The sequence below is a fragment of the Agelaius tricolor genome, unplaced genomic scaffold, assembly GCF_023055355.1.
Source record: "Agelaius tricolor isolate 1412-34295 unplaced genomic scaffold, bAgeTri1.0.p SCAF_2, whole genome shotgun sequence".
NCBI classification, from domain to species: Eukaryota; Metazoa; Chordata; class Aves; order Passeriformes; family Icteridae; genus Agelaius; species Agelaius tricolor.
Window position 1 is genome coordinate 73,388,968 of NW_027269262.1, and position 144,179 is coordinate 73,533,146.

General features: G+C 40.1%; 2 protein-coding genes across 3 annotated transcripts; both read right to left on the bottom strand.

Moving 5' to 3' along the window:
• Positions 1–4,468: 4,468 nt before the first annotated feature.
• On the bottom strand, positions 4,469–64,251 carry LAPTM4B (lysosomal protein transmembrane 4 beta). Its single transcript, XM_071421540.1, has 7 exons — positions 64,006–64,251; positions 46,181–46,292; positions 39,062–39,135; positions 38,341–38,463; positions 30,356–30,454; positions 23,692–23,787; positions 4,469–6,483 (listed from the first exon to the last, which is right to left on the bottom strand). Exons 1-7 carry the CDS (start codon positions 64,099–64,101, stop codon positions 6,409–6,411), a joined length of 675 nt encoding a protein of 224 aa, XP_071277641.1. The 5' UTR covers positions 64,102–64,251; the 3' UTR covers positions 4,469–6,408.
• Positions 64,252–77,841: 13,590 nt separating this feature from the next.
• MTDH (metadherin) lies at positions 77,842–112,840 on the bottom strand. Of its 2 annotated transcripts, XM_071421541.1 has the most exons (13): positions 112,134–112,838; positions 106,148–106,252; positions 101,931–102,012; positions 101,338–101,517; positions 99,872–99,940; positions 97,149–97,400; positions 94,473–94,559; positions 92,568–92,666; positions 90,370–90,494; positions 89,700–89,819; positions 87,203–87,322; positions 83,245–83,401; positions 77,842–81,650 (listed from the first exon to the last, which is right to left on the bottom strand). In XM_071421541.1, the coding sequence occupies exons 1-13, from the start codon at positions 112,536–112,538 to the stop codon at positions 81,580–81,582; spliced, it is 1,872 nt and encodes a 623-aa protein (XP_071277642.1). In that variant the 5' UTR covers positions 112,539–112,838; the 3' UTR covers positions 77,842–81,579. The 2 variants fall into 2 exon arrangements, with proteins under 2 accessions (XP_071277642.1, XP_071277643.1); XM_071421542.1 differs by lacking the exon at positions 87,203–87,322 and having other exon boundaries at positions 112,134–112,840.
• Positions 112,841–144,179: the final 31,339 nt, after the last annotated feature.

Genomic DNA, 144,179 nt, shown 5'->3' on the forward strand with positions numbered 1-144,179 from the left:
GCTCACATCTAAATGTTGCTGCTCTACACCTGCATAGTGGCAATTCTGGAACCATGCATGTTCTGTTGCTTGGTGCTAATAGGAGTGCAACAGTTGACAGAAGAGTTTTTCTGAGCTTCCCTTTTTAACCAGAGCTACTTTCCTAGACCCCTGGAGTGCTCATACAGCGTCTGTTGAGTGCAATGATACATTACCTTTATTTGAAACTTATTTGTCCAAATTACTATGTCAGGACTTTTTATCCAGGCTGAAATTTTGAATTGCAGAGAGGAATAAGTAACCAAAAGGTAACAATATATTATGTTGTGCTTTGGGCTTTTTTTTGCTGACAATTCACAAGATAAAAAAACCACAAAGAAAAAATACATTGAAACAGAAACCAGTCAGTTCTAGATGAACATATGGCCACAGATACTGTGACTAATATCTATGTATTTAAAAGAAAAGATTTACATTAAAAAACAAGCAAAGTCAATTTTTTTAAAGAAAAAACCACTCAAAACTAGTGGATCAAATAGTCTGTTTTCAAGAGCCTTTTGAACTTCTTTAGCTGTTTTTTAATGAGAAGCAAATCAGCAGGATCACACAATAGCAGGAAATTTAAGCTGTTCTGTCCAACTGACAAAGCTAATTTCATCCTCTGTTCTAATGCAATGAAAGAAAAAAAAGTCATCCCATTTTTCTAATGATTAAATGGGCAGAAGACTTTATAAATTCCCAAAAGATAAATATTTTTAAATAATTACCAGCTCTTGCCTTTGTTCTTTTACTTCCATTGTCCTTGCTGCCCCAGGTGAGTGTATCTGATATTGCCAAGAATTAACACATTCATATAAATAGTATCAATCTCCTGGAGTGCCCCATTGATTTATTTTTCATCTGTTGATCTTAAACTGGTGTACTGGTGATACACAAAATAAAACTATAAAAGCACTATACCTTTTCTCCCTCCATACGAGAGAGGGTGCCTGTTTTGTGCTTGCCTCTGGCATAGAATGAAGGCTGAAATATCTTCCACCCATAAAGTAGAACATATCTCATCTTATTAGGATGGTATCTGAAATTTGAAGAGCACCTTGCCCATCCTGGCCTTGAATGGGATCAGAAGATTTGATGCTAAAAATTTACCTATGTTGGACCTCTAAATTCATGCTTGCCTGTACTGTCATGAAGGTTCATGAAATGGGGAGTTTTGGAGAGGGAAACAGACTCAATATTACATGAAAAAAAAAGAATCTGAAAAAAAACCCCAACTCTTTCAAAACCAGAAGCATTTATATACTTAGGGAAAGTTTACATGAAACAGAAGCCTGTTAGAGTTATAGAGTTAGGATGCACATAGGTACTGTGATAGAGCTCAGGGGTTATGGGCTAAAAAGCTTTATATGGCTCATCCCTGCTCTTGCTGGTCATGTCAACCTCAAAGAGCAAACAGAAGTCTTCTGGAATGCCTGCAGAGCCTCTGCAGTGCTGCAGCTCCCTCCCTCAGAGTAGCTTCACAGCTCTTTGTCTAGCAAAGCTTCTCATGTAAGCCAAGTAGCCAGCCCTGCTGCAGGCCTGATTCATCTCCTTGTTGTTTATTCAGCTTTCCAAGTGACCCTGTGTCCTCCACTCAGACTAATTAGTTAAGTCCAGCTCTGGCTACCAATGAAAACATTTCATTATTTCCTGAAAACTCTCCTATCTGAAACCTTTGAATAATCTGTGTCCTGGTTTCAGCTATGATAGAGTTAATTCCTCTAAAGAAAAAGAAAATAATTTACTGCATTAAACTTCACTTAGGTTCTTCTCTAAAATAAACTACTGTTGTAGCTCATTGTCCAGGGTATAGCTGTAGAACTGCCTCTTTGCTTTGAAATAGCTTTGTGTCTGCTGGCTGGGTGACAATGAGGCTTTCACTCCCAATGCTTGAGTATCCTCTTCTGCTGGAGGTAGACACAGGCTGCAGGCAGAAGGTCACAGATCTGTATTCCACACCCTGCTGAGCTATTCAGCTGAAAAACTGGCCACAGTGCAGAATGATTCCAGGTCAAACCCATGGGTGTGGAGACATCATTTACAAATACCAGAGTCTTTCTCTGAAAGAACACTAATCCTGATTTATCAGAGCCAAGCCTCCCTTTAGATAGTTATAGCTGCTGTTTTGGATTTCTCAGAGCTGGGAACTGAGATAGTGTTGAAATATCTCCATCATGAATTTGCAAGAAATGCTTTTTTGTGGTATTTGACTGCAGTTTCTACAGCTAATAGAGATGGGTAAATGGGAAAGATACAACCTGGCTCCAGAGAAGCAGCATCTAAAGAGACCAGCCTCTATGGAGAGAACATCTAAGAAGTCTCTAAGGATAAAACTTAGCTCCAGAGGAGCAGTTTAGAATTGTCTGTCTGACTAGAAAGTTTGGCAGGCATTAAACCAATCCTCCTTTTGGTTTAGAAATATTAATCTGTAGACTTCCTTGCATTAAAACAAGTAAGACACAGGTATCACCTCCTTCAGTGATAGAATTCTGGAACAGAGCTTATCTAACAGCTAATATAAGAGGTTACACAAGCAGTTATATTTCCTCATGACCACAGCAGAGGAGAAAGAAAGGGCACATAAGTCAAGCAATATTGCAGCAGTGAACCTTGTTTCTGTGCTGTTTAAGAGATGTACATGAATGTTGCCCTCCCATGTTCTGTTTCTGCTCCTGCTCCTTTTTTTTCCCCTTCTGCCCTTAGCAGTAGCCAAGTCTTCCATTTTGCACATTCCAAGCACCACTGTGCACAGACTTGTTATTAGCAACAATTTTTAAACTGTCCATGGTATCCCCAGCCAACAGGGTAGTGGTGAGGAATGCCCTAATTTGAAAGACTTTGGAATTTGTTTGGAACTGGTTATCATTTGCTCTGCTTCCTTGCCAAGACTTTATCTGGCTGTATATTGATTCGATGTGGCCTTTGCTAACATATCAAGACTGGATTGTTTTTACCAACCAGAGGTTTTCCCAAAGAAGTACAGACAGACTAACACCTAAAATGATGGTCATTAGCAATTGTTTTAGAAAACTTCATGTACTTACAAACATGAGTGCCATATTGTTGGGTCACCACTACAAATTCCTTGTTGCTTTCTCAAATATAAAGCATGGAATGTAGAATAAAGGAAAGCTGCATTGCTGCATTGCTGAATCAGGAATAAAAGCATCAGGCACATATGAGAAAAGTTGGATTTGTGCCTTAGCATGTGTAGGATTTGTGAAGCCTGCAATGTCTTGTAGCTCACATAAAAAAAAAACCCCAAAAACAAACAAACAAAAAAACTCCCAAACAAACAAAACCAAAAAGAAGCAACCAAAACCCCAGAAGAGATTTCAGCAAAAGATCTACTTATATTTCTGGTACTAACAAAGTTTAGATTCCTGTTTGCTGGTTTTGGCTTTATATTTATGTTTCATGTCAACATTTCCTCTAAGTATTTTCTTTACACTCCTAAGTTGCTAAAAATTATTAATAAAAAGCAGCTATATTAGAGTTTCAGACAGAAAACCAGGAGACCATCTGAGTAAACAGATGCTCTTATATCTGTGAGAAAGGAAAAAATGCAAGGAATATTGGAAAAAACTGTTGGAAGTAAGCAGCTCCCAAAACACAGAACTTTAAGAAGCCAGCTTTTTTATAGGTTGTGTTGCAGATGACTGTTAAAAAATGAATTACAGAAAAGCTGTGGTCTAAATTCCCCAGAATTATACATGGAAATGGAGAATGAATTCAGCATGTGAGGATAAAAACCCTTCAGCTGGAGTTTATGTCTCTTCATGTAAACCACAGAATCTCATTTTTGTTTATGAGGAGTGGAACCCATCTCTCATGGGGATTCTCTGATATGTCACCAGAACTAAACTTATATTACATTATCTGTTACCTCCTACCCAGCTATTTACTCTGTGTGCAAGAATGTAATGGATTTGATACCACAACCTTCCTGCCCTCTTTGACTCAAATTGGACTAAATCCAAGGGGAGTTCTGGCAGGACACACTGTACTCACATTTATGCATGCATGGGGTGTGTGAAGAAGTCTGATTCCTTAGTGAGACAACCTAAAGTCTTAAGAAATTTCATGTGAATTAGCACATTATCCCTATTATGGTGTGGAGAAAAAGAAGTCCCAGCTTTCAGAGGAGCTCAGTTTAGCCCTGTTCTGTATTACACACTTCATCAGACCCGAAAAAAAATGCCTGTGGTTTTGGACAATGAACTAAAACCTTGAATTATCTTTTGGTCTTACTGTGCAATAAATTATAGAATTTACTGTCTTCTCCTCCATTTATACAGTATGATGGGAAAGATGATTAATTGACTGGTGAGTGGACTAAAAAAATATCTTTTAGTCCACTACAGAGAAAATTCTATGGTGACAGACTGATTGGACAGGAATTTATGTATGTTTGTGCTTGGAAGACAATAAAAAAATTATTTCCATAGTCTTGAGGAAACAATCCCTTTTATTGTAGAGAAGTTTGTATACACAGATGCAATGTATTTACAACCAGCTTTTCTGAAACAGATGACTGCTTAACATCCTTCACAAATCTGTCAAGAATGAAAGAAAATGAAGCTCAGAAGCCCAGCCAGCCAGCACAACACCCGCATTCAGATTAATTCCCAAAGACACCTGTAATGAGAGTAGATGGCATTATTCAGAAAGGAAAAAAAATAGGACTGTGACAAAGATCAGTGGATGGTTTTCAGGATTGGTTCATCCAAATGCATTGCTTAGCTTGATCTCAGAGTAGATAAACCATGAACTAAAATTTCAACAAGCAGATGGGGACCTGCCTTTTGCCAGGGATGTGGGAGAGACAGGCAGAAAGCATCTGTCCTTTCCTTCCCTGGCTTCTGCAAGAACAGTTCACAGTTGCAATCTCTGAAAAGAATTTGTTGGTCCTGTGTTCCCCTGGAAAGCTCTTTTCCAGAAAAAGTCAGGAAAAGTTGCACATTTCTTCAGTAGGTAGAATGGAGTCAATGCACTAAGGGTGAGGACAGGTGTCCTTCTCAGGAGGTGAGGACTCCCACGCCAGCCCAGCCACAGCAGAGATGGCACCTTGGTGTCTTCTGGTGCCCCTCCAAACTGCCACTCAGCTCTGCACTGCCCTTTACCTGGCGTGCTGTGCAATGGCACCAGCTGAGCTTCAGCCTGTACAATCACCCCAAATGCAGAGGGAAACAAGGAGAGGTAGAGACACACATTATATTCCCTTTTCATGTTTCTTTTCAATTAAAAGTAGAAACTTCATCAAAACAAAAAGTTACATGTGCAGGAGGCACTTCTCTAGAGAAGAAATAAATACCTCACACAAACATTCACGGGTGGATGAGTCCCATGAGAAAGATTCTCAGTACAACCAGTTCAGTCATAAAAGGAATCTCTACCTTCACATTGATGTATATGAGAAACAGACAAAACATTGCTGATGCTCAAGGAAATTACATGCTTAAGTTCCCCACAGGTTGGGAATATGTATCTTAGAATCTGCATAATTTAGTTAACACTCAGCAGAACACTGCAATATTTACAGGCACATTCCAATGGGAAAACATTTGCATGTTGAGTGTGAAAGACACAGCTTTGTCACCTAATCATGGGACTTTAAAGCAGGGATTTTGTGACCTCAAAATACTATTTGTGAAGTTAGTGGAGAGGAACAAGGTGGGTAGGTGGTAAAGAAAGTAATCAGAATTTGCTAACTTTTTTTTTGAGCATTAGAATGGTTTCAGGCTGGGATGAAGTGAGTCTCTGTAGACCACAGGTTCTGGCTTGTTACACATAGAGTGTTTTGTCTATTCTCATTTTCCATACTTATCCTTCCCAATTAAATATGTTTCCCATTAGCCAGGTTGATGAGAATACTGCATAAGACTAATTCTTCTTCTTGCAATCATCATCATCACTCATAGCAAAGTAACTTCAAAAATACTTGCAGAAGAGGAATGAATTGGAATGTCACTTTTTTTGACTTGGTCTGTATTCTGAAGTTGAATGTGGGCATCTGAGAAACATATTTGTAATACTTTGGAAGTTTTACAAATTAAAAAATGAAGTTACACTCTGAACCTGATTGAGAATGCAAAGTTCTACTAGCACTGTATGTCAGACATGGTGGAAAAAGCTATTTAGTGACTACTGTAACCCTAGTGCTAACCAGAATTATTCTGAAAACAGTTCACTAGTTTCTGAAACTACTGTAGTTGCAGCAAATTATTAAAACTATCTACAGAATATGAGTCATACAATTTAAGTTTCAATATGTCAGCAAAACAGCAAAGTATAACCCACAGAGGTTATATCCTGGAAGTGAAATTATCAAACTATTGCTTCAATGTCTGTAAAGTAAAGCTATCCTCCCTAGGGACACAGCACTCTCACTTATGCTGACACATAAGGTGGTGGTGGATCTTTAGCAGCTCCATTCACAGGATCATCATATGGTGGTAACAGGACCTGCAGGAAAGGAAAAAAGTTTTTATTTTTAAAAAAGAAGTCTGATGAGAAAATTTACAGAAAACATAACCCCTAAGGCCTTGTCCACAACCAATCAATCAAACCCCAAAACAACAAAAAACCCCAAACAAACCAAGAAAAAAAAACGCCAAGACAAAACCCCAAACCAAAAAAAAAAAAAGAGTAAATTATTAAGCAGGAGCAGAATAGTTAGGAAAAGAAAGAATATTAGCATGAAGTTCCTCCTTTTCAATATGTATATTCATAATCTGTTTTCATTATGAAAGAAAACAGATTGCTTCTCATTTCATAGTAACCCCAGTAAAAGCTTGATTTGCTTGATTTCATCAATTCACTGCAGGTAGCTGAATTTGCTCAATCTGGCATGGCAGTGATAGTGGCTGCTTCTTCTGCAGCTCTCCTCTGTCAAGAGTGCTAAACCTTATCTCCTGGAGGAGTGCTCAAACTTCCAGAGTGAGAAAAGCCCAGAAAACCTCTCCTTCTGAACCCTCCCTGGAATAGCTAATAATTATTTTGGAGTGAGGAAAAAGAAAGTAAATGGAGAACAAATTACCCAATGTCTAAATAAATCTCCAGTTTTATACTTCTGGAGTGTTCAGCCATGAGAAGAAGATCTATACTCCCAGAAGCATTTCAGTGAATCCTTCAAACATCTGACAGCAATTAGGAAATTAGGACAGGTTTAGTCATATATCAACCCCATTCACTGCAGTCCAGGCACCTTTCTAGGACATGGGAGATGTAAGTTCAGGCCACACAGGGCAGAGGAGAGATTTGAACCAAGACTCCTACTTGTTTAGGAAAGCATGCCAGCCATATGCATTTTTTAATGGCACCTGCACTGACATTAGTTAGCTTGCATGTGAAAAGACAAAGGAAGAGTTGGTCTGTGAACCCCAGCAGGGACTGAGGATAAAATAGATGTCTGAATGAAGAATGAGTGTACACTTCCTAAAATATCTCAATAACAAGTAAGAATATCACTGAAGTGCAATGTCTGAGATACTTTATGCAGCTGATGATAAACTATTCATAATGGAATTTCCAGATTTATCAGCATTGCTTCTTGGTCATTAAAGAGCATGTAAAGCTGATTGTCTAAATGTACATTGGGAATATCTATAGGGACTTCTGCCATGAGAGGATTTCACCAATTCCTATAGAAGTTGATAACCTGCCTTCTGCAAAGAAACATCCATAATCATTCCTTTTGGACCTCAACCACAACATACAAAATCAGTAGGAATTGTTCTGTAGATTTAAATAGACTTTGGAACAGGCTTTTGTGGGATAGTTCCAAGTGTGATTCACATTATACTCATGTGAGTTTACAAACATGCATTGATGACCATGTGTTCAAGTACATCTGTGCATGTTGTTAAGATTACAGAATGGCTACCTTGGCATCTTCAGCCCTTAATCAGAAAAGTTTCATTACTTAGAAAAGGAAATTGTCAGAGCTGTTGCTCTTCATTAATACCATATGTTTGAGCTTGCAAATGCAGTATTTTATGCACTACACAATCTAAAAACCCTCATATTTTAAAAGCATTTAATAAATTATGTCACCCTTAAAGGCTGCAAGCATCTTATGACTATTTATCTAGTGAAATCAGAACAAGATTTAGAATTTCAAATATATATTATGATAAAAATCATAAACATATTTTGCAATGTAACCTCAGTGAATCACAATGCTAAAGCATGTTAACTGTGAAAAGCACTACAGATGAAATCCCCTCCCTAGCACTGATCACTAGTTTAATAACAGGATTTCTAGTAAAATCCTCATGTTACTAAAAAAAGTTTCTCAAATATCCTGAAACATGTTCATTCGTTTATTATGACACCATATAATTAGGAATTAAATCTGACCTAGAGATTACTCTGAAAATGAATGAAGTTCCCCTTGTGAAGATTTAGCTGTCTTACTGCACTTTTGTAATGCTAAGCCCCAACCTGTGATCCATTTCTTTCAGGTTCAGAGTCTGTTTCATCAGGTGTGACAAGAAGTGACAGCAGGCCCTGTCATCCAAAGACCTGTCCATCTTCCAGCTAATAAAGATGAGCTGATAAATAATGGATGAGACCTCTTCCTGTGCTCTGATCCTCTTTTAAATCCATGTGTCCTAAGGCTACATCAATATTATTACTTCAGCATTGAGGTTGCTGTCATTTCCAGTAGGTCTCCTGCCCTGGAGAATTAATGATATGAGTGAACTTCTCCATTCCCTTCACTCTTTTATGAAACAAAATCTGTCTGGTAGGAGAAATGCCTCACCTCCTGGTGAGGCTTTTACATCTTGGGAGTAAGCACTCTTCATTCTGCAGACCCAAATCTCATATATGGGTCAATGGCCCTAAGGGCCCTCAGAAGACACTTTCTCACTTACCAGCAGTTCAACAAGAAGTGAGAGGAGATAGGAATGCCCACAGAAGTCTGGGCAGCTGTAGGCACACAGTTTGTAGTAATTGGGAGTGGGGCTGTGGGGGAGCCTCATCCCCAAAGGGTACAGCTGTGAAAAGCAGGTGAGCAGCATTGAAAGCAGTGAGCCATGGAGTGCCAGGTGCACTGAGCAATCACCAAAGGAAAGAGAAGGCACAAAGGGGCAATGCATGTAAGAGGAAGAATATAAAAGGTTGAGCTAAAGAACAAGAAGGGCAGCTGCTTGCAGCTTTCTGAAGTGGTATGGTGCTACTCTGTGTGGGTGAAAGATTAAAGCCTTCTGAAGTTGTATGGTGACATCCTGTGTATCATGGCTGTCTCAGCTGTGACATGTGCTGTGACAGGCAGCAAGGAGATAATGCATTGCTATGCCTCAAACACTAATGGCCATTCAAGTGGGCAAGTTGGAACAGAACATTCCTGGAAAGGTGGGACCATACAAAGGTAGCGCAGTCCCATTCTGGAGCCAATTTTCCTGTTCTGTGGTGACCATACAACACACAGCACAAATGCAGAAGCAGGGTTGAACAGTGGTTATATTCCTAGAGAGGACTGTGGACCACCAAGGATCCCAAACACCCCCTGACTCTTTTTGGGAACTCTCCATCAGAAACTGCATGCTCCATAGTGTTGCATCAGACACAAAGAAACTCCTCCCTGGAAGGGATCTGGGCGCTCCTCTTCTAACTTGCAGGTACATAACCTGACAAACTTTTTTGGTTTGTGGGTCCCCACCCTCAATGGAACACAACTGTAACCATTATTTTGACCACAGACACTGACATTACAACTGTCAGATCTTGTCACTGGATCCACAGGTGGTTATGTCTTTCCTCTCCACTATCTGCTCTTAACCATCCATCCATCCATCCATCCATCCATCCATCCATCCATCCATCCATCCATAATGGTCCTTCAAACCTAACTGAAAACATTATATGATGGCTAATGGAAGCAGATAAGTGCTGTGAATATTAATCAGCATAGATATTCAGGCAGTAGATTATGCTCTCCAGAGACAGAAAATGGAAGCCAGTCACTGAGGAAAAGGGTGAATTCAGAAACTGGAAAAATAGAAACTCACTATTCAGTCTTATCTGTGAATCTGATTGGAATGGATACAGTCTAAATTGATTGACAAAGTACAAAATATATGTGCATATTTTAGGTATATAGTACCCAAGGCTGAACCTCCACTCAGACAACTGACACATTTTGTTTCACAGGCATTACCTTTTTGCATTTCTTTGTTGTGAATTGAAAATTGTATGATAGTTGCCTGAGCGCTGTGGGAATCATGTTTGCAGAGTGTTTGACATTGTCACTCACAAGTTACTTTAAAAATTATGAAGGACACCCTTTTTGGTACTCAGTGATCCCTATGTGAAGACATTCTGGCTTTTTTCAGTAGACCAGCAAGCAAGTTTGGAAGATTAAATAGTTGCAGAGTTCAGTCTTATAGCATGCCTAAAATCTAAAGGACAGAAGCTCCTAGCTTATTTCACAAGCCCTATAACTGCATTATTTTTATTTAAGAAGCAAGTACCATTTTAACACCATCCTTTAAAATGCAGCCAGACGTAACATTACTCGCTGTTTGTACAATAGTCTGGTGTAAAAGCATCACAGAGAGACTCTGAAATCAGAGCACTAGGGGTCTCAAACCAAGAGGGTTCAAACCCACAGCTCCAATCTGCCATATGAATGCTCCAGATATGGGGTTTTCAGTTGGGGAGGGAGGGAAACTGGGGCTAGGTAGCCCTATGCTCAAGTGGGACAGGGAATGCTGAGTGCTGGGCTTCGTTCCCAATAGCATTTAAGCATTTTGTGATAAACAGTCTTGTATAATATGCAGAAGGAATCCGTAACTGTCCCATAAGAAATCCTGTTCCTGACTTAGCTGGTGTCATCTGAGTGGTTTGGTTAATTGTATTACATAAGCATCTCTTTTATAAAGCACATGATACAAGATGACCTTCTCTGAAAGAAATAATTACCAAACAAGTTTGCCAATGGCTATAACATATTCAGTTAATATAAGCATATGTCATTTCATATTTTTTACATCCCGGTTAATCTGGTTTTGGAGAATAAGTTTTTTAAGGCATTGCTTAGAAATATATCTGACAAGAAACACAGGTAAATACTTGTATAGTCAAACAGTTTGTAGCTAATCTTGTCCCAACAGTGTTTTGTTTGTTTCTTTCTTTGTTTGCCTGCTTTGGGGGGCATATTGCATTATTTCAATAATCACTCCTTATCTTTGCTGCTGATTCCACATTTACTTGAACTTTCAGGAGAAAATTTTCTTTCTTCAGCACATGTATAAGTTTTCTCATATTGCTGCAGTGATTCCTGTTTGAACTCAAGCTCTTAGATCTCCTCTTTCTAAAGGAGAAAATGTGCTCAGTTCTGTATGAGTAAAATAAAATTTTGATCAATTGACTATTTCTGCATTCTTACCCAAACCTCACTGAACTCAACAGAAAACTTTATGTGTCTCCAGAGAGCTTTGGATTACTTTTTCCAACAGCCATTTGCATTCTCCATTGGATGGAAGGGTACTGTTGCTGCACAGAAGTTTTGAGTTTTAACAGTATTCTGTTTGGCTGCTGTATGAAACATTTGGGAGTTCCCATGACAAAAAACCTTGTTGATGTCTTGTTAGAAACACACACAGCTCTATTATAGTTTTATCCAATACCTTCTTAAATGCCAAAAAAAGGCTATAGATTAAAAAGGTCTGTGATAAGTACTGATGGTTAGAGTGAGCATTCATGATGTTTTCTCAAACTTTAGCTTTTCAGTAAAAACACCTTTGCTTTATGCTGAAGGACTTCAGGTTGCATCACACAGATCACAGTAACAGGTGACAACAAATAATTGTGTGGAACTAGGGTCATTACTATTGCAATTTACTCCTGGTCTTGTCCTGGTCCTGTTGCTATTGTTTGGATCTCTGACAAATCGTTTAACTTTGCCTTAGAAGGATCTCACGTTTGTAAAACAGGTGTATTATTTGTTACATCTTGAAAGATGTTGGAAACATCAAGACAGAGTCAAAGCTCCCTTGGATGACACTTGGATTTGACTGTATGAACACAGGTGCTAAATTGTGGAAATATTTACAAACTAAATATGTATTTGCAGAAATTTCAGCCTATGCCTGAAAATGTTTATCCCAACCTCTTCACCACAGCTCTGTATGTGCTGCACATAATTCTTCTGCAGGAGTGACCTTTACATTATAGACACCTAAATCCTTGGGGAAGGCCAATGTGAGTGTGTGGGGAGGAAAAGAAGAGAGGGCAAAAGGAGCCCCAGGTCAAATGCAAAGTGTCAGCAGGCTCAGACTGTATTCCCTGTTTATTAAAAAGAGGAGGGAGAGTGTAACCACAGGGTGAACAGTGTTAGACAGATGGGAAGAATATGCCAGAATATGCCAGTGCTGAATGCAGTGCTGAAATACAGTCACCACGTGCCTTTCCTAATGCAGGGTACATTCTCCCCTTGATAGAGCACAAGGCTGATGCATCAGGTTCAGAAACAACTGAATGGAAAGAAGAGGTTTTAAGCAGCACAAGCCTAATTGCACCAGCCCTCTGCTTGGGCTCATTTCACCTCAGTGATTCCAGCCATGACCAACAACTGCCTTGCACCAATCTGACACCACTGTGTGCTTTGGAGAGGGTTTAATGGTGTGCAATCACATTTACTAATTTCATGTTTACTTCCCTGCTGTCCTGTCATTTACCCAGCCAAGAGCAGTGGAATTTCCTCCCACAGCTGTGGTGCTTTGAGGAGCCATTAACTGCAACTTAAAGCACGTTCAGCTGCAGTGAAGCAGCATCCAGCCTACAAACAGCTCTAGAGGGAAGGCTGCCATCAAGACCACCTGTCCCATTCAAGATAGTCCCAAATGTATTGTTGGGCTCTTGACTACACAGATGTTATGAAGATCACCTGGGGAAAACAGCAGACATCTGTGTGCATACACAGCTATAGCCAGCTGATTGCTTCACTCTGTAGGCAGGAAAGGCTTAGGATAATTCTCCCTTTGCAATGTTTCCCTGTCAAGTTTGACAATGTGTTTTTTTTCTGAGCAGTCTGAGCTTACAAAGGAAAATGTAAAGGTATACTTTTTTTCTTAGAAATTTCTGAAATCCAAATCTCCTCAATTTAAGCTCTGTTGTGGAGACTCGAGCCACAAAGTGGTAGCTATTTCCTTTAGTACTTTGTGTGACAATGAGGTCTGCACTATATGTAAATATCACTGATTATTTAATCAATTTTGTATGTTATTTGAAAGTAAATAAGCATATTAATGTAGCACTTGTTTTACTTCCTGTACAAGATTTACTGGAAGCTACTAAATACAGTGATTTTATTGAGGCTGACCCTCAAAAGTTTTCAACATTTCTCTGTGTGGGGGTAAAAGAAGTAGCATTTATCAAGAGTATCTGAAGAAATATGTTTTTTCTATAATGAGTTTCCAAGAGTTCACAGAATCATAGAATATCCTGAGTTGGAAGGGACCCACAAGGATCATTGAAGCCCAACTCCTTGCCCTGGACAGGACCATCCCCAAGAGTCACACCATGTGCTTTAGAACATTGTCCAAATGCTTCTTGGGCTCTGTCAGGCTGATGCTGTGATCACTTCCCAGGGGAGCCTGTTCCAGTGCCCAGCCAGCCTCTGGGTGAAGAACCTTTTCCTGATATCCAATCTTAACTTCCCCTGACACAATTTCAGGCCATTCCCACTGGTCACCAGAGAGAAGAGATCAATGTCTGCCACTACACTTCCCCTTGTGAGCAAGCTGTAAACCTCTATGAGGTCTCCCCTCAGTCTCCTCTCCTCCAGGCTGAACAGACCAAGTGACCGCAGCCACTCCTCATACAGCTTCCCCTCCAGACCCTTCACCATGCTTGTGGCCCTCCTTTGGACACTCCCTAATAGCTTTATATCTTTCTTATATTGTGGTGCCCAAAACTGCACACAGCACCCACCAGTGGAGAAACAAGAAGTATTAAAACTAAATCCACTGAGAATTCAGTTTTCTATTTAATCCCTTAACACAAATTCACATTTTACATTGACTGTATGAAAAGGCTGTCAGCCTTCAGGAGAAGAGGGAGCTTTCTTCCAGTAGTGAAGAAAGAGGACTAACAATAACTATTATTATTATTATTATTATTATTATTATTATTATTATTATTATTATTACTGTTATTATTACTGTTGTTATTATTATTATGTGGTGAGAAGCAATCAGATGTTGCATACAAGGCAAGCACTGGAGACAGAAGTGGGGATTAGCTTTCAGAATGCTGCAGTTAAGCACTTGCATGTAGGAACAGCTCTCCTGGGTAAGTTTAAAGGTCCGTCCAGATACAGTAATAAGTGGTGGATGATAAAGAAACAGAAGTGCAAGACAGAACAATAAAGAAATTTAGAAAGACCAGTGCAAGCATATGTAGTTACAACCTGCCCAGAATATTCTCTAAACTGTCAGAAATTTGATTGGACTTGGGTTACTGGTCATTAAATGAATTTTTCTTTCATTGATTTTTCTAGCCTGTATTTCAATCCATGCTGATGTCTAGCACTGCAGTGTCCCCTGGTCAGCAGACCCACAGCTCATCTAGGTGTTTCATGAAGAAATGCCTTTGGTTTGCTATGAAACCTGCCAGTAGCTGTTCCACTGAGTGTCCCCTAGCTCCTTTCTAAGTCAGTGAGCACCCCCTCTGCCACTCATGACTCTAAAGACCTCTGTTAGGTCCTCTCTTGTTCTGCCCTCTTTCATCTCACTAAGGATCCTTGCTCCCCTGCAGGGCAGTCCCCACTTACTTTCTTCACACCAAGAAACCCACTTGACAGGTTTGGGTCCAGGCTGAAGGGAGAGCTCCAAGACCAGGTTTGTGAGAGGTATGTGCTGCACATAATTCTGGGGAGGGAGCTGACCTACATTTGAGCTCAGGAAAGTGGCAGCCACTTTCACCCACCTGACCTGGTCAGATGGTCTTCCAATGAAATCAACTGCCCTTTAGAAGCAATTCTTATAAGTAAATACTTATAAATATCTGCTTCAAATGTGCTTGTTTACAATGTAAATGGATGCTTTGATCAAATGAGTCCAGTCAAAGCAGATGTTTCTAAGGAAGTAACACATCAATGTCTTAAAAAATGTTCCCATCTTTCTCTTCTTCTTTCTCCTTGCCCCTGGATAAGAAGAGCCCTGGGTATAGGGCCAAAACCAAAGCTTCATATCTGAGTCAAGTCTTATTTAATATTAAATGAGAAATGTTTGACTTTGATTCATACACAGATGCTGTTATGGTTTCATTTGGATGCTTTTATTTGCAAAATCTGTCCAAAGTATGCTAGTTAATTACTATTCAAGGATTTCATTACTTGTTGTCTTTCAAATAAATCCCAAGAAATCTTCCTCTCAACGTGGACAGGAAGTATTTTCATGTTTATGTGTATGTATTTCCTTTAGAAACCACACTAGAATGATTACAGATGGAGTAACTGGAAGCAGAATAGCTCAGAGATAATTTATAACCCCATTCAGCAAAGAAGTAGGATTCAGTGCTCCAAAATCATCTGTGCAAAGTTAGACCTGGTATGGCTTTTCTTTGGAAAAACTGCTTGTTTATTCCAAGCCACCAGCTCTCCAAGACACTATTTAGGAAACTTTACATGAGTTTATGAAATTCTGTAATGAAGCAGCACAATGTTTTCAGCACTCTAGATAGATGAATAAATGTATATATTTCTAGGATACAACAATATTTAGGGACAGACTGTGATTACCCCTGCGTGGGAAGAAAATTGAACTGAGGAAGCTATTGTCTTGTTTCATCATGTGCAGTCTCATAAAAGTCATGCAGAATAATGGTGTAATTACCCTCTCCATTCAGAGGCATGGAGCAACAGCCCTCTTCAGGTCACAGACATCTTTCCTACACCTTGGTCAGCCTCATACTGCTGCATCTCTAGCTGTACATCGTGATTTTGTACAGGCAGAACAGCATTATTTTTTCAATTTTTCCTTTTTTTGTTTTCAAAATGAGCACTTTCTGGGTAAGCACATGCTTTCTCAGGGTATATTCATTTACAAGTCACCCGTACTGAAGACATTGAAGCATACATCTACTCTGTGTAACAAATGGTTGATGTCTTGAGTGCAGAAAACTGAGAGATCACTACCCTTTCAGTGGACTTTTTAATTACTAAATTACCTCTCTTTCTAACCTAATCTTTTACAATTACATCGTGTATTCCACTCAAGTGTTAACAAGACAGAAAGCTGGGTATAGCTCACATGGGACACCCAAATTGTTTAACAGGACTGATGATCTCCCAAGAGTGTGGTTATCAGAGCCATGCTTACATTACAGATGCTGCTGGAAAGGCTCCTGTCTGTATATAAAAAAATCTATTACTGTAAGTAAAAAGATCTATTACTGTAAGTAAAAAAATCTATTACTGGAAGTAAAAAAAAATATATTACTGTAAGTAAATCACAACTGTAAAGCACCTGTCAGCCAGAAACTCCCAAAAACTTTTGCAGATTTTCTAAAATTGGTGGATGAATACCCACTCAGCCTTGGCCTTTCTGATGTTCAGTGTCTGTCCTAGAGTTATTTTAAAGCAGACTTTGCTTTCCTCATTGCTCATAAGACAGAGGAGCAAAGCCACAAGTGCTGTGCAGTTTGGAACAGACCACAGTGGACAGCCCTGTGTCCATAAAGAGTCCCAGGGGATGCTTGGGAAGAGTGCAATTGCCCTAAGGGAGCCACTAAAGTGAAAAGCAATGAGACTTAAAGCCCATAAGTTAGCTGAAACCATTAACAGCCACAGAAGGACAGACAGGCCTCCTGGCCACTGCCACACACAGGCAGCTGGGTGTCCCTCCCTGGCAGGGAGCGTGGCCTCCAGGCCATCTGAGAGCACACAGCCACCGCTGAGCACCAGCTGCCACCACTCCCCCCACCCAGCTGGGGGCTCTTCAGCATCTGAGAGCTTTGTGGGGCTGGGAGAGCTTTGTCAGAGAGCCCTGGGGAGGGAGGGACTGGGATGTGTGAGGAGCTCCTCCTCTGCTTGGCCCAGGCCAGGGCAGTGCAGGACGATGTGATGAGGTGACACCAGATGAGGTAGTGCTGGAGCTGCAGCAGGACCACGCCTGGGGAGAGCTCTGCAGCAGGGCAGGGCTCCTGCACAGGCCAACTCTACAGCTAAAAAGCCCCAGCATGGCTCGTTTCTGCTGGGACTCTGCCTCTCACACCCTGCTGCAACTCCCTGTTTGAGCAACACCTGCCTGAGCAAATTCTCACCTCCCCCGTCCTTTGGTGCAAAGTGTAACTATGACTTGAGCCTGACCTGGAAAATTCACACACAGCTCAGCTTAACACCCATACACCCTGGGTAATGGGGATTTAAGTTGTCATTGACTTTTGCTGCACTGATATGTAGCCTTGGAATTATACTGAAGACTTTGACTTGTGTTTTGAAGCCCAAAAAGCAGCAGCTGTCAGATGGTAGTGAATCAATCCCATTAGGATAAAAAGCACTAAAGAAAGAAACACTGCAAATTTCTAAACACTGTTTTTTTCCTACATTGCAACATACCCAATTAGTGAACCCAAAAAGATTTGGAAGATTTAAATTACATGTCCCCATTTCATGTCTTCTTTTTAATCTAATTATGAACACTGAGAACAGAATTGTCTGTTTTATTGTAAATCTCTCACAAATTGTCACATATTAGTTCCAAATTCCAAATAAATAAATTTGCAAATAAATACAAATTTAAAATCTTCTGAAGAAAATAGATAAACGTATATTTTGAACTTGTAATTTAGCTCACAGGTAAATTTATAACTGCCATGACAAATGAAAATATTTTGGAAATATTGTTTTTGAACTTAAGAGGGTATTTGCTCCAAATTGAGGTTGTTAATAGTCTATTCCAAACAGTAGAGCTGGCTTCTGACAGCAGCTACCTAATAATAGTTGACACCCATAACAAGAAGTGCAATTAGCCTAGAGCACTAAGCAACAAAGAAAACAGGCAGCATGAAGTAATTCTGACCAAAGGGAATGCTGGATTTTAATTTAAAAAATCTTCCATAAACAGGGAAAAAGTGGAAGCAAGAACTGAGAATAGATGGTTAGATGGAAAGTTTAATAAAAATAGAAAAATAAATGACCAATCTCTTCACTAAGATTAAAGGTCAGCTGACAAGGCATGGGACTTCACTGCAAGTGAAAGTCTGGAAATGCTGGAGCAGCTGAGTAGCTGTTTGTTGGCAGATACAGACCATCATGATACTTTTCTGCAATCCAGAATCAAACAGAAGAGGAAGAACTGCACACATGGCACATACATATTACCAAGATGTGAATGGTGGCATCCATGGGGATCTTGAGGCCTCTGAAGATTCTCTCATTAAAGAAATTGCTTGTGTTATTATGTTTACAAAGTGCAATTCTGAAGAAAAACAGCTCCAGCATTTAAACCACATTTCTAGGTCTCATGTAGACTATTACATTGTATTACTAATGAATTTACTTATTGCGCTGGGTAGTTCTACTTATATCCTTTATTTCTTGTCCCTGGTTCTTCTTCCTCTTCTCTATGTCCTGCTTTACCTGCCTTTCCTCTTGCAGGTTTTACCAGACAGTTTCCAATAAGGAAGGTCAAGGGTCCTCTGCCTGGACTCCATTGTAGGAGTGAATGAATGCACTCAGAGAGTCATGCCAGGGATATTCATTTATGGTGTCAGCTCATTTTGAAATATTTCCCTGGTTACCATTCACTGCAAAAAGATATTTGTGATCTAGTGGCCCAGCAACAGTTTGTGGCACACAAACTGCCACACAAGACCAGCTACCTGATGAGCATTGACAAGTTTGTAGGACTTTTAGGGAAAACATTTTTAAAGCAGAATTTTTCTCTGAGCTGTTTTCTACTCTGACACATACCATCCCAAATCTGGCTCAGCAGCTGGAAACCACAGGTTCCAAAGCACCTATCAGAAATAAGAGCTCTTGCTATGGTTTATCTGTCTCTGGAATCCATCTCATGCTTCAGTCTGTTTAACTGGCATGAGTCTAAGGGTCCTTCCCTCTGTCCATAGCCAAATGAATCACCAAATCAATAACACAATTATACAAAGAATGGCTCTTCCAAATTTACCAAAGAATTTCTTCCTCTGCTCAGAGAAATCATCCAGCAGGAATGAAAGACCTACTTCTGCACTTCTCAAATAGGTCTCCTATTGCTTTGAGAAAGGGAAAGCAAACAAAAGTGTTGACCAATTAATTGCAGGCTACTAAGCTGAGGTCATGTCCACAGAGGGAATATATCTGCATTTTTTAAAAAGTAACTTATTAACCATTGTGGATAAGTGTATGTAAGATAAAATCTATTGAAGCGATTTTATAAAGCACATAAAGATCTAAATCCCACTTTGAAGAGAGATTTACAGCTTTACATTTTATCCCCACTGGCAGCATGACCGGAGATGAAACTTCCATTGATTGGCTTCAGTGAGAGTTAAAAATAGACAGACTGAAATCTGTCCAAGAGCACAATAGAGCTGCTACTGCTCCAGAGAACAAATGTCTAACTTTGGGTTATCTTTTGCACCTCTACACTGGCAATTTTTCCAAACTGGATGAACATTTCCATGTACTATTGTGAAAGTTTAAACCTGTGTGGAAAATTAACCCTCATCCATGGTGCATTTGAGAAGGTGGCAGGAGAAAGCAATCCCAGATTGGGAAAGGGGGAAAAACAATCCTCAGGTTATTATAGATTGGGAAAGTGGGACAAGCAATCCTCAGATTACTGCAGGGTAATCCACTTTACTGCCATGCCAAAACCTCCTACAGACATCTCCAGAAACTGAGAGAAGTACTGGAAAAACACTTAGGAGGAAGGAGATCCATATTCCCAAGAGACTCTGCTGTCACTAATGTACACAGCTGGATTCTCAGGTCCTCAGGAGCATAAGGGTGTCACATCTTCCCCCTACCTGGGGTCCAAGCCATTCCCCTGCCCAGCATCAGCTGGCACTCCCATGTCAGACCACAGTCTATTGATGGAGCCAAGCCAGGCATATTCATGTGGTGTCAAATTTTGATCAAAGGTCACAGAAGGAGGATCTCTCACCCAGTGGGCAGCAGGAGTATCCCATTCACAGCCTGCAGCAGGAGGAGGGATGTTTGCTCCAGATGGCAGCTTGCAAAAAGATGGCTTAAACCACTTACACTGAGTGACAAAAATCAGATTATCTGGTAGCTGATAAAAGGTTAGTTACAGATCAGATCTATGAGCATTATTTATAAGAACCAGTTTGACCAGGGGAACTAACTGGAAATTTCTGTGCTGAGAACAGAGCAAATGGGTAGCATGAAGCAATTCAGATTACAGGATTGATTTTAAGACAAAATCCTCCTATAAAGAAGAAAGCTCTGGGGGTCTCACCATACGTAGGCCATGGACCTGTAGGAGCCAATCCAAAGGAGGGCCACAAAAATGGAGAAAAGGAGGCTCCAGGGAAACCTTATAGCACCTTCCAGTATCTAAAGGGGGTCTACAAGAAAGCTGCAGTGGGACTTTTCATGACAGCATGGAGTGATAGGACAAGGGGGAATGGCTTTAAACTCAGAGTAGGTGTAAATTAGACATTAGGAAGAAATTCTTTACTGAGAGGGTGGGAAAACACTGGAGCAGGTTGCCCAGAGAAGCTGTGGATGGCTCATTCCCAGAAGTGTTCCAAGCTAGGTTGGACGAGGCTTTGAGCAGCCTGGTCTAGTGGAAGGTGTCACTGCCCATGGCAGAAGGGTTGGAACTAAATGATCTTGAAGGTCCCTTCCAACCCAAACCACTCTGTGATTCTATGATTCCATAATACTTAAAATTTTTACTCTAAACTGTAGCAATTACACCCAGTCTCATATTTAAGCTTAGATTTCTACTTCCGTTTGCACAGATTCTTTTAGCTAATACTGATGACAAGTACATAGCAAAAAACATCCCTGAAGATGAGAATGCCTGCAGGTAAGACCTGCAGCTCAGTTGGAATTCAGGTAGCAGGTTTGATTCTAAAAATGACATATTTATTTCAATAAAGAGGGCAGAGATTGACTCATGTTTGTTAAGAAACTTGTAGCTCATGATTTAAAGGCATATTGGTATGAAGAAGCCCTGCTGAAAGAATTTTTCCAGCATTCATAAAAGTGGAAAAACATAACTTTAATACTAAAGTACACTTGAATGTTGGGAGAATATTATACAATTACACAGACTGTAGTGACCCATCACAGCATTTCAAAATTTTGTAAGGTTTCCTTAAGAGCTCTAAACTCTCAGAGGTCCTCAGTATTTCACTTTCAAAGCCCTTTTCTTCCATGCTTCATTTTGAAACCATTTTAAACCAACAGTGTTGTGCCTGCATTTTTTTATGGTCATGTGGAGAGGGGTTTGTATATGTTTTGGAATGCAGACATCCATGCAGAGAAAGATAATCTTCTTAAGTCTGTGATTCCAGGGGGTGAACAGAGGGAACAACTGTCTTCTGACTCACAGTGGAGAATGATGGGGATTTAACCCCACACACTGTCATTCCTTCTGAAGCTCAGAAAGAGCAGAAGAAAGAAAGAGGCTGCTCAGGAGCACATCAGCTCCTCCATCACAACCCTGAGTGCACTGTGCTGGTGGGTGCCCATGGAGATCATCAGGGAAGGATATGAAAGAGATGGATATGGAATGTGTCACCTAAGGGTGAAGGTGCTCACCCTGACTAGAAAGAAGTAGTCAGACATGGGTTTGAATGAAGCTTGCCTCCACCTCAAATACATAATTCAAAACCCAGGCTGTTAGTGACTCTCCTCTTGCCTTCCTCCTGAGCCTTTCTGTACTCACAAAGAGGAAATTTTGAGTGATTTTTTTCTGGTTAGCTGATAAATTCCCACACAGCTCTTTCTCATTTAATGTCATCTTATTGAACTTCTTTAGAAAGATGCCTCATACCCTACAGGAACAGATTCTCACCTTATTAAAGAAGTGTAAATACTGGGAAAGGAAGAAGAGTCCAATGGTCAGAGCCCTAGCTAGGAATGCACAACCTTTCTCACAACCTGCTTTTGCTTTAGATGTCTTCTAAGAGCAAGATAAGCAAAGTTAAATTAAAGGCTCAGTCCAACAATGTCATCTGTGAAGGGGATAAAAGGGCTTCCTTTTCCCACAGAAACATTTGGTAATCACCAAGTACAAAAGTACTGAGAAGAGCTTTGGTAGCCAGGCACCTCTAAAAACAGTCTTTTGTTTTATGAAGGCAGCAGTGAAGCAGGTGGTTTTAATGTAACTTTCAAAAACTAAGTTTAGTTTCCCAGATAATCCAGCTGACACTCTCTCACTGATGAGCCAGCTGGCTCTGTGGGTTGTAGTGTTTGAAGCTGAGTTACAGCTACCTACAGGCTGAACAAAAGAACTATCAAAATCATTTAACATAAAATTCCTGGGTTTATTCAAAGTAGATCCCAGTAAAGAAAATAGTAATACTTCTTAGGTCTCAATAAATCCATGTTTTTATACTTAAATGTCCTAGTTGCCAGCTGTGATCATGGTTTGTAAAACTTCTTATGTTTTTCTTGAAGCTTCAGGTATAGAAGACAAATAACTATGCAAGAGTTATGTCTTTCATGTAAAAGTAGTGATGGTTTACTAAGCCCTTGTGGCTGCCTGGGAATCACTCATTCCAAAGGATTACTACAGCTGACAGTCTAAAACCTCAGTGTGTGGAGACCACCCACAGTTAGGAAAACCTGAGCAAGGCAATCCTGGGATTTTACCCTGATGATCCAGAGGACCAAGTTTGTGCTGCTCTCATTCTGTAAATGGTGTAAAGAGCCTTGTTCATCAGCCCTGGGTCACCCCAGGGGCTGCTCTGGCACAGAGTGCCCAGGTGGAACTGAGCAGCTCCACGGCAACACCACTGCAAACAGAACTGGCTCTTTTCCAGAGACCCTTTCTTCCCATAGTCTTTCAGTGCCTTCTGCAAAAAGCTTAGCAATCATGTCTTGCACATGTGCATGTAAGCACTAAACTACTATAAAGTGAACCTATGCCTTCCATACTTTGAGGTCAAAATCTGTTTATTAATTTCTTTCATGTCAATCTTTGTTTCATTTGGTCTCCTTACCATACAAACCCCATCACGTACAGGGAAATGAATCACTGAACTTCTGATGCCTTTTAGCTCCTCTCTGTGAGTTTGTAAAGCACTACACCAGATGTTAAGTGTCCTAAATCACAGTTTCTATAGATAAATCAGAATTTCACAGCAGGTGTAGACCATGGCATCCTTGAGTTCTAATCAGTCCCTCCACAGTCCAGATCATCACATGGCTGGAGAGCTCAGAACCGGAGGTAATTCCTCAGAACTGGGGCCACAAAATAAACTGTAGTTTATGATTAACACAGATTCTTTAACAGATAAAATAACATAAAATAAAATAAAATAAAATAAAATAAAACCCAGCATTTTAGCAATAAATGTAATTTGCAGCCACTGCACGCCAGTCCCCTGAGTTTCTATTCCAAACATCACCAACAAATGAGGACTGCCAAAGGAATTAAGGTGGTTAACTAAAGAGTCAGAAACATAAAATAAAGCCTTTAAATGCATAATAGTACACAAATGTTTGCCATGTAACATCCTTACCGCGGTGTCATTGGTGGTAATGTACACCAGCACATCCGAGTTGTTTCTGCCATTGATGTATCGGTAACAGTTCCACACACAGCTTATCAAGTACCCCTGCAAAGAAAAGGGATTTATTATTCTGTGCAGAAAATAAACATGCATGCTTTTCTGATAGAGCATTTCCATTCTTTATAAATATGAACATCAGCACGATAGAAGCATGGGACAGTCACTTCCCTGGTTGCAGTGACTGTGAGAATGCCTGGGGGCTCTGTGAGTAATCCAGTGTCATTCCCCATACTGATAGCATTGGGGTTCTTTGGGATTGGGAAGGTTCTGGGGACACCTTACGGTGGCTTTCAATATATAAAGGGAGCTTATTAAATCAATGTATTCCATGTGACTGGAATGGTCTGGGGTCTTGGTATTCTTGCCTGACTAGAGAAAATTGCCAAAGCAAAAGCTTTTATTGACATATGAAGTTATTTCTGGCATTTTAAACATCGTTAAAAATACTGGTGGGGTTTTTTTCCCAGTGTAAAACAAAACCTCCAGTAATAGCAGCAATAAACCTACTGCAAGATCATAAACTTCACTGCTTTTGTTCTTGGAGCTTGAGTAGTGCTGCTTCCTGTCAAACAATTAGTTGTCTCCACTTTTTTAACTGGTTGGGCAAAATAGCTACCACCTCCTTCATGAGCAGGAGAGATTTAGCTTGAGTAGCAGAGATGAGCAAAGTGACTGGAAGGAAGATAAGAGGCAGGAAGATGTGGAGGAGCTGGAGTCAGATCCGCAGGATGTCGGTATCACAGCTGGCAGGACTAAAGCAGTTCTCTCTGGAACTTTCTGCTTCCCCTTGTTGGAGGCTAGGGCTTTTCCTTTTGTTTTCTTTCAAACCAAGACACCCATGTAATCACACATGATGGTGATGAGGAGAACTTTGTGTTTTGATAGTGCCCAACTTATATTTTTACTTAGTAGGTCTGCACAGAAATTCTTCCTTAAACCTAACACACATAGATTAAACTGCCAGCATTAAATTTGCATGTGTGAGTGAGTCATACTTTTGTGACTCACTTGCACTGATGGCCTTCCAAAAGCCTCTTATCCCTTTGAGCTGCCCTGTGCCTCCTCTGTCTCCAGAGCTGACACACATGAGCTGTGTTTTTCAGGATGCCACGTGATTCACTGATGGCTTGCTTGCAGATCAGGAAGTTTTTTTTTTCCACCAGGGCTGAGCTGGCTAAAATCTGGTAAATTTGCTTCCTCTTTTTTTCACAGAACCTTACAGACCCTGGATTGACTTACAGCTGTTGCAGACTTTGACAATACTTTTGGCCATCAAATGGAGAGAACAAGAGGCTTCTGGAGTGAGCTAAATCCCAAGGGAAGATTAGACATGCTCTGCAGACCAAGCTGTGGGCTGTGCAAACCTACCCCAGGCTACTGAAACAAGTAAAGGCACATACATGGAGAACTGCATCTCTTCCAGAATTAAGTAAAATGTCATTGTTAATTTAAAGTGGTAATAAGTAGTTCACCAGCTTTCAGTGCTCAGATACTATAACCTGGGAAAAGCATAAGAGCCAATGCAGAACAGAGACTGAATATAGTACACTTCTGTGGGGACACAGCCTGTCTTTATAAGAAACCCTTTACATTAAGCCCACCTATTTGCAAAATTATTTCTCTACCCCTTCTGTCAAAATCCAAAGTGATGGAAGCCCTGTTTTGGATAATACAATCCTATCTAGGAGAAGCTAGTGGGAGATTTATTTTTTAATGCTCTCATTCCATGTGGTGAATAAAACACACTGAACCCCACAATGAACCTCTACAGCTTTCCCAGCTCTGAACCCTAGCTCTGCATGCACAGGCTGTTTCTCAGTGGGTGAGGTATGTTCCTTGAATGAAGGAGGCCATCAGCCAGCTCACACCAAGGAATTGGCCCTGAGACGCTGACCAGCATAGGGCAGAGAGTGGCAGCAGCTCGGAGCATGTCCCTGTCCAAGTGCTCTGGACATGTGCTGCTGGCCTGAAAACCATGACTCACAGAAACTTGTTTTCCTCAACCTGGAACTTTATTTAGCTCATTCCTAATCATTATTTTCTACCAATACTGCTGCACTGTTAAATGGGGCTCCTGATTCAGTTACCAATTTACTTTCCTGAAAGACTTGGCTGAGGTTTCTAATACTGCTTTAAAATGTGTGGTTGGACACACCGTATATAAATATATTGAATTTTATCTCAGAAGACTAATGTTCACATTTGAAATTGGTCCAAGATTAAAGGCCTCCCTTGGCCTAATCCACCCTGAGTGGATCTCTTGCCTACCACAGCACAGATTGGTGACAGACAGTGACACCTTTTGGGGGAGGCAGCCCCAAGCAACCACCACGAGAAAGGACAGGGGAGTAAAAAGGCTGAATGTAGAAACAGGCACTGTGCCTATTTCTAGCCAGCTTTTAGTCCTCCCCTTTGGATGGTGGGAAATTACTTGAGACCCTAAGGATCTGAAACTCACAAAACTTTGTCACCCTGTCTCTCACTGTTGCAGTTGCAGACTCACCTGTTAAGCTGCATAACAACAGAAATGAACTGCAGACTTGTGCTCATCAGATGCCTGACCAGAAGATTGACCAGCATCTTTGTGGAAATTAGAGGTTGTTGTATTGTGCTGCTTCTTGTAACACAGCAAGGGAAAGGCTGTGCTGATCTGGGTCCCAGCAGCCCTCTGGGTAACCCCTCACTGGCAGCAAGTGCAGGGTGAACACCACAGACCCAACAGAGCCCCCTCAGGTTAGCAGCTACCTGCACTGAATACCATTTGACTCCCCAGCTGCTTTGAATTTTCTGTTTACAGAGCCAGGATGGGCTTCAGTAACTGGTGAAAATGAGATAAAGATCTCTACACAAACTGAAATTTATATGAAGATTTCAAATTATTGGAAGACCAGTTGACCACATGTATTTCCCATATTGGTGTTACAGAGAGAAACAATGGGTTGCTGTGCTGATAAAATCTGGAATTAAATCCATCTTCTCAGCACACTAGAATGTGTATCTTGTGAGTTTAAAAGGGTTGTATAAGAACAACTGCTTAGAACTGAAAGAAATGCTGTAATTGGAAAGAATTAGTATTAAACCAAACCACTGGTCTGCAACACTTTATATGGCATTTTACAGGGCCAGGACATCAGCTGTTGGCTCACAGTCACACACACACTGAGGTATGCAATTTAAAGCAACTGATCCCTGTGTTAGAGATGATTCTCCCATAACTATCCTGTCATCATCAGTGCTGGGACTTGTCCTAGGCTTTTGTGGAACAGGTGACAACCTGGTGCCTATGTACTGGCATTCCTGGGAGTGGGGACCAGAGCTTGGCTCTTGGGGCTGTGTTCATGGTCCCAGCTGCTGCCCCAACAGCCCTGCAGGAAGGTAGCAGATGCCAGGTGATGTGTTGCAGGGCAGGGCTCTCCCCCTGCCAGGAAGAATGCCCTTGGACTGAGGGCACTCACCCAAATCTCTCAGGGAGAACACAGAACTTCATTCTTATCCTTTCCCATCTGCTGAGGACACCAGGACATGCAGAGTGGTCTCACCTCTGGGCTCAATACCTTGGAGATGCAGCTTACAGGCATATTATGGAGAACACATCACACTGGCAGCTACCTCTTCCCACCTACTGTTCAGAAAGAGAAAGGCCGAGGAAGAGCCCATACTCTGAAGCTGCAGAGTGCTTGGGGCAGCCTGGGGAAAAGGTTTAATCTGGCTTATTATGTTTGTACTCATCTGAGCTCATTTGAGCCTAAGGAGCTTCCCCATGATGGAGAAGTTGAAGCCTCAATTGTTCTGTCTCAGAAGCTGGGAGAGCTGAGAGGATATGATTCAAAAGTCCAAACCAGCTGCAGAGGACATGATTCAAAAGTCACTGTGTTGGCTATGTGCAATTTGAAGTCTTGTGTACAAGCATATAAATACATTTGTGCTGATGGATGTCCTTCCTCAGCCAGATAGGAAACATCTATGTTTCATGATATGCAACTCCAGTTCAGTTTCTAGACAAACAAAGTGAATGGAATAATGTACTTTGTCTACTCTGAGAAGTGTTTCTTGTGTGAAACCACCTGAAATTCCCGTTAGGTGCTTCAGATGCAAGCAAAGGATAAGGACTAAAAAGGTAAATGCTTGTGTGTGGTTAGCTGGCTTTCTTACCACCCTCTCTTGTATACAAACCCATGACTGCAAAACACAAACCCAGCATATAATAATGCATAATTTTGCTTTCTGCTCAGTAGTGTTCTTCTCCAAGTGTAGCTTCACTCCAACCAAAAGTGTCATAATACCAAATATTTCTGAGGAATTAGGTGATTCTGTTTAGTATTTCCTGCCAGTTGAATGCAGCTTTTCCTACTGTAGCTTTTCCTAGGTCACAATGTTTTGGTTCCTCTCCCCTATTTCTAGTTGAACTCCAGAGGGAGAGGAGGCATATTTTTTTATACACAGTACCTTTCCAGTTTCAATATATAAATGTGGTACCATCTGTTATGTCTATCAGAGATGAAATGTGATGCATCTGTGTGTGTTCAGCTTTATTTGATGGAGCAGATTCTGTAAATCTGCATAGCAGCTCTTCTGGAAACATAAGAAATTCAAATGAAAATGCTAACTGGAATTTAGCATGTGTTTCTGTGTAAGTCACATATTTTGTGACTCATTTATATGATAATACATTGCTAGAATGAGCATTATATAAGCCACATATACTCTTGGAAAAAACATGTTTTACCACTTAAAAACAAAATGAGTCTTTGGCACTATTAATTTCTTATGTTTCTTGTCTCTGTAGTAAGCATTTTTGCCATTCCAATTTTAGTTGCCTTTTTTTTTAAATAAGCTTGAAGCTTTATTGACATACTTAGTCAATGAAACACCCGACCCACGTGGAGTAAAAACAAGCTGTTCATTGCATCAGAGAAATTTTTTAGAACACATTCCCTGTGGAACCTCAAAAATCTATGGATTTATTAAATTCACACATATTTCTTAGAAGTGCAAATAAAATCAGCTGTATGGTTGTGAACATATAAGGCCAGAAAGCTGAACTCTATTGCTAAATCACAGCAGAAGAGTGAGCACAGCTTCCAACAGCACTTTAATACACCCTAGCTGTTGGGTTTCTTTTCCCAATTTTGAAGTCGCTTCAATAACCTAATCTACCTCTTTTGTCACAGTAACATTCCCTGTATATGTCATATGCATTGTCTGGAAGCAACATCTTTGGTGTCACTGTGACCCTTTGGGACTTCTCTAATCCAATGCAAAACTGCTTTGCAGAGAGAGCAAGACTAATCTGAAATAAAGTCCCACACAAGAAATACAAAACCAGCAGCACTGTGATGTGAGAAACTCATAGAAGGGTGCAAGAAAAGGGCAAACACACCAGCATATTTTACAAGAGGTCCAATGATCAGGGTACTAGTAGGAGCCACAGGTGATTGTTTTTCCTGCATTAATTTGTCTGATCTTATTCTGAGCTCCTTTTGAACTTCTGACCCACAGCAGGATGAGTCTGCTACACTGGACAGTCAACCTGGATGTGGTGGTTTCACATGAGCCCTTTCCAGCTGCTCTGGGAGATGCTACATCTCCTCTTTGCCTGGTACCTGCCACCTGCAGGCCTCTTACCCACTCATTCCCTGTGTCCTTCTGTTGCCAGGTCTGACAGTTCTTTATGGTCCTCCTCCCAGGAGAGAGGGCTTTGATTTATTTACCTGCTCTTCAGAATTCTTTCTGAGACAGGGCACCCACCAGAAGGGAAACCATGCTTCCAGAGATGGTGAGCATCAGAACTGGCTAAGAAATGACACAATTTATATTTTTGGTTTCTTTATTCCTTTCTTAATATTCTTAGCATTTGATTTACTTGTTTGACTAGAAAGGAGCTAAGCCAATATTTTCCCAGGTCTATCTGTAACAGCTACAAGATCCCTTTTATAGGTGGTCATTCTTACTTCAGAGCCCACAGCACTGTTTGTGAAACAAGAGCATGCTTCCTCAGTGCCCACTACTTAGAATTTTTTACCACCGAGTTTCTCTACCACTTCCTTGTTCAGTCAGTCCATCCCATGAGATTCTCCTGCAAAGATTTATTGACTAATTATTTTCCCCATTTTGAATGACACTGCAAGAAAATGTTGCTAGAGTTCCTTCCCCTTCCCAGATCTCTTGTGAATGCACTGAACTCCATGGGTCACAGTGTTGGAAAGACTGATAATTTATCTTTATTCCCTAGCTACAGTCAGTGATGTGAACTTTTCTCTTCTCCCTACAAATTTTAGAGTAGTTTTTAAAGTTTTTTGCAAGACACGCTGCCAAACACATTCTGAAAAAACAAGAAGTCTATTTCAACAGGCTCTCCCTTGTCCACTGCTTCAAAGGATTCATAAGCCATGAGTTCCTCCAACAAGAATCACACTTCCCTGTTGTGGACTATATGTTCTTGTGTTTGTCTATGAGATTTTTCACAACTTTTTCATATGTCTACAACCCTGTTTCCTATAGGTATCAGGCTGCTTGGGGTGTAGTTACCCAGAACCCTTCTAAAGACAGACTCCCAGCAAGGGACATTCCACCCATGACCAGAAGTGGACTTTATACACAACAGTGCACTTACCTTAAAAGCCAAAATGATACTTATGAAAAGGAGGATAATCACAACCAGACATGTAGGGTTCACAGACATAATCTCTTCCTTGTAGGGAAAATTGTTGGGCTGTGTAAGCAAAAACAAGCAAAGCACTGTGAGTCAATCTCAGAAGTCATTTAAGAACCATTCAACTAGTGCATCCTATAATTAATAGCTTACAAAGCTTTCTGTGATCCACTAAATCCAGAGCTCTCCCCATGAACAACCAGTTTCAGTAAGTGTGGCTACAACAGGCACTGTGAACACTCAGCTGCCAAAGGCTCCCTGGAGGGCTCAGGGATTTGCTTTTTGCTTTGGATGTGGTGTGGGCTCTCTCTTCCTCTGTGCACACTTGGTTTGTATCTGACACAAACTAGCAGAAGTCTGAGAGCTTTGCAGCAGGAAATCTTCCACCATGGGAAATGGCAAGCAAATCTCACACTTACTTAGTAATCATTACACTGGCACTGGTTGCCAAAGAACAGTGGCAGCTCTTTCCAGAAAATCAAAGCAGGAAAAACTGGACAGCATAATCCTTTCACCTAATATTTTATGACATTTCAAAATACCTTGAACCTCTTCTACTCCATCTTACTTTGGCTAAATTTGGACTACTTCTCTAGGAGCACCTGTTAGTTCTGCTACGTATGCACCCCATGGAGTCATGGGTCCTACACAGGGCCACCTCATGATTTCAAGTTGAAATGTGGAAATCTGCCCCAGGCCCTTCTCTTACATGAAAGTAGCTTATGTTCTGAAATAGAAGTGACAAAATGAATCTTCCTGCTTAGCACAGGCTCAGGCCCTATCACAGGATAGTGATTTAGAGCTGTGAAACACTCTAGGATCAGTGACTGAAAAACAGCCCCTAAAAATGTTTTACTGTACTTTTTATTGCTTAAAACTCCACGCCCTTTGAAAAGAATGATCCAAATAGTTCTGAAATACTGCAAGATACAAGTTCCTGTTTCAGTTAGAATAAACCATTGTTCACAAACAGAGCTGTTCTCCACAAAAGATAACTCCACTGCAACAGTAGCTCATTATATCTGAATGCAATAGTTCCTTCCCCACAACTCCCTGTTCCCTTACAGGTCTAATTACTTAACCAGGCCAGCTCTGCATCCTTGTCAGGACAATTAACTAGACCGAGCTATAACTGTATTCTTGGCAATGATGGTGTAAATCCAGAGTAACCCCTTAATAACCCTTATTCCAGCACTCAGCCCAGTGCACCAGGAAATTATCTTTTTTTTGGACAGCTGCTACTGAGAATAGCTCTTTATTTAGCGCTTCCATGAACTGTTCAGAGTGGTTAACATCAACAGCAGCTGTAACCATTTGCAGCTAGATGTTACATAAGCACATTTTCCACTTCTTGACAGCAATGTTTCTGTTCCTCTGCTGAATTCCATGACTGAAGTTTTTATCATGTTATCTTCTTTGTTGAGGTAGAGCTTTTGTAGGGAACTAGCTTGCTATAATTCAATAAGTTACTGCTTTTTTTTTTTTTCCCACAGAAGGTTAAATATCTAAATATCTAAATATCGTGGATGCAGTCACCCAGAGACCAAGAAAACAAGAGTATATGCAAAGAAACAATGCACTGAGAAATTAAACAAAAACTTTATATGCATAAAATTTAAGTATTAATGCCCCAACCTGCCCTCCTGTTTGCAGAAGGGACACCATAAGTTAGGAAGGTAGAAAGTACAGTCAGTTAAGGACAGTTACAGTAAATCTGTACCCAAATGATTTTTCAGTACTGATCTACCATTTAAAAAACAGTCAAAATAGTTTGTGAATATAATAAAAAATCCCTATTAAGACTTTGGTTCTCCAAAGAAGAACCTGGTTTTTGAGAACCAGTCACTGGTCAAAGACTGGATGACTGCATGCTGTGTTTTTGGCCATAATCTAATGGGCTGTTTCTAAACATCAGCTCAAAAAGGCTTTGCATGGGGGCGAGAGGAGGGCAGGCAAATGACCAAGAAATTTTCCTTCTTGAAAATCAGGAACATCTGCTGGAGCCATGATCCCTGGTCAACTCTGGGGCAGGGTGTGCTGCCCTGCAGTGCCTGGCCTTCCCTTATATCAGCACCAGTGTTTCAGCAAATATTTCAGCAAAGCCAGGAGAGCACATGAGGAACAAATACTGAGGTTTGTCCCCTTCAGGCTCAGCTTTCTGACTCTGTCCTGAAGAGATGAGAGGCGTAGGCAGCCCCAGTGAGGCAGTGGGTGCTGCACCCATGCCATGGTCACCCCCACACACAGGTGCCTGGGAGATCTTGGTGCAGGATGTGAAAATGAAAGTCAGTCTCTTCTGGAGCTTCCAGGTTTCCTGTGTGGGAGACAAAGCTTTCAGTTCTCTGATGGATAGCCCAGGAGCATTGGGTCAGCATGGAAGAAACCCCTTTGGCTTCTTTTGCTAACTGGGCTGGGCCGGCCTATGAGCAGTCTGATCTCAACTACAAACCCCTCCAGTGCTGTAGGAAAAGCAATTTATGACAGCTGAACCTTTGGCAAAGAAGCAGGAAAGATGGTAGGAAGCATCTCAACTGGCTCCAGTCACACAGGGTACAGGGACCACACTGGAACTCGTGCCATGAGGCAGCCCTTGGGGTCCCACCCCATGGCTGCAACTGTTCCCAAAATCTCATGAATTCCCACAGAAAACAGGTACCAAGAGTGGTTCAGATGAATCAGACCACTGGTCTTCACTGACTATAATGATGAATTTAAATATTGATGTGGATAAATGAGGTGGGACAAGAAATTCTGCTCCTGTCTTGGGAGTTTGCTCTCCTGTGGGAAGACCAATAGCTGAAATCCTGCTGCTGAGAAGGTTCCAGGCACCAGGCTCAGTGCTGAAACTTCTGGAAAATAATCAGTGTCAGATGTTGTGCAAGGCTTGATGAAGCTGTGACTGAAATACATCTGGGTGGGAAAAACTAAGCCTATCATTGGAAATACAGGAGTGATTTTGGAGCAGAACATGACGAAATTTTCTATACAAACAAAAGGTAGTTGCAATGGTGTTGCACTGGCAAGCTAAAGTCATAATTAAAGTGTCATTTATAATCTTGTCATGGATATGGAGAGGGCTGTGTGCATAATAATATACCTGATACACTTCTAATTTAAAAAAATACTTCTTATGCATATCAAAGCCCTATTAGACACTTTAAAAGACTCTAAAATGTCCATGGAAAGTACATTTCTGCTGCATTGGTATCATACAAACACACAAAAAGAATAAAATGACAAAGTCTAAAGCCATTTCTCATTCCCTCAGCCTGCTTTCATGACCTTTTATATCTTACTTCCCCTTGGATCACAAAAAATCCACTTTAAAATACAATGTGGATTGTCATTCCAAGTTACAATCTTACAAGTATTGAAACTTACAACACTGAAAGAAAACAGCAACATCTCAGTAGAATTTGTAAAGCTCTGCTGTGAAGTTAGTGGTACTTCTTTGGAATTATAAAATGGCATTAAAAATGTCAGAAAGGATATTTTGGTTTTAAGCTTTAATTTATAGGAAAAATTTCTTTAGGTTAATCTCTTTTATGTCCTCTAGGCATTTCTCCATAAATTTAAAAGCTGATATTTAAATTTAAAAGCTGAAATTTAAATGACTGATACCACCTGAATTGTCAGGCAGCAGCATTGCAGGCAGTCCCACAGTAAAGCTACTTAATATACTTTGAAATTTTGTTTAGATGAACTGTCATAGTCCTGCACTTTGATTAGAGAAAGTTTGCATAACTCAGTTGCAGACCAGCCTGTTCTACACCTCTACTTCAATCATTTCATATGCTGTTACCAGATGACAGAAGATAAAGTGTTTAATTGCAAGGCTTTAAAATGCCCATATATCAAAGATTTAGTGGGGTTAAACAAAAGAAATGTGCTTTAGGTCAAACTGCTTTAGACCTCTGCTTAGAGCAAGAACTAAAATGATTTTTATTTTACACATGTTGAATTTGCTGTATGCAAAAGTTTTTGCTTTTTACATGACAATGATAATGACCAAGATACCCAGCGTAACTCTTAGAAACTTTGATCACACGATCACCACAAAACTTACTAAATGCAAAACTTGTAACATTTACTTATTTTACAGGACCCTTCAGGCTAAGATGCTCTTGCAATCCATGGCAATTAAGTAGCACACCTGAGTGCAGCTGGGCATCAAAAGGCAACAAGAAGTTTCCAAAGACACCGTTCCTGGTAAAGAAGAAGCCAATATAGACTGATGTTACCAAACACCTGTGAGCACCATTGCAACATTTTCAGCTAGGGCCCCGACCAGCTCATTGATATGTGATCATCATCTTGCTAAAAGTACATGGAGAGTTTCACAGCAGCTGTAACTCATCACCCACACACTGACATCTGGCAGATGTAAAAGTAACTATAGTATGATACCAAAGTAACTATATAACGATATCAGGTAATAGTGAAGTAGAAATGGTTAAAGAAACAGGGTTTTTCTGACCTTAGAGCAAACAAAAAGTTCTTCTGAGACTGCTAAATGTATTCTGTTACCAAATGCAAACTTTCTTCCAGATATTCAATAATGGATTTGAAGAACAGTTGGGATTTTTTATTTACCTTATGGAGCTGTGCCCCCTAAAATATCATTTTCCAAGTGCAAAGCAGTTTTAGAGGAACAGAAACTGTAAGAATGCCAGGAAGAAACACAGTCCTTGTTCCTGCCTACCCTGGCAGACCACTGCAAAGGGGGTGAGGGCAAGACAACCCCAGGGTTTAGGGCTTGCAAACCATCAGGAGGGATCACACCTGAATGGCACCACATTCATGGTGTAATTGCTTGCATTGATTTTCACCTTGTCACATGTCTGAGTATCTGGTAAGGGTGGATGTGCCCTTCACATCTCCCCTCTGCTCCTGCCCACTCAGACAGATGTACCTACTCTGAACCAAATGTAACAACCTTATGCCAACAGATGTAGCCCTTCCAGGTAAAGGGACATGGGCCTCCAGTTGAGCCACTTGTGCTTGGGACCACAGCTAAGACACAGGAGGCATAATCAGCTTCAAAGCAGATGCAGAACAGCTTCAAAACTTTTTTGAACAGGTGACATTAACTGTACAAAATTCATCACAGCTCTTGGTATTTTTTCCCCATCACTAATCTCCAGCATAAATGATAAAATACAAACTAATCCTTGTTTCTAAATTAACTTGGACTAGCTTCCAGCTGCTCATTAGCATTATGCCTTACATCTAATTTAAACAGCATTTTAATACCTCATTATTTTGCATATGAAAGCTCTAATGGCACTACCTCTTGGTCTTCTTTCTCAGTAAATGAAGCAGGAAAAGCTGATTGTCTCTCATCATACTACAATATATCCAGCTTTTATGTAGATTTTTTTAGGAACCTTCCTGCTTGTTCTCTGACTTTCAAGCATTGTTTTTTTTACAACCAGTCTCCATAAACAGATGAAGGAAATCCACACTACTGACAGAGAAGGGAAGTCTCCTCTCCCTTACTATTAATTGCTCTTTTTTCTGTCCACAGATCCCAAGAGCAATTTTTGCAAACAGCAAAACAACCTAGGGACTCTAGTTTTGGCATGTAAATCCCTAGGCTGCTTACAGGGTCACTGCATCCCAGGCACAGTTGGCAAACTGTATGCTCATCTGTATTGCTCAGGCTTTTACATTTCTTTGCATTTATCTCTGTAGCCACTGAAATTAGTGGCTGAACTCAAGTTCTCAGGCAGTCTAGCTCAGTGTCAGCCATGGGCTTCATTAGAAGTGAATTTGCTGGGAAAAGTCATGAGCACTGCCAGTGGGAAATGCAGAGATGTGCTCACTCTGGGCAGTGCAGGGGAGGGGCTTCCAGAGGATGACACAGAACAGCCAGAGTATATTCCTGCTCACAGCCTCCCACCAAAGGGCTCAATCCCTCCAGACAATGAGCCTGGAGAAGCTCTCCCACGGCTGACATCAGCTTTTGTGAAGTGCCTCTCGGGGTCCAACATTATTAATGGAAGTCAGGAGGAGCATGAAATCTACTGCTGATTGCTGGAGACCTTCCTCTACTGAAAATAGAAACTCACTGGCAGATGATCAGCTTGACCACAACCCTGAGCAGTGTGCCAGCTACCCTCTCCCAAGCCATGTGATACATCCTGTATTGATCTGGTGCTTTATTGTTGCTCTGAGCATCATGCTGCAAAGCCAAACATCTCATCAAAGCCCATTATGCCCCTGCCCATCTTTATTGATGGAGTCAGTAATCTTGTCAGTGAAGGAAAATGAGCTTGCCTGCAGGACTGATTTCTCATGAAACTGTGCTGGCAGTCATTAATAAATTTTTTCTGGTCTAATCCATTATCAATTGACTGTCCTCTCAGCCCCAGCCCTTCTGCTTGGTAGCAATGTCAGGCTAATCAGCCTATAATTATCCTGGAAATCCCCCTTGCCCTTTGGAGCACTGACAGTTTAGCACTCCTGAAGACCTGTGGCATTTCATTATCAGTCCAGAATATAATTTACAGCAGCAAGACAAAGATGTGTGCAACCAAAGATTCAGCACTCCAGAGCAGCAGTACAGATCACAGAGTGCTCTGCTGCACCAAATCCCTTCCAAGACCTGCTCTTTCTATTTCTGCTACAGAAGGACCTGTTATTTTTTTATCTGCAAGGAAATAAAGGGATTTTTTAGCACACTTTTCAAGAGGAACACCTGGTCTTTGCCCTTCCAGTGAGTCAGCTCCAAATGCAGCACCAGATTTTCAGCAGAAGAGCAGAGGCTTTTAAGTGAACATTGACCAGCCTGTTTTTGCCCCCATCCTGTTATGGCACAGTGACCAAGACTGAGTAAAATCTGGTTACAACTCATGCTCTGGGAGGTGGGGGGAGTTCTGCAGCCACACAGATGCCTGTGCTGCCAGAAGAGCAGGGCTGGCACCGATGCAGCAGCAAGGCTCTGTAGGCAAAGGACAGGCAGCAAGGCTCCAGCAGTGGCAGTGCCAGCTGCAGCACTCCCAAACCATGGCTGTAATTTGCTCTTTTCCACTCATATCTCCGAGAACTTTTTGACTTATGCCTCTGCTTCTCTTCCAATGCACCATCAGCTGTGAATGCAGGTGGGTGTTAAATAAGATGAAGGATAACAGGCTCCTGATACATCCCAGCTCTCACTGGCATGACACATTGCCTCTTCCTGCAGATTTGTGTGGCTACTTATCTGCCTGCTGGTTCTCATTACCTGTTATTTATACTGGCCAGCTTTCCATCCACACAACAAAGTTCACAGCCAAGCTAATCTGTATTCAGGTTCTCAAGGCAGATTTTCAGAGACATTTGCAGCACTGGCTTCTCCAGAGCTCTGTGACTCCACGTGAGCCCTGCTGGATGTGGGATGTGCTCCTGTGATGAGACAGAGGCTGGTGGGCTCTTGTCTTTGCTCTTGGGGGTTGTGATCATATCTTCTACACTTATGCAATACTGGCCAGGGATGTTTGGCCAAAGCAGAATGAGAAGGGAGACTCTAAATGTCCTAGGACAGAATCCAAAATATTTTCTAGCAAAACCAAACCTACACTCAATCAAACTCCTGCCTAATTAAATGTGTTATAGCTACCGAATAAATTAAAAGGAGCAATAAAATATCCTTGAAAGAGTACCAAAAATAAGCCATATATGAACACAATAACGCTGAATGCAAAAGCAATTATTCATCATCCATGTCTTGCAATATGAGTCTCACTCTAAATGAATGGTGCTAGAGCTTTCACATCATTGCAAAACTTCTGAGCTTTTCACAAATATTGTAATTAGCAATGTAGCCTTGCAAGGATGTTGAATTCAGTCTGGCAAGGACTGTATGAGAAGGATACCACTGGCTAGAAATACAGGGCAGAAACTCCACCTTATAAAGGTTTTTCCCCCCAAAGCCCCCAAAGGTCTGTGAACATCAAGTGATTTACCAGCTGGCGGAGGTAGTCCTGAATTGTGCTGGGATAGACGAGTACACTGATGGCAACCAACGTGTTGAGGGCAAAGTCAAAGATCTGGTAACAGAAGAAAGGGATGATCCAAGCTGCATGTTGCTAAAAAGGAAATAAATGGGAAACTCATCAGCCATAAGTTAAAATAGAGGAATATGTCTTTCTAGAGGAATCTAAGAAATATTTGACATTATGGAGTATTAAATCAGCTAAAAGAAATATGACATTCAGCCAAGTGGTTTGGCCAAGGCAATCTGGCTGCTTTACTGCAGTCATATGTGCAGTGCAACTCCCACAACTCGTTACATTAGGAGATTCAGAAACCACACAATACTTTTCCTTTCTAATTAATAGGATTAATGTTGGAACAAACCACAGGCTTGGGAGGTGAATGGGAAAAAATTCCCTTAACTTTGATAGGTACAAGATTCAGTTCACTGAATTCACCTTTTGCCCAGAGCTCACTCGTATTTGAAACTGCAGACAATCAACACAACTGCAGCAGGGGGCCCTGGGGAACCACTGATCTAAGCAATCAGTTCTGCTGCCTCTTCAACTTCTTTTCCCTCTCCCAGTTTTCAGCTAAGCAAGTAAAAAAGCAATTGTTAGAAAAGAGTTTTCTTAATTTTGTTTCTATGGAGTTATGTGGTTCACTGTATTCTTCCCCAAATGTAATGAATTACCAAATGTAATGAATTACCTTATATGCACCATATGTAGCCATTGCACAGATCAGAATCATGAGGAGAGAAATTGCAGTGGCAATGCACATATCTGGAAAAGAAACACGACACATCAATGATTGAAGGCAAATTCAGAGCTTGGTTCAGTTATTTTACCACCTCCCTTGTGCAGAGCATCTCAAAGGGCAGGGTGGGAGATGGGTGGAGATGGGGTCAGGTGCATTGTTCAGGCATTGCTGGAGGAAATCTCTGGCTTTTGTGGGGAACCTCCTAAATACAAGAAGCACAGACAGTGCTTCTATCTGTTCAAGCCTGCAGCATTACACTGTGCTGACACTTACACTGACACTGTGCAAACCACTACAGCCTCTATAAGACAATGGAGATGAATGGTCTAGTTTTTATATGGGTTTTCAAAAATCAGAAGCAGTTTTGACAGGACTGTTTTACTGGTGGTGCTGATATCTGTAGTGAGAATGTGTCTGCTTTTCTGCACTCCAGATTGTTTCTTCACCAACAGCTGCTGCATACCATTGCTCATATATCTCTGTACTGGAAAAGGAGCAAAACTGGCAGATAAAGTCATCTTAGCAGAAATAACATCTTGAAAAATTTCATTTCAACCAATAATACTACAGAGATATATTTATTAATGGAAATGTATAACTGTCAGGACAGGTAAAGCAGTAAAGGAAGGAAAACATTCTATTCTTAAAGTCTTGATTGGAGGAATTACAGGACTCCTATCTTTTTATTCTACTGCTGACCAGCTTTCAGCTTTCAATTAACTTTTTATTCAATTTAAGAAGTTCCTAAGCCATGAACAGTTGGAAGGAGATCCTGGTGGAAAAAATCACATGTTTGGTCTTTTCATATGCACCTCCCTAGGTATCATTACAGATCACTGTCAGGAGATCAGAAGTGAATTTCTGAACTTGACCTTACAGTGAGTTTGGGAGTGCAGAGGAACATTGTGCCTATTTTCTGAGGTTAAGCCAGTGCACAAAGAGGAGGTGAGGTACATAGGACATGGCTTTAGAGATCCCACTCTGTTGCTATCTGTGAGGTACATGCTGTTCACATTGCTGTCACCAGGTGTGTTTAAACCACCTGCCTTGATGAGGTCCGTGGAGGAGCTCTGAGATGCACAAACACACCACAGTGTTCAGGATGTTCACTACCCTGACTTTGGAACCACTCAAAGTGAAAGATGGCATCATTTCACCACAGAACTGCCACAACATCTAACTCCAGCACATGATGAGGGGCATGGAACAGTCCTCAACTCAACTCCCTGGATGCATCAAAATCAGATCCTGGGTACATGTCCTGGAGCCTTCACCCAAGTCTGTGAGAGGATCTGGCAGCTGTGGACAGGTCTCACCTGCCACCACCAGGAAGCAGTGCAGGCTCAGCCAGGTGAAGGCTGAGGAGGAAGGACAGGCACTAAGTCTGGTCTGTCATTATTTCCAGCCTACCAGAATGATCATCCATGTAGAGAACAAAAGACCCAGTCCTTGATCCTCCTGTGCCTGAGGGAGCACAAACTTTGCCCTAGATGGCACCAATCCAGATTTCTGCATGCAGAGAGGAACCTGAGACCTGTGAAGCTGAAGGGAAAATGAGCAAGAGGAGACTGCTGCTGGCAGGTGAGGACATGTCCAGAGCTGCTTGTGTTCTCTGGCTCCTTGGGCACTGCACCTACCAACAGCAGGATTAAGGACTTCAGAACCCAGGTTTCCCCTTTTTCAGAACACTGCCTGTGTCCTAGGTTTCAGGATTCTTGTTCTCTCCCTCTTGCCCCCAAAGTTTGTCCTTGTGCTTGCATAGGAACTCAAATGCCACAGAAAAAGTCCTATGGCAGGTACTTCCTAATTTAATGGATTAAATTTGAAGGATGAAGTGCCCTTTCCTAGCACTTGGAGGAGCACATTCAAACCACTGTGGCCTGATGAGGCCCTGGAGCACAGACATCCTTTCTCACAGTAGAAATGCTTGAATCTTTGTCTCATTGTCAAAATCAGCATGTCTCACCCAGGAGAGGGGCCTGCACTCAGCAGTGAGTTTAGCTCACCCTGGTGCTCCCTCCCTGTTGCCTCCACAGTGGCTTTGTCCAGCTCAGCTCATGGGTGCTACACGATGCCTGGGGAGGCAGCTGGGCTCCCTGCTCATCATTCAGGAGGGAATGACAGATCACTCATTCCAAACTGCTCTTCAAAGGCACCTCCTTCTCCTCTTAGAATGTGTAGAGAATCCAGACAACCAGTGCAATGTTTGAGCTGCATTACCTCGACCAGTTTCTAGGTTTTTAGGAGCTGTAAAGGCTGTGCTGTGCCTGTTAGAAGTGATCTGAATTCTGCCCTCAAGAGGAAGAAGTATCCACAAAATATACCTCTGCTAATAAAAGGTACTGCAGCCTCTTAAGACACTTCTGGTTGTGTGGCCATTTACTCTGGCTGCCTACACAGATCCTGTGAAATCAAAATTATTTTGAATAGACCAGGTACACTTAAGGTAATGAAAGAAAAGAAGTGAAAATTGCTGCTGTAGCCACAAACCTCAATTGAACCTCTTGTAAAAGAGGCTCATGGATCAATATTTTGATTCTGACCATCCATTTGGAGGGACTGCTTATGCATTTGTTCTTGATCCCAAGTACCTACTCCCTGCACCTGGGGGCAAGCTGCTGTCATTGTCATTTGCAGCAGATGCAGGAGTCACAGGTTCCACTTTGCTGGTGACTGTGGCAGTACTGGTTCAGAGCCAGAGCCCAGCAAACTGTGATGAGCTTGACATTGAAGATCTGCTCTGACACACTCCTGCTCCCTGTCTCCAGTGTCTCCCTAACTGTGCTCCACCATGCCAAGTTCCCAGTTGGCTCAAGCTAGTTCTTTCTCATTTAAGGCTTCATTGGGTTTTTTGAGCTGTGTCAGCTTCAATTAATCCGAGTGAAACTAGATATGCAGCACATTAAATGAGAAACTGTCAGGGGTGTGTGATTTTTTTTTCCAGCCATGCTGTGCTTTCTATGGCTAGAAGGGCTGCACTTGGACTGCTGAAGGGGTTATCCAGTCTGTTTGTCCTAGATGGCTTTCTGAGTTTTCTCCTTGGGTTTAAAGAAACCAGTTGAGTTTTTTGCTCCTTGGGTTTAAAGAAACCAGTTGAGTTTTTTAATTCTTATACCTTGCAGTGACATCCTACTTTCCTGCCTCTCTGGAGAGAAGATGCTGCTGGGGCTGGGCAGAGCTGCTGCCATGGGGTACCTGTGTGCACAGCAAGCTGCAGCTCGAGCTCCCTCAAATCACCTCAAAAGTATTTCCTTGCCTTCCCCTCTCCTCTTGCAGAGGTGGGTGCTGCAGGGACAGGGAGGAGCAGCCAGCAAGGCCAGTCCCTGTGTGTGGAGTGATGAAGACCTCAAATCCTCATCACCTGCCCCAGCCCTGGCGTTAATCACTGGCCCTTAGCTTTGAGAGCAGGGGCCAGAAAGCTGCAGATGAGCAGCCTGCAGTCCTCTCTCAGTCCACTCTCCCAGCCTTACTTATCCAAGAGCCTCCTGACTGCCAGCTAAGGATTACTGCCTTGCTCTCTCCTGCAGGCTGCTTTGCAAGCTTGATGCCACTGCTGCCAGCCACCAGGCAGCCCCCTGGGTCACAACCTGCACAGCAGCAGCTTTTCTCCCTGGGAAGAGAGGAGGACAATGAGAAGGAAAGAGTATTCTGCACCTTTGAGCCCAGCACATTTACTTTAGAGTATAAAATTAGAGGGGAAGATGCTGCCCTGAGTATCTTATACTGGGAAGGGATTTAGCTTTTTGCCCCTCCCTATATCTGGGACTAGTACTACATAAGAGGTGTTGATGGACTGGGACAGGAATGTACCTACTCCACCACTTCCATTTATCCCCCAGCAGAAGTCCAAGCCTGCTGTCTGTAGATTTCTTTATAAAGTTTTTCTATTTGAAGTAATATTTTCAAATCCTGGGTGCATGTCATTGAGCAGAAAGACCCTCACATTATTGTCCCCTGTCCTGAGATGTCTGCCTGTCTTGTCTGCCCATCCCAGGGCAGGGACATGGGCAGATTTTGACCTAAGTTGATGATATCAGTGTCAAAGTTCCCCTCAGTTTCTGTAGGACATGCAGAGGATTGCAATCCTTGCTGTCATCTGGCCTGTGAAGTATCACACACACATCTCTGACACTTTGGCAGCCATAAATAAAACCAAGCAACACCCACTGCTTGTTTGGGCTGTTGACATGTCAGGATGATGATCTGTGTGTCTGAAGAAGCTGAGCAGAAGGCTCAGGCAAAACCCTCTGGGAAGTCAAAATGAATTATAGGGCTTTTCCATCTCCTGCTCTGAGATTATTAGTCTTTTAACAGCAGCAGTATTGCATAGAGCAGCTCACACATTTCTAATTTTTCCTAGTCCAGCTTCTAAACTCCCTCAGGAAATAATAAAAAGAAAGATGACACTAAATGGGCTCAGCTGAATATCCAGCACAGGAGGAAGCCCAGCATTTTGCCAGGTTCAGAGATGTACATCTTGGGGAGCCACACAAACCACACACACTGGTGTGCACAGCAAGCTGCAGCTCGAGCAGCTTGTTCCTTCCAGTACCTCCCTCTGCCACATGGTTAAGTCTTGGCAGAATTTCTTCCCCCTTGCTTCCTTTTCTAGAATAGAAGGGAAAATAAATAGCCTAGAGCTTTTTTTTCTAAGTGTTCAGGTAAATCCTTTCTCTGACTAATCAAACAGGTACTTTGGAGCCTCTGGTAATGCCCTTGGAACCACACTAAATCCTGGGATTAGAACTGATGTTGCACTGGTATTTCCAAGCAGTTTGCACCAGACTGGCTGTGACTCTGCAGGTGGCAGGAATTTTTCCCACTGCTGGAACAGAAAATTGAGAATTCTCCATAAACCAGGCACAGCTAGAAATAAATCTGAATATGAATATTGGGGGAATCCTGGTTTCTTGGAAGTCAAGGGAAACCTGTCATTAACTTCATTTGACTACTGTGACACAGCTGATAAGTTTTTTTTGGGATGATGTTTTCAGATCTTTTATGAGGGATCCTCTTACAGAAGAGAGAGGAAGGGAGTGACAAATTTTACATGTAAACTCTGTGTCTGCATTTTTTTGTTGTTTGCTATTGATAGGAGGATCAACAGGAATGAGAAAAATGGCTATCAGTGTTTGTGTCATTATTATTTGTCAACAGAAGTACATACAGATAACAACTTTGGGACCTTCTTTAGAATAAAAAATTATGTATCTTCCTGTATTTCATACACATGGTTTTGGTGCATGGAGCTAACCTGGAAAACACTGCTTCAAAAAAGATAAATAAAAGTAGGAAAAGAGAAGAGTATGTGGAAGTTTTTTTGATGATTTATCTCATAATAAAACATTTCATTACATTTGAACAAATACAGTCATGCTTAAAGAATAGAAAAAAGAAATTATCTCCTGCCAGCTATTTCCAGTAACCATAAAAGTCAGTAGCTTGACTCAACTGCCTTTACTCAGTAAGGCACCAAACCAGAGGGAGTCAAAGAATAAAAGGAGACATTAATTCAAGTGTTCATTCGTAATTTAACTGCCTGTGAAATGTTCCCTTTACCAAATGGAAATGAGGTTGCTTGGCCCATAAGCCATCCTTTCACAGTCTTGCAGGGTTCACTTCAGAACCCTTGATAAAAATATACAGAAAGTACAATTTTCAAGTGTAGATGGAAATCCCCAATGTACTTTATCTGACAGCTACTGCATTACAAAACAGAATTACAATTTGAAAGCCTTGGGCACTGGCAGGCCTCTGATGTCAGCTATATAAAACCACACTGACAGACAGTTATTACCAAGGTTAATCTCTGAGAATTAGGACAAGGCAGTCAGTTTTAATATGTCAGAATCAGCTAGGAGCCCATCTGTATCTACTGTGGTCCTTACTTTCTTAAATCCAGTTATATAAAAAGATTTTTAGTCGGAAGTTGTCGGTGGGTTTTCAATGAAGACACAATAAAGTTGCAATCACCCCTTATCATTAATTCAGTGTAGACCCTCAGGGCACATCTGCATAAAGACCTTGTGGAAATAAGCATGCCTTCAATGATACCCAGCATCTCTGACACAACAATGGGCAATTTTTTTTTCTCATGTGTGGGGCTATTGCTTCTCCTACAGACATTTTATTGACTTCAGTAGGAATGAGAAAAGGACTTAGAACCTTTAGCTGTGGATGGGGGGATTCTGAGCAGAAAGACACCAGGGTGACTAGCAACAGACCTTGTTTCAGACTACTATGAGAAATGTTGAATGTAACCATCTTGTGAGCAGAAATGAAAATAAACAGACATTTTTATCAAAATCACGTGGAGGGAAAACTTTACTCGATATGAATTAATTAAATCAACACACCACCAAATAATTTGGAAAAGTTATGGAACAAGGAAACATTCTCAAAGGACAAGAGTTTTTTGTAGGAGACATAAATGGCCTAGCTTACCCTTCTCTGAAACCATATTAAAGATTTTCTGTGATGCCTTTCAGTAAGAGAAGGAATTGCTCTGTGTTATTGCTAATATGCCTGTGACTGTACAGTTGATATTTGCATTTGCATCTATTTGAGCAGGTTTGTGCAAGTCATGCCAGATGCACAGGGGGTGCATGAACACATCCAGCATGAAGGAACACACTCAGCTGTCTGAACAGCAGCATGGCTCTTGTGCATGTGCAGGCACTTGGGATGTGGTGCTGCAAGATGCAGAGACTCCATATCTCCCTCTGGCCTGCAAAATTCCCCTGGGGATATCTCCCTCTGGCCTGCAAAATTCCCCTGGGGATTTCAGCACCATGCTCAGGGATACATCTCCCTGCCAAGGGCTGGCTCTGCCCCTGCCAAGTCAGGACACAGCAGAGCAGATGGATTGATTACTAATAGGTAGGTGGCAGATAAGGTTACTACTAGGAAACAAGTTTAAACTGTATCATGACACCTTTCACAATAAAAATGCATCTGCAAGATACAGAGGTGAAGCAATAATTAAAAGGACAGTAATTACTGAAATGATAGGACAGTTACATAAATGCTGCAGCAATGAGTGCTAGTAATTAGGGAATTTGTACTTACTGGCATCATCCATAAATTCAAATTCACCCCCTAATTCAGCACTAGTCAGGTGGTACTGGTCAGGATCAGTCAGGGCACTCAGCAGAATCAGCAAGACCACCGAATTTATAATCTACAGAGAGGAAAAAGGGAAAAGGATCAGTCTGTGAAAGTAATCCATGAAAAACCTCTGGGAAGCACATACCCACCATGTTTCACACCAGCTCATAGAGACTGTTTTCCAACTGTACAACCGTAGTATTTAACTAACACTGTAATTAATTTCTTTAAGATGGTAAACAGGACTTACTTCTTCCCTCAGCAGCAGCAGCATGAAAATTAAACAAAATGTAGAGTGCCTCTTTTCATTCTGACTCTCTTCCACACCAGAAAAGTTACTGCTGCTCTTTCAGACTATAACACATGTTATCACATCCACCAGTCCTTTTGAGATTATTACAAATGGGTGCTGTAATCAAGGACTATCAGCATGGCAGAACCAGAATTGGGGACAGACCCTGTAAAACTGCTAGATGACCAAAGAGGAGCTCAATTACTGGAAAGGGCTGTGTTTTAAGAGGCCACGAGTGAGGTGCTGGTTCAGGTGAGCTGCTAAATGAGGAGGCCTGGGGGGGTGGCAATGTGAGCCCCGTGTCTGATGCTCCCATTCCTGTGTCATATGGCACAGATGGACATTCACAACCACCAAGGCCTCGGCTATGAAATGCAGTAAGTGAATTAAATGCCAAGAATATCAAGTGACCCAGCAGAAGCGGATTGTCAACCATCAGCTATGGACAGATTGGTAGCCAAGAGCTGTATTTTAAAACAAATCTGAACAAAATGCTCATATTGCTTTGAAGTGAAGAGAGCTAATTGCAGAAAAGAAGATTGCTCAGCATGAAATAATACAGCCAGGCTAAAAGCTTATTCTACAGAACTAGGAAGATAACTGGTAAAGAAGAAAATGGAAAGAAGAAAGCTGAAAACAGTACGCTTGGAAAGATGGATTTCATTGCTTTGGTTCTCACTTCAAAGTCATCCTAATCTGATCACAGGTTACTAACAGCAACAAGAAGGTGTAGGTGTAGCACAGGTTATTTCAAGACATAACAGGCTAGAGAATTTCTCAGGTAAGATAAATCCTTTTTGATAGGTAAATTCCATCAAGTCCAGCTGATACCAGATCTGTTAGCAATCTTTGAAAACTGCTGAGAATAGATTGAGTTCAGAAGACAAGAAAAGAGCAAGCACAGTTTATGCAATTTCAAAGCAGGAAGGTCATGTAATGAATTTCTAGATAGACTGTGAGAACAAAATAACAAGAGATAATCAAGCAGTCTTCCCATTAACACTTCAAATTTGTATGGTGACAATCACCACGGGCTTGCCAAGGACAAACTGTAAGTAATTTATCTGTTTTTCCTTCTCTGACAGACCAAGAGGCCTTATGGATAGGGCAGAAGCAGTAGATAACATCTCTGCATCTTAGCTCCCTTTTTGACATTTTGAGATTCTCACAAATGAGCATGGAAAACCTGGTTTGGTTGGATGCACAGGAAGGTGAATGCCCTGCCAGCTGGATAACTGTACTGAAAGAACAGCTGTGACAGATTTAAGGCCTCACAGCCAGCAAAGATATATTGATTGGGATTTTCCAGTATCATTGAGAGACTTGGTAAGTCACTCGTAACCTCTACCTTTCTCTAATTTGCAGACAAGTTGTAAGCACTTTGTGAAATAAGATTACAATTATTTTGACCAACTAGAGCAGAATTCAGACAACAGAGCACAATTCAGCACCAAAAAGCATAGAGAAACACATTTGTGAAGAACTTCAGAAGAATTTGAGGCAAAAACACTGAGTAAGTGACAATTGCCCAGAAAGAAGTCTGAGTATGGCAGTGAATTAACTGAACACAACTCAGTGGAATCCCATAAGCTCAGCTTTGTGGCTACATGGTGCTGGGCAGGGCTGCAGAAACCTGGGCATTAGATGCATAAACTATCTTCCCACTTGCCCTCCATGGGCTCTGCAGAAAGGATTCAAAGTCCTTCTAAAACGTACAAGGAAAAACCCTGGGGAGGATCCTGCATCAGAACAGAGGGCAGTGAGACATCTGGAATGTAGGACAGGTAGGGAAAAACCAGGGGTTGCTTAGCAAGGAAAAGGTAGGGGGAGGTGCTCTCAGTCTTTTATGAGCAGAAAGGTGGGGGAAAAGAACAAGGCAACAGATCCACTGGGTAAACAGATCTGAATTATAGCAAAAGAAAATTTAAGTTAGACAGTGTGGTGAACAATAAGAAAAGAAGCAGATAGAGATTGTCTGGAGGGGGTTAGAGATTGTCATTACTGCATTTTTACATAGAATAGTTAAATAACTGTGTGGGGAATGCTGTAGCATGGTCTTGTCTTTCTCTTGGTTTTGAAGACATCAGGTGACTATCAAAATTCAAAGTATATTCCATAAATCTTACTGGGTTTTAACATCATGTATAACTCCATATCACAACTTAGTTCTTGTTTTATACTCCTTTGTGGAAAGCTGGAAGATATAAGCCAGGAATAAATATGTTACCTAAGAAGACTACTCAAAATATCCAAGCAATCAGAAACCATAAATGCATAGAGTGTTGCTATTTAAAGACATATTTTTGAGTACAGATATAGCCATGAAAATTCATAAAATACTGACCTACACACTCTACTTTCTCCTTATGGATATGTCCTGATTCAGATTATGTGATTGTCAGCATTGCCTTAAATTCTGTATAAGACATATATTGTGTTTGCCTGATCTGAAGTCTGCTGCAGTCAGTAGGAATCTCTTTAATGCTCTTTAGTGCATTACTTTTCTGTTCTATCAGTTTGTTCTCTTGAGATGCTCATAATCATCCGAGCACTTTCCAGCTGTGCTGTCAGCAGTGCAAGTGAAATACACCACGTGTTTGTTTGCTCCCTCTTTCTCCCAGAAATGTGTGCACAGTTGGGTGTATTGTGTTCATTAGGGTTTTCCTTTTGTTTTGAAAGTGATGTGACTGTTGAATTTTGAAAAATGCTCTAATGCATAAATTCTGTCTATCTAAAAACTTCTTGATGCAATGTTTTCCAAGGACACACAATCAAGGACAAGAGCATAAAAAATTATTCCCTGTTGGTGTATGTAGTTAGTATGAGAGTTGAAATCTCCATTCTAGGAAAAGAATTTTGATAGGGCCAAAATTTCCTTCAAGATATTTTACCTTTCTTCAGCAACAAATAGTGTAACAACCAATCAGCAATGCTTAGAAAGCATTTTAATCATGCAAAGTTGCAGGAAGCTGCTAAACCCTGTACCTTCCCAATGAGACACTCTGTCCTCTTTTCATGGATGGAGAAACTGAAACATGTCACAGTGAACATTGTCACAGTGCAGGTGGAAGCAGCATTGGTGGCTGGTGGTCAATCCCAGTCTCATCACCTGCTCCTGCTCATGCCTGCATGCACCTTCCTCACACAGCTGTTGCTGTTTAAAGTGGCTTCTACTCAAATCTGAAATTATGTTTTATAAGCCCACAGCAGGAACTCCAGTTACTGCTCCAATATCTGGATGTCTCTTCCACAATATTTCCTCTTTCCCCTTGGCTTCATATATTTTGTGGTTTCTATAAAGCATCATTTATTATTTTCTATAAAGCATTATTTGTTATTTTCCTCCCCTTCATTGATTAAAAAAGTGGATGTAATTCCATCTGGCTGCCAGAAAAGTAAGATTTTGGATTTTTTAAAGATAATTATTTTATTTCCATATCAGAATAAGGGCACAGTTGGGCATTTTTAGGATTTTTGTAGGTTCTTTGTCCAGTGTGTTGTTAGGGCACTCTGAACACCATCCTGCAGGGACTGAGCCCAGAAGTGATCTGATCACCACCAGCCCCAGCAGGGCAGGGGATAAACCAGGGGGGCCAACCAAAAGCAAGGAGGGCTGGGGCCAGGGCCACAGCTGGAGAGAAGCTGCAACCTGCCTCTGCAGGGTCCTCCTAGGGAGCATGGCTGGGCACTGGCATGTCTTGTACCACTGGCACAGAGACCCCAGGCTGCCCTGGATGGGGTCCTGGGCCATGGGCAGGGGTGTGGAGAGGCTCAGGTTGGGGCTGTGCAGGTCAGATAAGGCTGTGAGTGTCCCTGGAGCTCCTCTCCTGAGCCCCTGGCAGCACTGGGTGCTCTCAGCTGTAGGACCCTGTGGTCACAGTTCTGACTTGATAGTGCAAAGTCTTGCATTTATTCTTATTGAGCACCTGTCATGGGCAGAGTGGGAGCTTCAGATAAAGTTTATTAAAGAAACCCTCCTGGTGAGTTACAGGGTGTAGAAAGGATCCCCTTGCTTTTTAAACTCCTCCTAGAAGAGTCTTGGTATGGCTGGATCCAGTCTTAACCCCAGACTTCATCAACAGTTTATGTCTAAAGGATTATATAGGTATAACTGATCCTTTATACAACTTTGTCCCACAGGATAAAGGACAGCAGACCACATATGTTTAAATAAATAAATATAATGGTTTTATTATAATAATGATTAGACAAAACTATCTTAACCAGAATTATTATATACTATAACATAGTATATTATTAGATACTATAACACAGTATAGGAGATATAGCAACTATTATAGTACACCATGAAGCAATATTGAAACAATTGTATTAAAGCTAGCAAGAACAATTAATTGATATTTAATTGTTATTAACAGATTGATATTACCCACCCATATCAGTGACCAAGGGCCAGTTTCTTTCACTCAGCCTTGAAAGGTAACCTTGAAGGGCATCCCCACTCAAGGGAGAGGTCCCCACACATGCACTGCAGGAAGGGGTGTGGTAGAAGGCCCTGCTGTTCAGTTTGGAGCTGGGTGATTTTCTGTCAGCCATTCTGTCTCCAGGCCAGCTGTGTCAGCTCAGAGCTTTAGATAAACTATCAGCAGTGGCACTCGTTTGTTCCTTTATCCAGGTATTTTTGCAGGTCTGCCACATTTTCATCTCACTATCAGAGTGTTTAACTTTGGGATTGAGTCAGACTTGGCTTCAGCCATTGTTCAGCACCAAAGGCAGCATGAATTCCCCCTCTTTGTTTACCACTGACAGCTTGGAAAGAGGACACTGCTCAAGTTATTTTACCCCATTCCAGGGAGAGCATCCTGCTGCAACCCCACTGCTGTATGGCCATGAACCAGCAGATTAGGGACAATGTGAGGCAGTTCTGCTGGAGAGGATGCCCAGTGTTTAGGATGCAAGGACACAACCTCATGTCTTCCACAGAAAGCACCCAGCAATTATAAATTATATAATGCATGGAAATTTCAGACTTCTACAGTCAATAAGTCACCTTTTCTCCATGTCATTGGTTACAGGTCAGCAGTGAACTCTGGTGACTCACAGGAATAAAATGCAGGGGAGCAGTGTCAGAAACCACTGCAGCAACAGGTGACCAGAAAACAAACATCACTATCATTTCAGACCTTTTGTAGAAGTGCAGCTGCATGCTATCTGTCCCAGCTTATCTAAAATAAAATTAGTTCCAGTAGCTCCTAAGAGCATGCCATTAACACCAATCTACTGATGATCCCTAATTCAAGCAGACAGAGAAATGCTTTGGCCAGCAACTTACACAAATGTCTGTAAACACTGAAAGAATGGAGTTACAATGGCTTGCCAGGAGCTACAATGGCTTTCAGTCAAGAGTCAAAATAAAATAGCTTTGTTAAAGGAGTTTAGAAGAAGAAATATTATGCTCACTTTAAATCAATACACTGCATTAAAAACAGAGTGATGTTTCTATTGAAGTCTACAGGTTCCCCTCTACAAATGTTCTACTGCAGCTCTCCCAAGGCTTTCTAATGCAGTGAAGAGAGATACCTATATTTACAGGAAAAAAGAAGAGCTCCCCCCAGCTTTATTTCTGTTGAGGGTTCAATATATAACTGAATCCATGCATGTAGCAGTCTGAGTGTTATGAGTGGTGAAAGATGTTTATACAGTTTTAATTCTGTGACTGCTTTCAGCCTCACTGAACTCAAGAGAGATCCACTTAAGCACTCTCCTTAAATCTCAGCATTGGTGGTGAACTAACTCCTTGCCTGTGCCCCTTTTTACAGTTCCAGAGCTGCTTTCATGACACTGGGAAGCCCTGTAATATGTAGGAACTGGCACATGGAGTTCTAGCATATTTTTAGTATCCCACAAAACTGGCATGGTTTAGTTTGTTGTCCTCTACAGAGATACTAAGGAAGCAAATTGCCAAGGACATTACTTTTAGTAGTAAGAAATCCTAAAGATTTTTAGTAAAACTTAAGAAAATCTCAAGCAGAACCCCTGTACCCACTTCTCTGTCTCCAAAAAACTCTGTTCTTTACAGAAATTATAGAAACAAAACATCAGCCTTAAACTACTTTTGCTCCTTGAAACTAAACAGAAGAGTATTTTCCAGCACTTGGATATTTGAAGTCAGTATCACTATCAGAAAAAGTAAGAATGAATGGAAAATGTCTATTTAAGAATCTCAATGTCTAATTCTCCCTATCTACCTTTCCCTTTTCCCTAGGCGTGTTCTTTGCATATTTTCATTTTTTTCTTTAGGCATAGAAGATCTTAATAAAATCAAGAACACTTTTGTTCATCAAAAGGACAAAAGAACTCTAAGGAACTCAAAAAGGAAAAAAAAAACAGGGTCAGGATTTAACTAGCTCATGGTAGATTTGCACTATCTGGGGTGCATTTCCCAAACTTCTCTGTTAGTGTGGATAATGAATTAGGGTTTATTGTCCCATATAGGAAGATTTTTCTGTCCGTTCTCTGTCTCCCTGTTAGGCAAAGTTTTGTGTTTGTAAGTGTTCATTGGGGGCTTTTTCTGAGCTCCGACTGAAGAAGAAACAAGGAGGCAATTTCATCAATAAAGGTTTTAAGCTGAGTGCCGTGAAGAGCAGGCAAATAGCACATAAGGAACAAGAAACAAGATGTCCCTTCTGTGTAGCCATGTTTCTTGACAAGTCTTCCAGCAGTGATTCAATCCCTTTCCCTCTGGGGGCACAGGAGCTACATCTGAGCACAGCACAGCCATGGTGTGAACCCCAGGAGAGGAGGAGCAGGAGAACCCTGGCTGTCAGAGTAGACATCTCTCTCTTTTTCCTGCTGTGTAAGCCTTCTGCCTCATGCTAATGAAAATGTTTCAACTTTCCAGTGCCTGGGGACAAGCTGCAGATGTGTTAGTGATGCACAGCTTAATGAGTGGTCCAAGTTAGAAACCCAGACACCCTCAACTTTCATCCTATCTTTTCATCCAATGGAGCAAAACAGCTCCATTGAACAGAAACAGAGAGAGGGACACTTGAACTTGGGTTAAAAGGGAATCCTTCACTCCTCTGACCAGTGAAACTCATTATCAGGCATTATTACTGAAGCCAAAAGGTTGAAGGAATTCAGAAAAAAATGATTTATTTACTAAAAGGAAATGCAAGTGTTTAGTCATATCACAAAAGATCTGAAAAACAAAATATAAGCCTTCCTGCTTCAGGTGACTGCCCAACCTTAACATTACAGGATAATAAAAGAAAATGTTGTCCCTGAACAAGCTGTTCTTTCTCTCTGTGTGGTTTCTCAAAGCATGGTTCTAGCTGCTATCTGAAATACTGCACTGGAATAGGAAGAGCATTAGTCAGATCAGAAGTAGCAATTAGGATTTTATATTCTTTAATTTGGAGAATTTAGGGTAGAGTCTGTAATTCTTGTCACTATTTTTCCATACTACTTAGGGGAAGGCAAAGAATCATCCAGGCAGGCTCAGACTAGCAAATTACAAAGTCCATATTATAGAGAGCATATAATAGAAAGCTGCATAAAATATTTCAATCAGCTTTTATATACACAATTTCAGCTTTGATTGCTATGACACTCAACACTGAACTTTAAAGATTATGCTGATTCAATTGATATAGGAAGTCCAGAATAATTTACCAGCACTCTTCTATACAAATGACTCAACTACTGCCTACTGCCAATCTTTTAATAAGCTTAAAACCCAAACCACAAGAGGTCTGTTATTAGTGAAATATGGTAATGCTTAAATTTATTTAAAAAAAATAGATGGACAGATTGTGCAATATGCACATGAGAGGTTTCTGTCTCCCTAGAGATAGAGTTTAGTTTGTTATATACTTGTGAGAGACTCCAATGTTATGGTTTGTGGCTTAGATATTGTTATGAAGGACTTTTTGCCCATTAGGGCAAAACTGTATAAAGAAGCTGCAACCACCAAGGCCTTCCTCTCCCTGAAGATGCTTCCTGAGGGTAACTTGGGACTGTGAGTTAAGCTGCCTAAGGGACCTTGGGATAAGATAAAGGTGACACTACTGTTCAATCATCTCAGGTCTAGGGACAAGGAGACAGACTGAGGGAGAATGAAGTGTCCTCCAGAAAGCCTAACCCAGCAGCTGTCCTGAACATCAGCTCTGGCTGGGATTGAGGTGGGGGAGGCCATAGCCCACAGACTCAGCTGCTGAGTCTGCACAGACTCCCCCCAACCAAGGGGGCAGGAGGAGAGTTTTGGGTGTGGGCATAAACCAGAGACAGTGAACACCCATCCTCCCCTACACCAACCCCACAGGCCACAGCCATGGGAAATTCACAAGAGGCAACTGAGGGGGTGCCATAATCCATCAAGGACCCCCAGAGGGCTCCCAGGCTTGTTCCTGAGTGCTTGCAGCAGAGCACTGCATGGGATGCAGTGATGCAACTGCTCCAGAGCCTGTGGCAAGAGACTGTGTCACACTTGCTCCTGCAGGGAGCCCCCTGGGCATTCCCAGCTGCCCTGAGTGCACATTAACCCACTGAACTCTGTTTTGAGGGACCCTCACCACCAAGGAGACCAGAAGAACAGGATAAATAGGACACTATCAGGATCCATGGAGTGGTGATATTTTCCCCTTAATCTGTCTCTCTGTCATGCTCTTCTTCTCCCCCCTCATTTTCTATTTCCTTCTATCGCTTTCTACCTCCTATTTGCTGTTAAATAAAATCCATACTACTGACTTTGGCATATGGTCTTGCTTGCATTTTAATTTGGGTAATTTCTTTCATAATTTTAATAACAGAATTGTAACACTATTTAATCTTAGTCCTTCCCTGGTTTAAGGAAATAAGCTATTTGTATACAAATTTATCAGTGGAGTCTTTGTTGCTTTTCCATTTTATTTAATGCAAGTTGAACCTGTACCTAAGGAAAGTCCTGAAAATGACTGCTGAGGTCTTCTGCCCAGCAAGACCTCTAGGGAAATATTTATGGAGAAACATAATCACATATACAATTATATCATTGCCAGATCAACTCACAATTTCTCCTAAAGGTCATCTTGGTCCAGGATGCAGTGGAGAACTAGCAGAAAATTGGTATGCAATAAAACCTTATTAGAAAAAGAGTTGTTCAGGTGGGATTTGCTTGGTTTCTGCATTTCTCCTTGAGTTCCAAAAATGCATGTTTGAGCCTCGCAGCTGACTGAAAGCTTGAGGGCAGACCTGCTGAAGTGTGACTGTGATATGAGCTGTGGCAGGTCCCAGAGATCCAGACATTGGTGTGGCCTTGTGACAGAGGATGGGCCAGGCAGCATCGCTGTAGCTGCTACTCTGTGGCCCTGGCCAGCACTTTGTGTGTCCTACAGCAGCCCCCAGTGCTGTCTGTGCTCAGAGCCCCCTCACCCTCCTGGACTTGGCCACTGCACTGCTGAGAGGACTGGGCTTTGCTTTGGAGAGACACAAACAAACACTTCATTAAAAAAAAACCTAACAAAAACCAGCACCAAAACACACGAAATCTTTGATCCATTATTCCTATGTAGCCACCACAGGCAGTATCCAGAGAAGCCATACAAGTGACTGCACCCTTAGAGCACTCTGCAGCCCAAGGCAGAGATTTAGTCATGCAAGGAAGAAGTGGAAGGATGGTACAGTACAGATAATTACAGAAATAGTAAAGAACACGATCACTTGTATCCTGTCTGGCTGGCCACAGCTGTTTCACTCTTGGGAAATGCATCTCTCCAAGGTGAAAATCTCCCACAAATCTGTGTTTCTGCCAAAAGCATTTGTCTTGTCTGTTTTAAGCAGCTTAATATATCTCTGGATAGAACAAGACCTTGCTCAGCACATGCCAGCAACAAAATGAAAAGCAGTCACAGCACTCTCAAAACCCCTTTCAAGGCTGAGTACCAGGATAACAATAGTTAGAGCTGACTGCAGACACCTGAAAAAGAGCTGACCCTCAGGAGGTCCAGGAACAGTGTGCTAGGCTCAAGTCCATATTAATCTTCAGGGATGCCTCCCTGGCAATTCACCTCACACTGACCAGGAGCACTCTCTGACACCTTCAGACACAAGTGTGGGTTTTTGCTTCTTATTCTGCTGTTTGGAGATTTGGGACTTTAAACCTCCAGCCCTGCTTGAGAGCAGCACAGAAAAGGCCCTGCACATCTTCAAGCCTCGGCCACTTTAAACTTGCAGAGTTTTACAGTCAAAGCACAAGCCTCACAATAAAACAAAGAGAAAAAGAAAGCAATCAAGGAAATTAATTCCTGGCTATTTTACAACATCCGTTCCATATGTCCAAGAATATATAAGACTAATTGCATTTTCACTGACGTCAGTCTAATCAACGATCAGTTTAGGAAGCTTAATGTGTTCTCCTCTGGCTCACTAGGAGATACATATTAACCTTCAACAGAACTTCCAAACACATTTTACTTGATTAATGTAATACCTCCTTTCCTTTCTATAAATATATTCATGATTTTTTGTATAAAAACCCAAATGTAATTACAGCATACTGAACTCTTAATGGGATTCTTTCCTTCAACAAGCATTTATGTAAACTTTGCTCCTCTTACAACCAACCATCTGTTTTCTCACTGAAAGGAATTTATTATCCAATTGAAGGCCTTAATAAGAAAAAATGGGTATTTCACAAAGGTTTGCAGTTTCTGAGGTGATAATTGTATTGATTACATGAGACGACTGTGTGATTATCAAAACAGCTGATGCAGATTATCAGCTGTCATTGCAATGATTACATACTCCATGAAATATCCTACTATGGTATTTGGGGATATAAGAAAAACTGCCTGGGTGAGGGGATTAGAGCTTAAAGATATTTTCATAAATCCTTGTGTTGTGTCACAGACTAATAAACAGTTCAGTAAGTGCAAGAGCTGCCCAAAAGACATTTCCAAGAAATTTTGTCCCTCCAATAACTTAAAAGGTTTTTGCAAGAAAAAACAATTTTAATAAATGTTTTAATGTCATACTGATGTATGACAGAGTCTGGGACAGACTAATAAAATACTGCTTCTACTTCTTTCTACAGCACAGGAAACACACAAATACGGGGTTTTTTCCACCTAGAGCAGAAAGCACAGGTAAAACTTGGGATATGGCACACCAATGAACCCATCTTTTGTTCAGATAACCTTTTTGGCCTGCTCAGGGATGGATTCTGTCACACACAGGTAAGTGATTAGGCTCTTTGCAAGCTATTTTATTGATTGTGCCATTTAAATTCCTCCCATGCTGTCCTTTATTTTACAATTTGACTGAAGAGGGCCTGAAGCATGAATTGGAGAAAAAAGATGGGATAAGGTCCTGCACTGCAGGAACCAACCTGGGCCTGTGCACAGCACAAGAGAGTTCTTTAAGAAGTTATCCTGATGCCACTCTTGAAGCTAACAGATATTAAATTATTTAATAATGTATCTCTAGAGAAGTTACAGTCAGAATATGGTTATTGAGAGGTCCTTCAGATAAGATCATTTTGTTCATGCTTATGATCATCATTGGTCTTTATTTTTTGCTATGACATACATAAAATTCATACATGTGCTTTCAGTTTGTTAAGTAAATGACATACAGGGCCTGAGCAGGTATTTGTGTGCAGAATCAGTAATTTTTTTTTCCCTCTGGTCTTGAAGATAATGAAATGGATGTGATCCAGTCCAAGAGCACATACCCTGAACTCCTTTGACTCCAGTCTCAGCTGGATATTCAACATGTACATCAATCATCAGGGAAGCCTTTAAAAGTAAGATTAATATTCTCCTCTATTCATAATGAATTCCAAGTTTTCTCTCCACTCTCCACAGTAGCAAGCATATGCATAGGAAGAGTCTATTGAGTTACTGGGGAATGTTACTGGTTTTTTTCCATGATCTTGTGTTTCATCTTATGAAGTACAGACAATAGAAAAACTAATGATGATTTTATAGACATGGCACTTGGGACATAAATATTTAATCAATTCAGCCATTTCTATTAGAAGAATTGGGAATCTCATGTAATTTGACATTATGACACCTTCAGTTGCTAGTGGAGAAATTTCCCGTACTGCTGACACTACGTCTCTTACCAAGGGATGGGAATTAGGAATGTCATTGGCATCACCCAGCTCTTTCCCCTGAATATACAGCCCAGGTCTTGGCCATGGAGAGGAAGCACCTGGTGAATTCACAGCAGGCCCCATTCTGCAGGAATCCTTTCCCCAGGGCCAGCAGTACTGGGCTGTCAGTGGAGGTGGTAAAGGTGCAGGATAATCCCACCCAACCCCAGCTATATCCCACTGGGACAACACTGGAAGAGACATCCCTGGGTGATGTGGAGGAACTGAGCCTTCAGTGAACTGGCTACTATGGCCCTTCATACAGACATAAAGTTGAAAATCCTTTCTTTTTAGCCCACTTCATTCCATATAAAGCTAATTTTCTAAGTAAAACATAAGGCCTCATATCTGTATTCATGAAAATTCCCACAACCTGACACTGAGATAACACATCAGGCTTTCTGATTGTGTCATTTTGCTCTTTTCACAACTTCAGTTCTTTTTTCAGTTTTCAAAATCTCCTGATTTTCCCAGGTTTAAAAATAATCAAGAACTTCTTCTTAGAATTTCTTTCTTTTCCCTAAAAAGGCCTTCACAACCTGTTCAAGGGACCCTCAGTCACAACTGTCTGGTGATGTGAGTAGTCTCAGACAGTGTAAAGCAGCAGCTTGGAAGGCTCCAGTGCAGGGATATTTTGTTTACATGAGCAGTCACTGCTGATCTCTACCCCCTGCCAAGTAAGCCAAGATTACTGAAATCTTCTAACTGGTATTTGAGCACATTGCCATACATGCTGTTTTGCATGAGGCTTGAAAAATGCCAGGACATAAATGTGGCCTAGTCACAAAATATATATTTTCACTCTCCTTTTGACATCAGATCAAGTTCACTCTACCAGTCCTGTCAGGGGGTTCAACCTTAAATCAGTGAGACCATAGCCCATCGTGCTTTTCTTTTCCTTTGCAATATAAGTCTACTACCAGTATATTTTTTCATCATTAGGATTCAATCCTTTTACTAAAAGATGACTGGGACAGAGATAGATATTAGACATGCTTTCAACAGTATATTCAAAAAAATCCAGAACTGAAATGTCACAACCAGCAATTCACACCGAGCTTTCCACAAATAGCAGCTCAAACATTGAACCCACCTTAGCTAAAAACTTCAGCTTGCTCTATTTATGTTCTTACTGCACATCCTTCAGTGAGAGCCACCCAACTCGATACCCTGTGGTTATAAAAGGTTCTCAGCCTCCCATTAGTTTTTATTTTTAGCCCCTCACTGTCAGGAGCTCCGGGAGGGCAGTGGCTCCCCAGGCACGGCAATGGTGAATGCACAGCACACCCCATTCTGCAAGAATCCCTGCCCAGGGCCAGCAGCACTGCACTGGCACTGGAGGTGCTAAAGGTGATGTTGCAGGGTCCTGGGGGGCTGTGGGACCACGGGGAGGAGCAGCCTGTGCCCAAGGCTCTGCTGCACTGAGGCACTGGGCACACAGAGCTCAAACAAGAAGGATCCTTTTATTGTCTGGGGTTTTTTTTAACTGATACCTTACAATTCCATCTTCTCCCCACCAAAGCAATCAGAAATAATCAGAATTCCTGCTATCCCAGATGGTGTCAGTGGATCCTCAGGGTGTGCAGAAACCCCACTGTCAGGAGAATGGAAAATCCTTCCATGACACTGTCAGCATATCTGATGTTGCTCTTTCTTTGTGTTTTAGACAAGGAAAGTGGGGTCCATTTCCTCAGGAAGAAGACACGCTGTGTTTATGAATGCTGTCACTGACAGGGGTGTTGTTATTCTGACTCACCAGCACTGACTGGGTCACTTGGAAACTGAAATGCCAGTTTCCCCCAGACTTCAGCACCCACTGGAGATCAGAACTGAAGTTGGCTCATTTCAGCATTGTCACTGTCCTGAACAGCACAGTGACAAAATTCAGCTATGGGAAGTGACTTTCTAGTTTAACTTGGTTTGTTTTTTTAAAATACAACATTTTTAAGACTTTTGTGCCCCAAAATGTTTCTGCATTACTACTGTGACTTCTGATGTCATGTTACAATACAGACAAGTGTACAGTCCATTTCAGATAAAAACTCAAAAATTAATAACCAGCCAAACCAAACTGGTCTTCAGGTTTGAAATAAACATTAACCCCCAGTCAGCCATACTGCTGACATTTTAATCCTTAGCATAATATTTGTATTTAACATTGCAGCACCCTCGGTTAAGCTTTTCTCCCTAAGGCAGCACACCAGTCCCTGAAGTGTGGGCTATTCTGCAACCCCATTAGATATTCTTTTCAGGAAATTTCCCCTGGCTACTCCAACCTTTACAAGTTACTTTTTACACTGAAGGACCTCAGTGCTCAGTGACTTTATGTATATTGCATTATTTTGCTATATTGCAATATCACACAGCAGCGTGTTATATTACTGTAGATGAGCACCAATGGCTCTACCAGGAAGAAACTACTGAAACAGAAGAGCTGCTATAGAAACATTAGAATTCTGAGATACATCATGTTCTAAAATAGAGTAAAGTTAAATATTTATTTCCCAGCTATTGATACCTTATGAGACCATTGTAAGTGTCTGTGGCTGCTGTGCTTGAGCTGGAAAAGCTCCCTGCCCCTTGGGAAAACTTTTGTGGGAAAACTCCCTCAACAGCAGCATTGACAACTCCACGCGCACTCAGCTTCTCACTCTCCCCACTATTTGTGGGCCTCCAAACACCCAGTTAAAACATTAAAACGAAATTAAAACATTAAACTTAAAGCTTATTGATGGGGGGGCAGGGGGGACAGAATGTTGAGGCACAGCACCAGGGCTGTGCAGCACTGCTCAGCAGCAGACAAACACCTGGTGTGTTATCAACACCTGGTGTGTTATCAACACCTTTCCAACTCCGTGCACAGCGTGGAACCCGGAGGGTTGCTATGGGAAGATGAATTCCATCTCAGCCGCTATTTTTTCCACATTTACTCAGACATTAAATTCTGCCTCCTGAAATTCTGCTAACTCAAAAGTGGTTCAACATGTGAAAATGTTGTGTTAAAAGTCTGCCAAAACTTCTAAGCTACTGCTTTTCCCTCCTTCAGATGCTTCTACTACTGAATCATTGTATTCATTGTCATAGAATTAATAAAACTTATGCCTCACAGGTAGTGAGGAATGAAAAAGCAACAAGAAAACTATTCATTCTCAAGGTTGATGTTTTTCCTCAAGTAATTTCCTGTATGGAATAATGGCAAAGCATATATAGAATACATGGTGGTGTTGCAAAAACTCAGAGAGGGTTTTTGAACTTTGAAGTAATGCTCACAGTTCATGTGTGGTTTGGAATAAAGCAATCACCCAAAATACATGCAGAGAAAAAAAATGCCACCAGGACAACATCTATTTTTATGTTAACCTTCAACAGCACATAGTAATAAAACTATGATATGGGTTTATATGTTATGTTATATGGTTTTATATGTTATGTTATATGGTTTTGTAACCAAACCATAACTGTTCTTCTGAGCCAAAGAAATCTATTTGTATTTGACTTTATCAGCCAGATCTTTCAACCAGGGCCATTCATTCAAGGAACCACTCCTTCCTTACTTGTTGTTTCCTAACATAATAAGCAATCAAAAAGGCTTAGCATTTATTATCTACATGCACCTAAATATCTATTCTTAATTATTAAATTTAAAATTCAAATACTTGCAATAGCGAACAAAGCACAGAAAGAAATGTGTGCTCTATCAGTTTGAAGTAATTTAGAAATCCACCCTGAAAAAGTTATGAAAGCAAAAAAAGCAAGAGGTGTAAATCAGGAAATACCTGCTCATAGGAAAGGAAATTTAAGACCAAATTTTGCAGTAAAATACTATGTGAATTTCGCCCACTGGTATTTAAATGTTTATAACAGATTAGGTAACAGTCTTAAAAGCTGCCAGACTTTTCTTTGTATCCAAGCCGGGGTGATGCACTTCCCTCTTCCTCAAATAACTTTAGGTTCACTGAACAGATAAAATATCTATATCCCTTTCTCTGTGGAGCCAATGTGAAAAGGCTTCGTTCAGCTGAAGGCAGAAAGAAATAATAAGCTCCCTAGAAGAAATGTTCAAAAGCTTTCTGGTCATATTACAACTTAGCAAAACTTAACTGCAGCCAGGCAAAGAGAGGCATATTTTACAATATTGTCAGTATTGTACAGCTGTGGATGTTGCTATTAACCATATTTTATTAAACCAGGAGCAAGAAATGGTTCAACTAATGCACAATTTTCTCAGTGGTGAAATACATATTTTACAGGACATAGAACATTTTATATGATTTCTAGGACATAAATGTCAACCTAGCTTTTTTATTACACGGGTTGAATTTATTTAATAAGCTGCCTTACAGTGGAGGCAGCCCTGCATTTTTCACTTGCTGCTGCAGGGAATTTCAGTAGTTAGCAAATGAGCCCGGGTCTAATCTGCTTCCGTCTGCAATCATTTGAAAAATGATGCTTGGCAAACAGCTCTGCTCAGCCTCGCCATCAGACGGAGATCGATTCCTCACACCGAGAGACGGAGCAGGCTGAGAAGTGCATCTACGTTACCTACAGCAAACAACCAGTTCTTTTTATTCTGAACACCCTGCGACTACAGCTGGACCAGCTCTGGGAAAACCGCTTTCCCCACATTGCAAAGGATGGGGAAACAATGGGCAGAGAGGAACTGAGAGCTTAACGCGGCTCCCCGGGCCAAATAACCGAGCGTCCAACAGCCTTTGATAACTGATGGTAACGCTGGTGTCCCCAGGGTAAATTCCTCACTCGTGTCCTGCAATCCCGGCAGAAGCAAGGTATCTCTCCAGTACCTGCGAACAGCTGCCTGGAAGGCTTCAGCTCCCTACCAGGCAGACCAAAACGCTACTGCCGAACGATGACCTGCCACACAGGGACAGCAGTGACAAGAACACCCGAACGCGGTATGAAGCAGGGACCAAAGATGATAAAACACGATTTTCTGCGCGGAGTGCCCAGGGGCCAGGCAGCCTTGCTGGAGCTAATGCAGCGGCGGGGCCCGTGTGCTGCAGCCAGCTCCGGCTTGAGACCACCCCGAAGTTTGGGGGAAAACCTTCACCCCAGGGGTCTTCACTTATCACATTTCCAACCCTCACACGGCTTTTGGGTTGAGGCCCTCCCGCGCCTGCCCGTGCACGGTATCCCCTGCCCGCTGCCCCGGCGCCTGCACACGCACTCGCTCCGTGCCCCAGTTTCGCAGAGCCGGTGCCCGCCGGGATCAGCGGCGCTGCCTGCGCATTCCGCTGCTCCAGCAGCGCGGCTCCCTGCGATACCCGCCTGAGCCGCCCGGGCAGCCTGGGCCGCTGCGATCGGCATCCCCACGCACGGAGCAGCCCCCCAGACTGCCCCTGCAGCGGCGCCGAGCGCCCGGAGCCGGGCCACGCTTACCAGGTACCAGACGCCGAGGATGATGGTGCCGGTGCGGACATGGCAGCAGAGGCAGCAGCTGTTGGAGTAGAAACGCGCCCAGGGCGAGCTCAGCATCTCGGCGGCTCCTCGGGGCTCCGCTGCTCCGCGTCTCTGTCCGCGCCGCTCCGCGGGGCGGGGCCGGGCTGGGACCGGGCTGGGGCCGCCCCTCCCGGCGGGCGGGACCGAGACCACGGCCCGGCACGGCCCGGCCCAGCCCAGCCCAGCAGGGCGGAGGGAGCTCTGCGGGCGTCTGTCCCCGCAGCAGCAGCAGCAGCAGCAGCAGCAGCCCGGAGCAGCCGCGCCGAAGCGCGGGAGGGTTTCGGGATGCGCAGTCCCGGGAGTTCAGGGAGCGGCAGCCCGGCCCCAGCGCTGCCGGGCCAGGGCCGCTCTCCGAGGATGCTCCTCGGGGGATGCTCCTCAGGGAATGCTCCTCAGGGAATGCTCCTCGGGGGAGATGCTCCTCGGGGGAGATGCTCCTCGGGGGGATGCTCCTCGGGGGGATGCTCCCCGTGGGATGCTCCCCCACCGCACATGGAACGAGCCCTGTGAGGGAGAACCGGCTCAGCGCTTCCTTGGCAAAGCTTGTAGTGCTTCTCGCAATTTTTGAGTGGCAAAGTAGCAGAAATAAACTCAATTTCTCTATAAGGAAAGATAATATTGGAGGAGGTCATGGAATGTTTTGAATTTACCCCAAGTTCTGCATCCAGGAACCTTTGTTTTCTTTCACAGTGCCCTCCTAATCCCCTCCCAAAGTTGCTGCTAGTGGGGTGCCTGGAATTTCCTCCTGTCACTGATACACAAGGTAACATTGAGCTCATGGCCACTACCTGTAGTTAATGTCCTGATGATGGTGGGCTGTGAGGGGGACATGCATCATTAGGAGGAAGGACCCAGTCCTGCATATTGAAGCACTGTGCAGATTTGAGCTGAACTTCCTACCAAGCAGCTGACTTTTCTTGTTTTATTTGTCCTCAGATGAAACAATGAAGAAAATACTGTCAGAAGGTCTGTATGTCTACCCTGACCCTAAGCATAACTTATTTACTGCCATCCATCTTTGCTTGCCACCAAATTCCACGATTTATCATCAAAATATAACATTGAAAATACTCCAGTGTATTGGAGTATTTATGGTTGCTTTGGGGCTCTTCATTATTTCATACATACGTGCATCTGCACAGAACAGGAACTTCAAGATAAAAGCTAGCTTGGCACAGATGAACATTTCTAACTATGCTTTATCCCTACTTATAAAGCCAGTGTAGTAAATTAAATTAAAAATACTTTAAGTAGAAATTTTACATAACCTCTGTTCTTAGTTTGTCCTTTTAAAATTGGCAAGGGGTTGGCAGGAATTTTTGTGTATAAAAGGAAGAGCCACATAGCCCTGAATTTATAATTTTAACTAGATTCTATGCATAAGCCAAATATTTTTAAGGTTGATATTCAAAAATGAAACTAAAATTCTTGTAAAATGAAACATCAGTATTGACAAATATTCAAGAGGCCAAAGGAAAATCACCAGCCATGGGGTCTGGACTATCTCACTGATAACCTTGAGAGACCTTGTCCTTTAGTGCCAGAGAGTAGGAAAGTTAGAGATGAAACCCTTGCATGCATCCCTTGAGGAAGGCAGGAGCATCTGGTTCATGAAGGTTATTGACCAAGGACCTGACCTTTTCAAAGCAGAGGCCATAAATTAAGGGGAATTCCATAAACAAGGGCACACAGATGCAAACCTGGTTGGAAAAGGGACAAGAGAGCCAATGCCAAAACGCAGAAGTGTCAGGTTACTGACTGATGGCCCACTGAAGAGCTTTGGGCAGGGTCACCTGCAGTTTGTAACTGATAAGAAGGGGAAACAAGAAGAACAGGAGGGTTTGGGATATTTGAGGAGGACTCTGCAAAACTTTGGAAGGAATCATTAGAGGAAGGGGATTGTGAAGGAGCAAAGGGGAGACAATAATTAGAGGAGGGGGATCAGGAAGGAGCAGAAGGAGGATCAGACAGAAAGGGGTATAAAGGAGGTCAATCGTGTGCAGAGTCTGGCTGGACAGACTGCCTGCTCACCCTCACCTCTTATAAAACCTTTCTTAAGTGTCTCTCTGTAGTTTCCCCTCCCCACACTGTGTGTGGGGGCTGTAAGGAGCAAGTGCCAGCTGCTGGGAGGATCAGTGAGGGATCAGTGGGTGGGTGGGTGTTATCTGCTTGCAAGCATCAAACTGGACCAGCTGGTCTCTGCTCGGATCTTGGGTGAGTCCCACGTGTAGGAGGCACAGATGAGGGCAGCACCTTGTCTGTGGCCATCTGTGCAGCTGTCCCTGCTGGGCTCCTGTGCCTGCAAACGGGAAAGCAGCAGCTGCATCCCTCAGCCTGGGATGGGCACAACAAGCTGGGCTTTAGCAGCCAGGCAGGAGGAACTCAGGTCCTGGAGCTGTGAGAGGCACACACAGTTTATAACATCCTCCAGCACAGCCCTTCTCTCTGTAAGGAGAGGTAACTGCATGTCTGCTTTCACTTATGGCTTCCCATCAGTGGCTTTAACCCTCATATTCTCAGAAGGAAAAGGAAGAAAGAATAAGCAGCAAACACTAATCACTTCAGAAACAGAGCAGTTTCCTGTATAATTATTAATTTCCATTCAAAAAGCCTGATGGGAATGAGCAGGAAACATCAGGCTTCATGTCACACTCTGATTTATAACAAGCTGTATTTGGTTTGCTTGGCAAGATTTTGATGGTGGGGATTGTTCAGAGCCTGGGTATTGCCACAGACACAGACCCTCCTCAACACAGCCTCTGTAAGTAAAACTTCCATGTCTCTCACTTTGCCTTACAAAGCAAGAAATGACAAGCACGTGTTACAGAGGGGGCTTTGAATCCTGAATACCTGATCTTACACCCTGATGGTGGAAAATCATTTAAGGTGCAACAGGGGCAACTTCTGAACTGGATGACACCTGAGCTTTGCCAAGGTTTCCAGAGGTACAACAGATACTCGAGATTGTCATCTTTATTCATCAAAACTTGAACAGGATTCCTGTCTTGCTCAGCAAGTGAGACAAAGTCAAAAGAATTAACAGCTTACTTACAAGCACTTGTTTCAGCTGTACTGAAGAAATAAATAATTTTTGCAGTGGGATCCATATGGTAAGAATTTTTTCCAAGGGAACACTCAATGCTGAAGTTAAACACTGCACAGGGTCAAAGCCTGACACACCCTTGCTCAGCTGCTGGTCAGCGTGAGGGCTGTACCCAGAAAAGAAATGCAGGCTCATGGCTCCTGCCTGTCCCTCTGACCACAGCAGAGCTGCAGATCACTAAACTCCATCCACACAGCCAGTCATTCCCCACAGCACACCCTGAGAGCTCTGCTGGCCGGCTGGGAAGGGACACAGCCCGACTTGGCTGCTCTGCCAGCTTTCCCTGAGCTGCAAGCTGCTTAACAAAACCCAGTGCACTCTGTGTCCTGCTCCTGATCTGTATTCCCCATCTTCCCCCGTGATCTTCTCACTGCAGAGACAACTTCTCCCTCCTGCCAGAGGATGCTCTGGCCCATTCAGCACTTTCTTGCACTTTCTAGTGCTCACTAAAATTGGTTACTGCTGCTTCCCAACACTGTAAATACCTGTCTGAACAAGATTGCTGGAAGAGGACAGCTGGTTTAGGAACTGCTTGTGCCTCCCACCTTCTCTCTGCGCTCCCAGCCCACACAGGCGGTGCAGCATAGTTCAACTGGCTCTGAATAATTCAATTGCATTGCTGCCCAGCATTGCCTACAGCACTTCAACAAAAGGGCAGCTCCAGAGAATCGCATCTCCTGCTTGCAGGATTAGCCACGTGCTCCGGAGTGAACAAAGGTATTCTTAATTGTTTTGTATTCGGCAAATTAAGATAAGAAAAGGGTTAAACATTGCCCAGAAACCAAGGTCTGGGTATTGTCCTCAGGCACAGGGAGGTGACGACTTTGAGGAAGAGACTCTTGTCGTAGTAAAGAGCCATTTCATGAGTCCTTTTGTTCAGCCTGCTTCAAAACCTGTGTTTCAGGATGGCTGCAAGTGATTCAAGTATTCAGAGCTGTAGGAATACTTAATGCAATGAAGTTTAAAAAATACCTGTAGTTTCTAAAATAAGTAAGCCTCCAATAACAGTCTGACACTACCCCTCTGCCACAAAGACTGCCCAACATGCAATCAGATAGGGCTGCTGCTACGATCCCGATTGGGTTCAAGAGGTCATTCATGCCCCTGGTTTGCCTAAAAAGGATCAGAGCACAGTATTTTTCTTCAGCATGATACAACTCAGAGCACAGAGCCTGTAAGAAAGCCATTGCAATGGCACAGCTTGATGTGCTTGCAAAGCAAAATTCTTGTGTTTCAGCACCAAACAATGAACAACAAATGATGGGTGTTTGGGTTGTTTTGTTTTTAATTTCTTCTTTCTTTTAAAATTTCAGTTTAAATATTTAAAATTTGTTGAGAGAAATGCCTGGAACTTTTTAGATCACTAGTGGGATATTTTCTCATTATTTGTCTTATAGAAGATAGTGATTCTAATATCTTAGGAAATTTATATACTTGCCCATTTTCCTTCCTGTTGGTAAAGTGTACTTGTAACTCTAGCTTCCTTGGGCCACAGCTTCATAATTCTACTTGAAGGTGGTGATTTTAAGAAACATGTCATTAAAATATTTTGATATATTGCCCTGCCAAGAGCTGAAATGTTCTCCAAGGAAAAGCTTGCTTTACTGCATGCTTCTTTCCTCGCTTTTCTTACTTGAAAGACTCTCAATTTTGCTCTGAAAATATAGGACTCACAAGAAATGAGTCTAGAGTACACTGAGATTGAGCTCTTTTTTCTTCTGGCCTTCTCATTCATGCCAGCCTCACAGATTAATTTTAACATTTTGGATGAGATGAAATCATCTCTGCTGCATTTGCAAGAAACCTCAAAAATAAGCTGGGCAGTTATCTAATTGTGAAAAACGCCGATCACATGTTTTTAAAATTTTAAAAGTTTAATAGTAATAAAATGATTATAAAAATAGTAACACAATTAGAGTAACCATAATTTGGACAATTTGAATTAGGACAATATGAGACAACAAATACAAAGAGTTACGGATGTCCGGGTACCGTTTTCTGGGCAGCACGAGCCTGAAAAAGGACCCCCGTTAACAAAAGGATTAACCCTTAAAAACAATAGCCTGTTGCATATTCATACACTTCATACATGATGCATAAATTCCATTCAAATACAGGATTCTGTCTGGTCAGTGTCAGCTTCTTCCTCCGAATCCTAACAGCGCCTTCGAGGTGGGAAGAATTCGTTTCTTCTGATAAGAGGGCCATAAATTCTTTTTCTCGGAAAGATTTAGGTGTCCTGTGGCTGCTATCTCGCTGCGAGTCCTTTCTTTAAAAAAGTATCCTACATAGCATCGTTTCTGTTTTAACATTTTGTTATAACCTAAAACTATATTTAACACACTACTTAAGAGAATTAATACAGCATTACTTTCTAACACAACACATATAATATTCATTTTAATATTTCCAAAAAGCCAATCATAAAATACATGCATTTTTCACATAATTATTTGCTTGGCAGCAGATTTGCAATTTGGTAACATGTTCTTGAAGCTTTCCCTCAGATCCAGTTTGCTTTCCATGGGCTGCAGTCTCCTCAGAGATCTGCTGCACACAGAGTGCCTGCATACCAGAGCATGTGGCTCTCTTGTGTCCACCCCTGTTCTCCTCTCCCCTGCCCGTGCTGTTCTTTCTGAATCACTTTTGCACAGGGCTGCCAGAGGCTCACCTTTTGCCTCGGAGGAGATATTTACACTGGACTTATATAGCCTGGCTCTGCCAGTACCTTAACAAAACAGAACTCTCTCCTTTTGCCCTTGAAGCCTGTAAATTTCTGTAATTTTTCAGTTCTCCTGGTTTTTCCCCTGCTGGCTCAGCATACCTGAAGATACTGAGAAGTGCAGACATCACCACTGTTTGCAACTGTTATCAACAAAATTGGCAGGTGCAGCTGTCCTGTATCCAACTAAAATTCATCAACTCTTCTCTACCAGGCTAATGAGCCCTTTACCACCTCATATCCTAATAATTTCTACTCTACACAAACTCTTCTCCAATTTTTTTGATAAATTATCTTTCTGCTTATCAGACACTGCTTTCAGTCCTTTAAGTATGTTTATTGCTTCCCTCACCAGTGTGGGGATCTAGACAGTTTTGTACATGCTTTTAAAACTGCAGGTATCAGGCATAACAGTATTCATTTAATCAATGCACACAGTAGTGGGATTGTACCCCCATCCCTCTCCACTACTTGGATTAAAATATCCCCAGATTTACACTGGACCTTTTACTACACCAACCCAGTGGAAGGTCATGCTCGGAGCTTTTTGGTTTTTTGGCCTGAATGCTTATGCTGGACACAGCATTAAACAGCCTGGGACATTTTATCCATAATCTGTAGCCAGTTATAGAACATAAAGTACAGCATACAAGGATGAGACAGGGCTGTTGGATAAATTGGTTGTTGTGTTGCCAGCAGCCTCACTGCTTGCCAGATTGCTTGAGCAAAGGAAATCTCTGTGACAGTTTTTAATACTGTGTTGAGTTTGCAGAGAGGTCACAGGTCTTTGATTGATAGGAGAGGCAAACCTTCTAAGAAAAGCTAATATACATCAAACAGCATTTACTTCCTTTTAGTTCCATTAGTTAGATTAGTTAATGTTTAATTTATAGATTCATTTGAGTATGGCTCAACACTGGGAATGTTTCCAGATTTAAATCCCTTCTTCATTATGCCATTGTGGGTTTTCCCCTTCTGTTAAAAGACTACCTTTTTTCCTGTTTTAATATAAAAGGATGTAGATATTCCCACCCTCTACCCCCCACCCCCCAATTTGATCATCAAACATGTTTTGTTTACATACCTGTTTGGATTTTTTTTTGTTATATCTAGTAGAACTTATGATCATTTTGTCTTCTATCAACAATCTCAGTCTAGTGATAAATCATGTCCTTACATTCTAGTGAGAACCAATACTGATTTTAAGTACAGTCAAGAAGAATTGAAACAACACATCTTCCATAACTGAGATTTATTACTGCCTGTAACTTACACAGGAAGCACTTCTCAGTTTCAGATTTTTAGATGCCTTTTTTAGTCAGGCTTCAAGCAGTAACTCACCACTTCACCTGGGAACCTGCTTAGACTTTGCTCCAGATGCACTTTATTCTTCTGAATATTAAGCCAAATGTGCCAAAACCTGGAGCTTTGAGCTACCACCAACTTTAAAGCAACTGAAAAGCATCAACATCATTACTTTGAATATCTATGGAGTTATCTCTCTTTTCCTGCTCTCTTCCAAGTCTGCTGGACTCTCAAACCAACTCCAGGGAATGCCATTCAGTTCTTCTCAGCAGTGCTCACTGCAGGCAGCGGTTTGCTACAGAACCTTACAGAAACTTTCAGTCTCACATGTATTGTTTTCTATGCTAAAAACAGCACTTAACTTCCTCATAGTGTCACATCCTCTGCTTGTTTACCCATCCACTGCTCATTAGGGAGTCACCAATGGAGATCAATTGCGATAGCAATACAAACCCAGTTAGCCAATATGTGCCTTTTTCTGCAGAGGCAGACTGCAAGTACTGTACATGCAATGTAACCTTTTATATGCACTATAAGTAATTACAGGTCCAGGGTATGTCCTTCATGAAGTGCAGAGATACAGCACTGATAATATTACTACTTCAAGAGCAAGAGAAACACTTTTGAACAGTGCTGATGGTGCAGAAAGTTTAATTGGATTAAGTTTGTTCCAATTTATAAATCATTTGTATGTATTAGGAAATGCAGCTAGGAAATCTAGATTTAAAGCTACATAAGATGGAGCCACCAGTACCATGTGTATGTGTGTGTGGGATGAGACTGAAGCTAATACTGTATATTTTATATTGTTTCTTCTAAAGAAAAGAAAGATCAAGGCTGCTAACATTCTCCTAATTATAAAAACCAAAGATACTCTTGGCTTCTCTTCATCACAGTCTCCTGAACATCCTCTTAAGATACCTAATGCCAGAAGTAACAGTGATAGTTTAAATCATATCTCTAATTTTTCATCGTTTAGTATAGCAAATCACATAATAAATGCCAATACAATTCCAGTGAAATAGCATTACTTGCCAGCTGACCTCCAGGTGCATTAGAAACATTGTTTCAAAAGCACATCACACAATCACACAGCTTTCTGCTGTGTTCCAATATAGGTTATCAATGTATATTACTATGCTGTGACTGCAAAGCATTTTATAGGCATGCACATGTCTGAACATGTTTGATTATAGCCTTAGGCAACTTTGGGAAATCCTGACTGAGCCAACATTGCAGAGCTGTCCCAACTCACAGTGGTATTCAGTAATGGACTAGTCAAGGCACAGACAAAGTGTAATTGCAGTAAGACACAATTGTAACTCACCATCTGCACTGCAACTCATTTAGTGTCAAACATCTATGCATAAACCTTTGGAATACCAGAGGTTTAGCCTTAGCTTTCAGAAACCCCATCTCTGCAGACCAGAACAACACACATTGGCCACTTTGGAGAGAACTTTCTTTTCATTTTTAATGTAAAAATCGCTGATCACCAACATGACATTCTCCAAACCCAAACATAGTTTGAAAATGCAAATCTGTACATATTTCTCCTTCTCTTTTGATGTTTAATGTATATGAGCCTTTAAACCACTTAACTGCCACGTGGGTCAGTTTTGTATTTGTAAGACAAAAAGACTCCTCACTGTGGGTTTTACCATGCTGATGCTGATGGAGACATCCTTAAAGCCCTGACAGAACACTCTCTTGATAGCTCACTTTATTTGGAGCAGGGCTGAGCTGCTGATTTGCCATAAGAAAAAAAAAGAAAAAAAAATGCAATTAGGAATACTTTCTTCAGCTAAACTTCAGTTAAATTACCTTTTTTGAGGTGGACTGCTCAAAAAAGAAATATTAGGAATATTTGGCTCTAAAGATTTTAAAGCCTCCAACAGTATCATGTCCTCCATACAGAAGCAACACAAAGCAGAAGTGAAACACTGTGTGAAAGATAACAGTGTGGTCCTCTCAAGAGATGTTAACATTACATTAAGTGTTCACATAAGAAAATGTGTTCCAGCACAAATGCTTTCTGGCAGCACAAATTCCAGTGGCATCCTAGTGCAAATTCAAGACTTTTAGAGATAGAATTCTTAATGTAAAGTGAAGCACTCGCAGTCCTGCTTTCTCATAGTGATCTGGTGCTGCACAAGATGTTCTGCCTCAAAGTGAAACAGATAAAAAGTTATTTTCTAACGTGACATATGACTTCTGACTAAGTTTGACCATAGTTTAGCATTCACATGATGTGATTGCAGAAATCCAAAACATATGGCAATCTTTGGGTATGTAAAACCTGCCTCTCTCAGTCATATGTGAGGCTTTGGAACCCTTAAATTATGCATCTCTGTAAAATATTTTTCGTATTCAAGGCAGTACAAGTTAAAGTGTTTTAATAATTACAAAAACAGTCACTAAATTTTCTGTTCTGCAGGCCTGCTAAGGGCTCACAGAAAAAGACACGCTCCTAAAACATCATGAAGGATTTCCATGGTTAACAGCAGGCTGCATGAGTTGGATGACTTTGAACTGCATGTCTGTAGTATATGAATATAAAATAGCACAGTATTGATTTGCCAGCTCAATTCTATCAAGTGCTGATCCCACTCCAGAAAAGCACTTAAGTACTTTTTACTACTAGTACTGCTGTTCAAAAGTGTTCAGTACCCAGGTGAAGTCCAAGTAACATTATTTTTGCTTATTAAAAAGACAGGTTTTCTATTTTTTTTTAATTAAATAAACACATTTGTTCAGAGCAGACTGCTGTTTGTACCTCTGTCCTTGGAAAATGCAGAAAAGAATTCCAACAAAAATGAAGAAAATATTCAAAATATCCACCGATGAAGATTTTAAAGTGTTTTTAAATAACCAGCCAGGCATGAAGGTGACAGACCATCATGCCTCAAGGTGGACCTCAACTGTTAAATACAATTGTGTAAGTCTCATACTTAATGCAACACCACTATTAACCCCCCTCTACACAGGCCACAGACTTGACTTACAGCAGAAACACCAGAGAGCCAAAATAATTCTGGAGCAAGAATAATTTTCAAGGATCATCACAGCCCTCCCCTGATTTAACAGCTGCCTTTGCCCCTGCTGGAGGTGAGGCCAAGGAGCAGGGCAGGGTTAGGGTGAGCTGGCATTGCTGCTGCTGGGTGCTGGCCACTGCTCTGCAAGAGCCACCATGCAATCTCAGATTTGGTATTTCTTGAAGTGGCTACTCAGACCATGCAGGCAAGAGTTCAGGGAGAAAGAGTTTAACCTGAAAAAGTTTCAAAGCAATTGAAAGACTCCAACTTTGCATCCAGGCTAAAGGGCAGTGTAACTAAGGCACAAAACTGGAACAACATACTTCAAAAGTCAAATGAAAGATGATGCTGGCACAGTCATCTGTTACTTGTAACAGATGACTTGAAACAGGCACCTGAGGCAGCTGCCCTGTCCTAAACTGCCCCTGACAAAGCTCAGTTGGGCTGAGACTACAGGCTTTTTTATCACTGAATTTATAGACTTTATTCCCCTTCATATCACTGATATATATATATTCCCCTTTTATCACTGATGGATTACATTCTTCTGTGATTCAGAAGCCATATGGTAGTGGTTATGAAAAGGATACTGTTTAACACTGCAGCAACCTAAAGCAGTAGAGTCTTTAAAGAACACATGGACCTGACAAAGTCTCAAACTTCTGGAGAAAATCACCCTGGCAACTGCAGAATTTGATTGATAGAAATACAATTCTTGAGATGCATTTTATGTATACCATAGGAAAAACCCCAAACCACTTATGGTAGCAATGATGTAGCATTTTATTGTAGTCTGTTTTCTGTTCATAATTTTACTGCATTCAAACAATAAAGTATCTGTCCAGCTTACCAGCTTTATGGCATTTGGTGGTGCCATTGTTTTTTGGTTGTTTGTTTTAAAGTACAGTACAAGGATCATCTGATCAAATCTTTGTTGGCAAAAGCACATTTGAGACAAGATGGCCCAGCAATCTATTCATCTGGATCTCAAAAGTCCCCAGTGTTGGGGAAATCCACAACTTCCCTGGGGAGATTATTCCAAAGGCTGATTGCTCTCTTTGTGAAAAAAATTCCCCATGTGTCCAATTGGAACTTCTTCAGGAATAACTTGTACCCATTATTCCACGTGTCTTTTCCACGTGGCTTCTTGTAAAAAGGGAGTCTCTATTTTTTCTTTAAATAGTGGAACATGATAATAAGGTCTCCCCTCAGCCTTCCTTTTTCAAGGCTGAACAAATCCAGTTCTCTCAGCCTTTTCCCCTGTCACAGGCTTCCCAGTTTGTGGCTCTTCTCTGGACCCTCTCCAGCCTGTCCACATCTTTTCTGCACAGCAGGGACCAAAACTGAGCACAGTATTCCAGCGTGGCCTGGTGAGCTCTGAGCAAAGTGGGACAATGACTTCTGGATCTCTGCTGGTGATGCCCTTGTGGATGCAGCCCAGCACCCTGTTGCCTCTCTGTGCCAGCACAGCACTGTTTGCTCATGCTGATCTGATTGTCCCCCTGGATCCCCAGATCCCTTTCCACAGAGATGCTCCCCAGCTGGGTGGATGCCAGCCCTATGGTGCTGCACACCTGGGTTATGTTTTCCCAGGTGTAAGACCTGAGAGTTGCTCTTGCTGGACTTCATCAGATTCTTGTTGGCCACTCTCCAGCCTATCCAAATCTTCCTGCAGGGTGGCTCTCTCTCCCAAAGCATCCACTTTCCCACTCAGTTTGGTATCACTGGGAAACTTCATCGTGGTGCACTTGATCCCATCTTCCCAATCACTTTCTGAGGATATTAAACAGAGTTGGGCCTGACATCAGTCCTGGGGGACCCCACTCGTGCCACGCTGCCCATTTGAGGAGGAGCCATTGGCCAGCACCCTCTGGCTGCTGCCTCTCAGCCAGTTCCCACCACCACATGGAGCACTCATCCACACCACAGCCCATCTGCTTTTGCAGAGGGAGGCTGTGGGAAATCACTCTGAAAGCCTTGGAGAAATCCAGGAGACAATGTCCACCCAGCCCACACCAACCAAGCAGCTTACTTTGTCACAGAGGGGGAGCAGGTTTGTCAAGCTCAATTTGTCCTTAGTCAATCTATGTTGGCTTTCCCCAATCCTGAGCCTCATGTGACTTACGGAACAAAACCTTCTGGTAGCTATCATAAGTTTCCCAGGGACTGAATCAAGATTGATGGGCCTAAAATTCCCTAGATCCTCCTTTAAGCCTTTCTTGTGGCTGGGGGTACATTAGCCTTTTTCAGTCTTCTGCCATACCCTCAAGTCCACGTCATCCCAAGATGATGGAGAGCAGCCTTGCAATGTCAGCTCCTGTAATAGTTCACCCCCACTGCTGGCTCTGTGTTTGTGCAGCCTGGATTTTTGGTCCCAAGGCCGGGGGCCCAGCAGTGCTGGTGCAGACAGAGGTGAAGGAACTGTTGAGAGCCTCAGCCTATTCAGCATTACCAGTGACTAATTCTCCTGTCCTGTTTATCAGCGGGACAGTAGTTGCCTTCTGTTTCTGCTTGCCGTTTTTATACCCAAAGAACCCATTCTTGTATTTTTTGACATCTTGGCCAAATTCAATTGGAGCTGAGCTTTTTCTTTTCTAACTCCATCTTTGCACACCCTGGCAATGTCCACATAGTTCTCAATAGCTATGGATCCATATTTCCATCTCTGGTATGCTTTGCTTTTGAGTAGACTCAGAACCTCACAGTTAAAGCCAAGGGGGCTCTTGCTCCTGCTACATCCCTTATCTTTAAAGGGGATGAACTGTTTTTGTGCTTTCAGAAAAAAAAGAGCATTCTTAAGAAAGTCACAGCAATCATTAGCTTCTTTACTCTCCAGGGAAGCTTTTCCTGGAATCTGTCCCTTTTTGAAAAAAATTAACACCACAGTGATTTCAGACATGGCTGCAGGTTATTTTCCACATTCACTAGCTGCCTCTGTGAACAGGTGAAAATGCAAGGTATTTTATATGCACTGATCTTCCACAGTGTCTTTGAAGACTTCTGAGAGCAGAAGCAAAGCTTGCATCTGTCCTTACACATATGCCCAGCCCCTCAGCAGCAGAGGAACAGCAGTTGATGCAGCTCCTACTCTTTTGGCTAACTGGCTACAGCTCAGGAAGGCACTGCTCTCCTGGGTCCCAAGCCTCTTCAAAAGACACATTAAAGCCTGGCTGTCTGAGAGCAAGTCCAAGTTACAGAATCACATCAGAGAGGAATTCTCTCCCGTCTGGAGCTTTGTTTGCAGACATAGCTCTAGGCATGACTTTATTTGTTAGCTACATAGGTAAGGCTGGCCAAGGAAATATGAAAAACTGTGGCAGCCCTTGTTAGAACAGCCTTTGAAAAAACCCACCTCAGAAACAACATATTTGGTTTATACTTCACCAGGTATTTGAAATAAGGAATCCCTTGAAATCAGTCTATTGAACGGCTAAGTGGAAATACTGTTAGTACAGAACTTGCTATCTGTGAAGAAACAGGGAACCACCTCATACCTAGTCAGCTTTGAGCCCATTGTGGCAATCTGGTTCTGAGTGATCCATGGCTTACCCTCTGCCATGGACTGAATTAAAAATACTAAGCCAAGTTAAGGGAACGCTTAATGCTACGAATAAGACAGCAAATGTGTTTTATAGTTGCAGATGTTCCTAAGCATGTTTTTTTAAAGAGTATTGTATGAATTCCTGAAACCATGAGTTTCATGTTAAGGGTTTTAAATGCACTTTTCAGAATACACCTCTATTAAAGACATCACAGTTTCAGTTAAAAAACCAATTTTCAGTGAACCAGAAACCTTCAGCTTGGTACAAACAGCCAGAAATGAGAAGAGCAGTTCAAGAGTTTCCTCAACGAAGGACCCACTATGGAAATCAGACAAGTTTTGTAATGCAACTAAGTTTCAACAGGAACAATCCATGAATCATTAATAACATGATACAGAACACAATCAACAATAATTCCCACCCCCTACCCATGAAGAAACAGAAATCATCCCACCTTGCTCCCAACATCCATCCCAACTAACAGCAGTTCTGTTAGTCCTGCAGTGAGCAAAATCCACTGTGTTGCCACATTACTTTCAAGTTAAGACTTATCAGTCACACAGCCCTTACTGTTCCTTCTTCCCCAAATTCATTTGGCTGATACTCCTTGTTCTTTAATGAAATAATTCACTCAGAATTTTAACAGTAAAATATTTTTAGCAGAGTATTTTAAGAAGCAATTAAAAATTTCAGGCTTTCTCCTGCTGTCTCCTTCCAGTTACAGCAGAACAATGAAGAAATCTTTTAGTACTGGCCTGAAAAATCAGAACTGCTCATTTTTACTCAGTGGTCACCAGGAGGAGACTCGCAGGTACAAGTGTCTGTGAGGGACCTGCAATTTTTAACAACTGAAATCTTGACTGGTAACCTAGTTGAGTTAAAGGCACAACAAGTAACAGATGAAAGTCTGCTTAAACCATGTACTCTGATGCCTGCACTTTTCAAAAGCCTTATTCACAGGATAATCCCATGGCTAGAAATTATTAATAGGGCAGTTTCAAATGAGATACAATTCAGTTACAACACAACAGTACTAGCAATATTTCTATAAATTTTTGAAATGCTTTTAATATGTACATTCTTTCTTAGTAAATATTAAAGTAGTGCTCTTCACTTGCACTTTTTTCTTTAGACTTCTAAAAGGGTATCAGAAATACAGTTTTCACCCCCCTCCAAACCAATGCACAGTTACCTTTGTAACAAGCACATATGAATTCTGTACACCTTCCCCTCCCCACAAAGGAAATAAAAATATGCCATGGCTATCCAATTACACATCATCACAAGCTTAAATTACACATACAAATAATTCCAGAGTATTTAGAAAAAAACAACATATTGGATTTATGAAACCATTCCATGCATTCAACGATAACAGAAAAAAAACCAAAGGGGAAAAAAAAAGTTTCTTTAAAATGGTGGTTTTTTGCTCTATCCAAGTACCAAAGTCTGGATTCAGTGTATCATTAAGACTAACCACTGCTTGAATCATAGAAACATGACAGTACATAGATAACCAAGTTTCTATTTATAGACAATATGATATAGAGTTACTACCTCTCCAATGAATGTCAAATAAAGCAAGTTTCGCTTTCTAAGACATTGAAACTGCATATTAAGAAAACAGTAAGAGGTGCTGCTAAATAGGTCACAACATTTTGAAAGGAAGGCTATGTATTTATATGACCCTGCTTTGCAGCAGCAGTTAGTTAGCAGGGTTCCTATGTTTTAGCTAGTTTGTTTCTTTTTCCAGGATGACAAGCTATTTGACTAACCCAGAAATATCACAGATTTTATTTTCAAGAGAAAAAAAAGAATTTATGCAGTGAAAGTCCTTGGGGGCAGTCTCTTTCATTACATAAAATCTTTGCATTTTCTATAAGAGGCTCATAGCATAACATATAGATTGGAAACAGATTTCAGACATACATTAAAAACCCAAATTCAAATCGTATTTTTTAACCTTTACTATGAAGTCAAGTAAAATTATAATATTATTTACATGCAAAGGACTCTGCATGATTTAATAATATCCTATTTTTCATGTTTACCTTAAGATACTCCTTGAAAAGCTGTACTTCGGTTCTAAATTTATTTCACATGAATAATGACAAATATCACTCATAAACATTATTCCCTCCCAGTAAATAAATCAATACCATCAATTTGCTCGATTTATTTTAACAGATCAATTTAGAGTGTCATGTTCCTGACATACAGGAGTTAATACCTGTGCAAGTTAGTATCCATTTATTAGGAAAGCTCTCCATTAGCAGGTGCATTTTCAGTACAATTAAACCCAGCTTGCTGCATTGTCTGCTCTTGCCTTGCAATACTGTCAAACTGCAGTTGAGTACAGTAAGAGCACAAGATTGTTGATCAGTACCACATGTTACAGCTGTTAACAATTCTATTTGTGCCACAAAACCAGAAGTCAATCATTTGAAAAGAATCCTGACTCTTTAACTGAACTTACCAGGTGATGTTAAATACCATCCTTAGCAAACCAAATTTTGTAAAGGCTATTTACAGTGTACATGGCTGAGCATGTACCTTACAGACACAAACACATCTCCACTTTAACACCACCTCATTACAGTGCCTGAAAATGACAACACATCTTCAATGCCATTTTAATAACAGTTTCAAGCGGGAAATGGTCTTTATTTTACAACTGCTTTACTTGCATAATTTTTTTTTTATATAAAAACACTAACTCCTGTCCAGAAGTCTAGACACATTCTACATACTACAGGTTAAGGCAGTAAAAAAATGTGTTCCTGATAACTGTTTTTGACAATGTCAATTAAAGCTGTCTGAAGCTACTCCAGTTCTCCAACAGATCTTTGAAATCCAAATAATTTGTGAGTGAAAAATTCACTTTGATTTCTTCAGAGTTTTAGTAATATAGACAACAGAATTGGGTGTGGTAAGTCAACAAGTGTTAGGAGAAGGAAAAGTTTGATTTCAGTTCATTTCATGAGTTTAGAAGTTGAGAGAATAGTTTTTAGATGGGATCCTGAATCAACCAAGAACTGTAGGGAATGAAAAAGATAACCAATTTTATGCACATTACTGCATTCTTAAAAATATACTGTTATCTTCAATAATTCAAGTAAGGTAATAGACATTATAAAAAATAACTTCATGAACCATACTCAAGTTTCAAATCACATTCTCAAACTTTTAACCCAAAGCAGTTTTATTGTGTTAACTTCATATAATAAACCATGAAGGTCTGACTGTACAAATGGTTAATGATTTGCTCTTGAGATTCCTGTGATAGCTAGCAGACTTGCTAACCAACTTACTGTAAAGATATGGCAGATTATGTATTGAATCAAAGCACTTTGATTTAGGCATGAAACAAACTCAAATCGTTGACATTCTGTGCTTCTAATGCACCACTCATAAGAGAGGCAAGAAACACCCATTATTGTACAGACGATTATTTTTACAGAAAACCCTTCCTTGAAATTAATCTTTTATCCGCAGCGGTAGATGAGAGTATAATCTGTTGTAAACAGGGCACTGTGTTGTAAAACCAGTTTTTTTTAAATTAAGATCTCTCTCCAAAAGTTGGAAAAACAGACTCTTCAGAATGTCTTTCAAATGTAGCATGTTCTGTTTGCTATATCATAAAGTTATTTTCATTTGATTCCTTTTTAAAGATGTTTGTGTTCACAGCAGTTCTGTTTTTAAAAATTGTTTGAAATTTATATAAAATTCTGTACATGTTCACAAATTATTGCATAAACAGCATAATCTTCATGATAATATTCAGCAACACATGTCCATCTTAGAAGTTCATGTTTCCCTTCTTGCTTTTTTCTTCTTTTTAACTTGTTTGGGAGATTCCCAGCTTTCTTCAGACTTTGCTAAAAAACAAAACATAATTATAGTGTTAACCCTGAGAACATTTACACAGAATTGGCTTTTAAAATCCTGGATAATACACACTGTATTATTAGGAAGTGATTCAGATTAATCAACTAGAAGTTTTATTCACCTGCTTCAAATGAAAATAATTTCATTTGAAATTCATCTAACACAATATTTGCCAATTTCATCCTACTTTTTAATCCCACAAATACTTAAAGAGTGATAAATGTCAAAGGCCATTCATTTTGCAAATGTATTACTTATACATTTGTCATTGTTATTTTCTGGCCTAGAAAATAATGTACACAATTGACATTAAATGCTCACTCTTACCAGATTACACTGCTCTTAACCACTACATCTGAGTTTTTAAAAGTATTGAACTATGTAAAGATGTGGTTACATGGAATCCACAATCCAGTAAAGAGGCACTACGTTCTTAATAAAACAGACTGCCTTAAAACATGCTGGCTGCCAAAAGTGGTAAAAAACATTAAGTATTGTACATACTGAACCTAAGAGATGTTCTTTCAATTGCTGAAACACGAATCAATCACAAAAGATTTCATATTTTAGAACCAGAACAAATAGTTCTAAGTTGATACACTGACTTGAAATATTCTACTGTTTCATGTGTTCAAAGCCAAGAAGCCAATTAATGAAGCTGAATGAGATTTTGTAATTATAAAGTCATCATGTTTCTTCTGAAGTCATTAAAACCTCATTTAGTACTTCAACACTTAGCCAGCAACTTATTATGGATTGTCACTACTTATTAATTTTATTAAAGAATCTGAATCAAAACATCTTTTTTTTCCCAAGCAATACCTTTCACATCCTCACTTCCCTTCTAAATTTCCTGTTTTACTGTGTGAGTACTTCAAATGCTTTTGAGTACGAACACTCCTGTCAAGTACAACAGAGGGTACATTCGACATTCCTGGGCACAGCATATTTTCAAAAAACAATATACCTGCAGCAATTTAGCCAGATCTATGTGCTGTTAGACTACCAAAAAAAAAAAAAAATCCACCCAATACCTTTCTACTCCCAAATAACCAACTGCTTCCCTCTATGATTACATGGAAGCATATGGAAAAGACGTTAATGAGCTAAATTGAGAAATCAAAGACCTCAGTAGGCTGAAAATTGAATTATTTGTATTTTTTCCCAAATTTCTGGTAGCTAAATATTCTGTCAACTGCAATGTTAGTAACCATCTGTTCTCCACTGAAGACTTGCAAGCAGCCCTTTGAAACAATGTTGGCAGAACTCCTTAGTCACAGCACAGAGCTCCAGTCCCAGCGGTGATGAGTACATCCAAATGTCCATTAAGGACTGGACAAGCCCAACAGACATTTTCAGTCATCCAAGCATATGAAGCCAATTTTTCATCACAATGAAAACAAAAATATCAAGGTACTGTTAACTTTAAGGAAGTAAAAAATATGGCAAGATGTATAAATAAGACACAATGATCTGATATGGCGCTTTAAACTCAAACCCTGGGGCAAAGTATTCTGACTACACACTATGGGGTAAAAGCACATCCTAACTTCAGACAAATACACTGCACTGAGAGATACTTACTCTGTGGAGGAGGCACACTGTTTTGCTTAATATTGGGACTAGAAACATCTGTCTCTTGCAGCATCTGTGGCACTTGGGAAGCGATCTTGTCAGAATTGCTCTCTGATACAATTACAGATGGCTCAGTAGAAACAGCAAGCGAAGGAGCCTCCTCAGACTAATTGAGAAACAAAAATAAAAGTTTCCAAAAGTTTAAGTAATACAAAAGCAAACACTCTTAAATGGTGTTATTTTGGCAGTATACTTAGCAGCTGCTGAGAAGATGGCATTGAAAAATTAAGTCAATATTAAAATCCTGAAAAATTTTAAATTGAGGTTGTAATACTATGACTGCCATCTAGTGCCAACATTTTAAATTGCATACAAGCAAAGATAACACTAATTCTTAAAATACAGTGCATGCAAAGAAAGGGAGACCAATCTATAAATCACCAAGACCCTAAAAGGATTCTAGAATATTCAACAGAGATGTGAAACAGTGACAGATATGCGAAACAGTGACAGATATGCATTTGGTTGCAAGGTAAGTGGGCAAGTTAAATAGGACCAAAGAGATAACTCAAATACAAAACAAATCACATCTCCAGTCATTCCTATAAACTGCTCAAAACACTCTGTATGCTTACAGAATAACAAATATTGGCAAAAGCAGTCAGCAAGTATTTCAGTGGAGCTTACTGCAGAAATAGCTGCCAAGTAAAAGGTACCTGTGGTATTTTTCAATTATCTACTTGATTTTGAAGGTTCCCACTACGGAGACAAAACTGTACCCTAGTGTGTAGTACTTATTCTAATTAAAATTACAGCAAAACGGAAAAAAACCATTTTGACATTCGAATAGGAAAGTCAGAATATAAAAAACATAAGATCCCACACCAAGTCACCAAATGACAGAAGGCTTCAAAAAAGAATGTATTAGAACACAGCATCTCGCCAAGCAATAAACCCCAAACTTTAAGATGTTATTAAGAAACCATAGCTGTAGTTGTGTCACAACAGCTGAGACCTGGAACTATGAAAACCAAACACTGAAGTCTATGTCCCTGGATGCAGATGTACAGATCCTACATCATAGTCACCAGTTTTTACTGCTTCCATCACTATAATGTAAGAATCTCAAAAATTCAGTCAGAACATTCAAGAGCAAAAAAATATAAATTTATTTTTTAATTGTATCATACTAAGCGAGAAATTAAAGAGCTTTAGTTGAAAAAAACCAACACATGAATTTAAAGGATAGCAGTTCTCTGACCTTGCATGAATAGTTTGCTGTGCTCTTACACATCAACTGAAACAAGTTTTTTTAATATCTATAATGGCAGCAGTTCTCTCAATCTACTGAAAAATTAGTAATCTCAAATCCTTTTATAGCTCAACCATGCTGATAAAATGAACTCCCAGCCTACAGGAATTCCAAGCTTAGCCAATTCTAATGTTGTCTAATAGTTAGCAATCATCAGTTACAGAAATAAATGAACTTAACAAACTGTGATTTCTAAAACAAAAGGAGGACATAAAGCTTCTACTGCAAGGTAATCAATTCAGGTTTGGCATCACAGTTTTGTTAGGACAGTCACACTTGACCAGCAGGTAAATCGACTCAATTAAGGTTTTAATAGCTCAGCTGCCTCAGGTTGACTAAGAAACATGTTGCAGCTTGAGTGTTACAGCATGAAGTATTACTGCAGATGTAATGCTACAAATACATAGAGCACTATCTGGAAATTTTTCCAAATAGTTCTGTCCAAATTTTGAATACAGGAAAGTGGGTAGTGATGAAGACATTAAAAAATGGGTACTACTCTTTGCTAGATATACTCTCTGCTAATTCAGAAAAGAGGCCTGAAACAACAAATAAAGCCTATCAGATGATATAAATAGTTATGTGCATAATTCTGTGATTCAATAATGAAGTAGTGACTTGTCAAACTGTTACTTCTTTTTCCAAGTATCTCTCTTCATTTAAAACTTGTGCCGGCTGATAAAGTGCAGAAGGTTTCAAGGCAGCCCAATATAGCATGGGGGCAATACCATCACCAGATACTGTGATGTGAAACACAAAGTTCAACATTCAGCTGTTTCTGATGTTTATGAGGATACACTGAATAACAACTTGTTTGTACCCAGTTTGGTTTTCCCTATATTTCATTCTTGTGTTTTGGAGCATTTGCTTAAGGCTAAACTACCTACCTTGGAAACTTAAGTTATCCATTCCACACATCACTCACAGACAGTTTCTAAAACTTTTTACAACAGCCAAGTCAAACAATATTGGAAGGCATCTTTGCATGTGTGAAATTACAATGAAGCCAAATCTGATAGCCAATCTCCTTTATCAAGGAGACTTGATAAAGACTGACAGAGCATCTGCACTGTCAGAGACAACAATTCACAAGTTGTCCTTTATCAACTTTAGTTTCAGAGAATATTAGTAATAATTTTGTTTGTCCTTTGCCTCCATACTAAGTTTAATACAGAACATGTCTTGTTTCACAGCTACCACTTACACAGCTATACACAGACACATAGATTAACAGATTGAATTTAAGGTTCAAGAGTAACAGAAGCCCTCAAGCCTCAAAAAGGGTGTAGTGTAGGTCTACATGAGATGCTGATGCCATCAAATCACCTAGGAAGTTGGGTGTGATAATAAACAGTAAAGCACTGAGCAAAATCTACTGAAACTGGGCTTGTATTTGGTAGTGCTGACAGCTTGTGAGAAAAAAAATTAACTGCAGATATTTTTCAAATCAATTTAGATTTCTGAAGAACAGAATCTATAGTCTTCCAGGAAGCACTATTGTGCCTTTTTCTAGAAGTCAAAAACCTGCCACCTTGATGTCACAATCCAAGTTTTCGGTCTACACATTTTCAACTAAAGCCTCTAAAATAAAACAAAACCTCACACTTTCAGCAGTTTGCATAGCAGATGTCTTTTCAAATACAGCTTCAAAAAAACCACCACAAAACCAAACAATACACTAGTCAGGATAGAATAAGCAGCTGTTGCCAACCTTGATTAAAGGCTGAACTGATCTAATTGGTTCTGCTAAATAACTGTATTAAAGCTCTACTTTGATAAGCCTTAAGTATGTCTGAATATGCTTTTCAAGACATTTTCAACCAAAAAAGTACTTCTGTACTTTTTATTTGTTGACTTGCAGTCCCTTGTAAAAGAGTTCATTCTGATGTTTTCATTTGACTCTTAAGAACTCATTATTTTTATGAAACTAATGCTTAGCAATTAAAAATTAAATCTCAGTATTCTGATATATACTCTCTGGTACCAAACTGCCGTGTCACTAGCATCATTCACTCTTTATAGAAATTAAAAACAAAAATCAGAGCCACGAGAAATATTAAATATTTTAAACCTTCCAAGAATGAGATGCTTTGTTGGGTAGCAGACCTAAGAAAGCTGCGGTTTGGAGAAAGACGAAAGAGAATTTGTATTGTCTAAAATATGTTTCAACGAAGCAAGCAGTTTGTGAATTGGTTCAAATAACACCTTTTCTTCCTCAGCCATTAAGCTCAGTACAGCTATCAAAAATCAATTTTAGATTGCATTTAAGTCAGAATATTTTAAGTTAGTAACACTTCATTCTGTTGCAACATAACAGTAGAATATGCCACTAGTCTTCTGCTCAGATCTCTTAGTTCTTAGGTTTCTACATTTCCAAGTTTTTAACTATTGCTTGAATATTCAAACAAGAAAGTAACTTGCCAGTAAAGAAAGTCTCTACTGATTTGGAAGATACTGCTTTACAGAGTAGACATACTTTTTAAAACTCACAGCTGACCTGTCCCTAAAATTCAACTGTTCAATTCCCTTTATATTCATAAACATACAGCCTGAAACAGTATTCCTACTGTGACCTTATCTACACAAATGAATTTGTCAAATGACTTGAGCACTTCCAAATCAAACTGTAACATAAATCAAATTTTGCATCCCTACCTTAGCTGGTTCACTAGTACTTATGGTCTTCAAAGAAAAAGCTCTTTCCTGCTGTGCTTGAACTTTTGAGGTATCCGCCTGAAACTGCTCTCCAGCTTCTCTATCCAGTTCTTCAGCATCCTACAAAAAGGGGAGTGGGAGGGGAAAAAAGAAGAGCCTGTGTTTGCAGTCAAGTTCTGACTCTTCTCCCCTGTCAATGAGTTTTGTTGCCATAATCAGCTTCTATAAATCAGAAAATCTATCAAAAAGAATAATTGAAGTAGTGGGCTCATACTAGCCTATGCTAACACTCAAAATGTATAGAATAACATCATAAAGAAATACCCATAGAATCCAATAAAGCCCAGAAAGCAGGATGCTTCATGTATACTAGCAAAAATCCCAATCTCAGAACGAACTGCATTTCACACTCCTGTTAAATTATAAGAATGTGAAATTAAAATTAATTTACTCTACACACTTAGCAAAAGTATCACAATGACACTTGACTGCTCTCGGTTCTGTGCTTTGTTACAAGTTTTAATGCAAGCTGTATAGTTTTCTATCCTTATTACACTTTAATATTTTAGCAACGCAGTTTATTTTACCATAATGCTTGTAAAGTAACCCTCACTACAGAAGTTGGAAATACATCCAAAGTACCCAAGAGTCTCAACCTTTACTACTTAAACAATCTGAAGTGGAAAGTTATCATTTTTAATGTGGAATTAGAGTAGTTACACTCGTTAGTGGCACTAGAAGAATCCTGTGGTTGTGAAGAGGTCTCTGAGTTTAAACTGCAAAGACTGTTCCTTCACTTACTTCCTTATGAAAATGCAGTCACAGCCTAAGTCTGATTCCTGACAGTAAGGAACACATATTGGCTTACTCCAAGCTCTTCAGCTGGCTTCTATTGCCTTAACAAACACTGAAGTCAAGAAATGAGTGTGAACATTAAAGTATAATCAATGAGAAAGATGAAGATGTTTGAATGAACGTGTTCCAATCTTAGAGGATAAGTACACAAATTTTAAATGAGTTTGAAGTAGGACTGGCAAGTTAAATTACTAAACTGTTATAACAAGGGTAGCTTCTGTGAGCAGTTCAGTCTGCCCCTATCAAACAAAACTCCCAACTCTACATAAAAATTTAATACAGATAAGTTCTTATCTGTAAAATGATGACTTCATAGACTGATGGACGGAAAGAAGTAACAAAATTGGAACGGTTGGAGAACAATAGTAGAATAACAAATGTGATTATGTTAATATAGAAAGTAGGACTCGACATATATAATTTAAAAGACAGCTCACAAGCAATGGGAAAAAATTCAGAATGCCCTCACTGACCTTAACATTCATGTAGGACACTCACAAACACCTGTTAACCACAACTTATTAATCTTGACTTATACTTAAGAGTCATAGCAGAGTCCAGAACAAATTTCACTTAAAAAAAAGCTGCAGCCCTAGTGCTCCCAGACTGAATTGCTTCAAAAGAAACAAGAGAAATCAACACAAGCTCCGCCTCCACACAGACAACTTGAAAATAAAATTTCCTGTAACAGGAATTTAATGTTTCACAACTCTAATAAACTGACTATGTGATAACCATAAAAGCTATTCCAAAGCAAGTATGACTGAAGTTTTTGCTTTTCCTCTTTAATTCAGTCTAATCTAGTCAGATTCTACTGAACATTGGTCATTCTGTAACTGTAAAAAACGTAAATAATGAATGGCTGTCACAATAAACACAAGCAGGATGCATTCTTATCATTAGCTATTAAAAGCTTTCTCCCTCTAGGAAAGTACTTGCTTCATCTATTCAATTGCCATGTGAAGTGCAATCTGCTTTTCCTATTTTTACAAATCTGTTTCAATGCAATTCTTCAAAAGCTATTTAAGAAACACAGAAAACTCCAACCATCCTCAGTCTGAAAATATTCTTTCCCTCATTGAAATCTGACTCACAGAGTAGCTCCACCAACTGAGCGTGAAACATTGGCACTTACCATTTCTCATAAATCAAATTAAAACAGTACTTCAGAAAACCATTATATATTCTCACACAATTGTATTTGAAGACAGCTTAAGAGAAAACTTCCATTTCTTTCATTCTCCTAACTAGCTATATTCACCAAAGCAGCTGTCTTTCAAAGAACATGAGGAAAAGGTTTCCCCATGCAGAGGACAATTCTACCTGGAAGCATCCCTACAGTACAGAATCCAGATTTGACAGAAAATAAGTAATTCAGGATAAATACTTTCCATGTACTTTGTGCTTTTCATAAATTCAGCAAAATCACAAATTATCCCACATTCAACTTGTGAATACAACAAATTAAGGAAATACTAGTAAAATAAGAATTACTTTAACTCTTGAGAAACAATTGTAGACAATCCAATCCCACAAAGAAATTAATTTCCCAAAAATAATTTTTGTTCAAGATGCTGATAACCAAAGATAAGGCAATTTTGTGAATTCCTTGCAATTGCCTTTTAAACCATTAAGATTTTACCTGTGCAGGAGAGTTAGCGTCTTCACCCTGCTTCTTCTTTTTCTTCTTCTTTTTCTTGGATTTGCCACTCGTAGAACTCTGAAGAATTGGCTCTGCTTTTTCTCTTTCATTATCTGAAATCTTCATATGGGAACAGAAGGTATTTAGCATTTAAAATGACAATGAAACATACCTTGTATAGACTAAACATAAATCAATAATGATAAGGAATATACCTATACAAGTGGAAATGAACACAGTGTTATCTATCCAGTTCATTCTAGAAAGACCACATTCTTACATGCTATCTGGTAACACAGGTAGAGGAGCTGGTAATGGAAAAGGCAGCAGACCACCAGGCAATAGTGGCATGGAAATGCTGTTTTTCATGCTGAGAATTAAATATTGTCAATAAATATTTATAAAAACAGATCTAAACCCTCCCAGTCTATACTGATAATGTAGTCCTTATAATTATGGGAAAACAGAAAGGTTTAAGATGGAGCTAACTGATTTTTCTCTTCTCAATAACATTCAGTGTTTTCCTTCTCTGTGTGCAGAGCAAACACAGTCGTGCTACTCTTATCAGTGTAACTGTGATGAGAGATTAGCATTACCCTTTTAGTTCCTTTAAGAAATGGCAGTGGTAAGGCCAAAGTCCTGAAGCTAAGGAGAAAATACCACCTTTTACCTTCTGAGTATCAGATCTCTCTTCACGCTGAGGAACAGAAGCAACTTTTTCTTCATCTACCCAGTTTCCCCACTCTTCTGCTGGTGCATTCCAATCAGAGCTTGGATCAGCTGAAGAAAGTCCATCTACAAAGATTAAAAGGTTTTTTGAGGAATATTGCCTTACTCTACAGGTGCTCATTTCCAGGTTAAAAACCCCCTGCACATATATCCACTTCTTGATATCAAGATATAAATAGTAATTCCCTGTCTTTCTGAAAAAACGGTCAAGACTTTATTGGTAAGTGGAGGACTTTTTAAAGTAATGAGTATGACAGTCATTTTACAGAGCCTAATCACAGCAGCAGCTAGCTAGATGCAGTTGCTTCAAGACATTTTTCTAAACTATTTGAAGAGGAACAAATTTAAGAATTGTTATCTATCTTAAGTTGTTCTCTGCATTTTCTTTCTAGCTAGTGAAAAAATTAGGATGAACCATAACACTGATCAATCTTGCCTTAGTAAGATTCCTTTACAAGTGATAGATCTGAAACTGTAAATCTTACTGATTCAAGTCATCTTATAACTTTGCCATTTTTAATAGTCTTTTTTTTCTTAAGACTCTTAAGTCCACACCCTATTTTGTTATTATTCATTTATAATGGAATGATAGGTTTAAAGGATCAGTTGCATAAAAACTAAAAATATCAGAAGGGAAGAACTAAGCCTTAGACTATCTGTTTAGTAGAAAGTTGTGGCAAGCCAATTTTAAAACAGAACATGTTGTAAAAGATTGCATTTTCATTTCACATTTATATTAACATCACAAATATTTCTTCCCCCCCAGTCTATACCAAATTGAAGAACAGGCAAATTTGGTCTGCCAACTATGGTGGCATTTGATTTAAACAACTGAAAAGAAAGTCAAAATAAAAAGCAGTAATAAATCCAATTAAATTTATTGGCAGACATGAAGCCAAAAATACATTAAGAATCTTAAGATTAGTTAGAACATTTGGAATAGTTAGAAACTTTCCTAATAAAAATATTATTTTAATGACACCTACTTCTGATGCTAAAATTTACAAATCTGAAAAATATTACTCAACACTTTTTAGTTTACCTATTGCCCTCTCAGTAGTTGCTTAAGAAAAAAAATCCATTCTTAGTAATAATAAAAACTAGTAGTATTTGTACGTACAGTTAGTTTTCTTATCCTGATAAAGCAGTAGGGTGTATCTGTGTATCACTTTGGCCTAAACTTGCATTTGCCTACTTCTGTTAGTGTACTCTTAGTTGACAACTATGACAAAATTTTATTAACAGAAGCTTGAACCATAAACATTCTATGCTCAGATATGTGAATCAATTATGCTTTTGTTAAAACATAAAACTGATTACTTTCAAAGGATTAACTGAAATGTGCTTTCCTTATCCTTAAACTAGGTAAAGCACACAAAAGGTAAGTAAGTTTCAAAATTATCTGGTAACAGAGCAATCATTGCCAACAGTGGTGGAGTCAAGGACTGCATCAATCTATTCCACTTTTCCAGTTATTTAACTGCAATAAGTTGTTCTTAGAGAGAAGTTAACGTGCAAGGCTGTTTCTGTCAACTTCTGGAACAATTCTTCAGGTCAATGCCCAATGAGATGCACTATGCTTTCTCATAAACAGGGAGGAGAAAGTGGGGAGTAAACACCAACTATTCTACAACTCCCAAGTAATTTCAGTTATTTCTATCTTGTATATGCTTCCTATATATGTAAGAACTTCCTAATGTTTGCTAAACGAGAAAGCAAGTTAGATTAAATACAAGAGTCTGATGTTGCCTTAATTTTCCAGTAAGGTACAAACATGTAAAAACAAACTGACTCAAATGCTATCTACTAAATACATATTTTGCAGACTTGCAGTAGGTTTTTCTCATCACTTCCAGCAAGAGTCTTTCATTACAAAGATTTTTCTACCTTAAAATGCATGAGCTCTCTCACTTCTGAGTTTGAATATCCAAGTATTTTTCCTAAAAATTAACCATTTTCTATCAGAATTTATTAAAATACTTCTATTTAATTCCTTCAAACTTTCTATTAGCTTACAGAATTCAAGTATTACAGGTTTTTCCTCAGATACCCACCACTGTCTAATACTAGTAGCTAATATAAATAACTACACTTTAACAGTAATTAACATTTTTTAATGAACATTTTATAGGAACATACTTAACCCGGACCATTCGTCATCAACAGGGGGTTGAGCATGACTTAAATCCCACTGAAAATCAGAAGTACCAGCCTGAGAAACTGATTCACTGTTGGAACCTGAAAGGGAATAAATAAAATTGTACTTGTAAGTTAGCAAGCTTCCTGAAGTTTTCTTGGGGAAGGAAGTCCAATCAAAGTAGGAAAGGAAGACAAAAGGCTCAAAGAAAAATGTCAGATTTTAAGGACTGCAGAAGACAGGAGAACTAGTAGGGTCTTGTGCATAAGGTATATTCAGAAAACAAAGAAGCTGAACAAGGAAGACAAAATAAAGTCATGAGAAGAACTCAAAAAGAGATAAGAAGGGTGAGTAAAACCAGTCTCCTCAAACTGAAAAACACAAATTTCATGGGTAATAAAATTGTTACCCTGTATCAATAAGATCTCTTACAGGGAGAAGCTTAAAATAAACAATCACTAGAAAGATCTAGTTAAAGAAACCTCATTAATTACACTGCAGATCAAACAAATTATACATTACTAAGAATCCACTTCTCATTTAAAGCACAAGTTTCACTAACATAAAAGCAGCCGGACAAACAACAGTAAGGCAAATACCAGTCATGATAACAGAAGGTGTTACACATCTAACATAACTGTTTCCAGAAAAATAAACAGCAAACAAAACAATTTCATAAAAAGTAAAACAAACAAAAACTATTTGTAAGAATTAAATAAATGAACATTTTACTTATGATGAAACTTCTGAAATTCAGTTTGAATAGAACGTGGGTCTCTATTTCACATAACCCTCTGCAAAAGATACCTCAGGTGACAGAAATATAGACATGTTCTCATTTATTTTGTGGCCATTTTGCATTACAGCATTGTTGGCTAAGGTGCATCAAAGAAAACTATTTCTCTTGAAGTTGAAATGGTGGTCATTGCAGCTGAATCTTAGCTCAGCGTGCCATCCTACTTTATTTAATAAACTGTCGTAAGTTTTAGCTTAGAGGCTGAACCTGGTTCCAGGTAGCTGCTTGGGATTTTTTTTTTAATTAAAACTCTCTGTACAATTTAGATGCTGGACACTGAGCCTAAGGTCAACAGTTAAAAGCCTGTACACTGCAATATGAGCAAATGTAGCCTAAGTGCATAAGCACTTGGCCAGCTACTTCTGAAAAGGAAACTGCCATGCCAAGCTCATGGTGAAAGCAAGCAAGAACAAATAACCTGACATATGATCCCTTTATTGCACAATAAATCATTGTAGGACTCATGTTAATTGTTTAACACACAAGATGTATTGTGAAGACAGGTTTGTACACTATAGCACACAGTCCTTCAAAAAAAGAAAACCCCAGAGCTTCAGCATTTCCAGCTGTCATACAGAGAAAGACTCAAGACTTCAAATCCTGCCTATGGAACATATTTTCAGAGTAATGATTTAGTTCCTTGATGGGGAAAAACTCAATCATCAATAACAAACTCCCTCAGAGGACTGGGATAAATGGGATTTCCTAGAAAGAAATCTTCAAATCTCTAACTTGAGATATTGCAATGCTGAGAAACCTCTTAAGCCCATTATTTAGACTTAACACACAACCAAGGCAGCTAAATAAGAAATCACAGAATCATAAAATGATTTGGGTTAGAACATACAAAGATCACCTCATTCCAACCCCCTCTAGTTCCAACCTTCTTACTAATATTCTATTGTTGATCTAGCTTTTGATTATCAATTTAATACAGTTATTTTACTGCATAATTTCAGCATAAGAAAATAGCTTTTTAAGTGTCTTCCACCTCTTTGCAGTACTATTTTCAAAGAAAAAAGAGAAAATGCATATTAGTATCACTTGGCAAACTCTATTCCACCTGGTTGAGTGGAAGAGAGTGGAAAAATCTTTTTAAAGGCACACATACCAGAAACTCCAGGAGTTAATCCAAATGAGGAGAAAGAAGTAGAATTCTGTTCAGAGGTATTAATCCTTGCATCCACATTCCAAGCAGCTGTGGGGAAGGGGAGGGAAAAAAGAAAAAAAAGAGCATCACACAGTGCTGGCAATGTTGAAAATGTAGCTATTTAATTAAGAATTGGATCAGAAAAACACCGGCTAGTCCAGCCATGATGACATTTCACACAACTGAGGACATTAATTACTGCTGATAGAGTTGTGACTTTATGAACACACAGCTTGAAACAATTTTCAAGCTTTCCAAGGCCATCTTCCCTTTACAGCTTTTTCTACATATAAGCTTCTCACAAAAGAGAAGTCAATTGTTTTTTGAGCCCCATACTATTATTCCTCCCATTACTGCAATCACTTAAGTTTTGTAAAGTACATGTAGATGGAACACAGCTACAGAACACAGACTATATTATATATACATATGTTAAAGAAGGGAATAAAATTCAGAACAATTTTTGATGAATGGGAGATAATGCTTAAAAATGAAGACATACTAGACTGCTACATTTGCAAGGCAGAAAATAAGCAGAAATAGCCAGTAAAAACTACTAGTGGCTTTTATTTAGAATTACATTTACTTAATTGGGGGAGAAGGGGCTAAAAACCAGACAGGTATTCCAGATGTTGTCCAAAAAGTAGACAGTCACTAGCCCCCAATTTACTGACTCCTGTGATAATGCACCCCAGCATACTGTTTGTGTCCTTTGCTACTAGGATCTACAGGTGGCTCACGTCCATCTTGGTGCACACCAAGACCCCTTATCCACAAAGCTGCAATCCAGGGTTGCTTCCAACCAGATTCAGCACTTGACGTTTGTCCTCACTGAACTCCTTGGGTTCCTGTTGGCCCATTGCTCCCATCAGGTTCAGGTCCTTCTGGAAGGGATCCCTGACCTGGACTGTTTCAACTGATTCCTGCCCCCACATTTAAGTCTGATATAATCTGGAAACTGGATGTGAATGACATGGTTGCCTCCTCCAGGTCACTTATAAAGATGATAAACAGGACAGTTCTAAGCAAGCCCTGTGACATCCCCCTTGTGCAGTCTCCATTACCTTGGGCCTGATCAGTTTTACACCTGTTCTAGTTTGGATACAACAACACTGTGAGAGACAGTGTTGAAAGCATTAGTCAAGTCATCATGAAAGCCTTTCACAGCTCTCCTTCACCCACAAAATTATTCATTTTACCAAAAGCAAATCAGCTTGGTAGATATGATGTATCCTCAGCAACAACACCAACAAAAAGTTGGTCAGTCACTACAAACTGCTTTATTAGAATACACAGCAGAACACATCTAGCCAGAACATGAAGAAAGCCCTTCACTTCTACTTGGTAATGGTAAAGCTTCCAAGGGTATATCAGACCTAGCGTCAGGAACTTCATTTCAAAATATGCCACAGAAATAAAAGAAGGTCTAGACTTCTGCAGATTATGGCTGGGGTAGGGCTGTGTTTTGGATTTGCACTGAAAACAGGGTTGGTAATACAGGGATGTTGCTGAGCAGTGCTCACACAGAGTCAAGGCATTTTCCACTTCTTGTATTGCTGGCAGCAAGGCAGCTGGAGCTTCTCTTCCCAACAAGAAGCTGGAAGAGACACAGCCCAAACAAGTGACCCCAGCTGGCCAAAGGAATATTCCCCACCACATGGCACCATGCTCAGTATAGAAAGGGGGGGAAGAAGGAGGAAAGGAAGGACATTTGGAGTTATGGTGTTTGTCTTCACAAGTCACTGTTACATGTGATGAAGTGCTGCTCTCCTGGAGATGGCTGAACACCCACCAGCCCATGGGAAGTAGAGAATTATTTTCTTGCTTTGTTTGCATGTTATGCTTTGTTTGCATGTTATGTCAGTCCTGGAGTTTTCCAGTTTTTCTCCTCCCAATGTCTCCCCTGCTGGTGAGACAGTGAGTGAGCAGCTGGATGGGGCTTGCCTGCTGGCTGGGGTTAAGACTCCACAAGTCTGAAGTAACACTGATGACTACAAAGGAACACTGCTTTCTAGAAGAGATGAGGATACTTAGACTGAACAGTGGGAAGGGCCATGTTACAGCATTTACTAATAACTTGATGACTGTTGCCCAGAGAGAAATCAAGAAATCTCCATTATTACTGTGGACAGCACAAGAAAAAAGGCAGAAAACTGTACTGAGCACTAAAAAACCCAGTTTCTAATGAGAAAAACAGTGTAACACAAAGTGTCACAAGAGTTAAACAATGTTTATGCCTGGGGCCTAAAAATAACACCTGCCAATATCAGACACAATTGATTTCATCATGCTGGATCAACAGAATAGACTTCCAACCTGGGTTTTAAGACATTATTTAAAATAAATTATGCTTCAAAATGCATAGTAATGCTTAGTAATCATCTCCAGAACTTTATGAAAGTGATATACAACATTGTATTCCTTCACAGAAATAATTTTATGTCAGATAAACTCAAAAACCCCAATTTAACTGTACACTAAGCCATCAGCACTTGCAGTAAACAAATTGTTCTGTTAACATTTCACTAGACCACATCAAGATTTTTTAAATATATAAACAAAAATATTTCAGAGACTACTAAAAAATACATTTATGAAAAATTGCTTACATGAAGCAAGTTCTTGGAAATAGCTTACCAATAGGAGTGAACAAAGAACGCTCTTTCCAGGGCCTGCCCACCAGGCTTACTCCCCAGTCCTTTCCATTTCCATTAGCATCTCCAGTGTCTTGGCCCCACGCCAATGTCTCAGTCTTCCTCTTCCCAGCTGCAGTTGAAGGAACAGATGTCCATTTCTCCTCCCCTACACCAATCTGTGAGGAGATTTTTACAGGCTTCTCATTCCAGCTTCCTCCATTTACTGTATGGCTTTCACTCAATCCCGGAGAAACTTAAATACAACAATAACAAAAGGATTATTTAAAATAACAACTGGATGAAGAATTAAAATATCACTTATATGCACATTCACTTAATAAAAAACCCCCAAATGAACGGCAGCTTTGCTACACCAGTGTGATACAGACAGGGCTGCTGCTCTGTCTCAGCTGATTTTCCAGTTCAGATGATATGCACCATCTGTCTACTAACTTGAAGAGGAAGGAAAAAGCAGCACCAACTGCACTCTCTTTCCTCATCCCTTTCTTTACAGGGCTTGAACCCAGTGTTGGTGAACCAGTGTCTCTAGATTAGAAAAAGGGTGGGGAGGGTGCTTTCAACACTGTCAGCTAATTTCTCTTAGACAGTATGGGGACGACTTGTGGAAAAACCCACACACTAAATGGAGAGTATTTCCTGTTTCATAACTGTGTGCAGCAGCTCTCCAAGCAGCACGTAGACAAAATTACCAAGTATTAGAAAACACTTCCTAAACACTACAAAGGATCTACAAAGAGCATAGATATCATACTGACCATAGAGTCCCTCACAGTGAGAGATAGAAATCATAGTAACACTCAATTTGTAAGTAACATATTTTATGTTTCACTAAGGTAAAAGACCACAACACTGCAAGAATCTCTGTTATGTGTTACCCTCATGAGAAATTACTAGCCACTGCAAGTTTAATGTATTCTTTGAGAAGTCAGCAGTAAACTGAGACAAAGATCATAATAGAAGTTTTTTAAATTTATGTCCCTATTAAATATAAGGGCTAGTGCATCCAGCCTCCCTTACTATATATCACAAACCTTTCTCTTTTTATATAAATCCCCTCTTTTTATATATGCAGTGGAAAAACCAGAAAAACTGTTCTTCCTCAAGCAATTAAGAAATATTTGCATATTACAAATGTAACACTTAAACAGTAAGCCAAACCCTTATGCACAAGTCAGTATCATATGCCAACAAAAAATACAGACCAAACATTTTATCTGTCAAATGAACTTGTAACTCAGGCAGCATCAACATGCCCAATTCAAGCTGGCCTCACTGACATAGAATGACTTAGGTGAGATATGCCTAGATTTTCTCAGACAAATCAATTCCAAACACAGACATCTGTAAGGTCACCATTGCTGTACAAAAACCACTGCCCTTTGTCTACAGCACTAGCATTGCTCCTGTGAGTCAACATCCTCCTAGCATAATATGAAATCTTAGGGAAAGGCAGCAAAAGAATACTGAAGAGACAGAAACCAAACTGCAGTTACTAGAAAAATCTTTTTGCAACTTTGCACAAAAGCAGCTGAGGTCCTGAAGAAGGAGCTTGATTCTTCTCTGTTTTACTCTTTTTTTTCCTCTTTATTATAGTTGTCTTTTGTCAAAAACTTCAAATTCTAAATTACCAGCCAGTTCTCACTGAATCACAGAAAACTGAAGATTGAAAAGGATCTCTCAGTCACCTAGTCCCACCTTTTGTTCAATGCACAGCTAACTTCAAAATTATACTACATTATTGAAGTTCTGGAAACCATAAAGGCTGATTGTCCAGACATGCTTTGAACTATCTCATGAAAAGCTTTTTTCCCCATGACCTTCCCCTTACTGAAACTTGGTTATTTTCTCCTGTCCTCCCATTAGGCATCTCTGAAGAATACAGCACACTCCTTCTGTGCCATGGTATAGGAAGTTTGTGTGTGAAGTAAAAGCTCTCAAAAACAAGCAGAAAGGGATTCACTTTCTGGATCTGAGTGCTGTTAGTAACTCATTTTTGACTTGCTTATTTATACTAGTTATTTTTGATTAAAGCAACTCAGCTAATGTTGGCTATATGTAAGTAACAACCATCTTGATTTCATATTGTCAAACTAATTCATTTCAAGTATTATTATAGCAGTATCTGTTATTAGAAAACTGTTAAGATTTACTAGTCAAATATTTTAAGTTTTGTGTATGATATATGTCAAGTATGTTCTTTTTATAAACATACAAGTAAGAACTTTCAAAATGAATGTATTTATGCATCTCAAAGGAGAATGTAAAGAACTGAGTAACTTGTATATTCAACCTGAAACAAGTGTAAACAATAATCAGGACTTGTGAGCTCTCTGCAGTTATCTATACCAGGGTTTCTTTGACAAAATAGTTCATTAACACAAATAAGTAAAGCTAGCATAAAGAATTTTTCAGCAGAGCTTAAAAATATATGTTATTGCTCTGTATATAAAGATTTTTATAATAGGTAATCTACCTGAAAATTCAAAATACTGAATTGTATTTCTACATGTAACAGAGACTGTTTTCAACTCTATTAAGAAATAACTGGAACTTAGAAGTATAATATTTGCATAGCCAAAAGAGCCAGATGTACAGTAACGTTCCAGGTTAGTAACTCAAAATCCTGCACAGACAGTTGCTGTTTTCACTTCTGTAAAATACTCCTCTAGTTACTTAGGATGACCAATAATGAAAACTTTTTACCTTGTGCAATTGATGACTCCCCTTTTGCAGGTTTAGAACTGTTAATCTGTGCATTCAAAAGTGAATCACCTGATTAAGAGGAAACAAAGCTAGATTAAGCTTTTTTAAAAAATAACGCCTGTAAACATCTTCTGACAATCCATTACTAATATTTTAAGAAAATAATATATTAGTACCTTACAGTAAATTTAGACACTTCCAGAAAACTTAAGGATAAAATTAAAATACTCTATTTTTTATTATTTGTGTTTATGCTGCAGACAGAATGCTCTCAAAGTGACTTGAGACCCATATACAAATAACTGCAGATTTCAAAGAACTTAAACTACTTTCCCAATGAATAAAGAGCATAAATCTAAAACACAGGTTGTTATTTACAAGCAAAGAGTGGCTCTAAGTATTTCAGACCGGTAACTATTTCTAACATCTACCTCACCATAAAAAAACTAGATACAGCTAAATTCTTTTTGGATTAGTCTTGTACAAGGTGATACACAAGATACAAAAAAGTACATAAAGGATTCTCACTAGAGAGGTTACAGTAGTTACAGTTAGTAACAGTGCATCCAGGCAGTTGAAACTACCATTTCTTGAAACTCTGTGTAAACTGAGGGGAAAAAAAAAAGACAATAGGAAACAACTGGTCTAGTCCTCAAGGCAACAATGATGCACTCAGTCAAGGTGTAAATGAGTGTCAGTGAAACAGGAGGGTGAGGCACACCAATTTCAATGAATTGTTGCAAGGTACCAGACAGTTCAGCTCAGTCTTTTTGTCACTTTGCTAGAACATCAAGTTTCCTTCAATTAAAGCATCTATTTCTCAGTTTTACCCAAATAGGGATTCCTGTGCCTATACATGCTCTAAAGCAGTCCATGCAATCTTTATTGCAGCAGCTCTATCTACTGAATCCTCAGCTACAGTAATTGACTAGTAAATCTCAGCCCATATGTGCCTTACCATTATGAACAGCTTTAGTACATGATGCTACTAAATCTGTGTTGGAAAAAAATACCTACATGTTAAGCAATGAGTGATATTTTAAGAGAACTTCAGGGGCATAACCTTCCCACAAGGAAGCACTCAAAAAGTTAAGGAGTTGGTGCTGCCTGCAGCAGTGCTGAGAATGCCTTTGAATTTTTTGAAAACAAAGGGCAGAGTCACAGAGCACAAGTGAAGGAACAAGGACAGGCCTACGCAGCTGTGAAACAACAACAGTGCAACAGCGTGGATGGAGGCCAGTGCCTTAGACACTTGCTCTAAAACACTCTTGAGCTTCCCCAAAAATATGGCTAGAAAAGGGGGAGTTTTGCACAATGAGAAAGTACTTTTACACACCTTGAAATAATTTCCTCAAGAGTTTCACCTCCAAATATACCTAACATACATCCAAAACAGAGTCACTATTTAAGCATTCAAGTAAAGTTATCTTTCTAGGACACATTCACAGACCTATCAAGCATCATACCTTTATTTTTTCTGAGACCAACTGGAAGTGATGGTGTAGGCATCAGCTGTTCAATGGATACAGTAACCGTGTTTTCTATTCCCTGGAGATTTGAGTCTCCTGAGCCACCATCGGTCAGCACCTTGTCTCGTTTACGCTGCTGACGCTTCTCTCTGTTACTGATTTTTGTTTCCCAGGCTCCTAAAACATCACCCAAACGAAAACATCACTAAGCCAGAGAGGAAGAAAAGACTTTTAGCTTCTATCATATCAAACAGAAGTCTGAGAGCATTTTAACCAGTCAGCTTCAACCTTAGATTGAAAACACAAATGATCAAAGGTAAGTTTTTCTGTGATAATATTTGGCTTCACAGAGCAAAACATGAATAGCATGAACACCTTACTATCCATAGTTTCTCAGTTTTTATAAGATTACTTTAAAAATCAGTTGGAAGTTACTAAATACTGTTGTTTCAAAGATCATATTTCCATATATAATACGTGACTATGGAGTTATGAGTTTCTTGTGTTTCTTTATGAACCAAATCTGAGTAAATCTTAAACAGCATTTAAGCCATAATGTTTGCACTTTGTGTTATGTTTGTGTTCAGTACCTTCATCAACTTCCTTTCCATCCAGACGAGATGTATCCTGAACTGTTTTGGAATCTCCCTTTGATTTCTTTTTTTTCTTTGACTAGAATAAAAAGAAAACATTTTCTTAATGATTACTTACTGATCACTTGGTATAGTGATTCAGAACTCCCACTCCTCCTAAAATACAGGAATAAATTTAAAACAGATTCTCCAGAACCACTCTCTGTGAAAGACTTATGCAGCACAGAATTGGCAGGTGGGGGGAACATTACTTATGCTGCAGAGTACAAAGCCAGGCAGAAGCAGCTATGCTGGCAGCATCACAGTCACACAAGAGTAATGAGCTGTTTAGCAGGCAGATGCCACTCTGTCAAAATTTGTTTTGTGCAGAAGTATAAAGTTACACATGAAGAAATAAACAATGCCAGCAACTCCTTTAAAAAAAAAAGTAAAAAAATCCAGGTTGGAAAATACTTCAAAACACAAGCTGAGATTAGAGCCCATACATTCCAAACTCTTTTTTCCTCAAGGTTTCATCAATTATGGCTTCTTGGATGTAAGAGCTAAGCTAAACAAATAGGAACAGACATGACTGCTTCTGCAAGTAGTTTCGGTGCAACAGGTAGCAATATAGAGTGTTGAAAATATAGTATTGAAGAAAAAAAACCCAAGATATTGGGAGAAAATATATTGCAGAAAGCCTTGGAGCAAATTGACTTCTGTACTGAAAAGCTTTTCAACCTAGTGAAGAAAGGTATAAGAACTACCAGATAAACATGAATGAAAAACAACAAGACTTTAAAAAGAAGTATGTTTTTCCACTCAAATGTTATAAGGGGAACTATTCGCTTATTCACTGTCTCTGAAATATTTCAAGAATGCTGGACATCTTTCTGGAATACATCTGCCAGAGTCAGACTAGTAACTGCCAGCTGTATACCTGAGTTTCCACAATTTGGTTTTCTAGTCTCAAATGTCCATGAAGTGTCTAACAATCTCTCTAGAATTCAGAATTGATATTCTATGGGCCCCACAATGGCATGCAGTTCACATGCCTTATGAAGTCCCAGAGTAATCTGTAGCTTCAATACAGGCACTGAGAGCAGTATAGCTTGTTAGTGCAGCAGAGATGATAAAAAACTCACTGCTTATATGCAATCCTGCATCACCAAACCTATAACATTTAGGGAACTGATTTGAACAGGTAGCTCATGGTTTAATGTACATTGGGACCCAAACTACACATGCACCCAAGCTGAATTTTCATTTGCTCAGCAGACTACCTTTGCCCACATACCAGCTAACTAACTTCTGAAAAGCCTCCAAAAGAGAAGGGCTGGTTTCAAAAGCAACCTGAGAAGAATTGGTTCTAAAAATCTGAACAAGTGAAATTATTTGCTAGGGTAACTTCTAATGAAAGAATTAAAAAGGCAAGTGAGAATTAGCAATAAAATTAGTTATAAATTGCCTCTTCAAGCTGAAACAGAGAAAAATTACAAAAAGACTAAGTTTGTACCTTTGTCTCCCATTTGCAGCTACACTGAGACAGGAACTTGAGACCCTAAAGTTTCTATCCACAAAGCCCTAACTACCCAACTGTCCTTTGGCATTAAGAGAACACCTGAAATTACTTCAGAAGACTCCCAGACAACAGTTTGAGATGACTACTCTTCCAAATTGTAACTTCAGTTTCCTTAAATAACTAGCTCCTATGGAATTATTGACATCAAATTTTATACTTTTCAGGAAAACACTGAAGTTTAACAGCTGAAAAAGAAATTTGTGATTAACAAACACTGTTTTAAAAAAGATCAAGAATGCAAATCTTGAAAACATGCTTACTTTCCTAAACAGTGTTACCTTGTTCTGAAAAACCAGAACCATCCTTTTTTATCCAATCAACCCATCACCTGCTAAACTTTGTACTGTACCAGTTGCTATCTCAGTACCAAACTGATGGAAAGAAACAGCAAGAGATGCTAAAGCCAGAGCAAGCCAGCCATTCTGCAGAAGTCTATGCATTCAGAGTGTCACCTTCTGCAACACACAAAGATGCCAGTGTTGGCTCTGCCAACAGCCAAAGAGCACATGAGGAATACTGCAGGCCTGCCAAATTTTTTTAAGTCTTTAGGATGCATTGTGCCCCATGCAAGAACAATAGAAAAATAAACCTTTCTTCTTGATCTCTGAGTAATCATTTCTACTATTCAAGACAAAGCATTATGTGCTTGCAAACAGAATGGATGATGACATTTTAACTTCCCACAACCTCATCCACAGAGTTATTTCTTAGGGAACAGTCCCTTACATTAAACACTAAAAAAAACCCCTGCACTGTGGTAAGTCACTAATTGCAGATTAATAAACTCTGTGAACAGCCAGACTCCAGACACTACCCAAAGCTTCCCCTCCCATAAAGCAGAAAAACACACATGAAATTCACAATCCTGAGGCAGCCAAGAAATACAGAAACACAAAGAACATGTGATTTTCAGTGAAAGCATACATTATTAACACATAGGTTATATGCATTCATATATGTACCCACTTGCACATACAACTTCAATCACAGCCATTGTGTCTTACACCATCCATCCCAAAGATGGTACACAAAGACACACAGGACCCCCTACAAGCTCAGCAGGTTTGTAATGTTATAAATGTTACAGATGCCCTGAGAAGCCTTACCAAATAATCAGAAGCCTGTACAGTTACCTGTAGTTCAAAGGAAGTTCTTAAGTATGCTTTTAATTGAAGGGTAACAATTTACTCCTGACTCAATCATTTTTTTGCCCAGGATCCCCCAAAGTGATATGAAACCACAATTTGAATAATCATCCACATCCATTTAGTGGTACTCATTTCCTAGTTTCAGCTTCACATTTTAAAATTCAGGTCACTATGTTTGCAATTTTAACATGAAGTTGAGTTTAGGATTTAAACACCTAATCTACTTGAGAACCTGCAAATTCAGATTCAAGTTGTGGCATGTTCTTGGGGAAAACAAAAAAAAAAGCCAAAGCCAATCTGATATGCAAAACATGGAGAAGAGGAAGAGCCACACAGCATGGAACTTTAAGGCAAACCTATTTCACAGAAAAGTCACTCAATTTGCAAATTGCAAAAACATTTGAAGTCCTACAGCAAACTAAAAGGATACAGTCTTTTAGTCAAAATACTAACCACAAAAGAAGTTATTGGAGGGTAAGCAAGTGTGTTTATTAAAGCTTGGATTGGAAGGGACCTTAAAGGTCATCTAGTTCCAACCCCAGCCATGGGCAGGGACACCTTTCACTAGACCAGGTTGCCCAAAGCCCTGTCCAGCCTAGCCTTGAACACTTCCAGGGATGGGGCATCCACAACCTCCCCGGGCAACTTGTTCCAGTGTATGACCACCCTCACAGCAAAGTGTTTCTGACTGTTTATACATAACCTTTTATTTTTCCTCAGTATAGTTACAACAAAAGCATTTTATTGAAGAAAATAAGTCAGAAAATAATGACAGTGGGAAAACTTCATGCACAGTGTTAGCAAAAGAACCAAGCAAAAAAAATTATCAAAGGCCCAAGCCAACATATCCATGTTACTCATAAATAACAGCATATATAATAAAAAAAGATTAGTCCTCACAGTTCAAAAAAATAACACTGCCAGTAGTAAGGTTACCTTTTAGATTAGAAATTGCAGATGGATGCTTTAAAATATATTTTAATGTAGCTGTTTAATTTGTGTAACAAAAAAGCCCACACCAGACTTCAAAGCCCACATTTATCATCAAAAATCAAGAACTCTAATCAGTAATGGATACATCTGGCAAAAGAAATAAGCAGGCACATGGTCTAAATCCTTTGAATAGTAGTCCCCCAACTGGTAGACCATTTACAAGGCATTTAACAATACTATCATTATGCTGCATCCCCATGAAGCCATCAAGATGAAACAAACTTTATTTCTGTAGGCTTAACACTGTCACATGATGAACACAGATACCAGTGTTTAGTGGGGGGCTGGGAGCGGGGTTTCCTTGACAAACATTCTGTGATAAGGCATGTCTCAGAAGTTAAGAAAATACTACTCTAGCTCTTTTCAACTCCAAATTAGATTAGTACTCTTCACAGTAAGAAGTCTGCCTCTTCATTCATATATGTAACAGGATTTCAAACCAAAACCAGTTTTTAGATATTGAAATATTATAAATCAAACTTCAACATTTTTGCTGTGTATCCATAACTAACCTTTTCATTCTTCTTTTCTGTGTCCACAGGCTGCTTTATATTGTCTTTATGGACAGTTTGTATTACTTCATCTTCAGATACATCAAGGAAAGACCTTCCATTAGGCTGTGTAAAGAAAGAGCATAAATAATAAAAAAATTAGAGAAAGCAGATGAAACAAAGCTCAAATTACAACATTACTGAAATGCAATTGTTGACGGAAAAATGCTTGTAAGATTATTGAATAGAGCAGACCAAATTGTGGATTGCTGTTCAAAGGATCTACTACAATTCTGTATTTACCAAACACAAAAACGAAAAAGGAAAGAGAACAGGTCTTATAATTTCATCTCACTCCTATTTAATCCAGGAATTTCATAGCAAAAGGTAAATTTCAGAAATTTACCAGCTTTTGAAATTACCTGTAGCTGTTCTGAAAACTGATCCCGAACTGCTACAGTTGTACATGCCATAAATTATCTAATTAAAGTAACACAATTACCACTTTGTAGCAGTTCAGCAAGAGGACAAATTTTTAAAAGCAATTTCTACATTGACCAAACATCTGCAATTTCTCTCTATGCATATCCCTCCCAGCTCACTTCCTTCATAAGTTAAACTTCATAGTAGAACAGAAATTAAAAATCAAACATGAAGCATGACTAAGCATGGTAGCCCATTGTTCTTTTCAGACAGACTTGATTACAGATGTTACCTTAGTCTACCATTTCCTCCTCACACAATTAAGGAAAGAAAATTAGTATGTATTATGCAACATATAAAATTAAAACTCTGGACAATCATTAAAGGGGGCCTTTACATTACTTTTGACAGCAAAAGCATGTCAAAAGTATGACACCTTAGCCTACATATTCCCCTTACAGAAATGTAGTAATTTAGAAATCATTTACTTCTAACAAAAGGCTAAGACTGAAGTTACTCTGCTTAACCGCAAAAAAGATGAAAATATTATACTACAGTCAGCCATTAATTTCACTGCATGGAAAACAATTGTTAAGAATAGTAATTGGAAGAGTCCACACAAATGTCACTGGTTCATGTTCAGAATGACTCAGATAAATGAATGACTGAAAACTAAATAAGCATAAATAGCTACTTCAAACTGCTTTAATTCCAGCAATTTTCTCAAAATAAATTTCAAGCTCTATTACCTTTAGTTATTTTTTTTGCTGTTAAAAACCCAAAAGCTCTTATAACTCTGCATCACACAAAGCTAATTGCTTTCAAGTAAAACAAAAGCCATATCACAACTTAGCATGGCCTATTCCTTCAAATATTAGATCTGATCCTCAATTCAACTGTTAGAGGCATTTAAGTCTTGCCACATTGTATTATGCCTACAAACCACCCTGGCATGATTTCACTAGTGCATAACATAGTATTGCTAACTCTAGTTAGCAAGCATGCCAACTTCTTCAAAGTAACTATAAATAGAAATTGAAAGATCAGGTCACCTAACCCCTCTTCTCCAACAACCAGCTTTAAACTAGACTTCTCATATCTCACATGCAGTGCATTTCCCTCAGCATTCTGAAAACAAAGTATATTTTCTAAGTCTGGTCTAGGAACGCTCTCTAAAAGTTCTTCTAAACCAAGTCCACCTTATTTGTATATTCCACAGGGGTACCAAAGAACTGATATTTAATCTTGAAAATAACTCATTGTCAAAACTCAGTTCTTGTGCCTCTCTATTTTCTCCAGGGACTGCTTAAAGTTAGATAACATATTTGATGCATCTTGTATTGGGTGTGTACCAAAAATTTTACAGCCAACTAACTTTTAAAATTCTGTACCTTGCTTCTTAGCTATTACATATGTACCTTAAATTGAAAAGTACTTTATTAATCCCTTCCAACTATTCAATAAATAGAAGCTTTATTTTTTAGTTTAAAAGAACTTCAGCTCTTTCTCTGAACTAATAAATGAATTCATATCCATTAAAAACCCTCTGGAAAAATTCATCCACATGACTGTTCAAAATGCTGTCTGATCATCTGATCATGCAAACAATAATCTTTAGAAACATGTTAGAAAACTTGGACTTTGATACATTTGGGAGAAATACATCCCTTAATTGTAATACCCTCCTTTTCAGTGGAAGCTTTCCACATTTATTTTCTGCCCATAGATGAATCATAGATTTTTAACCAAAATCCATGTGACCATTTTTGGATATACCAAAGAAAGCAACAGAAGCAAGAAACAAGAAAGTTTTTCTACAGTATTCAGAAATGTTTAATTTTAAAAAGACAACCACAGCCCAAAGTTTAAAACTTTACGGGTAATAAATTAAACAGCCACTGGCAAAATTAATTAACTCAAAATTGTGCAATTTATTATTTGCCATCTTTCCTCCCCTCATCTTAAAGCTGCCAGGCAAGATGCAACAAGGCAGAAGTAATGCTGTCAGTAACAGCATTGATTACTGAATGCTTTTCTTGCCTAAGGACCTTAAAATTCCAATACTTAAATAAACCTTTTTCCACACACACTTCATTTGAGGGTGTTAAGATATACCAAATGTAGAAAAGGTTTTGCTTAGACTTTCAAAACAAACAAAAAGTACTCTTTAAATATGGTAGTGCAAAGGATAACTCAGTTTCATGCTTCAAACAGTATTAATGAAATTGTTATCACCTCAATCTTACAATGCTGTATTAGCCAAAGTCCTCAGTTACACATTAGAAAGATACCTCTGCTTAGAATATCTTGGCCAATGAAAGAATCTGGTAACCAATGTTTTCTGCAAGCTTCTGTTCAGAAAGAAACTAAGCAATTTTCTCTATGAGGCCTGAAGAATCCTACAGCCCTACTTTTGCCATTTGACCACTAACATATACACAAACCAGCACTTGAGTATCACCTAAAAGTATAAAGTCTTTACAAAATCTAAGTGCAAATAAGCAATAAACAGCCATAGCCCAGAAAGTTCAAATATGAAACTTCCTCAAATGAATGCAAATACTTTTACTAGAATGTGCAGCATTTATTCTCCAGGTGCGTGACAAACAATGGAAAGTACAAAGTCAATTTGGTGTTTTCCACATCTACAAATGGATGTTGTGAATGGCTTCCTAAAGTGGTTGCAGAGCACAGAAGATGGCTACTCTCAAGTTTCTGTGGTGTTTTGGCAGATTGCACAGAAACCATGTAAGAACAGCTCCACTTTTTTCTGCTGAAGTGGGAGAGGCACAGTAATTATTCAGAAGGCAACAGAATCAAAATTAACTATCAAGTTTTATGAACAGAAAAAAAATTCTTAATGAGGCCAAAGACTTTTGCCTCTTCCAGGAGTTAAAATAAAAATGAAAAAAGAAAAAAGCAGCTTCAGGTTTACTGCACAGACTCTGATGTAAAGACACCATGATACCTTGCTCCAAGCAGCCTGAATGCCAGAACTGGCTCTGTGAACTTTCATCTTAATGAATGCTAAACAGTTTCAGCTCCGTTTTTTTCACAGTCTGTTCACAGCAAGTAAATAAACAAAATCTCATAGGTACTACTGTATTCAGTCAACACAGTGCTATTCAAAGAAACCTGTTTTACTAAGAACATGTAGGGTAAGTTGTACCCTACTTATACAGGTACTGAATAAAGCCACATGCAAGGAAAAACCAATTAATACTCTTCCTCAGAAAAGCTACAGTGAGGAACACCTCTGATCCTGACTGATGAGTGTTACACATCACCTGCCATACAGTGAGCTCAGGAATTCGGTATTAAAGTAACCCTACAGCTTTTAATTAGACATCTGTAGTGTGTTCTTAAAGCCACAGACCACTTGCTCTAAGCTTTCTGAATCGCCTGCAATGGAAATCTAGACCCTGGCATAGCAAGCCTGTAGTAAATCTACTGGTAATAGGCTTACTCTTTTCCCCTCCCAGCCCTCAGTATTAGCATCACAGCACACAAGCCACACGATGAAATTTGCCAGGCAGCAATCCGTAAAAATCTTTGTTGCACCTTTAAGTTTCCAAGGCTATTTTGAGAATTTTTCATACATAAGTCAGAAAACACTGAGACATGCTAATATTGGTCTCTCTAAACTTATCTTGGAAAATGAGCACAAGGCAGGCCTATTAAACTTTGTCACTGGTATAAACTTATTTGCACTTCAGTTAATGATTCAGTTTGTGCATTTCTTTTGGAAGAAGGTAGGATTTTTTCCATCTCACCATGGAAATAATGAATACAAAGTACTATAAAAATAACTTTTAAAATCTTAAGGATACAGAATGACAGCTTAAAAACTACTTTGCTCTTTTAATTACAAAAAGATTTGCTCCTACATCGCCTTAACTTTATTCTATGCCTACGTAAACTAAGCTCAATGGAGTACAATTATTTACATTAAAAAAGTCAGTTATTTTTTATATAAAATTACTAAAGTTTGTTTTTATGAATCTGTGTACTACAAAGCATTGTCAAGTCAAGAGAGATATCTACCTATTCACGCAATCTTCTGTGGGAGCATTTTTTAATGTCTTCAGCAATGACTTGCAAGAGTTTGTTATTTGTTTTCATACTAGAGTTTCAACAAAATAAATGAAGCAAACTTGATTTAATTTCTAGGGTTAGTCTTTGTTGTCAAGAAAGCATAACATATTTATATGACCCTGGAGTATCTGCTTCTCAAGATGGGGAAAAAAATTACATCTTTAGCATGCCTTCTCCAAAATGGAGAACCTAGCTACACTGGAAAGATTCTGAATCATGTTTCCTCTTCTTGGTGCTCAGCATTCAGTCTCTTGCAACTTCCAGAAACAACTTCAGTAGTTCAGTGTTCAGAGACAGGTTGGTGACATATGCAGACCTTTTTTTTTTTTTTTTCCTTTTTAAGATGTTCTAGCCTTACACTCTCATTAAAAAGTTTCCCAAACCTCTCAAATCTTAATGCTGCCACAGACTCGAGTGAAGATACAAACCTAATGTTTCTCCTTTCTCTCATCATTAGGGAAACAATTCCGATTTTATAGAGCAAGATATAATTATACGACACAGTTGTAATAGGCAGGGGACATCTGTTACACTTTCATTCCTATAATCTATTTGGACATAAATAGGATTACAAACATCCTAACAATATAAAAGCTATAGAAGCAATCCCTTTCAAGCCCCAAAACTGTGACAACTGTAAGCTTTAAAAGGACAGTTGACAATTTCTGCATTCTACTAATTTTCTCTTAAGTGGATGGATGCACACGGTAAAAGCTGGAAGGTTCCCACACATATTAAGAATTTAAAAAATATAAACTACAGGAATGATCTCTTTTTAAGGGGCTGCTAAGACACAGATTTCCTTATTAAAGGAGATGATCCTTACAGTAATAACTAAATCAGACACATTCCTACTGAGGCACGCTCACAGCAACATTGACACTAACGTGTTCCATTGAAAATACAAAGCAAAAACCTTACTCAAGTTTGAATCATCACAGCATTCATAAGGCTTAGAATGCTGCTTCCAATAGTCTTTACCTGCCTAGACTACAATTCCTGGCTTGAAATTCTAAGCCATGCTAAGGACTGCACAACTGGTTGCTAACCCTATTATTCAGTGAATAACAACAGTAATAGCAGCTTTCGTATAATTTTTGTTTACAATAAAACGCTTCCAAAAAGCCAGCCTTTTCCCCATCACCCAGGGCTATTAACGTGCAGTTTACTTGTGGCAGCGCTGCTCCTCCAGGTTTTCAAAGTAACAAAGTAACCCAGACGACCTGAGACGGCTCCAGAGCAGACAGGACCCCCACACTTCCTTTCACAGGCAAATATCGCACGGTGGCTCGGGGAAACCTCTACGGCACCCGGATCCTTCCCACCGCGACAGGGCCCGGGGAGCGGCAGCCGTGCTCGGGCCGCTCGCCAGACGCGACCCCCTCGCCTCCCCACTGGGACCCGGCCGGGTGCCACAGCCCGCCCGGTGCCGCCGCTGTCAGCTCGCCTTCCACCCCCGCTGCCCTCCCGGCCCTCACACCCCTCTTACCCGCGCCGCTTTCTCCGGCAGCTTCTTCCTGTTTCGCTTCTTCTGCTCATCGCCTTTGAGGTTCAGCTGCCCGGGGCCCGGGCCCGCCGACTTGCCCTGGCCCCCGCCGGCCGTCAGGCCCGCGCCGACCGCCTCGTCACCCTTCCTCACGGCCGCGCTCCGCGCCGGCTTCTTGCGGAGGCCGCCCCCGCAGGCCGCGGCCAGCAGCAGCCCCAGCAACACGAACCCCAGCGCGGCCGGGACCGCCAGGGCGAGCCAGGTGGGCAGCGCCTGCGGGTCGAGGCCCAGTTCGATGCCCAGTTCGGCACGCAGCAGCCCCAGCCCGCCCGACAAGGCGTCCCGCACCCGGGCCGCCGCCTCCTCAGCCCACCCGGCCGCCGCCTCCTGCCAGCTTCCCGCAGCCATCGCGGTCCCCGACCTCGCAGAGGCCCGAACCGAGCGGGGCGGCGAGGGCGCGCTCAGGCCGAGCGCATCGCGGCCTCGGGAGAGCCGCGCCGGCCCGCCCGAACCGGAGGCACCGGGGGTGGGGGTAGGACGGGACGGGACGGGACGGGAGCGGAGCCTCCGCTGGACGCGGCTGCCTCAGCCTCGGGGCCGCCCGGGTCTCCTCCTCTTCCTCCTCCCCGCCCTCCGCCCCGCGCGCAACGTCACCGCCCCGCCGCGCGCCCGCCGCAGCGCGCCATCAGCGCCATCAGCGCCATCACCGCCATCAGCGCCGCGCGCGGGGCGGGGGCTGCGCCTCCCGCCGCCTCCTCAGCCTCCCGCCTCCTCCTCCCCGGCGCGCCCGGCCCAGCACGGCCCAGCCAAGGGCGGTGCCGGCGGAGAAGGCAGCGAGCTCGACGTGGCAGGCAGCGAACGGAGCGGGAGCGGCCGAAGCCGAGGGGTTGGAATCTGAGGTCATCAAATCCAACCTATGACCGAACACCACCCTGTCAACCAGACCTTGGCACTAAGTGCCACGTCTTGTCTTTTCTTAGACACCTCCAGGGGTGGGCAGCCCATTCCAATGTCTGGCCACCGTTTCCGTGAAAAAATTCCTCCTCCAAAGTGAAGCTACCCCGGCGCAGCTTGAAGTGATGTCCTCTCGTCCTGTCACTGCTTTCTTAGAAAGGGCCGCCCCCCCCCAGCCTGGCTACACCCGCCTTAAAGGTGATTGTAGAGAGCGATAAAGTGACCCCTGAGCCTCGTTTTTTCCAAGCTAAACACCCAGAGTTCCCTCAGGAGCACAGGACTTGTACTCCAGCCCCTTCACCAGCTCCATTGCTTTTCTCTGGACATGCTCCAGCACCTCAATGTCCTTCTTGTAGTGAGGGGCCCAGAGCTGAACACAGGATTTGAGGTGCAGCCTCACCAGTGCTGACTACAAGTGACAGTCACTTTTGAGGTCCTACTGACCAAACTATTTCTGATCCAGGCCAGGATGCCCTCAGCCTTCTCGGCCACCTGGGCACACATTGGCTCATGCTCAGTTGCTGTCCCAGCACTCTCAGCTCCTTTTCTGCTGGGCAGCTTTCCAGACACTGCGCCCTAAGCGTGTGGCATGGGGTTGCTGTGACCCAAGTGCAGGACCCAGCACTCAGTCTCACTGAACCTCTTAAAATTGGCCTCAGCCCATCGATCCAGCCTGTCCAGATTCCTCTGCAGAGCCTCTTACCATCCAGCAGATCAACACTCCCACACAACTTGGTGTCAGCCGCAAACTTGCTGAGGGTCAACTTGATCCCCTTGTCGAGGTCATTGATAAAGATGTTAAACAGAACTGGAGCCAGTACTGATCCCTGAGCAGCGCCACCAGTGACCAGCTGCCAACTGCATTAGTTCCATTCACCACCACTCTCTGGGCCTGACATCAAGCCAGTATTTCATCCAGCAAACACTGCACTCACCCAAATTGTTAGCAGCCAGGAGAGGGCTGTGCAGTGTCAAAGGCTTTACCAGAGTCCAGGTAGGCAACATCCATACCCTTTCTTTCCCTCATCCACTAAGTGGGTCACCTTGTCATAGAAGGACAGCAGTTAGTCAAGGATGCTTTAGCGTGGACTGTTTTCATTTTCCAGTAAATATTAACTGTTGTTGTTGCAACTGGTTGCACATTTGAGCCACCCTAACATCCCAAATAATGTATTCTGTAAGTATTTTAAGAAGTTTAGGATGTTGCACTATATAGATAGAGGTGACAGAACATTGATCGTGTAGCTATAGTTTTAAATACATCAATCAAAGAAATATGCCTAACAAATTTGAAGGCATCATTCAGCTAACAGTGAATGTTTTGTGTTTTGTAATTTGTTTCGTGTATATATATATAGATAGATATGTATATATATGTACATATGATTAAACCAAGGCCATGGAACAGAAAATATTGTTCATTTTAAAGAAAGCACCGCAAGAACCTGGTGGGGCTGGGTGCCACAATCCGAGCCATTGACACGATGGTTTTCACTGCGGCGCCGGGGCACCACCAAGTGGCAGCACTGTGAAGAGCTGAGCTCTCGTCGGAAAAACATTTCTGTCTTAAAAAAGAACAAAGGGAGTGGTTTCGCACCTGGAAATAGCCAGTTTCTGTTTGAGTCGGCTGGTAAAGTAAGTTAATCTGAAAGGAATAAATATATTTTTACTCTGAAGCAATGAGATATAGCCATAAATAGGCGTACAGTTGTAGCAAATTGAAATATTTTGAAGGTCTGTGTGACTCATTTAAACAGTTGGGAACAAATATACTACTCTGTCTGTACTCATCAAATAAACCAAACATTTTATTTGGAACTAATTTCGACACATATTAGTCTGGTATTAATCTTCAACTGTATTAAGAGATCTGATCAAAGTTACCCCAAGGACTCTTCCATCATCTTTCTCAAGCCATTCTCCCAAAGATAACAGCACAAGATTGACACATTGCACATCACACACTAAATAAGAGAAAATTATGGAAAAAACAAAAAGAATGGAGCTTAAACTTACTTTTTAAAATGTCAGCTCTGTTGATTGTGCAAACATTCCTTGTTTTACCACAACAGCTATTGGACATACCTTACACAATACCTTACCACCATATTTAAAGCTCCATGGCTTGTTGCCATGGCATGAAGGAAACCCAACTATTGCTTTGCAGTCTCAAAATACCTGTTTCAAGAGGTTTTTTAATGGTTATCTTGAATGATATTGAACCATGTGTCTTGCAGCTGTAGACATTCTTTAGATTAGAAGTCAGATGGATATGGCAGAAGCAGGTAAAGCCTCTGATCAGGTAAATAAGCAGAATCCCAATAAAAACACATTCAAGGTGGTTGTGACAGGAAATTGAAAAAATCTTGAACAAAAAGCAATTTTGCTGTCTTATATGGATCATGACTCTGAGTTGCTTTAAGGTGAACTCAGTACATAATTCACTGAAAATACTAAGTCATATACCCATTAGTTTTCTGGAAGGAGGGATCAACAACAACAAGAACATCCCTGATCCAAGAGTTACCATCCTTGGCAATGCTAACAAGGAGCTGGAAAAGGATGAGAAGTCTGCAGACAGAATTTGCATTGAGAAATTTCTCATCTAGGTCATGGTTGGATGCCTTGAGCCAAGACTGAGCTCAGGCTGAGGAATGGGCTTAGAGTTAAATGTTGGATTAGGAAAATGAGGCTCATCATGCCTGGAAATGCACTTGGTGTGGAGTAACCAAGAGCTGCCAAAAAGGGGTAGAACATGAAAAGAATTCTTCCTGGAGACACTTTTACACTTTTCATCCAGGCCATGGCTGGGCGTGTTGGAGAAGGCTCAGCTGATGCCTGGGATTAGGGTTAATGTTAACATTACATACCTGGTTGGGAGAGAGATAAAATCTGGGGCTACAGTTGGTATGGGGCAGAAAAGGAGCAGCTGGAGTAAGGGGTAGGCTGCAAAAATACCTCTTCCCTGAAATCTTTCTAATCTGGGTGCTAGGTCAGGATCTGGAACTAAGGCTCAACCCATCCTTTGCATTCAGACTAAGTCAAACTTTTAACAAGGCAGAGCCAAGAGCTCCATTTTGATAAAAAGATCTGCTGTAGGAATTCTCTTAGGATAACTTGTTCATCATGGCTGTGGCTTGGGGACTTTGGTTGGTCTCTGCACATACCAGGTGTTGAAGTTGTGGCTACAATTAGGCTTAGGGACAGGAAACAGGCCAAGTTTGAATACCCATTTGGAATGGAGCAGGAAAGAATTATTCTTAGAGAAGTTTCCATCTGGTTAATTGTTAGGGGCTTTGGGCTGTCTCAGCCTGAACCTATGGTTAGGGATCTGGTTCTGTTCAGCTTTGGGAAAAGGGAGAAAGCCTAGCACTTCATTTGGTCAGGGATTGAAAAGGGATTGCCAGAGGAAGGGATGGGGGCAAAAATAATTGTTCCCTGAGGACATGTTCACCTGGGCTATGGCTTGAGAATGTTGAGCTGGATCTCACCTGACACCTAGGTTTGGGTTAAGAGTTGGAAGAGACACAAAGAGTAGAAGCTCCAGTTTAGTCTGTTAAGCCTGGAAAGAGGTTGCCAAAGGGAACAGTAGAGTATCAGAAGAATTCTCCCCTGAAGTCTTGTGCTGTTCTGTTGGTTTAGAGATAGGTTTAGGGGAAAAACACTCTGGAAAGAGTGTTTCCTCTAAAAAAAAAAAAAAAAAAAAGGAGTTCTAACAATCCCAATAAGAAATGAATACTAGTGGATGAAAGTAAAAAAAACCCCAACCATTTATTGACAGAATCAATACTGTGCCCATGTGGCACAGTAAAAAGTAAGTAAATGCTAGATATTGAATTGTAAGAATTTAGTTCCCTTCACCCCCTTGCACACACACACACCGGAACAAAAACCCAAAATGCCAGGGAAAGAAAAAAGCCAACAGCATTTTGCCACTTAGTGGGTACAAAATGGCATGGGTTTTCAGGGAAAACAAACAAACAAGAAAAACCCCCAGCAGATTCAAGCAGCAGTTCAGGCAAACAGATGTGAAACCTGGTGAGTCTTTGACATCAGTCCCCTCTTCACAGCAGAGGAAGCAGGTGAACTTTCTGTTGTTGTCTCAGCTTTTCCCAAAATGTGAGGCTGAAATGGAGAGGCCCCTCGTCTTTCCCACTAGTCTCTGATCTCAGACCAAAACCAAACCATCCAGTTCACTTCGAAGTGCTGCTGAAGAATTGCTGCTGCAGCCTCTCCAAGTCCAGGAAGGACGAAGAAAAAAACTTCTGCCTGGGCTAACAAAAAAAATCCATGCTAGGCAAGCAAAAGCCCAGACCACATGGCAGGGACACCTGGGGGTGAGACTTTGGAAAAGCCCACTGAAGAACTTCAAGGCTCCCTTCTCCCTCCAGACCCACCTTAAAGCTACAGCAACCATTTCTGGGCATGAAGCATGCAATCAGGGAATAGACTAATCATCATAAAATCACCCCAAGACAGCTGTGTTAAATTTACATGAGGACGTGTTTATCTGAGTCATAGCTAGGAATTCATGGTCTCATCCAACACAGAGTCTGGGGTAGTTGGGGCAAAGTCCCCACATAAATTTGGGGTTGGGAGAGAGACAAAGCACAGAGCTCAGTTCGGAGAGAAGCTGGAAGGAGGTTGCTGAAGGAAGGTGCATGTTGCAAAAAAATTTTGTCCCCTGAGAGCTTTTTTACCTGGGACATGGCTGGTGGACCTGGGCTAGTGCTCAATTACCTTCTCAGAGTGGTCAAAGCAAGACTTAGAATAGTTACAGTTTTTCTGATGCAGTGCTTTTGGAAGGATTTTTTTCCTAAGGGAAAAGGAAGAGCTCATTATATGAGTAAACCATGTCCCTCTCTGACCTTCAAAGTTTACCTTATTTTTTTTCCTATTGGTCTGGTCAGCTTTTTGAGCTGAGACAGAATCATAAATCAAAATTCACTCTTAAGAAGTAATGTGTTCTTCAAAGTCTTTCTCAATTTTACATTATTTTTCATTTCAGTTCACATTCTTGTACATAATCATATAATTCAAATACAGAAACATTCTACTAAAAGTACTAAACTTAATTCCCTGTACAATGGATAAGTCTGTTCTCATTAAACCTTGCCATAAGTAGTGTTTAGTCATCAAAGCTAAGTTGTCATTATGACTGATAGAGCTCAATGCCTTGGGAGGTGAAGAACACTTTGGCAGACTATTCATGTTCAAATTTCTATCAGCCCTAAACACTGAGAAGAATAAATTGCAAAGACTTGCTACCCACCTAAGAAAAAACTCCTTGAATTAATGGGAAGCAAACACCAAATTATAGGCCTATTAGCTCATATCATTTGTTGTATAAAATTGTATTAAGTGTACATTAAATGTCTCCTGTAATATGTGTGTTTGGAGAGTTGTCGCAGTTTTTTTTTTCATAGGCAAGACAGTTTTCCTAATACAGCATTTTAATCAAGAGGTGTTGCTGTTCATAGAAGTAGCACAGTTTAAAGTTAACTTTAAACCATGTGGTTCATTTATTAGCAATACAATTACAGAATTCAGGAATGCAGGCTCATTTACACATTTAGCCTGTAGCACTGCAGTCTGTGTTGTACCTGCACTCAGGTACTGTCCTGTGCTGTCAGTACCTGAGCTAGCAAGGGTCAGAAAACTGCTGGGATGTCAGTGTAGATGTCAGTGCAGACATATTCAAGTTCCTTTGGTATGTCCTACTCTAAATAATTTTGTTACAGGCTTGGACTGTTTTCTGTCATTCTGTGCCAGAGGTAGGTGGAAATATTCCAAAATACTAAATCAGCTCAGGGAAATTACAGTTACAAAGGAAAATGTCTGTCTTTCGGTGAGCTTTCAGTGCAGCACACCTTTGATGCCTTGTGTAGGCTGACCTAGAACAGAGACTAGATGGAGTTAAAGAATAAAGTAGGTATTGATTAGGAGAGAAGGCATCAATAGATCCACCTTGGGCAGCCCAAGAGCCCAGCCAGGGCTACACCCAAGATGAACCCAAAATGGTCACAAAATGTGTTGCAATGTGATGGTATTTTAAATTCAATAAAAATGGATGACCGGTCCCGGGATCTCACACTTTTTAAAGTTCTGGTCCATTTGCACATTGGAGTTAATTGTCCAATTACAGCTTTAGCCCGTGAAGTCCCATCCTTCTTATTTTTCTCTCTTCAGTCCACTGTTGTTCATGCTCTTGGGCCTGAGATTTGGATAGGTTGTCCTTGGTCCCCAGCTAGAGAAGGAATTGTTTTGTATACCTACTCTGTGAAGAGAGCTTGCTATCCCCTAATATGAAGCTTGGAAGTATACACTAAAGCAGTACAGAATCTGAAAAATATTAAAGCTAAAACCTGAGGCATCACCTTAGGCATGCAAAGGAAGCCTAATCTCATCCTGTTCTCCCTGATGGCTCATGTAGCAGCATGCTGCGAAGCTTGGGCACCCTTGGCTGTGAGGTCTACCACAGAGAAGACCTGTTCTTGGCAGCTGTAAGCTTGGAAACCCAGAAAAACAAACCCCTTGCTTGAGGTAGAATATCATATATTTTCCACCCCTTTTTTTAGTCAATGGAAAGCTGTATAGTCCAATGGGAGAAGGAAAAAACCCACCAGTCAATAATGAAACTATGAATAATACATAGAACATATATGAATTCAGTCTGAAACGTCAGTCCTAGAGATGGTGTTTCCTAACTTCTGTGCACTTGATTTGGCATTCTTAATTATTCTTAATTGAAAAATTTACATACAAATTAGACTTGTTAGAAAATCAAACAGAAAAAAAGTTCTCCTGGTTTTAAAATCTGCTTCAGAGAGACATTATTCCCATACAGAGTACAAACTTCAGCCTCATTTAAAACTAATTGAAACCTGACTCTCTGAAAGACTGTAGTGTCTATAATATATGTGTCTATAGTGCTCAATAAAACAACCCCAGGGATTGTTTCAGTTCCTGACTCTGGGGTGGCACACTCTGGCTCACACCCACACTGCTTTAACTGATGAACTGTGTCCATACTGAGTAGGTTCTGCCTTTGGGTTTCAATTGGGTACCGTGTGATGTTCCTATGACCCTAAGAGATAACTTCTATATTTTTGTAGTTTTTTTCTTAGGTCAAGCTGTCAGACACAATGTGAGGGCTGTGTTGCAGCTTGACAGAGAGAAGTTTTTATAGAATGAGATTGAGGGTTGCATGCTTTGCTGTGTGCTGTAAGGGTCTCTGAAGATATTTCAACACATGAGGGTTGTGTAGGTCCAAATCACGTCAACAGTGCTTAATGTAAAATATCCTGAGCATGCTGCCTGAGCTTTGGTTGGAAAGTTAGCTGGTGTGGTCCAAACCAAGCTCAGGATGCAATTTTCTTCCTTGTAATTGGCCAAGTTCAGCCTGAGAGTCTAAAGTAGAGCATGAAATACCACTTGGATTTCTATGGAATGTGTGCACTAGCTGTCAGACCAGTGCTTTTTGGTAGTCAGGTAGCTGTTACTCAATCATTCTGTGTATTGTTTTGATCTAACCCAGAGCACTACTGTGCAAAGCATTCACATTTAGAAATACAGAGCAAATTAAATTGGAGTGACTGATGTATTCCCATTGCCTGCAAGAAGCAGGGCTAATTCTGAAGTTTGATCAGGGTGCTCAGGCTTGCCCGATCAGGTTTTGAAAGTCTCCAAGAATGGAGATTCTTCAGGCTCCCCAGTTTCCCATGCCAGTACTTGGCCACACTCTTGTGAAAAGTATTATCTCCAGCTGGAATGTCCTGTGATGTGGCTTGCAGCCTCTTATGTTTTTGCAGTGCCCATCTGAGAAGAGTCTATGGCTGTTTTCTCTGCAACTCTTCTTTAGTTAGCTGAAGATGGTAGTTAATTTCCTCTCAGCCTTCTCTTTTCCAGGCTAACCAAAACTGAATTTTCTTTTAAGGCATATGCTCCAGCCCTGTAAGTATGGAAAAATATTGAGAAAACAGTAAATTTACACGGAGAAAATAGATTTTAGAGCCTGAAACCAGCATGTAAAGAAACAGAAAATATAAATGAAAAGAAAGCTCAGACCAAAACAGATACTTGGGGCTGAAAATTAAACCTGGACAAAAGACTTCCTTTCTGCAAAGAAATTTTAGAATTTATTTATTTTTATAGTTATTTATGTCTTTTTAGAATTATGTCTTTTGCTTAGTCTTTTTCTTGTTTTAGTTGTTTTTAAAAAGAGAGAATTTTATTTTGAAATAAAAGGTTTTATTTTCAAAAATAAAACATTTTGGCATGTCTGAACAGAATATTTTATTGCAAAAAAGCTTAACTGTTTGAATCTATATGGATTTTCCACCCTGTCTTTCAACTAAACTTTTAGTCATCAGTTTGACCCAAATTCATAAACATTTCCCTTTAGTTCCATTTTATCATATGCACTATTAATTAATTTTTCTCTGTGTTGAGCTTTTAAGAAACATTTTATAGCTTCCAAAAGATGAACAGGCATGTTTCATTAAAAAAAATGAAGACCTAAAAAGTCACAAGTGTTAAATTCCAATATTTTTCAAGGCATTTCCATGATCATGAGCCAGTGGGATCACTGGCAATCACTGACAACTGTACACTGTATTTCTGAGCAGCATCCCAACTTTCTGCCTGCAACTGTGCTATCTCTGTGCCATCAGAATATCTTACTGAACTATGGCCTTTGACCTTAAAAAAACCCTGCATGTCCCCTTTCCTTCTTTCTTTTCATTCTATTTTAAAGTCTTTTCATTCTTTTTCATTCTATTGTAAAGTCCCTTTGAAGTAAAATTAAAAAAGAGCAGTCCTTTAACCTAAGGAATAACTTTTATGATAATTAGGTTTATGTGTCATTTGTGCAGACTATTCAACAATTGCTTCTCCTTTTTTACTTTGTCTAAAGTAGTCATTCTGTTTCCTGTATTAAAAACATACTCTCAAATCCTCTCATGAAGTGTCAGATATTCTTTTGGGGATTCCACTCAGAAACAGTAAGAAAGTATTCTCAGTACATCAGCAGTCTGTGTGCATTAGTGAAGAAATAACATTTCTTTACAAGACAATGGACTCCTATTAAAATCCAAGGTGATACAGTTATGCAGGTGCCAAAGTGCCTCCAGCAGTTACATTCAATAGCTAATTTTTTAGAATAGTTATACTTATGGAGACCATTTTTCTCACAGTTTTCTCTGATAAATCCTGAAATTTGCATTTCTTGCAGTGTCATTTGAACAATAATGGAGAGAGAATTTTTAAAAGACCACCAGATTGTTCATTTATTCTACAGGGCACAAATAACATGCTGCATGCTAGGAGTTTTTCCTTTCTTGTTGGTCCTGTTTCTTTTACTGCTGTTTCTGCAACCTCATCTGTTTATCCTCTGACTTACCTTCCTCCTAGACCTTTCAGTTCCCTATGACCCTGCCATGTGTTTCATTCCAGGGTTATGCCTGCACTCTTGCCCTTTTCTAATTCCATAGCTCTGGTAATTCATTCCCAGCTACTTCTTGTTATAAAAGATATAATGCTATAATATATAATGTAACTGAATAAACCCCCATATAATACAGTTTGAAAGTTTGCTAGCCTTTTCTAGAGTTACTCCACGTGCATGTTACATCTAGTTTTCATCCTACCTGTGTTATCATAAATCATCAGACCTGCTACAAGAGTTGCCTTAAGCTGGTGAGGAATTGCTGAGGCTGGTTGGGAAAAACATGAGCTGAGCACCTGGCTCAAGTAAGGCCTAACAACTGAATGATGCTCAGAGCAAAGTGGAGGCCTCACTGCTCAGTGTTGTTCCAGCGAAGCACAGAAGAGCACCCGTGTCTCCAGACCAGCCATTGGCTTCACTCCCCCTTTCACAGTGCCAAACAAGACTTGCTACAAATCTGGTCCTTTAAGGAGATAAGTATGCATGAAAAATCTCTCTGGTGAATGTCAGACAGCCTTTACTGCCTCTTTTGTAGGTGGAGGAAGACTAAAGTGTTTATTTTACTCTTTCTATCAACTAAGAATTCTGAGTGAAAGAAGCCAGAACTGCCATGGAGCCTGGTTTGCTTATTAACTTTCACCCAGTAAGAATGCAAGTGAAAAGAGAACATGCCTTACATGTGTTGTTACAGTCACCAGTCCTCACCTGTAACATGCATTTTTTCCCTCCTTTTGGGCTAAAACATTGTATAAAAGAAGAGGGGTTTGAGGCAGAAAAAAAAAGAAAAAATATAAGAGAGGGGGGGAAACACCTCTGCTTGTCTGGGATCAGTCAATGGACTGTGTCTCTCCTCCTTCCCAAAGGGAAGCATTTAGGTGAACATCTGTATGGGAGCATTTCCAGGAATATTTATTTACATATATACATATACATATTTATAATAGATCCCCGTTACTGTACCTTTGGTTGCTATACATACTAACTCTCTGCAGTGAGTGCATTTATCACTGTCAATCCAGAACTTGTTTTCCTGTTTCTTCAATAAACCATTCTATTTGTGACTCTGGATCATGTAAGTTCTTACTGAACTTGGCCAGAACTCTAGTATCAGAGTGGTAAATCACACTATTCCTGAATCTTGCTCACACACATTGTTATTGATTAGACTCGACTCATCCTGTTGAAATTGCACTACTTGTGAACCTGTGCTCATCAAAGTTCTTACTGAACATGACCAGACTTGGAGAGCTGAACTGGTTGTAGTCAGAAATTAAACCCAGCAACACCCAGCCTCCCTGATCTCTGCGAACCAGCTGGAACACAAAGGGTTTATTTTCTGTCAAATTTCTATACTCTTAATGGAACAAATGCAGTGTTCAGGGCAGGTCATTACCTCTTTTGATGTATCATTTCAATTTTTTTTTTGTGGGGTTAGATACACTGGCATCCCCTTTATGCATCCCTTCTGGGACACCACTGCAAAATTGCTTTTTGTTACAGTTGTAAGGACCCAAACACTTGAATGGATCAGGCTGGCTGAGGAAAGGAAGAAAGAGGCTCCATCTGTTATATGATTTAGAGAAGAATGACATCCTGAAATAAGGAAAAAAAGGTCTCAGTGTACTCCATTTTTGGCTCTTCTTTAGAGATCTCATATCAGTCTTGGCTCCTAGGGAGTACTTGGCACATTTCCATCCTGATTAAATTGTCTGTCTAGACTGATAACTATCCAAGCCTCAATAAAATTACAGCAGAAATGCAGCTTTTGGAACTGTCTTCTGAGGAAGTAGAGAGCTAGAGTAGTTTAATCCTCAGGAGAGGGGAGAAGATGCTGTGGTACTGGAGAAGGACCGATCAGGAGAATGAAGAGTAGTCAGAGACTAGCACTGTTGGAAAACTGTTTGGGATAACTTAAAAAGAAAACTTTGATCTAGGCCCTTGTGCACACTTCACCAACCATGGTAGCAATATACTAGGGTGTAAGGGAAAAGTGAGACCTGCATTTAGAGCAATAATGACATGAAAAATGGCTTATTTCCTTTTATTATCATGATTCCTAATCAATTAAGTGACATTTTAATAAGAAGTAACTGATTAGGAACTGATTAACAACCACTGGATGTGGTTGTTAAGATGCTGCAGCAAAGCATTAGAAAATAAGATTTCAAAACTCGAATCCATTTAATGAATTTTGTCTGCTGTAAGACTGTCAGCAGCTTTATCCAGCCTTGAAGAATGATATGAGTTACCTAGAAAGCTTTGCACTGTGGAGTCAAGTAGAAAAACCAGGTAAAAAGAGATCAGAGAAAAAAGACCAAGTGTTGGACTGGTGTAGTTCACCACACCTTCCTTGCATTAATCCCCTCAGTTATAAGCCAACAAAAAGAATAGCAGGACTTCGCACTTCTTTTGGTTTTCTGAGGAATGTGCTGATTGCATTTGCATTTTTACTCAGGACTAACAATCTGACAGTGTTAAAAATGTAGTCTTTTCCATTCAGCTTGTCTTTAGGTAAAATTCGCATTAGACTTGCACATCTTGAACATTAGGTGTTGCTGAACATTCCTTGCAAATGCAGAATTTAAAAAGGAATAAAAAGGGGGCTACAATTTAACTGCTTAAAAGAACTTTGAATTGTCTAAGTTCTTCAACTGCTTATTTTTTGTATTGTTAATTGAATTCCCTTGAGAAACCCAATAATATGTGTAATGTACAAACAGAAAAAAAAGGACAGTTTCTGTCTATGAGATCATACTTCCTTTAAGAGGAATATTAGTGGATATCCTCTATCACCTTTACTTGGTTCAGAAATATTTATTTCTGAATAATATTTATAATTATAATATATAATATTATAATATAATATTATAATATTATTATAATATAATAATATTATATTATATTATATCATATACAATTATTTATATATTCATAATATTAAATATTATAATATATAATTATATTATGACATTTATAATTATAATAATTATTTCTCAATAATATTTATAATTATTATTATATTTATATAATCCTTGGTCATGTTATCCTTGGTCCCAGGCACAACATACAGAAATCTTGAACCCTGTGCACATGCAGTCAGTTCTCTACATAGGTACTCCGTGCCCTCTTCCAGAAATATTTTTGCCATGCTCTTACCCCTTTTGTGCCTCTCTCCTAACCTGAGCACTTTGGTGGCTTTAAAAATTTGATCTTATTGTAAAAAGTGGGAGTAGTTTACAATAAAGATGAACTACTCAGAGATCAAGGAATTGAAATGATTCTTAATGGGGAGAGAAGCATAAAGACTTGCCAAAACCATGAAATCATACCAAGAAGAAAAATGTCACAAATGAGCCCACTGAACTCAATATGGGTTTTTGTATTGGTATGTGCCTGTGAATTTAAGCTCAAACATCCAGAAACTGGGCTACAGAGAAGCAGCAGCAAGTTCCAAGTGACTCTAAAAGGGTTTTTTTTTTGCTCTGCCTCAGTGGTGCCAGCTAGGAGGTGAGGGGGGAGAAATTTTATGCATTTTATACATCACCCCACATTTGAAGGGTATTTGTGTGATTTGGATTCTGTTTCCCTGACACCCGTCCAGGAGAGTGAATTATTTTTTGATCCTATCAAAAACATAAAAAATTGTAAGAATATTTTCAAGGTGTCATTATTTTTCTTTTTGGTTTTGTTCCTCTTTTTGTTTTGACACTAATTAGCTGCAGCACATAAGACAGAGCACAGCTTTTTCTGAGTACTAGGTAGCAATACCACACGGCTATGCACTCACATGAACCCGAGACAGGAACAGGCATGGATGGACTGAGAAAGAAGAAAGAAAATAGCTTAGAACATAGAGGACATTTATAAAACTCTGGTTTTGACCACTTGGGAAAGGTTTGATGCCCAGGAACCTTTGCTACCAGAAAGCAATGGAAACCTTTAAGTACACACATCGCCCACATAGTTCAAAATACTCCCTTGTCTGTCACTGAATAACATTGGTTGTTCTTTCACATTTGCTCTGAATCCAGTGGAAAGACTATAAAGATCAGTTGTGGTAATAAGGCTCTCTTAAAAGTGTAGAAACTATACTCTAGATACAAGTATTTTAAGTATTTGAAATATTTTAAATAGTTGGCAAAACATACATTCTGTAGGACATTAGATATTTCATATGCAGCTTTTCAGGGAGCAATGGATATCTATCTATTCTAAATCCACTCATCCATAATGTTATACACATGACCAAGTATCCTTTAATCTCATGTACATTTTTTCCTCTTACTCTTATGGAGATGAGTGTTTTCACTACAGTCTTCAGTGGATAGGGGCATTATGCAGTGTGTCTGCATTACTTTTTCTCCATTCCTCAGCTGCATGAGAAAATTACATCTCTCTATTGCTGAAGTCACAAAATAACTGATCTTCTAATCATTGTTATTAAAATTTGAAAATAATTAATTACTAATAGTCTATCAGTAGAGTGCCCCTGAGACCAATGTCAAGGTCTTCAAAAATTATGAGTAAACTGGGGAGGGAGCTTTTGAGATTTCTTTTCTCAACAAAGTACGTTGTGGACTGAATGGGATTCCTCATATTATCCAGGGCAAGAAATGCAGCAACTTTCAGTCAGCCTGTGCTCACTGCCAGCTCCCCACAGCTCTGTCCATGCATCTTTCCTCTCTAGTCTGTGGTTCTCAATGTGCTGGCTCTCCAAATGTGAGTTTATACTTTTCAGCTCTCTTCACACCAGAAGAAATATGAAAATACTTGAGCTTCATTTTTAAAGGAGGGTGGCACGTCTGAAAACAGTTTGAGATGATAGATCACTGTCTCTTCCTTCATACCTCTCCCTCACACTGTGAAGGAAAGGTAACCTAAGAGAAATGCATGCATACAAACACATGCAGAGCCTTTCTAAGGGCTGTGGAAATACCTGGATATAGCCAAGGTAAAAACAGACTGTCTTTGATAGGTGGTAAGTTTAGTGAATTAAATTCTTCATTCACCTCCGTTAAAAGCACATTTTAGCTAGAAAAGAATCTGTTTCCTTTACTACACTAGTAGTAAATGCATCATCAGAGCAGATGAGTGAATGAAACAGGAGCAAAAGATATTGTGTAATGACATCACTTGGGGATACCCAGCCTACAGTGTGTGCCTTAGAAAGTCCACTGAGACAGATGTCCCATACTGATCAAGGAGTCTTGAAATAAATGATGACTGAGAATACTAAGTCTGACAGACTTCTCAAGCCAGTACTAATCTCTGCTCCAACAAAATCCCAGCTCTACTCCCCCTCTGTCTCAGTGACTGGCCTCCTTTCATTCCTCAGCTTATGTTTTCATGTTTGTCTTACCCATACTTTTTCTTCTCTCCGAACTCCTCATCTAGTCTTTCTTCCTCAGCTTCCCTATTCAATGATTTCCAATCTTCTCCTTTAGATTTGTCATCTGCTCTTGACTACTTGTGCTAGTGTCTTTTCCTAGACATTTGTCACTATTTCCAACATATCTGATCACTAATTGAATCCATCTCCCTTTCATATCTCTTTCCTGCCAACCTATTTGTTCACTTTCATGCTCCTCTAGATCTTCATCTCAACCCCACCTTGAGCTAGGTCGAAGGCAACCACACCAACCTTTTCTTTTCTCTTGGTTGTTCCCATTCCACCACTCTCAGTGCCTTAGCAACCCATCCCAGCTTTCCTCTCATGCTGCACCTTCTGCACCACACAACACACCACACCACACCACACACCATGCCACGCCATGCCATGCCACCCACAATTACCATAGCATTTCTGTTCTGACCAGGTCCCTTTTTTCTGTCCCATACTGCCAGGACTCAGTGTTGGAACTGTTGAAAGTGTATCCTTGGTTTCAGATCACAGGCCAGGACCAGCCAGCCATGATGTCAGCTTGGAGCCTGAAAGGCTGTGAAAGTAGTGTGCAGCCCAAGGCTGGAGTGAATGGATGTACTGCCATCTCTACTGGAAACATGTTATACAAAGGCTTCAAGGTTTATAACATGGGCAGGCTTTGATAAAATTTTGTGAAGATAGCAAGAAGTTTACCTTTGATAAATAGGCCACCCACCTTGCAAATGGGAAGTCCCTGTAACAAAGGATGAATGTACCATAGCTATTAAAAGAAAAGGCTGGTAGAATATTTTAACATGCTCAAAACAGTGTGTTGGTTTTGGATTTTGTTTTTTTGGTTTTTCTTCTCCTTAATTGTGTTTTCAGAAACAGCTGAAATCTTTTGACTGAAGTTCTCTGCAAAATTGTCCAGAGGCAAACATCCAGCATGGAAAATTCCAGACAGAGCTATTCATGTATGGCAAAATTATATGCTGCTGATAAGAGGGAATTGGGTTCAGAAGTGATGGATAATTGTCATAATAGTACTACAAGTCCTACTACAGCACGCTAATGTATTAAACAGGTAATGTACTGCTGCTACCAAAGAGTAGCAAAGGCAGTGTGCAATTTCTGTTAGCTCAGGTAATTATAGCATTTCACTCCACTCATTCACATCATGGAAATGTCAGTTTGAAGCCTAATGGAATACTTTTAAGGGCATTAAAAAGCACAGACAAATACCAGTGTTTTGTCAAATCCCAAAGATATATATTGTGGAAGTTTATCTGTATGTAATACATGTATATGTGACAGTAGACATCCATGTCTGTAATATCATTACAGGATCACTGGGTTTGGTTCCCTTTCTAAAATGTTTCATCATCATGGTTAACTTAAATATTTTACTTGTGTAAAATAAGAAGACCAAGACCCTTTTCTGTTCAAATATGCAGTACTGCTGTATTCTATGTTTCTGGCAAATGATTACAGAGTGGATTGAGGAAAACTGCATTTTTGAAATCCTTTGAATAGAAAATAGGGTTTAGTGGGGTTTACTAACATTCTTCTCTCCCCTGCCGCCCTTTTTTTTCTTTTCTTCTGTAGTAGCAGCGGTAGAATTGTGGGATACCATACTGAGAAGGGGATTAGTACTTTGATGAAGTCTCTAGTCCTGCTCCATTAGATTGGTCTGGAAATAATTTTTGCTGTGACTCATTTCCCCACCAGTAAACAACATGTGAAGGTCTTTATTACACTGCAGATTGAATTTCAATTTCTCAACAATTTCTAGAATGCTGTTAATTCAATTTCTTTGTATTTGGCCACCTACCCAAACAATGCCAGCCTCATCAGTGCTAGAAAATATCCTTCCAGCAGATGGCAGGTATTGCTTATCCAATGTAATCCTGTCATCTTGATTAGTACTGCAGCCATGGGACCGGGAACATCAAGAAAAGCAGGAGCTAAAAGCTGAATAACTGATTCTCAAGACACACATATTTCAAAAAATCTTAGGTAAAGACACACACATTTCAAAAAATCTTACTAAAGTTTGTCTTATTTTTTACACATTTAGTTAGTACATAATTCCTAGTGTATGCTTTTCTTTCATTATGGAGTATTTTTTGAAAAAAAAATATTTGAGTGAAATAATGATTAGGGATCTAGCAGTTCAACAATAGCAGAAACTGGTCTAATTTGGGCATGTGTTATGATGTTTTAGTACTAATATTTCCTTTTACTGTCTCACATGAATAGCCAATGCTAATGTGAATCAATCAGTTGGAATTCTTCTTTCAGTGTTGAAATCTTTTAGGCATTTTGTAACAGGAGAAATTCATACAAGTCTGGACAATTTGGGGTAGATTTAAAGCCATACCATGGCTTTACAATGAATCTTGACATCTGCTCTATTTTTACTGCCAATTATCCTACTGTACTCATTAGTTTCCTCTTTCCTTTATATAAGTTCACAGAGTCAGAGAAGTTACAGTAAAGTTCACCTCATGGTGTAAGAAACATAAAATAGACTAGCTGATGGAGAGCTCTAATTTCACTACAATGTGCTCCATTCTGTTATTATTTGTCTACTGTTTAAGAAAAATGGTCCAACTGGGAAAAGACAAGACAAAGGAAATAGTAGGAAATAGCTTTATCATTGCAAAAAGTCACAGCCTGAGTTATTTTCCAGATCTGAGTTCTGGTATGAAAGACCATTTTACTTATAAATTATATGACATTTGATTTCCATTCTTATTTTTCTTTGATACTTTCTGAATCAAAGCTCTCAAGCTCCCACACAGGAGATGCTGTACCATCCTGTATTCTCTTTATTAGCTGTTCAGCTGAGAAGATCAAAACTGTTCTTCCTTGGTACCTTAAAAATGTTCTGCAAAGGACACTAGTGAGTTTTGTAACCCCTTTTTTTTTTCTTTTGTCTCGTGGGATTTGGTCTTCTTTTTCCCTAGTTGGCTGGGTTACTTTATTTATATGGTACTTTAGGAAGCCATTTCTTTCCAGTATTTTATTTAAAATTTCTTCTGTCCTGTTTCTATCTTTTCTTCTGTGAAACACTCTTTAGACAATGATCAGCTTCTGTCAGGACAGGGATCCTCTTCACTCTTAATGTGAAATATTACCTATTTGCTTAGTATGGTTTCTGGATAGAAATTTAAGTGCTTCATGAACACCTCAAAGTAAACAGGTCTTCCATTTCTTTATTATGATAACAAGTCTCTTGGCAAAAAATAGATAATGCCAGCTGATGCTTTGTTGATGTTATTCCTACTGATGGTATTAATATGTTGGTAGGAATTTTACCCACATCTAATTTTGTAGACATTCCATAGATCAGAAGGATCAAAAAGAGATTGTTAAACCATTTTTCCATTGGTTATCTAATGTAAGCTTGAGAGACATGACACTTATTTATGCTGAAGTCTGTTTAATATGAGTAAGAGTTTCAGAATTTGTGAATTAAGGGAATTTCCTAAGAAGCACATGCCAAAGGTCAGGTTTTGAAAGTATCCACTAGCAAGTCCAGCTTCCTGCTTTGTAACTAACAGAGATAACTATGTCCAAGAGAAAATATATTACTTTTTGAAAAGTCAAGCTTTCATGCCAGTGTGAAATACATGAAGTGTTTAGTAGCACCTACATCAGTATGTAACATTAGACTGTTAGACTTCAAACATGAATAAGAAGAATTTAGTATTTAGAATTTAGAATGTAATAATTCTAAATTATCTGTGCAGTCCGATGGGGAATCTAAGAGTCAGTAAATGTACTTCAGGTCTTGCACAGTATAATTTTTTGCATGATAAAATTTCTATCACATATAGGAAGCAAGTATCTCTTCATCATAAATAGTTGTTCCAGAAGCATGTACATGTATTTATAAAATATTATCCTTTATTTCTCTAAGCATAGTGTGCTGTTGTGTCATTGTCTCAATAAGGATCAGGAGATAGGCCTGGGTTTTAATTTGGTTTGTTAAGAACTAACCATTGTGTGCTCTCCCTTTCATGCAACTGGAAGGAGAGAAAGACAAAAAAGAGAAAAAAAAATAAGGCTGATTGACTAGAAACTTCTGCTTATCTTTCCTCACGCCCTGATCATTGCTGTGGGTGCTGCCAGGCTGACACATAGATGTATTTATGCAACAAGTGCACCAACAATCCTGTCTTGAAATTCTTGACTTTAGAAAGCATAGCCTTTCTTTCTTCTTAAATCAAAACATAAAACCTTATGTGATACAAGTATTGGTATATCTGTCACATTTATCATTTCACATCTAAGCATCTATACAGACCAAACAATGAAGGAAAATAGCAGGAAAATAACAGTAAGAGGAACTATTGAGGTTTAAATGTGATTTAGTGCTGCTGGCAGTTTCACTGTGGGATTATAATCTGCATAATTTTACATAAAGTTGTTTATATTATCTGATATATAAAATTAGTTGGAACTTAATCATGTCCTGGACTGTTTATTTAGGCATGAGATCTCCAAAGCATGAAGCTCCTATATCCCCACATTGCTGGAACTTTATGTACAACATGTCCCAGAAGCAAGGAAGGATAGAGAAAGGAGAAGAGAGGGATAGCTGTGGAATTTCTCACAACTCAACACATATTATGAACAATCCAATTTGAAACCAGAGGAGTGCTTGCAGGAACAACACCACTCTTATTAGAATACCCAAGGGTGCAAAGAGATAGGGTCAGTTTTCTCAGCCATGCTGCAAAGCACTTACATTATCACTCACCCACATTTCCTTTCATTGGAAGCTCTCATGGGAGATAGGAACCTCAAAACTTTATCTATCAGGAACTTCATTTCTCGCAGTGCTGAGGATAACAGCATGTTCTTAATTAACAGAGCTGTGACTAAATTGTGCAGCACTCTGAGTGAACAGAACAGAAGGCTATTTAAAGAACAGAGAGGGATACTTTTCATTGTCTGTGGTGGGGGTTTTTATAAATCAAAATGGAGCAGTTGGAACCAAACTATGAGAATGAATTTGTACTACAACTGCTATAATTGAAATAAAAGCTTAAATCAACCCTAAATATAAATAGAGAGCATGAAAACAGATTTGTAAAACTTGTTGGATTTCACTGCATGCACATTTTTTGTGAAAGCATACAATAGCTAAGTTTCTTGTTTTCTTGTCCCCCTTAAGGTGCCCCTTTATCTTTTCTGAATTATTTGCAATGAATTATCCTTTTCTTTTACACTCTTTTTCAAGGAGGATCTCAGATGTGAAACCTGTGAAACATCTGGGAATGATACAAATCTGTAGAACCATGGAACTGCATGAAACACTAATTTTCTCCAAGCAATCTTTCACAAATTATCCATACCTTTACAAAGTGTTTCTTTTTAATGTTTAATCTTGTTTGAATCTTTTAGACTTTAGCTGCTTATAGTCATTACATAAATATTTGCTCCTATTATTTAATGTTTTTCCTCTCTCCCACTTATAATTTGGTTTTCTCCCAAATTGTGTATAACATCTCCTAGGGCAGGGGGAGCATTTAACTGTGTTTCTGCAGAGCTTGCTACAATCAGATTCATAAGTTTGTATGGCTACATATACACAACTCAAGACTTAAGAGTCTAGAACCAAAACATTTGCACCTGGTGAGTCATGCTGCAGATTTCTGTGTAGGCTGGTGACCTGGCAGAGACTCAGCACCACTGCAATGGAATACCCCTTGCCCTTTCAGAGCGAATGAGACCAGTAGCCAATTTATCAGAAACCAGCAGAAGAGAATGCAAATATCTAAGTGTTATTTTAGCTCCCCAACCTGGTTTGTTTAGGTGCTGCAGAGAGTGTCAGTGCAGTGCCACCCTAAGACAAGGCATAAAACCAGATCTCAAGGTATTTGTGACGTATTTGAGAAGGCTTTTCCTGCCCAGTTTGGCATCAGCTGGCCACATGTGCTGAATCAGTGAAGAAGTGACAGCATGGTCAGTTACTCTCCAGGTGAGCCCATCTGTCCCACAAACAGGGATCCCAACTCTCCAGCTCTCTAGTCTTCCCATGAAACTGCACAGCATGAATGCTTCCTCTCAGTGCATACTATCTCAGATGAAACAAAGCTTGGCAAAAAAATGTACAAACTATATTCCTTTGCATCTGGTGTATGTAAACATGATATAAGAATCCCTTGCTCTTAATGTCTGTCTTTGCCATGGTACAAGAGTCAGCTTAAACTGGCATTTGAGCTCTCCTCCTGGGTGGGAAAGATATATGAGTAGTTGTAGCTGATGTGTTGATGGCAGCTAATATTTGAAAATATGACTCTCTTTTTTGGCAGAAATGCTAGTAATTATGGTTAAATTTTCAGACTTCCAACAGTAAACCTTATGGAAATGGGCATCTCCAAAAATCCCTGATGGAAAATACAGGTTCCCTAAAGTGAGCTGAGGTGAGAAAACAATTTATGCATGAATAATCACAAGAAGCCCTCCCAAATCCTCTGAAACCCCATTTGCTGCTACTCAATCCACCTCTGTGCCACCAGGGTCTGCAAGAACTTTGTTAAGCCCCAGCTGCCTGAAGCCAGTGCTGGAGCTGGTGTCCTGCCATGGGCTCTGACAGCAGCCTGCCCACAGCAGCCTGTCTCCTCTCTTTGGAGCCAGGTGCCACACTCCTGACATTATTTGACAGAGTGTTTTACACCCTGTTTATATTACTGAAGGGATACACAGAGCTACATTTGGTATCCTGTACTTCTGTATTAATGGCCACAAATCTGTACATCCATACTGTTACTGCCTCACTGTCCTAACCTTAACCTAATGATACTCATTCTCTCAACTGTTACAAAGGTCCTTCTGCTACAACTCTTGTGGTGTTGTTTATAATGCTCTCTCTCTCTGCCTTCCACTTTCTTGATCTCAAGATCTGCTTATGTAATGGAGAAGGATGGAAGAAAAAAATTATGATATTTGTTTTTATGTAAATGCTAAACTAAAAATATTAACTACATTATTGCAAGAAAAACTTTAACACTGTGAACTGTTAAAATTATTTTAAATATTTAAATGCTTAACATTGAATCTAACTTTATTTCAACTCTGGATTGTAGTTTTGCTGTAGGGGGCTTACAACATTCATACTGTAAGCAAAGAAAAGCCAACACCAGCAGGACTAGCACAAATTGCATTAGAGTCCAAAGCAACTCTACTTTGTACTCTATTTTGTAATCTCTAACTTTTTTTATCTTTCATCTTTTTTTTTTCTAAATTCACTTATTTGATCTGCAAGCACTTCAACTTTTCATAGTTTTCTGTATGTGAGACATTCCACAGGATCTGATGATGTTAAATACAGTGTGTTTAAGAGGCCCTAGTCCTTTTGAGCTGCTACACACACATCACACACATACTTAGCCTGGGGTATTGCAAGAGATCCCCGTGATCGGTGAAAAGCAAATGCTTGTAAAAGCTTCAAAATAGGGCACAAGTCCTACATTTGTTTTGAAAATGCTATGGTGTTGTGCAGCTAAATAGACATGATCTGTGATAGTGGTCATAGCATTGCTATTCATGAAGTAATCACCATCATGTTTTCCTTATAAAGCTATATTTAACCAATATACCTCATTAAATTATGCCTTAGTTTCTGCTTATGTTTTGAAAAACTTTCCCCACTACAGAAGCATTCAGTGACTCTCAGTCATTCCTTGCAATGTGGCAGTGAATTTGGACAACAGACTAAAGGGTGGAATTGATATGGAGAAATTGTCAGAAAAACCCAGCACTACCTACATAAACATCCTACGTGAAGGCACGGGTTCTCTTTGTTCTGCAAGTTATGAGCTCATACGTCAACATGGGAAAACAGATGTTTAGATGAAAAAAATAACGAAATGGCAGAATGAGGAACATGTCCAAGTTCCTTTGGCTTTTGTTCAGGTGTTCCACGGACAGAGCTAATGGGAATCATGTGGAGTGGCTGATTATCATTGGAATCAGATGGTCTTTTTGTAACTGTAAAAAAGAAAAGAAGCAATTTTACTCTGTAAACACACATCTTTGATTTACTGGGCTTAGTTAAAATAGTCTTTCACTGCTTATTATGAGAAGAAGTTACTTGTCAGAATGTACTTAATCCTCTTCTGAGAAAGAAAAAGCTTGTATCATGACATTAGTAGAAAATCACCAGATCTCTTTTGTTCCTGCTTTTGACTGTTGAGATGAAAGACCTGACTGTCTTGGCCTTTGCTCCTCAGGTAGTCATCTGTGCAAAATGACAGGACTTTTTGCACATTTTAATACAGACATAGGATTCTGCTCAATGTGCAATACTCTGGAAAACAATTTCCTATAGTGTTCATTTGTTAATGCCTTCCAGGCCCAGTTCTTAGTCCTGACTGAAGTGCTGCCATCCTCTTTTACTTCAAGAGATGTGTTCCCCATCTTCTTCTGCCTTCATTTCCTCCTTATGATGCTGTCAGCCAGTTACTTCATGGCCTATGATGTGATTTGCCATGTCTTTGGCTAGGAAATCCATGTACTCATAAAGAATAATTGTTTAGGGATCTTCCCTTCCCTTCCCTTCCCTTCCCTTCCCTTCCCTTCCCTTCCCTTCCCTTCCCTTCCCTTCCCTTCCCTTCCCTTCCCTTCCCTTCCCTTCCCCTTCCCTTTCCCTTCCCCTGATCAGAGTGTGAAATGCCCTCCCTGTTCCAATAGGTAGATATCAAATATTTTTTAGGTAGATATCAAATATTTTTTTCTATTGCTCTCAGTTTTGGAGAGCAAACAGAACTCCCTATGACAGGGAGTAATTTTTATTATGGCTTTGGGATCCCGGTTTTTTCAGTTGCCATAGAGTCACGAATCCTGATCCTCCTACACCTCTCCCATACAACCACTTTCAGATGCTATCTCAGGGCACAACGTACCATGGAACATTCTGGTAGAAAATTATATTAAAGCAATCAGTTATATCCCAGTCTTTAAACTGAGAGTTTCATGCAGCAAACCTTGCTAAGTTTTTTGAAAGATAGAATCTGCAGCCTACAAGGGACTGCTGAGTGCTTGTTCAATCAGCAAGTTTACACTGAGAAATGGCTTAGGTATATTTATAAAAAGTAATTGGATAATCTGATCTAAAGCCTCCCTTGCTTGTCAGATTGCCAAAAGATAAGTTTATAGTATTACTTTAACATAATTTTATTTTATTAATTTAATTATTAAGTCATTTTTGCCTGAGATAATTCATACTGACCTAAAAATGAAATGGAAACAAATGGTGCCAGAAGTAAGAGTTACCAAGGGAAGGATGATACACAGCTGTCATCCATTTACCCAGAGAAACAATGTTAAGGGCTCAGTTGTCAGCTGCACTAGGGCAGGGCTCAGCCCAGCTGGGACTGTGGAGGAGCATTGCTTTTGTTCCTGGGAAAAAATGGTCCCAGATTAGATGGGAGTTAATATCTATTAGATCAGCTTTGCACTTCCCCAAACTACCAAGTTTCTTTCTTGGCCTTTGGGGATCATATGCTGCTGCTCAAAATGATTTCAAGAGGAGAGAATAGTTTCTCAATTTCTCACCTGAAGTTTGCCAAATTTTCATTCTCTTGCACCTCTTTGTTTTACCAACTGTGGTAACTTCCTAGTCTTCTGATATTTCTTATTTCTAGTTCTTTGGTTTAAAAGCATCCCTTTTCCTTTTGCCACCATCTCCTGACCCCAGCTGTCCTCATTAGTCCTGTCCTGTTAGTGTCATGATGGCAGAATCTCCATTGGTCTTGGAGCTGAAGACCAGAAGCCAGTAAAGCCATACTTGGTCTAAAGTGAGTCTAACAATATCTGATTTGTCACCAACTACACCCAAAATGTCTTTAGGACCATCTCCACATGTTCTTTTTATTTCTCTGACTGCCCAAAGCTTCCTAAAGTGGTTGACTTCAGACAGTATATGATTGTATTAAAACTCAGAACTAGTTTGCTTGAGCATTTGATGCTTGCCAGTCAGCACTCAGAACAAACACCCCAGTGCTGCCCTGCAGAAAGCAGCTGAAGCCACATTTGGAGGCATGGCAGCATTAAAAATCCAGTCAGTGACTGACAGTCTGGCCAGACTTGGAATGTATCCTTAAGGGAAGTTTCCTTTTGGTTCAAACTTGGAGCATAGTTGCTTCAGGATGATGGGAATGGCAGAGCTATTGGAGACCAAAGTTGCAAGAAATCTTTGCTTCACCTTCCTACCAGGGAGTAAAGACTGGCCTATAGGGTGCTCCATTCTGCCAGGAGAGAAACTCTTCCTCTGCCACCACCTGAGAAAATCCAGCACACAAAACTGCATATAGAGGATGGGATTAGTTCTCAAGTGCTTAAAAGATGTAAAGCTACTCAAATGCCAGTGTTAAAGGATTTGTATTCCCAGATGGCAGAGAATGAGCTCATAAAGTGTTAATCACCTAAGGATGAAATCCATCTAACCTTAAGAAGAAAAAGTATAGAGCTTCAGTGGGGGAAACTTATAAGATTAAACCTTTGCCCTCCTACTTGGAGGGCAGCTGTGTACTCATTTACTGCACAATCAGAGCATGTGCTTACATAGAAAATGCCTTCATGTTACAAGGCTATAGGACTAGGAAAGAAACTGTGGATTTCTCTACCCTATCTCACTGTTCTTCTGCTCCTCTCTCTCTCTCCAAAGTGAAGTTATACAACTTCTGCTACCCTTGGAGACTCTTTGGCCACAGGATTAATGCGGGTTGTGTTTTAACGTAAATTATGTCATATAATGAACTACTAAGAGCTGGTTTTAATAAAGGAATTAAAGCAAATGAGACTGCTGACAGACGACACGATGAACATTCTCAAATTCCTTCTTCATTATTGATTTTGTTCCAGTTTCTCATTAAAAACATTTGCTTGTTGTATACATAAACTATTTCTGCAACAGCTGAAGTCATCCAGTGAGCCACGCAAATCCAAATGTAAGTTCCAGGCCCCTGTTTTCAGCAAGACAATTGTGTTGGATAGGAACCCTGGTGATGTCAGAGATTTAATATTTCAAAGCAGGAACAGCATACAAACATAAAACTGAAAGAATTTTGGAGAGGCTCTGTGTAGTAATACCACCAAAGAAGTCAGCCTTGCACAGGAAAGTGAAGCAGTCAATGATTACCCTCTCCTGGCATCAAATTATTGACATCAGCGTTATATATCACCTATAAGTATAAAACCAAAAAACTGGTTAGTCCAAAGGTAGGCATCCTGTCCTGGCAGATGGAGAATTTCTTTAAAGAACATAATAAATGATAAGCATGAAATGGTTTTTACGTGGTAGAGAGGTTATTTTTCCTCCAAGCTTTGGCAACCAAGATTTGAATAAACTGCAATTTAAATGGCAAAGACACCTGAGGGAGCTTGGCTTATAAGTGGGACATTGCTAAAGGAGAATGGGGCCATTCTTTTCAGGGAATATTTAAATTTGAATACTGAGATTTGGGGGACAAAAATAGAGAAAATACAAACTAATTTTGGCTTTCAAGGTTGGGATTTTTTAATTAAGAATTAGTTATTTTCAAAGTATATGGTAGTGGAATTCTGATTGATAATAAAATTGGAATAATATTCCAATATTGGAATGTACACGTGAGAAAAGCATTTATGAATAACCAGTTTGTACCTAGGACTTATTGATACTGTAATTTGTCTGGTAGTCTACTTGTATTATACTTTAGAGCTGAAATTTCCTGAACATGAGAATTCAAGGTGTATCTTAAGGAACATTTCAAACAGGGTACCAGAGAGCTGCAAGTAAAATTAACAATGTTTCTACATAATCACATACAAAGATAATGTAGAGATTTCAAGGAAGATAGAGGGAGATAATTTCATTATTTTATAAGTGTTAATTGAAGTAACACTTATATTTGCTTAGAAATTGAAATGAAAACATTGGCTTAAGATAAAAGATTAGATTAACTACCCCTCTGAGAAAGATTTTTTTCTTAAGAGACTTTTTTGAGACTATAAATAAAAACATTTTTTACAAACTAATGAACAAAAACTGACAAAGACAGTTCCTGAGGCACAGGAGCACAAAGAGCTGACATGCTAGAGGACCACTAGTTGATACTATTTATAGTATCAACAGTAGTTTAAACTGAGAGATTAACCAATATTGAAATTTATTAAAAGATAATAACTTTTTTTGGTACCACAAAGGTATTGTTTCTCCCTTCAAGAAAATACTTAATCAAATGATAGAGCTAATTTAAAGGTATTAAGATTTGCCCAAGTACTGAGCCTCACCCTACTGTGCATTAATTATACTGATCAATAGAAGTTTTTCCAAAACAAGTTAAGTGCCCTCCCATATTATACAGTGTAGAGAGCTTTTTGGATAATTGGTTAGCTGGGAAAGGACATTTCGATGTGATACCAATAGATAAGGATAGGGGAAACAAGCTGGGAACTGAGCAACCAGTGTCCAATCACTGACAAAGGTCACAGTGACCTTCTCTGAAGCGGGAAGATGGGGGAGAAAATCACTTGCCAGAAAATGTAGTTATCTTAGGTAGAGAAGTTAGAAGAATGCAAACATAGAAGCAAAATAATTGTTAGAAGATAGAAGTAAGTGTAGTTGATCTAAGTGTGCTTTAACCAATAATGAGATCAGCTTTTGCAATATGTATAAGCTTCATTAACACCAATATAAATATGTGTGGGTTTTCAATAAACTTCGAGATTTGCTATTCACGCATATGGTGTGTCGCATTTCTCCCGCCGTTCACGACAATACAGTCTAAAGAAATTGAGGTGCTTATGTTTCTCGTGTATCATCATTGATGAAATATTTCTACAGAAACAGCAGCCATTCATTTAATGGATTTTACAACATCCTATAAATCAACTTTGTTTCATGCAAATCTCCTGGGATTCCACTAGGAATGGAGGTTGTTCTGGTGTTTTCTACTTTTTCTGTTGGCTGCAGAGCAGCAGGTATCAGCCAGCAAACCCTGCAGAACAGATCCTTTTGCAAGGCCTGAACAGTGGGGCCAATCCAACAGGCAGTGCTCATGCAGTGCTCCCACAGTTGATACTGGACAACAGACCTGAGTTAGGAGTGGAGCACTGTGTTATTGCACAACTAAGCCTCTCCCATCCATATAAAAGGAATTTTAGATTTAAATCATCTTGGGAAGAAAATATCTCAACCTAGGAAGAGCAGAACAAGAAAATAAGGAACTGTTGCTGGAAGAGAGGAATTGTACGTTTCTAAGATGCCAAACAATTTATTCTATTTACAGAACAAAGGCATGAAAAGTTTTTTTTTTTTGGTACTGAGATCAAGAGAGACATGTCAACGTAGCATTATACTTGTGTCAATTTATTAATACAACAGTTGTGCCTCTGGCTCCAAGCTCTGTAACTGCCATTGCCACTACCCATGGCATCACATTCCATGAACCAGAGGAGTGACCTAAGAGTGCAGAAATACAACCAGCAGAATGCTGGCCATATTTCCATGACCATAGGCTGATGCTTACAAAAACACCCTGAAGTAACCTTCAGGTTCCATTTCAGCAAGGCTGGAGGCAAATATTTTGCCTTGCCTCAAGAGGTGTCTCAGACACACTTGTAAAGCTTCTGCAGCTCCATGTAGAAAAAAAAAGCATAATGAAGTGGAGATTAGTATAGTGAGCTGATAAAAACAAATCCAAGCAAACTGCAGCTTCACATTTTGGGTTTATTTTGAGCCCTATGTTTTTTATATTGGTTTCATATGTCAGTTAGATGAAGGTTAGGGGATTCTTACTGGAACTCCTGAATATCTTGTGTTATAGTTCTGGAAAAATTCCTTGGCTATTTGCCACTCTTTCCAGTACAATGTTATGATGTGACAGATGGATTCAATAACAGTGGCTAGCTATCCAGAGATGTGAACCACAGCGGGATCAGGACTTAAGTGTCACCATGACTATGCTGTCCTACATGTCAATACCTGTTTTCAGGAGGAAGGAAGTAGCCATATGGCTATAAAGGGGTACCATTCTGGTTTTTTATGGCCTCACTGCTCCTGGAAGTAAGTCATCATTTCTGTCCCCTTAACTGCTGGAGCATGGTAATAGGTTCACAGATACTCCAGAGTAGCATCAACTTGTGACCACAAACTTCAGCAAGTGAAGGACAGAAAAGTGGGATACAGTTTTCTGCTGCTGGAGAGGCCCCACTCACTCTGTAAGGTGAATTTGCCTAATGCTCTCCCTAACCATCACTGGTGAAATCTGCCATCCTGGGTCTGACCTCCTATGTATGCCTCTGGTTTTGTTTAGGTTCTTGTTTAACCTGGCTGGAAGCGTGTGTGTGTGTAGAGGTCTGTCAGCCCATACATGCTCTGCTGTTCTTCTGGGTGTCAGTGCAATACACTCAGGGTCTTCTGCTTCAGCCTGGACTGCAAAAGAAGTCAGATCATCCGGACAGCACCCAAGCAATCCAAAACTACTGAGCAGCATTTTCTCAGCACCATGAGACAGACTTGCTCTGTGCAGCTGTAGTGGTAAAACAGCCATGAGGCAACAGAAAAGCAAAGGTTCTCAGTTGGCCTTCATTCCATGTTCCTGAGCCACTGCAAACACAAATTGAAAGGCCGGTTTAAAGCCATTTGCTGTTAAAAATCAAGTTGCTTTTTAAAGAAACCAGGATCAATTTACTGAACTCTTATGTACTTTCTGTGCAGGACATGATCAAGATTGTTTTTCCATCTCTTACCAGGAAGGCCATTTTAATTCTTTAGCTTCATTCACTGTCACGTGAACTAGCTGTTACCACCTTCACAGTGTGCACCCCCGGGAGCAGAACTAAAACAACATTTGTTTTATTCAGAAAGAAAGTAGCTGCTGAGGCCACTTAAAAAAATAGTCTCTGAAGCTGTGAATGCAAAAGGTCAACAGCTAATTTATGGGGCCTTGAAACAGGGCAGAAACCTGTCTCTGTTCCATGGTCTTTTATATTAGGCCAAATTTGATGCAGTTACATGGACTCTGCAAAAACAGTCTAGTGATTTGTTGTTGTTGAGATGTTGACTATAGAACTTTCCTTGTGACTTTGATGTGAACAAGCAAATATTTCAGCCAGCATAGCAAATGTCTGTGTAAGGCTGATCTACTCTGGGTTGTGCTTCTGCATGTTATGGGATGTGATTACTATAAAACTGCAGAACCACTCAGAGCCAACACACTGTTATCTAGGAGTAATAAGAGTGGTCTTAGAGCCTTATAACAAAGGTAAAAAGACATTCCATGATTTGCTGATTTGTTCCTCCTTTTCCACTGTAAATACAGATTACTTAGGCTAGAGCATAGCAACCAGCTCTCCCTTTTATGGGGGTTGTCTACATAGTTATCTATATATATGGACTACACATGCCCAGGGTACTGTGGCTGGCTCACTGCCATGTGAAGCCCTAGGAGCACTCAGGATGGCAGCACCTATCTCATATTCCTGCTTTTGTGGGTGCTGCTGAGTGTATTACAGACACTGAAGCCAGTTTGGGCTGAGCAGCCTGGGCACAGTGAGCTGTGCTGGACCTGGCAATGCCCAGAGTCACCCAGGTGGCTCTTCCCCAGGCTTCCCCTCATGACAAGTTCCAGGGCAACTTTCCATCTCAGAGACAGCACTGGACCCTGGTTGGCTTCCTGCATTCCCATGGCACTGCATCCAGCATCCTGGCAGTTCAGGAAAGGAGTCAGGATGAGCAGAATTTCTTGTATCTTCTAAGGTTTCTGTTAAAAGTAGCATCCCAGTCCCTCACTACTCAACATGAACTGGAAGTGGAGCTATTTCTCAGATGTTTCCCTGATTAAACCTTTGGTTTCTGGGCACTTTCATAATCTGTAGCCAATCTTCACCTTCTCAAATGCCAAAGCAGCCTGATTGTTCAAATTGCTACACAGCTGTGCAAGCTATACTGTGAACTGTAATGAGAATGGAGTATGTTGTCATGCAAAAAAACCTCAGGTCTGCTGGGGGCATCTTTAGCAGCTCAACCAAGCCATTAAAAAGTCATCAAGAGCCCTATTCTAAGAAATCTAGAAGTGTGTGTGTGTGTGTGCTGGTGGCACTGCATATGCAAAGAGGAGTTGCTGTCTCCATGGCACACTTGGTGTGTGAGGCTGTGATAGCCATGCACAGATGAAAAGCACAGTGAGCCTGTAGATGTGACATTTATGGCCTAGGTGGTTTCTGCCATAAAGCAATAGAACTTACTTTTTCCTTGTCTTTTTTTATTGATCTTCACAGCAGAAATTAG

What these genes read in the sequence shown, in the direction of transcription:
- MTDH (XM_071421541.1), bottom strand. Translation starts at nt 112,538, where the DNA reads ATGGCTGCGGGAAGCTGGCAGGAGGCGGCGGCCGGGTGGGCTGAGGAG. An exon ending in CAGAAAAGAAGAATGAAAAG is followed by an intron (nt 102,013 to 106,147) that starts GTTAGTTATGGA and finishes TTTTTATTCTAG; the next exon opens with TCAAAGAAAAAAAAGAAATC. An exon ending in GGAGTCATCAATTGCACAAG is followed by an intron (nt 97,401 to 99,871) that starts GTAAAAAGTTTT and finishes GTTGTATTTAAG; the next exon opens with TTTCTCCGGGATTGAGTGAA.
- LAPTM4B (XM_071421540.1), bottom strand. Translation starts at nt 64,101, where the DNA reads ATGCTGAGCTCGCCCTGGGCGCGTTTCTACTCCAACAGCTGCTGCCTC. An exon ending in TCCTCGGCGTCTGGTACCTG is followed by an intron (nt 46,293 to 64,005) that starts GTAAGCGTGGCC and finishes TCCTCTCTGTAG; the next exon opens with ATTATAAATTCGGTGGTCTT. An exon ending in AGGACTACCTCCGCCAGCTG is followed by an intron (nt 30,455 to 38,340) that starts GTAAATCACTTG and finishes TTGCTTACACAG; the next exon opens with CCCAACAATTTTCCCTACAA.